Source organism: Dunckerocampus dactyliophorus, chromosome 7 (assembly GCF_027744805.1).
Source record: "Dunckerocampus dactyliophorus isolate RoL2022-P2 chromosome 7, RoL_Ddac_1.1, whole genome shotgun sequence".
In the NCBI taxonomy this organism is placed as follows: Eukaryota; Metazoa; Chordata; class Actinopteri; order Syngnathiformes; family Syngnathidae; genus Dunckerocampus; species Dunckerocampus dactyliophorus.
This window is the reverse complement of record NC_072825.1, coordinates 2693806-2835195: the sequence shown is the minus strand read 5'-3', so window position 1 is coordinate 2835195 and position 141390 is coordinate 2693806. Positions and strand designations below refer to the sequence as shown.

The following is a 141390-nucleotide window of genomic DNA, read 5'->3' as shown; positions in this document are numbered from 1 at the left end:
CACGGGTGGACAAACACCGCTAATGAGGGGGAGGTGGTGGGAATGTAAAAAAACGCGGAAATAGCGGCAGTCACGGTGGAATGCGCAGCAGGAAATACACTACCAATAGCGGAGGAGGCAGCAGTGGTGTTAAAGATCCTGCTGTAAACAATGATGATGGTGGCTGGGTTTGCTTGAGAGATGAGGAAGAGTATCACATGTGGATCAGACATTATGGGTTAGGGCTTGTTGGGTATCGTGGAGACAGTGATCTGACAATTTCTGAGCCTGGTGACATCATAATATACAAATTAGATGAGTAAATTTACTCCCATCACAAAATTTGGGTCATACTAATGATTTTTCTTTTTTACAGTATGCCTTTTTCTCGAACCATTTTCAAGATACAACCTTTTGAAATAATCATGTCAAAACTGAAAAAAAAACTCTGGCAACTAAATGCATACCCCACAGCAATCTGCGTACCCCACTTTGGGAACCTAGGAAGTACAATAAACATTTGAATTAAATAAATAAATAAACAAACTAGTTGCAGTCGTCCCTCGCCAATTTGCGGCTTGAATTTCACATCTTCACCCTATTACGGTTCTTCAAAAATAGATGAATAAATCCTGTTGTTACGGCCTATTATTGGCTAAAAAAATATGCATGTTTCAGTAAATGTTTCTTTTTTTTTGCCTACATTTAGCATTTTTCAGCATAAAAATTGAGAAATGAACTGAAATACAAACACAAAGCCTTCAGAAGATGCCTTCAAAGATGCTGATGTAGCATTCTACACTGGCCACTAGGTGTCAGTAGTGCTGGGTGAGACACTCAAGCACCAACAGGCTTTTATGCAGGTTTGAATGATCTCACAACAGGCACAATAATCTAGGCAGTCTTATTTATGTCTTATTTTCTCTTATTATGTCGACTGTATTGGGTAATAGGATTGTAAAGGTGACTATAGGGGTGTTATTTCATATCTAGAGGTCTCTAATAATGTTAAAAGGTGTATTTAGAAGGTGATAAACAGGTTCTCGAAGCTCCAACTACAAAAATCTTTCATTTATAAAAAAGGAACAGGCAGGGAATCAAAACCTTATTTTCCCCACTTCCATATCGTCAATTATTGCTGGGACTTGGTGATTGTCTGGACTGGTTTGGTGATATTTTTATTTTGGGATCATTCTAGCCTATAGCCTTCCTAAAACATCCTAAATTTGTGCACAATGTTGTAGTTGCAACAATAACAAAATGCAAGACAAAGGCAGTAGTGCATGCTTAGTGTTTTACCTCTGAGTTTATAGGACTGGCCAGTTGATGACTGAAGAGCGAACATGTGAGGAAAGTCTTTGCAGGAGACAACCAACACTCCCAGTAGAGGCATGGACCCTCTAGGAAGTTGATGGCTTTTGCTGTGTTCATTCCGATAATAGTCGAGCTGGCCAACGTCGGGGTCAAGAACAAAATATCTGCAACAGAGACAAACCGGATGAACGACAGACAAATACAGTATAGCCAGGAGTTGTGGCTTTGTGAATATGAATCATTTGAATACACTGAATGGAGCCACATGATCTTGTCTGTAAATTATATATTGTATTATATTACATTATATTATGGGAAAACATGTTCCTTCCTGGTTTCTTATTTTTTTTGCATGTTTGTCACACTTAAATGTTTCAGACCATCAAACAAATGTTGATGCATGTTTATTGATTTTGTAACAATGAGATTTGGTTGGATATATTTTCTTTACATTTGACAAGAATTAAATTAAAATATCAGGATAAAAAAGTTGTAATGTAATGACAAAAAAAAAATCTTGATTTTACGAGATTAACATCATAATATTATGAGAAAATAATAGCGTCATTTTAGTAGCACAAAGTCCAACTATTAAAGAAAACATATTATTTTTTAAGTCACAATATTAGGAGAAGCAAAAAATAATAATTTGGGGAAATTAGGTTGGGGAAAAAGTAATAATATTATGGGAATAAAGTCATAATTATGAAAGAAAAATTTACAAGAAAAAAGTTGAAATAGTTGGAAAATTTAAAAGAAACCAACAGCAGCAAAAATAGGAAAAATCAGCAGTAATTTTACCAGAACAAAATGAAAATAGTAGGATGAAAAAGTTGTAATCTAATGAGAAAAAAAAACACATAATTTTACGATATCAATATCATAATACTATGAGAAAAAAATAGCATCGTTTTAATATCACAAAGTCCAACTATTAAAGAAAAAATGTGTTTTCAGTCACAGTATTATGAGAAACAAACAAACAAAAAAAATTGGGAAATCAGGTTGACAAAAAATATTATGGGGATAAAGTCATAATTAGGAGAAGAAAATTTTAAAGAACAAAGTTGAAATAGTTGGAAAATCAGCAGAAATGCAAAAACTTTTACAAGAATAAAGTCAAAATATTAAAAGAAAAAAGTTGTAGTCTAACAAAAAAAAGTTGCAATTTTACAATAATAAACTCACGATGAGAAGAAAAAAAATGTCATTTTAGCAGCATAGAATTGAAGTATTAAAGAAAAAAAAAAGTCGTAATATTAAGAGAAAGAAACAAAACAAAATAAAGTTGTAATTTTTGGAAAATTAACTTGTGGAAGAAAGTTTTTTTTGAATATTTGGAAAATTTAAAAAAAAATTTAAAAATGAGCAGTAACTTTCAAAGAATAAAGTCAAACTATGAAGAGCAAAAACTTGCATTCTTGCAAGCAAAATGTGGCAGCAGCTAAACTACAGCTCACATTTTAGTAGTGAACAAACATGGAACAAGAAAAGACACGGATGCCAGCGGACTGTAACAGCCACGAGTGAAACTGCTTGACGTGCGATGAAGAGATGATGGAACCTACCGTAGCGGGTTCATGCTGAGCCTTTTCTGCCAGCGCTGGGACAAAACATTCATATTTCATGACCATAACGAGCTTTGTCACCTATAACGCACATTTTTAAAAATCAACATGTAATAAACTGTTTTTATTTTGCAATGTCGAAATGTTGATCCTATCATCTCTGACTTGAAGATAGAAGATATTTGTGAAGATTTTAAAAAAATATTACTACAAATTAATGTGAAAGATATGCGATAATGTGTATCCCTTATTTGAAAAGTTAACTTGATACTTTTATGGGTAGCACAAAAGTACTATAAATGGAAGCACTGAACATATATTGATTGAAAATGATTGAGAGCGTGACATTTATTGAGTGTCTTATTAGCATTTCTGCTATTGTGACAAATACATCACTTCCGTCTTCTTGAAGGAGTTTGGACCAATAGCGATACTTTCCTAGCTTGTTTTCTACGCATTCATTGAACAAATATAATAAGAAGAGTTGAAATCGTAATATTTGACACCCTATTATAGCATTACGATTGCGCATTTGTAAATGTCCGCGCTAGCTAAAAGCTAGCTAGCTAGGTCATGACACGCTGCCATCACGAGGAAGCCATATTGGGAAAAAGTCACATGACAACCACTCCAAAATGTTTTCTATTGAGTTCAAGTCCAGCACAAAGCTTTCAAGCACACATTTTAAGTGTGTCACAATGGTTTGTTATGGGTTAAATAAGACACGAACCCTATAGCACACAACGGTATACGTTTGGAATTGCATCAAAAACAAAGTAAGACTTAATGCTTCTGTGGTGTAACAAAAGTTCACGACTTACCTGTTCTGCCAGCCCTGGAAGATATTAGTGTATTTCTTCAGCACCCCCTCCAGATGCCGCTTGGTTCTATGCGGCGATGGACCCGCGCTGTCCCGACAACAGCCAGGAGCTCCGGGGTAGACAGCGGGGGTCTGCTGGCGCACCGACCGGCTCATGCTGCAGCTTCTGCCGCTTGACTGCTGGCTCGTGCCGGTGGCTTCCTCTGTTAAAGCGGTGGAAACAGAGAAGAGGAGGACGCCGACCGGAGCTTTCTTAGGAGGTCCGCTGCAGCTTCCAACAGTTGAGGATGATGATGATGATGATGATGAGGCACCGAGCTGTCTCCTCATCCTCCCGCCCTGGCTCTGTGACGTCATTGTTGTTTTTTTAAATTTGGAAATCCCGGGTTGGTTACGCCCCCGACGGAATCTCCCCTCACAGCCACGATATGAATAATTCATCAGTACAACGTGACGTCACAGGCGGCATACACAATATCCGTGTGACGCACGTGGTGGAGCACTGCGACAAAGTTATTTTCAGTGTAAAATCCATCTTTCACATCCTAATCTGATCTAAGAGTCAACTCTTAAACCACAAAAATGAAAGGATGCAACTTTGCCACCTTGTAAAGATATGCTAACAATGGCAAGAAAAGGCTGCATCTCAGCTAAAGCAACTTCACTCTTTGCTTCCCCCCCCCCAAATATTTCAACTTTCTTCTTAAATAATCTCTGTCATTTTTCTTCAGGTAATATTATGATTTTATTCACACGTTATAACTTTTTTGCCAACCTAATTTTCCAAAAATTCTTTAATATTATTTCACATTTCAAAAATGACATTATTTTTCCTCAAAATTCAAAATATTAGTTCTTTTCATAAAATCGGGACTTTTTTTCTTGTTACAATACAACATTTTTCTCAATACTTTAACTTTACATACAAATAAAATCTATAATTAGAGCCAGTTTCAGTAATATATGATGGGAAAGCAATCCCACCATTGACCCATTTTTTTAAATATCTGCCCCTGAAACATGACTTAAATGATATATTGTCATCACTGCATCAAGCATGGCCAAGAAAACCATTCTCATCAACTGGAAATTGAATTGAAATTGAACACAGCCCTTTCCAAAAAGCTCCTTAGATCATATACAGTAGCTACTGAGAGACTGGGCCCTCCTGCTCGGCTGCCGCGTGGGATCGTCTGCTGTGGGGCGTGTGGGGGTATCCCCTCGGTGGGGGCACGAGTGCTTACCTACCATCTCTACGAGGGAGGGTCCATGGTGTTTGGCGGTTTGGGGGTCCTGGCGGGCCGGGTAGGTCCTGTGGTGTGTCCTGCGGCCCGCAGCTTGCCCGAGCCTGTGCTGTGGTGAGTAGTCTGTCACTCACTAGCACTTCCGCCGTGGGCAGGCTCCCTTCCGGTTGCGGGGGTGTCTCTGGGCCTGCTGGTGTGTGGCCCCCGGGGCCCGTCTGCCCTTGTGGGGTGTGATCTCTCGCCGGTCTCAGGGGTTGGCTGTCCTCCAGCCTGCTGGCGCCCTGTTGGGATTGCCTCTCTGCGGGCCCTTGCTGGTCTTCCCGGGGGGAGGGCTCTGTGGGCTGGTCTTTGTGCTGCCTGCCGCTTGCTCGGTGGTGGGAGGCAGTCCCTCTCCTTTCATGCATTCTCAGTGACAAGTACACACTCACACATACGCGCACCTTCATACAGTATACATGACGACTTGCACACATACAGAGATACCTGTACATACGTACGTCCCCACATGACTCACTGAGTTAACCAGGGTGTTATTATGTTCTTGCTTTCATTACAGTGAAATATAATATAACTATAATATGATTATAGTTTTATAGTCATTCTGATCACTATCATAGTTAATCATTTCATCACTACTATTACTACTAATACTGTATGTGTGACAGTTTCAATGCAGTTTTATCATTGTGGTTGTTGATGTTATTTTGTCCTTTCCGTCATGGTTTTTATAGCCGTCAGACATTTGCTGATGTAGTCCTGTTTGTTTCTGTTGTTTTGTTATTGTTGTCGCAATTGCTGTTGTCTTTGTCTCTCTCTTTTTTTTGTCCCCCTCTTATCCCCACACTCCCCTCTCTGTTTTCTTTTCTCTTCTTCTCTATCCCCTCCTGCTCTGGTCCGACCGCTTCAAATTTGCATAACAACAAAACATCCAAGTCAAAGACATTCTGTATAACAGGGGAAGTGTATCTCACACTTTTCCCTGGCAGAGTAAAAGGGCATTTAGATCAACAAGACTATCTGCCTAATGGCTGGACAGGACTAAAAAAAAAAAGTCATGTCTTAATCGAGTGGCAAGTCTTTGATGATATTGTCGAGTCAAGTCCAAAGACATCAAAATTGTCAGTCCAAGTCGCATGACTCGAGTCCACAGGTCTGGTATCAGGTATCGATGTAAGCATTAAGTAGGACTACGGAAGGTAAAAGTACAGGTGACCCGTACATGTCAAATTGTTGTTTCAGAGCAGCCAAGATGATATTTTCAAGTGTTCATTAGTCAGTAAAATAAAAGGTGCAGCATGTGAAGCAGGAAATGCTACAAGCCAGGCCTCTAACTTCCTGTTCGCAGCATACTGACGCCTCGCACAAAGAACCAATCAAACACCTTCTTCTCCACCGCTACGGGTTGCTCCTCAGTCGCCGTCATTTGAAGTTCGTCCCGCCCCCTCAGCTGCGTCGCCGAGGTGGAGTCTGTTGATGAGTGTAACATCCGGGTAGTACGGTGTACTGCATTCAGCCGTACGCACTCATGCACTCAAGACTCAAGTGTGCGCACGAAAGTGTGTGCGATACGGCCAGCATGTCTCCACAACACACACAGCTCTGACTGCCATAGGTTAGTTAGTCTGTGGGCCGTTTAATTGGACTTGTTGAAATCATAATCAGGACATCAAAGTATATGATTGGGAAAAGCCTACCGGCAGTAATCCCTCGCCACTTTGCGCTTGAAATTCCGTGGCTTCACTCTATCCCGGTTTTTCAAAGACGTTCATCAATAAATCATGTTGCTTTGTGGCTCAACGCGGCCAAATATAACAAATATAAGGCGTTCAGAAGATGCACTCAAAAGCGTGATACATAGCAGAGCATTCCACAGTGGTCACTAGGTGTCAGTAATGTTGCTGTCATGTTGGTGAGACATGAATGATCTTAAAACAGGCACAATGATCCCTAACACGGGCTACTGTTGGAGCTACAACTCAACTCTGACCCCCCACCCCCCCTTCAGTGAAGACTCTTGATGGTAAAGACGGTGAGGAGCGGAGGGGGTTGCCGTCGTCGTACTTCCAAAGAGTTCTTTCTTTGAATTCAATACAGTTTCTCACCTTCTTCATCAAATTGCTGGCATTGGCAGCTTCCTTCGGGCCAACGCAGTCATTCTTTGTTTGCTTTCAACACTGACATGGCTCCTTCTTGAGTTCAAGAATGACGTGCTTATGTTTCAAACATTCCTACGTGGTCTTCCTGAATCGACTGACCGTTAAACGTTTCCTCACAAGCGCCAGTTGAAAACCAACAGGATTTTCGGTACCTTGTGGACGGACTCAACCTTTCCAGTCCCACGGGATGCTGAGGTCCCCGTCCTGCGTCACGGAGTAGAAATGGGAAACACGGACGTGGAGGCCCTGCATGAGGGGCGAGCGCTGGTCCAACAACCTTCCACAGCAAAGGATCATCTGACTGGAGGTGACGCTGGGCTCCTTGGACAGAGTCCTGAGAGAAAGACTCTGGAGACACAGCTTCATTACAGCCTCTTCCTCGGTCAGCAACCTGTGACAGAGTTCATGAAGCAGTCAGTATGAGCTCTGGTCTACTTATGGAATCAACATATTTCAGTCGGAACAAGAAAACGTGTAAGCATCCTCTTGCTTTGCACATAAAGCTAATAAAGTCTAAGTGTGCGGTATGTGACTCACAGTTTTGTACGCTGAGTTTGTTGTCTGGCCTTGGAGGCGTGGTTCTGGAGGAAGGCCTGAAGGCTGGGAAGGTCACAGTTGGTGGGTATGATGAAGTGCCCCATCTCATGAAGACTGGGACTAGACCACTCCCTGGGAATGATGATACAAGAGACCAATCGTGTATTCATTGGAAAGCTCTAAGCCAGGAATGGACAAACTACGCGCCTGTTAAGCTTCTTAAACCGGCCCAAACAACTTTTGCAAATTATTTCATTTAACGCCAAAGCTGTCGACGAGGATTTGCAATTTTCCAGTCCCAAAGGTTGGTCGCTAGCGCCCTCCTGTATGCAGTAGTGTGCTGGGGGAGCAGCCTGAATGAAGGGGGACGCCACACACCTGGACAAACTGGTGAGGAAGGCGGGCTCGGCCATTGGCACTGAGCTGGACAGCCTGACATCTGTGGCACAGCAAAGGACACTGAGGAGGCTCCTTTCCATCACGGACAACCAGCATCATGCAATGCACAGCATCATCTCCCAACAGAGGAACACTTTCAGTGGCAGATTACTATCACTGTCCGGAGAAGCAAGCTTTATATGACGACGTTTGGCAGAAAAATTAGATTTTATCAAACACACGGGTTGTTTCTTACTATATACTTTGGTGTTTCGCTGGGTCGTTGGTCGCATTTTTGCATGTTTTGATTGCAAACATGTGGCGAAGGCCAAGCCACAGCTGATTGAAGCAGGGAGGGAATCATCTGAATACGTCTAAGTAGGAAAGACAGCTCAAAAAAAAAGAAAAAAAAAAAAGTGGCCCAAAGATGGAGTCATAAACAGCGCGCACAGCGACCACTCTCGTCACGCTCGCCATGTCAGAATAACTGCTCATTTATGGCATCAAATTAATGCCAAAATTTACATGCGTAAAAACCATAATCAGCATGCATGAAGACCACTGTCCTCATGTTCGCGATGTCTGAACAATGCAATGCTAACATGCTAATGTTAACATTAGCAACAACAAGTCTTTCTATGAGTGTCGATCTATGAAAATGGCTAAAAATGCTACTATGCTAATGTTAGCATGCTAGCAATGCTAATGTGAACATTAGAATGCTAATACCTAGTATAACAGTGCTTTGTCTTTCTATAAGTCTACCAATGAAAATGGCTAAAAATGCTACCATGCTAATATTAGCATGCTAGCAATGCTAACGTGAACGTTAGCATGCCAAAACCTAGCATGACAGTGATAAGTCATTCTATAAGTGTCTACCTATGAAAATGTTAAAAAATGGTACTATGCTAATGTTAACATGTGAGCAATGCTAACATGTCTTCCTATAAGCATCTACCTATGAAAATGGCAAAAAAATGCTACGATGCTAATGTTAACATGCTAGCAATGCTAACATGCTAAAGTGAGCATGCTAACACCTAGCATGATAGTGTTAAGTTTTTCTATAAGAGTCTACCTATGAAAATGGCTAAAAATGCTACTTTGCTAATGTTAACGTGCAAGCAATGCAGACATGCTAACGTGAGCATGCTAACACCTAGCATGATACTGCTAAGAGTTTGTTTATGTGTCTACCCATTGAACACAAACAGATAAACGCGTGCAAACATATAACCTTTGCGCTGTGCTCAGTTAAAATGTGACTACCAGAAGGTGAATGCTTTTGTCCCCACTGTGGCTCCCAAGTCAGTTTGCCCACTCCTGGTCTAAGCCAAACGTGAAGGACAAGACTGCGTACTTCTCCAGCATCATGGTAAGACCCTCAAGACTTCTGGGGTGTAGACTAAGCCGCCTGGAAATGAGATTGTTGTGGAAGGTGTTGAAGGTGCCGTAGAGCTCGATGATGGGTCGAACCGGTCCCAGCCTCTCTATGTGAACGACCCGGGTCCCGCCCAGGAGGAGGCTGATCCTCTCCTTGAGCCACTCGGTCTGCTGCTGCAGGCGGCAATAGCTGGGAAGCTGCTCAAACAGCTGAGAGGTGCACAAGTGGAGCAGGTGAGCGCAGGGGGAACCAAGACAACAGCAGCGTAAAAGTACTTGAATTACTTTGGTCCACTGATGATGAACATCCATTGTCCCCAACATGACGTGTCCGCAGGCGTTCATCCCCGACTGGTCGGCAAATATGACCGTGTGACCTGTAGGAAGGATGGCACCATCATCATCATCATCATCATCATCATCATCATCATCATCATCATCATCATCATCAGAAATATGCCAAATGGTTTGGATGGCACAGTTGGAAAGATGATCACGTAGACCAAAGTACATTACACTGTTAGAAGACACACATCTGATTCTGTCGTCTTTTTCAGATTTCATTGTACGTTATTTGTACGCATATAGTTAGCATGTTCTTCCTCATTAAAATAATACAAATCACCACAAAAAAGTCTGAATTGTGAGAGAAAAAAAGTCAAAATTATGACATAAAAACTCATAATTATGACAGAGGAAAGCCATAATTATTAAATAAAAAGCCAAAATTATGAGATAAAAAGTCAGAATTATAAGATGTAAAAAATCTGAATTATGGGATAAAAAGTCAGAATTATGAGATAAAATCATAATTATGAGGAAAAAAAGTCAGAATTATGACATAAAAAGTCATAAATATGTAACAGGAAAGCATTAATTAATCAATAAAAAGCCAAAATTATTAGATAAAAAGTACGAATTATGAGATAAAAAATCAGAATTATGAGATTAAAAAATGTAAGAATTACAAGATAAAAAGGTCATAATTGTGAGATAGGAAAGTCAAAATTCTGAAATAAAGTCCAAATTATGAGATAAAAATTGGACATTTTATCTCATAATTATGACTTACATTGGGATATTTTTTTCTTCCAGTGGAGGAAACAAGGCTTCCATTATGACGGCGTATTCGGGCCACATTGAGAAAAATAAAAAAGAGATTTTGAGAAGTCGAAATTTATGAGAAAAAAGTCGTACATTTCTGATAAAACAAAGTCATGAATTTATGAGAATGAAGTCGTAAATTTACGAGAAAAAAAGTGGTAATATTACGAGAATAAAGTGGTCGTCATACCACGGAGTGTTAGGGCCACATCAAAAAATAAAAATAATAAACAATCTGAGAGGAAAAAAGTCATACTAGTACAAGAATAAAGTCGGAAATTTACGTGAAAAAAGTCGTGCATTTACAACTTTATTTTTTGTAAATGTACGACTTTTTTTGTCTCGTAAACTTAGGACTTGTCTCAAAATCTCTGATTATTTTTTTTTATGCAGCCCTAACACTCCTTCGTATTCCATAAATATTTGTTGGTTTGAATGAAAAACATGGAAATGAATACAGCGTTGAGTCTTTTCGGGGAGTTGCTACCATGGCACGTATTAACGTGATGACATGTACAACGTGAGAGTGGTACTGCAGTATACGTAACATGCTGTGTACTGTACGCAAATGTGCAGGAAACAGTCCAAGGTCTTGGCGTCCATGGCGTCCCTGCTACTTGGTTGTAGCACCTTTATGCAGCTTTTAGCAGCAGACATTTCATCCCAGGCTGCGATGCGCACAGACAGATACATGGCGTTGCGTGCAGTCAGCGGATCGTGTTCCCAGTGACGGGTTTTACCTTGTAGGTTGATCATGGCGTCCAGATTCTGCACAGACAATCGGCTCAGGCTCTGAAGCTGAGAGTACCTGTGGGCCACCCCCCAGCTGCGCTGCCACCTGTGCAAGACAGCTGACGTTAGCATCCCATGCGCAACATTATGTGTGCTCTACTCTCAACCAAATGGTGACTCTTAGCAAGCCCGACTACGGCTTTTGATGCGGACTCCGCATCGGTCCGTCGTGGTGAAGAGGGAGCTGAGCCGAAAGGCAAAGCTCTCAGTCCATCTACGTTCCCACCCTCACCTATGGCCATGAGCTTTGGCTAGTGACCAAGAGGACAAGATCGCGGGAAATTGCGGTAGGTGAAAAAGCATATTATTTGTATGAACTTTTTGCTCTTTGCTGTTTTTTCCCTTTTTGCTGTGGTTTTCTGATTGAATTTTCCAAATGTTTACACTTTCTTCTAAAATAATCTTCCTAAATTTTCTTTTAATAATATTTGGACTTTATTCTCATTAGAGATGTTGTGATAACAAATTTTGCTGGTCGATAATTGTAGCACAAATTATCGTCGCTAATCAATATTATCGACATTTTTTGAGAAATGTTTTTCATTATAATTATTGTCATGAGCGGTGTAATTCACATTTTAACCACTAGATGGTACTCAAGTATAGTGTACCTGTGCCTGTACAGACCCTGTCTCTGTTAAGAAAAAAAAATAAAAATAAAACCTACACACACACAGTTATGTAGTGTATTGTTAAACTAAGGTAGGGGGTCATATTTGAGCTGGATCGCATATCTGTAGTGGCGGAGTAAAATGCAATGTTGCTGATTGTCCTTCAAAACGTCTTCTTTCACTGGGTTATACAGTTGAGGAATTGCTGTTTGTGACATGTGCACGTACGTTCTCCCAGGCAATTCCTACTGGCTGTCAAACATTTCTAACATTTCCCCAAATGTTGGCCCTTCAACCGTATTGAAAGGTTGCATTTGTTTTGCAATGTAGCGAGCGACGCTGTCTGGGAGCACTCGACATTTTGCGTTGTTTCCTTTTATATTTACTGCGCCGATCAGACACCTCCGTAAGTGTTGACTGTCGGGACAAAGGCTCTGCTGCACATCCACACTGGAGCTGTGGCATTCGGCTTACAAACCATGGCTTTTGTGCCTTCATTCATATTAGCGGTTGCTTGCTAACTTGCTAATTGCAAGTCTGTGTATCCACTCCCTAGTAGCCCCGCCTCCACGTACTGGGACAAAGAGGCTGAATGGCTGACAGGAGGGTTCACTCTCTCTGTTCATTCCACTATAGAACCAATGCACACAGAGTGAACTCTCTTGCCATCCAGCCTGTGTGACACAGACAGACGAGCAGATGAAACACACACGCATACGTGCACATGTCAATCTATCCAGGCCGTCAACATTATCGACCTGTTTTTTTTATCATTTGATTACTCAATGTATTGATTTGTAGTGACAGGCCTAATTCTCATATTATTTGGACTTTACTCCCATAATATTATAACTTCTTCCCCAACCTAATTTTGCAAAAATGGCAACTTTATTTTGTTTTGTTTCTCATAATATTTTGACTTAAAAAAAACCCAATTCTCTCTAATATTTCACCTTTATGCTAATAAAATGACTAAAATATGACGTCATCTTATTAGAGTGTTCAGGTGTGACTTTCTTTTTAACTTTTCTCACTATTTCAACTTTCTTCTCGTAATTATGAATTTATTTTCCTAACATTGTAACTTTTCCTGCACCTTACACGTTTATTCTTTGTTTTTTTCCTCATATTACGACTTTACAAATGTTTTTTTTCTTAAATATTATGCTACTAAAAATGATGTTTTTCCTCATATTATGTTATTCACGTAAAATTCCAACTTTTTTCTCTTAATATTTTGACGTTATTCCTGTAAAATGACTGACTTTTCCATTTTTGCTGTTGCTTTCTTTGTTAGGTTCCTTGTTAAATTCTATTTTTAGAATGTGCCGCGGACCGATAAAAAACAGATGCGGGCCAAACATTGGGCAGCCCTGCTCTAAAAAATCCCCAGCGGTCCCGAGGCCTGTGATGATTTTGGATGTGCGTAAGTAGCAGTGTGGGGGTACCTGATGTCAGCCAGGTCAAATTTTTGGCACAGATCCTTCTTCAAGCGTTTCAGTTCTTCTCGCCGAGGAAGACTGTCTTGGTGCTTCTTTGTCGCCTCGGACTCGTTGTTCTGAAGCCACAAGCTGGCAAAGAAAGGAGACTCCATTATGTGCTGTGCCTCAAAAGGCAGCACAGCCCGCACACTTCAGCAAGCCTTTTATGACATCGCCTATAGCGGGGGTTCCCAAATGGTAGAGGAATTTATGACGGCATTTTGTCAAGGAAATGAGGAAGACCATGGTAACTTCATGCACACAAATAATGCATAAACGTAAAATAAAATATCAAAAAGACCACACAATCAGATATTTCACTTATAACTGCAATGTGTGTACAGTGGTGTGAAAAAGTGTTTTCCCCCTTCCTGATTTCTTACTTTCTTGCATGTTTGTCGCACTTAAATGTATCAGATCATCAAACAAATGTAAATATTAGTCAATGACAACACAACTGAACACTTTATGCAGTTTTTAAATGAAACTTTTTATTATTAAGGGAGAAAAAATCCAAAGCTACATACATGGCACAAAAAATCTTGATGATCCCCAAGACCTTTGGGGAAATACTCAAAAATTGAACTTTTTGAAAGGTGTGTGTCTCATTACATCTAGCGTAAAAGAAAAAGAACCTCATAGGAACAGTAAAACATGGTGGTGGTAGTGTGATGGTGTGGGGCTGTTTTGCTGCTTCAGGACCTGGAAGACTTGCTGTGATAAACGGGAGCATGAATTCTGCTGAAGGAGAATGTCCGACCATCTTTCATTTAAAAACTGCATAAAGTGTTCAGTTGTGTTGTCACTGACTAATATTTACATTTGTTTGATGATCTGAAACATGTGAGTGTGACAAACATGCAAGAAAATAAGAAATCTGGAAGGGGGCAAACGCTTTTTCACGCCACTGTATTTTTATGTCATTTTTGACAAGCTGGATGGATCTATTGGGTCCCGGCCCACCAGTTGAGAACCCCTGGCCTATAGAATTGCTATCTACTGAAAATAAGTCAACACAAGACGCAAGAGGACAGATACGATACGATACCTGAGAGTGGGCTCTACTCTGGTGGCCTGATGAAACTCCTGCTCAGGGTCTCTGAAGCCAGTGAAGGTGTAGTAGCTCTTATCCCACTTAATGGGCCTGTAAAAGGGAACGGTCCCTCCTGATGGACTTTTGGAAGCATGAGCAACGGATTCCAGCGCTTTCATGTGCTCCACGGGCAGACTGCAGGACTTTAACACATTTGTCACTGTGCTCAGAACATCATTTGTATGCAGGACAAAGGTCACTGAACGGAAGCCTGAAAGCAAAGAGGAACGTTTAAAGCTTCTAAAAGCACAAGGTAGACGCTGTGGGAGTGTCAGCAACATCTATACCAGAGGTGAGGAGGTCTTGCTGCACATCACTGCTGTCCTTTGTGTCCCTTACATAAAAGGTGAGCTTCATGGGCTGAACGGAGCGAGAGCCAGGCTTCTGTAGGCTTTCCAAATAGCCGTTTAATCTCTTTAAGGAATTTTCATTCACTTCCTGCAAAACACGTCCATGTCGTGACACAAATATATGACGCACTGACACAGTTTAGCGGCGCTTTCAACAGCACTGCAGCAAAGAGCATGCCACATATCCAATCTGGGACACAACATTACATCAGCACATATCCCTGCTTGGGGAGTTCTGGTGGGCGGTGGGTTTGGTGCATTTGCCTTTTCCCTGTCTTGTCCTTCTATCCATCCACAGCTGCACCGGCCGGGTCCCAACAAGTACAGTACTAGATTAACGTTGTTATTATTGAGTGTCTGCTCGAGTGTCCAGTCAGCCTTTCTACGTTTGGGATTTATAAATGCACAGCCATCAACATGATGTAATATGTCATTTAGTCTTAACAAAGTCATCATTATTTCTCCTTTTCCAGTGAATAGTTACAGTCTGGGATGGATACAATCATCTAGAAAAGCACCATCATGTAGTCCATAACACCCAAGAAAATACACTCTGTTCATAAGCACAATGTCAATTTATTTATCTAAACAATGAAAACAATTGGTCGTTCATTATTTTGTGAAATGCTTCATTTTCTCTTACGTATTTAGAATTGCTCTTTAACCAAGCACAAATATGTTTTTTCCGATTACTCGATTAATCAAAAAGATGTTCAGTAGAATACTCGCTTACTCAAATATTGGATAGTTGCAGCCCCGCACACGCAACACACATTTACAGCAAATCACAAGTACCGTGATAGTGATGATTATTCTTGTACAAGTGATGGAAGTGTGACATACCTACCCGTTCCATGGGGTGCTGACCAAAAAAGTCAGGATGGACAGCAAAGTAAAAGGGTCTGAGGGCGTTGATGGCATCTGCTCCCGACAGTGCTCTCTGCTGGAACAGATGTGTCGCCACGCGTTTTCTTTCCAGCCTACAGACAAAAAAAATCGTGTACAGGCTTTTAAACAAAGCGGCACTGAAATATTACACCACATTAATCCTTATACCGGTACATTCAGTAAGTAAGAGTAAGTTCAACATGGCACCTCATGGCATAGAACTCCCTGAGGATGTGAAAAAAAGAATTGCTGCTTTACGTCAGGTGTGTCCAAAGTGCAGTCCGCGCCTGCTTTTTTATTGGCGTGCTGCACATTCTAAAAATATCATTTAACCAGAAAACTAAAACAAAAGCAAACATTTAAAAATCTGCAGCCATTTTTTTACAAGAAAAAAGTGAAAATATCAAGAGAAAGTGTCTAAGCCAGATTTAGAGAGACTAATCCATGCCTTTGTCTTCTCTCCTAAACCAGCTGCAGTACATCCAGGATGCTGCTGCTCGAGTCCTGACTAGAACCAAGAAATATGGGCACATTAGTCCAGTACTCAGGTCCCTGCACTGGCTTCCCGTCACTCAGAGAATAGACTTTAAATCAGCTCTGCTTGTGTACAAGTCTTTTCATGGTCTTGCGCCAAAGTACATCTCTGACATACACTCCTGATCAAAAATCTTAAGACCAGTTGAAAAATTGCTAGAATTTGCATTTTGCACATTTGGATTTTAATGAGGTTTTAAGTAGAGCTACAATATGCAAAAGCAAGAAGGGGGAGTGAGACAAAAAACACTTTGAAAAAGTAATTTATTGAAAACAACAATTAAACTGAAATAGGCTGTTGATCAGCTGATCAAAAGTTTAAGACCACAGGCTATAAAAGACAAAATATGCTCAAAATTGTCATTTTCTGTCAGGCATTCACACTGTCATGCCCTCCTGATGGCTAAAGCTAAGAAGCTTTCTCTTTGTGAACGTGGTCGGATTGTGGAGCTGCATAAGCAAGGCCTCTCGCAGCGTGCCATTGCTGCTGAGGTTGGGTGCAGTAAATCAGTCATTGTACATTTTTTGAAAGATCCTGAGCATTATGGAACAAAAAAGTCAAGTGCGCTGATGTAACGGATGCCAGCCTGTGAGGCTGTGCGAGTGTACGTTGGTAAACCTCACTCCCTCTGCCTCAAGAGCTGCGCTGAACACGCGGCCGACAGTCCGGGCTTTTAGTCGCGTGGTCAGCGCCCTCGCCTCCCATTACGAAGGTCCTGTGTTTGAGCCCCGGTGCGGGCAGGTGCGAAACAGGGCGGGTTACACTGAGACCGAGGATCCGATTGGCTGTCCATCAAGGCACAGGGCGGTCTTTGACCCAAATTACGGCCCTTACTGCTGCCGACTGCAGTGCAATCACCATCAGACGGCATCTGCGGGAAAAGGGTTTAAAAAACAAAAATCTAATTCAAAGATCTCGTCTCCTTCAACGCCACAAAACTGCCCGTTTCGACTTTGCAGGGAGCATCAAACATGGGACATTGAAACGTGGAAAAATGTTTTATTCTCTAATGAGAAAAAATGTAACCTTGACAGTCCAGATGGCTTCCAACGTTACTGGCATGACAAGGAGATCCCACCTGAGATGTATTCTACCTGGCACAGTGGAGGGGGGTCCATCATGGTCTGGGGTGCTTTTTCATTCAGAGGAACACTGGAGCTTAAGGTGGTGAGGGGTCGTCAAACGGCGACTGCTTATGTGTAGATGTTGCAGCGGGCATCCCTCATGACTGAGGGCCCTCGTCTGTGTGGTACCAGCTGGGTTTTTCAACAGGACAACGCTGCAGTTCACAATGCTCGCTTGACCAAGGACTTCTTCAGGGAGAATAACATCACTCTTGTGGACCATCCTGCATGTTCCCCTCATTTAAATCCCATAGAGAACATTTGGGGATGGATGGAAGTTCATAAAAATGGCCATCAGTTCCAGACAGTTGATGCCCTTGGTGAGGCCATCTTCACCACTTGGAGCAATGTTCCCACTAGCCTCCTGGAAACACTCGCATCATGTATGCCCAAACCCATGTTTGAAGCGATTAACAAGAACGGTGCAGCTACTCCTACTGAGAACATTTTTTGTTCTGGTTTGGAGAGTTTTTTGTTATTTTTTGAGCAATGGTCTTCAACTTTTGATCAGCTGATAAACAGCCTATTTCAGTTTTAACGAAATAAATACATTACTTTTTCAAAATGCTTTTTGTCTCACTTCCCGTTCTTGCTTTTGCATATTGTAGCTCTACTTAAAACCTCATTAAGATCCAAATGTGCAAAATGCAAATTCTAGCAATTTTTCAACTGGTCTTAAGATTTTGATGAGGGGTGTATTATGGCAACAGTTGAACGCAAAGCACAAAGTGAGATAGAGTAATGTCATTTTGCCATTTGGCTTTTTCTTCCAGAAACACCCTTGCAATACAAACGCGTCACCTGATGGTGCAGCGCAGAATGCACTGGACAGACATGTCTGATGATGCTGTTGTTGACAGATAAAACTTCAGCTCATCATCTCTGCAGACACGCCATCAGCAGTCCTGTCATCAATCAGAAGGGGAAGCCGTGTTTCACACTTGATGGTGTGCTGCTTGGTTCAAAACGTGACGACGATGGATGCTGTCCCTTCATCAATCACAAACGGCACCCACAAGCTGCCGAAATGCATTTCAAACACTGCGAAAGACGTAAAGATAATTAGCAACAAGTTCATGAACTCTCCGAGAACATTCGTTCTCCACAAACGTATCCATGACGTCATAGCGTCAATAAATACAATTGCAACATCATGGCGCCGGTTTAGCTCCAATAACGTGTTTATCCCCGCACACTTTCATCGTGACTACATTACAAGCACACACACATTAAAGGTGGGAAATTGGCGACTGACATGAGTGTGCGCAGAAAATCGTCACTTCAGCTGACAGCAGCGGTCATACTTGTTTGTTTGTATTTTGGACTTCCTGCTTTCACTTCTTCTTTACCAAGTGCTCCTTTTTCTAGCGCCCCCAGCTGGACGGGAGGCGCCTGCGGTGATTCACGCCGACTCACCAAGTAAAAAAAACAACATAATTTTCGACTTTTCCCGCATTCACTGCGGAAACTACCGAATTTTGCCCTTCTTTCCCGACTTCCCCTGTTTTAATAGTTTCACGTGTTTTAACTTTAACTAACGAACTCTCCAGTAGTGATGTGCCGGTTGCGAACGAATCGGCTCTAAGAGCCGTTTTTTTTTAATGAACGACAGGAAACGGTTCGCGTGGTTGGGAGCCAATGGCGAGCCGATTTGTTTTTTTCCTCTTCTTTTTTTCTGTTAAAGGCGCATGTCATTGGTCAAGATGTGTGGCGGCGTGGCATGGGGAGGGGCGGGTTTAAACGGGCTGTGGTGCTCTTAGCCCCGATTCGTTTGTGAGAAATTTGTATGAAGAGTTTTGACCTTTTTTGACCTAATTTGTCAATTGAGATGAGTCTTTGTTTTATAGATTATATTATATTTTTATAGCTGTTAATTCAACATTTGATATGTGTTTTTTACATTGGTAATTCATTTTACAAAATACACCTAATTTGGTAACAAACTCAAGACAACAAAAAAATCAGAGGAGCTGGATTTTCAGTGAATGTTCTATACATAAAATTACACATAAACGATGATGAAGACACATTGAAAACACAAAAGTTAAAATACTGACTGTTTGAACCCCATATCACACCACCAATTATACCATAAATCCCAGTGTATAAGTGCACCCATTAAATTTAGAGGAAAAAACAGATTTGTTTATATATAAGCCGCACCGGTGACATATTGTGGCACGCACAAGTCCGTGAGGATCAGGTAGTTCTTTATTTGACAGGAGCCAATCATAAGCTCTAATACAAGTCTGACTGATGATGTCATCATCACAAACATTGAACTCATCACACAGCAACTTAACACTCAAAAGGTATGTAGGAAATATACATTACATATACCAATACGAGTTTAAAATAACAAACAACGGCTATTTTAACATATACCCATAATGCATTACTGTCAGAAGAGCAGTTCATTGGATGGCGCTGCCTCTGTCAACCAGAGGGAGCCAGAGGAGCACGGAACACAGCGGCCAGAGGGAGGCTGACGTCATTGCAGCACCCCAATGAATGTGTTGCTCAGACGCAATGCCTTTTGAGAAAACTTTAAAATGTTTGGGTTTTTTTCATTCTTAAACTCATATAGGTATATGTTTGTATATTTCTGAGGTATACCTTTGGAGTGTTAAGTTGCTACGTGATGCACCGCTGTATAAGCCACAGGGCTCAAAGTTTAAGGAAAAAAATCATGATTGCAAGCAGCGTTTGTGTTTTGGTAAGAAATGCATTGCACAGGAAAAGACCGCATATCCATATCATCCAAAATGTCCTTTATTAAAAACATTTGATATCCACTGTCATTTTTACAGAATTACGACTTTGCTGCTGAAACATCACTACTCATGCATGATATGAAAGTAGTGGCAAAGTAGTTATTTCTGATGGACATTTCCTTTTCTGTGGCAAAAGAAAAGATACAACTGGATAAGAAATGATAAGGCAGATGGAGATTCAAACCCAGATCTCCTGACTGTGTGGCCAACATGCTAACCACTAGGCCACCGTGCAGCCCAGCTGTTCATCAGTGCCTCTATTGTTTAATTCGACAGCGCTTCTGTTGTTGATTCTAGCCATCTCTAACAACACTGATGCTCGCCTTGTTTTCGTATCCCTCCTCCAATCCCTCTATCGGTCTTTCTTTCTCCCCATCTACTTAGACTTAGACAGACTTTATTGATCCACAAGGGAAATTGCTTGGCTACAGTAGCTCAACTGCAGGTGAGGTATTGTAGAGCCGGATGGCATGTGGAATAAATGAAGTCCTGTCGCGTTTACTGTGGGAACGGAACTGGAGGAGTCTGTTGGAGGATGAGCTCCGCTGCCCTTCTATTGAAAAGGGTGGAAATCTCAGGCGCTACTGTGACATGCTGCCACTCTCTCAGGCGCTAAGGCCTGTGTAGCTTCTTGCCTTTGTCGTCCAAATGCTTGCCGGTGTGGGGCTCAGTTGGTTTTGAATGCAGTGAGTGGAAAGTCACAGTAAGTGCGGTGATATTTTTATTGGAAAATGGCGCAATGTAGAGGCCGCGGAAAGGTGTGAACGCTGCCGTGAATAACATGTACTGTGGTTCCCTGCGCATTTGCCATTCAGCATTCGCTGCCCTGCAGGAAGCACCTGTCATTCACCCTCAGACGGTCATCATTTATAAATATGTGATAAAACAGGTCAAATGTACAGCTTTTATTGCAAATGTTGATCGGAGAACATCAACGTCAAGATAGCGGGAGGGTTTGGAGGGGGAGGAGCGAGCCGTGTGTCAAAAATGGACATTTTTATGGACGTATCAATTACGCATCTCAATTTGACCGTTTGCTGCTGGTCCCGGAATGTAAACGGCGGTGAATAGCAGGGATCTACCGTATCACCGTAAACCGGGTAGACAAAGCAGATTCAGTCCTGACCTCGTCTTTGATGTCGCCGTGTTTTCTGTTCCTGCAGTACACGTGCAGAGCTGTGAGAGGAACACAGCTCACTGCAGACGCCAGCAGCAAGCCGATGAAGACTTGACCAAAGACGGAATAGTTGGTCAGCACCGTCTTTCCCTGATTTAGCAAGACACACACATACAAGTTAGCGGCCACAAACCTTTTCGTGAGGTTTCACAAACCTTAACGTGAAATACGCAGCAATGAGGTCATGAAAATGTTTACCAGCTCTTTGTCCCATGCTTGGTAGGTGGGTGCCCCTCCTCTGATGTAGCTGACAATATAGAAGATGATGAGAACGATGAGGACAAGGGGACTGACTGCCACCCACATGATCTTGAAGAACCAATTGGGCCGGTGGCCTAGCATGTCTTCTATGTCCTTTTCAAACCTACGATCCAGAAAAAAGTTGATAGCACAGTCGTCTCTCGCAATATCGCGATTTTTCAGAAATGGATAAAGAATCGCTGTTTGGTGGTAGACTACGGTCTATTATTAGTCAAAACATATTGAAATACAAGTGATATGTAGTATTCTGGTCACTGGGTGGCAGTAATAACGCAAAACATTGAGACGTTAGCTTACATTACCTCAACACTGCATGAAGTTATGAGTCAGCCATGGCATGTCCCACATGACTGAGTAAAAAAAAGTTCTCCTCCCACCCCGTATGGAAGTGGTAAGTTTTTGGCTTCTTAAGTTTAGAATAAATAAATTTGAGGCTAACTGGTTAGCTCGCTAGCTCGCGGCCGCCTCGAGTCCCTGCAGCATAAGAGTAGCAATGTGGCGTAAACAATGAATAATAGGAGTGGAAAGGTGACTATAGGGGTCTTATTTCATGTCTACAGCGCTGTAAAAAAAGGTTTCCTATGCTCCAACTATGAAAATATTCCATTTATTAAGATTGAATACTGTATTGCAGAAATTCATTTAACGCAGTTGGGCCTGGAGACAATTAACCGCTATAAACGAGGGACGACTGCACTTTCAGAGCAGAGCACGCGTCATCACCCACCTTTTAATTCCGTAGATGTAACTGATGATGACGATCTCAATGAGGACCATGAAGAGGAGGGACAAACTGGCCGCATAGTCATTGAACATGCTAAACCAGTAATTCCCTGAAGGGGTGGTGAAGCCCAGGCCGAGCAGCATCAACACCAGACACACTGTACCTGCAAGACAAACACACCTTAAGTTCAAAGGAACACTGACAGAATGCTATCAGGACAAGCAAATCTACTGCCTGCAAAACCTGTCCTGTGGTGTCATTTTTTTACCAAAAGAAACCAATTTTTATCCTTCTTTAAAATATCAGCCTTACAACCTTTACTAGTAACCTTCTGAAATTATGTGCTTCAAAACATTTGATTCCAGTAGAGAGAATAATTGAGGAGTGTTGACCTCAATATGACCCCTCAGTGACTAAATGTGTTCTAAATTTGGTTTGGTTGAGCTTTGAGTTGCTGGTGTATAGCATTTGTATATTGGCAGCAGTTAGCACAGCAACACAAGCTCGAGAGGTCGTCTAAGACAACCTGAACAGTCCAGTCGCCATCCATTCAACGCCCTGAGAGTGCGATGACCCGAGTGAATGAGAGTATTCACACGCAGCGTCCACATTGAACCATGGGAGTGGAACTGAACCCACGCTGACTGAAACTCAAGTCAGGCCAGTTCAGGATAAATGATATCAGACACTGTGGTTCTCACAGTGACGTGCGGTGAGAGGTTCCTGGCTGGTGAGGCACTGACTCCTTTGGAGTTTTTGTTACGTTAATACAGGTTTCTCATTAACTCGTTCAAGCCAAAATTCAACCCCTTCAGTCGTGGCCATTTTAGACCATTTTGTTTTCTTTCAAGGCACGCAGAGTATTGTGTTGTATGGTTATGTAAACATGGAAGCTACCAAAAGAAAGATTAGACTCTCGTCTTTCATCAGAAAAAAAAGGTTTGTTTCTACCCTTTTCCGTTCTTCAGTAATCAGCAGTAGAACATAGGTAAGTTCCAGGAAAATATCAGTTCCTGACTAAAAAAGGGAGAAAAGCAGCTTTTTGTGAAAAGATATATTTCAAGCATAACTTTCACTTTGACACAAATATTTTTTGCTTTTGTGACAGCTCAAACATGTAAACAACTATACCACAACGTACACAACACAAAAGCGGGTTGTTTTTACATCAAAATAACAATTTATTTACAAATTTAACACCATCAGCTACTTACAATTTTCACATTTGGAACTAAACTGTGTGTGCGCGTGCATGCGTTAACATTTCCCTACAATGTGTAACCTTCTGCACGCTACACTGCTCCACGCGCTCTCACTTCCTCCTTGGAGTCGAGCGCGTTAATACATGCAAAAGATCCATGCCAAACTCTTGTCTCATGCACTTCTGCCACCTAGTGGCCGTTTTTATAGCTTAAAACTACATGAGAGGTGGCCTCTTTTATTGTGCACTTGTGTCATCGCCTCTGTTTGCCTCTCGCGCAAAAAAACGTATAAGTGCCTCTTTGGGAGCGAGCGTTTGGGTTTTAAAAAAATTTATAAATACGTCTTTGGTATTTCTTGGTCTTTGGCAAACCTTTATTTGTAGCGTTAGTCATATTTATATTTTGTGAGATTATTTGCTTGAAGAGATGAACGATATTTGAGTGATGGACAGTTTACTTTTCCAATGTCTACTTGTTGTACATTGTGTTTGTTTTTTACACACCGAGCTGCATTTTGTGTTGAGCTGTTTAAAAAAAAATGAACGTGTAATGAACAATCATTTGCATCAAACAAAAATACTATCCAGTCTCATGTTGACAGGTGGATTAAATTATCTTTCAAAGTTACACTCATTATTAGGGATGTCCGATAGTATCGGCCTACCGATATTGGCATAAAAATGTAATGCCGGTCAATATTGGCATCAGGTTTTTATCCCTATAATGAAAAGTGATTTTAGAAAATGCCGTCTGTAGGCCTATGGGCTCCTGCATTTTCAGGCGTGCAAACGATGACCTCAGCAAACTGCGTCTGAAGCGTGTAAACAACCGTGGGTGGCTAGTAACAAGCTAGCTCGCTCCTGACTAACGTTATATCTGTGGTGTCTCCTTCGGATAATAAACCTGCGATGTGCTTTGACAGCAAAGCGTTGGTTATGCGAGGCGGAACCAAGACTTCTTCCTTCAATACTTCCAATTCCCAGGGCGAAAGCCATCAATCGGGAAATCGTGGAGTGTATTGCCCTGGATAACCGGCCCTTTTCTATCGCGCAAAACGCCGGATTCACCAAACTCGTGGCGTTCTTGGAGCCGTGCTTTGCCATGCCATATCTAGAGTATTTGTCAGATGTTTGCTTACAGTTGTACAATGTTGTTTACAGCTACGTCCAGAAGCTAATTGCTGATGCTGTATCTATTAGCTAACAGATATGTGTTCATTCCACCACAGGAGATACAGTATGTGATGTTACACATATCGGTATTGGTATTGCTTGATATCACAATCGGAAACTGGGAGTTGAACAATATCGGCATATCCGATATCGGCAAAAAAGCCAACATCCTGACATCTATTATAGATGAAAACTTATTTCTATCTGTAATTAATTGTGATTAATTATGAGTTAATTGTGGATAAAATGTGATGAATCATGATTTAATATTTAAATCGATTGATCGCTGTAGTCAAAACATATACAGTACACAGTACATCAGATAGTAGGTGTGGGAATCTTACCGTTCAACACCTCGGTGCGAACGCCAGCCAGGAACTTAAAGTCTCGTAGCGGGGTGGTGATGGCAGTGACGTTGCCCAGCATGGTGCCCATGCCCAGAAGCAGCAGCATTGAAAAATACAGCACTGACCATATCTGAGGCAGTGGCATGTTTTGAATGGCTTCAGTGTACAAAATGAAGGCGAGACCAACCCCTTCCACTGCCTGGAAGAGACCAGAGAAAAAACACAGACGATGCCGCCAATCTAGCTCATCAGTGCTGTACTCCCAGCACACCCCCCACAGGACACCCCAAGGAACACAGTGGAATGCACTCTCCAGTACCCAAGACACCGTCGGAAGGGAGCGGACATTAGGGGATAAAGGTGATGGGTAGCAATGGCGTGTCCAAAATGAGGCGCTGGGGCCATTTATTGCCCACAGCTTGTCTCTTGCTGGCTGTCTCTGCATATTCTAAAATGACCTTCATTATCAATAAGATAACTATTTGCCTTGTCACCTGTCACACAAAAGTAATATGTTGATGTTTTGCTCAAATGGCTGAGCAAATATTGACCCAGAAAGGATTGCTTTGTAATCCGCAAAGGTTGAACCGAGGCAAATTGTCTTGTAGTCCAGTTGCCTTGGTTGAACCGTGACCTGGATGACTGAGAGTTTAAAAAGTGGCCTCCTGCTTCCTTTACTTTTTCTGTATGCCGATCTCAGTGGAAACGTTTTGGACACCCCCGGGGTTAGGGTCAGGGTTGGGGTTGGGGTTGGGGTTGGGGTTAGGGTTGGGCGGTATAATGATGAAGAACATACCGTATCTAGTTCAGTCGTCAGGTCACAGCCTTCCAGTTTATTGCCAAGTTCAGCAAACTGCTCTGGGTGTGATGCATTGAGTTTGATAACCCAGTCGAACACATTGTTTATGCTGATAGTCTCCTCTGCAAGGTCAAAGGCATTCAGCAGCAATATACGTGTCCTGAAAAAGGAAACTATTATCATTCACTCCTTCATACTGGCTTTCATGTTTTAAAGTACCACTATTGAATATTCAGTATGCACTCGGGTGGGTACTCATACCTAACGTGAAGTGAAACATTGGCCAGTGCTACTAAGTACGTTGGGAGCGTGACTCCCGTACAAATGATGATCCAGAAAGAAGGTACTGAACAATTATTTACCTCTCCAGGCAGTTCTCATAGTTCACTGTGGCTTTGAACCCGTAGATGGAAAAAGTGACGATGGAAGCGAAGATGGAAGTTCCGCTGTTGATGAGGGCGACAATGACGGCTTGGTGCTCAAAGTTGTTGTGGTACTCGTTGTAGCTGGAAAACGCTATGAGCGACCCGCTGCCCAACCCCAGGGAATAAAAGATCTGAGTGGCGGCGTTGATCCACGTCAGCGGGTTGGCCAGTTCTTGCAGCTGCAATCAGGTCAAAGTATGGCTAAGCATGGAGAGAACTTCGTTCCTCTGGTGGTTCTTCCTTACCTTGGGGGTGAACATGTATTTGATACCATTGATGGCGCCAGGAAGAGTTAAACCCCTGACCAGGTAGATGATGAGGACCACGTAGGGAAATGTGGCAGTGAAGTAAACCACCTGCAGACGGCAAAGAACAGAACCGGTTTGAAACGTGTGATCATCCTCTCTCACCCTCGTCTTGGCACATACAGCATACCTCCAGTACCTTCAGTACAGCAGCAACCTGGTCATGCATAAACATACATTTACTATCCCTCTTCTGAAAGCTCCAGCCCCTCTCTCTGGTCCAGTCCTTCCACAAAGCAACATCATCACAGCACAACTCCAACCATAGCCTCTCAGCTCAACACCTGATCGCCCCACCTCCAATTAACAGCTTCGTTAACCTCTTATACACAAGCGGGTTACATTTCTCTCTGCATCTACAAGGTCAGCGTAAACGGGAGATTTGTATTGTTTGTGTGTTTCAGACATGCTTAACAAGTTAAATTAAGGAACATCACGTGGTTATAAATAATATTTATTTTATTATTATTTAAATAATACCAAATCAATTAACCCTAGGATAAATAAAACAAAGTTGATCATTTTGTTGGCCTCAATATATTGACGTGTGCATGGGGGTTTGTTTTCCGCCTCTCCTCCTCTTGTTGACAAGAGGGTTCACTCTGTCCATCTGTCTCAACACCTGGGGGTGTTGGTTCTATACCGGAATGAACAGAGTGAGTGAACCCTCCTGTTAGTCATTTAGTCTCTTTACTAAGCCTAAGCAGGGAAGCCCAGACTTCCCTCTCACCGGCCACTTTGTCCAGCTCCTCCCGGTGGATGGAGAGTATTCCCGAGGTGTTCCCAGGCCAGTTGAGAGACATAGTCTCTCCAATGTGTCCTGGGTCTTCCCCGAGGCCTCCTACCAGTTGGACATGTGCTAAACACCTCTCTTCGACCCCTTGCTGGTCTTCCTGGGGGGGAGGGCTCTCTGGGCTGGCTCTTGGGGCGCTGATCTTTGTGCTGCCTGCCCCTGTGGGCCTGGTGGCCTTCTGGCGGCGGGGGCTTGGCCTGGCTATTTGGGACAGGGCTCTCTGGGAGGTGGAAGGCGGCCCCTTTCCTTTCATGCATTCTCAGTGACAATTACACGCCCACACATTCTTGCACCTTTATATATATGAAGTCTTCCCCACATACAGAGACACCTGTACATATGCACACTCACAGTACATACGTACTTCCCCACATTACTCACTGAGTTAACCAGGGTGTTATTATGTTGTTGGTTTTATTACAGCGACGGTGATATCAGCAGTATGACTATAGTTTTTTCTACAATGATGTGCATTACAGTAATTATCATTCTGTTCACTATCATAGATAATCATTTCATTACTACAATTATGTGTGACAGTTTCAATGCAGTATTATCATTGTGATCACTATCATAGTTCATCATTTCATTACTACAATTATGTGTGACAGTTTCAATGCAGTATTATCATTGTGATCACTATCATAGTTCATCATTTCATGACTACTATTATGTGTGACTGTTACAATGCAGTATTATCATTGTGATCACTATCATAGTTCATCATTTCATTACTATTATGTGTGACTGTTTCAATGCAGTATTAACATTGTGATCACTATCATAGTTCATCATTTCATGACTACTATTATGTGTGACTGTTTCAATGCAGTATTGTCATTGTGATCACTATCATAGTTCATCATTTCATGACTGCTATTATGTGTGACTGTTTCAATGCAGTATTATCATTGTGATCACTATCATAGTTCATCATTTCATTACTACTATTATGTGTGACTGTTTCAATGCAGTATTATCATTGTGATCACTATCATAGTTCATCATTTCATGACTACTATTATGTGTGACTGTTTCAATGCAGTATTGTCATTGTGATCACTATCATAGTTCATCATTTCATGACTACTATTATGTGTGACTGTTTTAATGCAGTATTGTCATTGTGATCACTATCATAGTTCATCATTTCATTACTACTATTATGTGTGACTGTTTCAATGCAGTATTGTCATTGTGGTTGTTGATATTGTTTTGTCCTTTGTCCTTATGTCCTTGTTCGTCTTTATAGTTGTCACAGACATTTATTTGCTGATGTCGTTCTGTATGTTTCTGTTGTTCTGTTCTTGTTGTCACGATTGTTGTTCTTGCTGCTGTTGTCCTTGTCTTGTTTCTTTTTTTTTTGTCTCCCTCTCATCCCCGCACCTTCTCACCTTATCTCTAAGGGAGAGCCCGGCCACCCTACAAAGAAAACTAATTTTGGCCGCTTGTATCCGCCATCTTGTCCTTTCAGTCACTACCCAAAGCTCATGACCATAGGTGAGGGTAGGAACGTAGAACCACTGCTAAATTGAGAGCTTTGCCTTTCGGCTCAGCTCTCTCTTCACCACACCAGACCAGAGTCCACATCACTGCAGACGCCGCACCAATCCACCTGTCTCTCACCCGTGAACAAGACTCCGAGGTAACTAAACTCCTCCACTTGGGGCAGGATCTCATCCCCGACCTGGAGATGGCACTCCACCCTTTTCCAGGACAGAACCATGAACTCGGACTTGGAGGTGCTGATTCTCATCCAAAAATCATCAAAATAATGTTGACAAAAATATTGTTTATTGGCAATAATTTGTAGGACAATCATCGTCCAGAAAGTTTGTTATCGTGACATGTATGTCCGGCGCTCTTCAACTGTGAATTTCTCGTTTCATTTTCTCTTACCTTCCCTGATGACTTTACTCCGTGTATAATGAACAGGTAGGTGATCGCCCAGGCAAGCAGGAGGCACAAAACCTGGCTTGTCTGCATGCCTCCGGTGTCTTCAATCATAGGGGAAATGTTCAGTGTTTCCCTGAAAAAGAAGTACTGTGTGGAAGAAGCCTTTTGGCACTCTTCTACGGGTCCTGTCAAGTTGGCATTAACAGGACACTGTGACCAAGGCAGGACAGACTGTGAATGCAAAGCAGGGAGTTATCTACACGAACAAATGAGTTGTGAATGAAATGGTGCAAGTTATTATTGAGACGCTCACTTGAAATGAATTAAAGAGGTACCAGAAACTCCATGCATTGATGATGTTGTAGTAGAGGCAAATATACAGGGATGCCACAACACTAGCAAGTCCTGAAATGACAACAAACCAGTATGGAAGTTCACTGACACTCTAAGGAGAGATGGAGGATTACACAGCTCATGGGGACCGTGAGGTACCATACAGACGTACCACTTTTGGATGGAAACTAGCAGTTGTGCCATAATCTGCCATATTTACATCTGTATTGTTTGCAGATGTTCATCAATAAATACAAACAATAGAGAACCCTGTCACATAAGACAACATGTAGTAGCTATGCAAACAATTATAAAATATATAGTATGACTCTAACCCCTTAACATTCCGGGATTTAAAACATTTTTTTTGGGCTAAAACGTCTGTAAACTAAACGAATATACAGTAGTGTGAAAAAGTGTTTGCCTTCCTGATTTCTTTTTTTTTTTTTGCACGTTTGTTGCGCTTAAACAATAATTAAACATATGTAATTAGTCAATGACAACACAACTGAACACAAAAGACAGTTTTAAATGAAACTTTTTACTATTAAGGGGGAAAAATAGTCCAAAGCTACATGGCCCTATGTGAAAAAGTGATTCCCCCCCCCCCGTTAAAACATAACATAACTGAGATGACTTGACATCTATCAGTGTGGAAAAGGTTATAAAGTAATTTCTAAAGATTTGGGACTCCAGCCAACCACAGTGAGAGCCATTATCCACAAATGGCCAAAACATGGAACAGTGGTGAACCTTCCCAAAATGACCCCAAGAGCGCAGCGACGACTCTGTGACGAGTGGAGAGGGGGTTGGGACTCCAGAAGCAGAGGCAGGGAGCTTTAGATGCAGTTCAACACTTTAATGCAAGTGTGCAGGCAAAATTCCAATCAGAATAACAGAAAGCGATGGTGCAGAAAAGGCAGAACTAGGAGTCACCATGAAATAGTCCAAAAACATAATAGAAGGAGGTGGCTGGGTAGCTGGGTAACAGCTGGGCTAGCCTGGCTAAAAGTACAAGCTAGGAGAAGACTGGTAGCGTGGTAGGAGTCCACGTTGGGGCAGGCGGCGGTTGTCAGAACCAAAGAACCAGCAGCGTCCAGCTGTAAGCAGTCAGCTTAAATGGATGGCGAGTAATCAGTTACAGGTGTGCCCAGCGTCCCCGCCTCCAGCCCACTCAAGGTGTGACTGCAAGGGAAAAACACAGGCCAGGAGAAGGCAGGAACGAGAGCGACATAGAGCACGAAGACAGACCACTGACGAACGTGACAGACTCATCCGAGAGGTTACAAAAGACCCCACAACAACATCCAAAACATGCAGGCCTCACTTGCCTCAGTTAAGGTCAGTGTTCATGACTCCACCATGAGAAAGACGCTGGGCAAAAACAGCCTGCATGGCAGAGTTCCAAGACCAAAACCACTGCTGAACAAAAAGAGTGGGAGGACTGACAGAGGAAGATATGAAGGACAGGGCAAGAGGGAAACTCCTTATCCGCTGCAGCGACCCCCTAACAAGGCCGAGTGCCCACGAGACATTTTTTTTCTGAACGAGAAATCTTGTTGTGTTTTAATCGTGCGAGATCTTGTACCACGAGATGTTGTGACACCCTTAATAATTAGCATGAGGAATAATAGGATGGGCTGCGCTCTGCATGCAGGCCCATAAATACCAATAGTTCAGCTTTGGAGGTTGTGTTGCATCGGTACTGGGATCATCTGTAAATATTCTGCGTGTCACCTGTGCAAAGGACATGAGTAAATGTGTAACTTATACTCAAGATTCCTCACAGCCAACCAGTAATCTCCTTGTAGTGACTTCACATTGTCACAACAAGTTTATCTTAGTTAGATGATTCTCTATACAATTAGCAATAGAACAATGAAAACACGCCTTTGTCTGGCCTGTCCATTGGAAATCAGCCCTTCTGTGGTGGAAAAGTAACTGTTCCAGCACTTACCCACTCCACCCAAATATGGGCTAATTGCGTGCCAAGCCCCGATGCTTCCCAAGCGCATCTTCTGACCAACGGCGAGCTCCATGTAGAACAACGGCACACCCTCTACAAACAGCATCAGCAGATACGGAATCAAGAAACTCCCTGAAGCAGAAAAGCACAAGCAGAGAAACAACTTAATACAGCTGCTAAGAATGTACTGAATGTCAGCTACGAGCCTAATAAAGATAAAGACATCCAGATCAAGTTGGGTACTTGTGTTGTGGGGTTAGCCTTTGAAATGCATCTCCTCCAAATGATGATTTCATGGTGGGACGTGGACATGCGAAAGGTAAACAAAGACATATATGTGGACGTACTTTAATTAACTTAATATTACATAATAAATAAATAACAAATACAAGCTTCACTTAACACAGCAGTACTAAAATACTGTGGAAACCACTTATGTTGACAACCCGTCTATGTTGACCATTTACTATAAAGTGCCCTCTTCAGTTGACATCGACATACAGTGGTGTGAAAGTGTTTGCCCCCTTTCTGATTTCTTTGCATGTTTTTTTCACACTTAAATGTTTCAGATCATCAAACAAATGTAAATATTAGTCGATGACAACACAACTGAACACTTGTTGCAGTTTTTAAATGAAACTTTTTATTATTAAGGGAGAAAAACAATCCAAAGCTACATGTCCCTGTGTGGAAAAGTGATTGCCCCCTAAAGCTAATAAGTGGTTGGGCCCCCCTTAGCAGCAACAACTGCAATCACGTGTTTGCCATAACTTGCAATGAGTCTCTTACAGCGCTGTGGAGGAATTTTGCAGAATTGTTGTCATTCAGCCACATTGGAGGCTTTTCCAGCATGAAGAGCCTTTTTAAGGTCATGCCACATCTGAACACTGATGATGAACACTGACCTTAACTGAGGCAAGTGAGGCCTGCAGTTCTTTGGATTTTGTTGTGGGGTCTTTTGTGACCTCTTGGATGAGTCGTCGCTGCGCTCTTGGGGTCTTGGGGAAGGTTCTCCACTGTTCAATGTTTTGGCCATTCGTGGATAATGGCTCTCACTGTGGTTGGCTGGAGTCCCAAAGCTTTAGAAATGGCTTTTCCACACTGATAGATCTCAATTCATCTCAGTTATGTTATGTTTTAACGGGGGGCAATCAGTTTTTCACACAGGGCCATGTAGGTTTGGAGTAATAGTAATAAAAAAAATTAAGTTTCATTTAAGGATTAGGGTTAATAAATCAGGGGCAAACACTTTTTCACGCCACTGTATTCAGATTGTTATCATAATCAGCAAATTAAAAGCAAAATTACAAAATCATTAAATGAGCTTGGAAGTCAAAAGTGTCGGTATCGGCAGTATTGTACACGTATCTACTTTATCGATTTCAAAGTGTGCACTATCGCCCACACCAAAACCACTTTGAAAATGGATTTGGATGACTTGAGAGCCGATGCAAGGTGAACCTACACCACAGTAAAGGTGTTCTTACCTCCGCCGTGCATCTGGCACAGGTACGGGAAGCGCCACACGTTCGCCAGCCCGATCGCGTACGAAACGCAGGCCAACACGAACTGCATGGGACTGTCCCAGTTGGGTCGAGCATCTTTTTCCATGGTTGCACCTCCCGGTGCTTCGCCAACAAGATGAATGCTGTCCCTTGCCGCTGCCAGCCTTTTACACTTCCCTGATTGCAAGTTGGACATTGACAGCGGGCGGGGCTTCAACTACTTTATTATTGCCGATGCAGCAATTATAACAGTGAGTGTGGTGTCCTTTTTTAGGACAAAAGAGGCTGTTTTTCTATCTTTCTCTATTTTACTCCTATTATAATATTTTGTGTGACAGTATGTAATCCTGTATGGTAAAACTTTTGATTCCAGTAGATACGAGGAAACCTTTCAGGCGCAATGATAAAAAAAAAATACACACACAAAAAAATACTTTTGTAAATACCTAAATACAGTTTTAAGTAAATGCATATCAATTTTGGAACTATGGCCCATTATTTTATTTAAAAAATAATATAGTTTGAAGTTTTTGTACGTTTATGTTGTTTGTTGAGAGTGTCCCACTTTGTTTGACAGTCCTTGAACGCACCATCGTACGTGCGCTAGCCTTCTCCCACTCTGCACAGATTGTCAACTATACTGTATTTTTATCGGGGGTTTTTCACTTCATATTTGCTCCCAAATGCTGATACTCTGTGGGAATGCATAAAGGTAAAGTTTGATGACGTTGTTGATTGCTAATGTGTATATTTGTGGTGTGCACAGCTTCAAGTTAATTCATGCTAGCACACTGCCTGTTACCACACACATCCAGCTATCATCTTCTCCCTGAAAAACAAACTCAAGCTTGTAGTGGTGGATGGTGGGTCTGTGTTCACTTTGTGCTTATAATATGACGTTGTTCCTGTATTAGTTTTACACAATACATACTAAATGAGATAAATTACATCGCTATACGACCCCCACCACCACCACCACCCACGAGCTGGGCCGTGGGTCCAAAAAAGGTTGTGGACCACTTCCGTACAGCACAGCTTGAAAGTGTTCACAGAAGTAAAGAGGCCTGCTGTAAATTATTTGAGCGTTTTCTCTTTGGAACGGTTTCAATTGGTTGAAAAATATGGAACTTTGAAAAATGTCCCATTGCTTTTCAATGGGGAAATCTTCTCATACCAGCTTTTCATCATCTTTATCACTAATCGGACTAGTGGACCCACTAAAAAAGTCATCAAAGGGGGTTCCCACAAAGTACGGCACCGGCCCAATCTGTCTGCAAAATATCGTTGGCCATTTGAGATGGCGATAAGAGGTAAGAGGTAAGACACTTCATTGCTCTCCGGGAGAAATTTCCATCACAACCGAGGCAAGACATGAGAGACAAGAACAATAAGAAACAAAATAAGAATAAATAATAATAAACAAACAAATAAATATTTGACAGAGCGTTTTGTGAGGTCAGATTTTTTTGAGAAGGCATTTTTGTGACGCAAATGTATTTATCTTTTGAACGCATATAGTTTTGAGAAGCCAAAGTCTTTACTTAATTGTCCCCAGGAACTAAGTGGAACTACGTTCTTCATGGAAATCTGACCAGAACTGGACTTAGGAGACCAAGTGGGGGGTAAGTCGCTGTTGTTGGACTACAATGCTGATGGGGATGTCGTACAGCCTCATGTCAAAAAATCCCAACTATCCTTTTAAGTTGGACAGGGCACTCACATTTCGCCGACACCTGGAGTCACTGCGGAAAAAGCTAACAACACGCGTTGGGCTCTTGAGACGACTGGCTGGATGGAGCTGGGGTGCTGGCAGTAGGACCCTCCACACAGCTACCCTTGCTTTGGTTCGCTCGGCTGCCGAGTTCCGAATTCACCCGCTTGTCGTAGTGCTCACACTCGTCAAATAGACAAGCCGGTTAACGACGCTTTGCGCTTAGCGACTGGATGCCTGCGTCCCACACTGACAGACAATCTGTACGTATCAGCAGGTATCCAACGATCTGAGCTTCGACGCAAGAGAGCCACACTGTTTTCTCACAAGCACGGCATTCAGTACTACGAGCTGTCCGAGTTTTCCGACTGACTTTATATGCTTTGCAGATCTTTTGCCACATGGGGGCCGAAAAACAAGAAAAAAAAAGGAAATGTGTGGATTAGATCATTTCAGACTGAAAAAACAGGGACACTCACGTCCATCAGCATGTAGCGTTGTTGCTCCATGAGGGTTGGAGGGATGAACCTTTCCAAAGGACCATAAAGACATAAAGAAACATGAGTCTGTATCACAATACATTTATGATATCTTAATCTTTGTTACTTTAAAGCTGGAAAACGCATATTTTAGTATCAACTTGGCTCTTTGTTCACATTGTTTTCTGTTTAAAAAAAAAAAAAAATCCAAATACTTCTTCTTTCTTATTAAATAATCTTCAGCGATGTTCTTTTTGTGATGGTATGATTTTATTCTCATAATATTGAACCTAATTTGCCAAAAATTACAACTTTATTCTTTGCATTGTATTATATATAATATTACAACTCTATGGTACTAATATTACATTATTTTTTAAGTTTTTTTCTCACAAAATTGTTTTCCTCTCGTGAGAATAAGACTTAAGATTTTCTCTTAATATTTTGACTTTATTCTCGGAAAATTACAACTGTTATTTTTTCCAATTCTGCTGTTGTTTTTTTCACCCCAAACATTTGAACTTTCCTCTTGTAAATTTTCTTCTCGTAATTATGACTTCCCCACCAACTTAATTTTCCAAAAATTACAGCTTTATTCTTTGTTTGTGTGTGTTTTTTTAATGACATATTTCCACTCTATGCTACTAAAATGACATTATTTTCATTTTTCTTCATATTATCACAAGTTTTTTTCTCATTCAATTTTGACTTTTTCTCTCGTTCGAATCAGACTTTTTTCTCTTAATATTTTGACTTTATTCTGGTAAAATTACAGCTTGTTTTTTTTCCTCACCAACTATTTCACCTTTGTTCTTGTAGATTTTCTTCTCGCAAATATGACTTTATTACCATATTTTTACTTTATTCCCGTAACATTATAACTATTTCTGCAACCTAATTTTGCAAAAATGGCAACTTTATTCCTTGCTTTGTTGGTTTCTCATATTACGACCGTCTTTTATCTTTAATATTTCAGTTCATGCTACAAAAATGATGTTATCATTCCTCATAATATTATGTTATTCTCATAATAATTCTCATAATTTTTTTCTTAATATTTTGACTTTCTTCTTGTGAAAATTCTCCAGATTTTTCGGTCTTAGAAAGTTATATTTTTAGAATATGCAGTGAGCCAATTAAATACACCCGTGGGCCGCAAATGGCCTCCCGACACCTCTGCAGTACCAGCTATGAGCTCAAAATGCAAAAGTATTACTGTCCATGTGTTGTAATTAGGGCTGTCAATTGATAATATTTAATCGCCATTAATTTATTTTACATTTTTTTTCACCACTGAAAAAAATACAAACAAAAGCATTTACTAGGAAGATATGTTTGGATGGACGGTATTTCCCCGTTTAGAAAGAAAACTAGCTGAATCCTCTAGAGGAATCCGTCATTGCACTGTACTTACGGTCGTTTATATTGAAATATAACTGCATGTTGTGTGTTTTATTCTATTTATTTATGTATGTTACACGTAACCACATTTTAACTCTTGTTTTTCTGGTCACCGCGCGGCATTGGGTCGGCGCAAGCCGTCATTCTGAAAAAATATCGTTTGAGGTCACCCAGAACGCCGTTCCCGTGTGGATGAGAGGCTCAAACGACAAAATACTTTGCAGATTTGACCTGAAAATGTTATCTTTATTGTGTCCCAACTCACTCTAGCCGGAGTGTTGGTGTGGATGAGGTGCTCCAGCGAACTCGAATACGACGACGACGTAGACCTTGAGCAGAGACGCCATGAGATCTTCGTGAAGACCACCCTTGGACTTTGTTTGGCGAAACACCGGAAACACTGAACGGGGGCAAGGTGAGAATGATCAGTATACAGACGGCTGCAGTGGATAAAGGATTAGACTTAAAATGAGCACTCGGAAAGATGAAGGACGGCGTCACAATGTGTTTAAATAAACCACAACTCAAAATGTTGATTGATCAAGTTGAAGGAACCCAAATATCGCTTTTACTGGGGAAATCGCTCAGTGGAAAGTGAAATAAAATGTGTTTTTTAACTTTACTATTTATTTTAGGGCCAAAATGGAAACTTATGCTTGGTTAGTTTCGGAAACCGACGGCTGCGGGAGGTCCTACCAATGCAAAGCGTATTGCATATTGCGATCGTCATTTCCGGTAAGTGTACGGTGAGTACTGAATTTGGGACAGCACTTCGCCAAGCCTCCTTTTTTCACCGAGAAATCAACTATATTTTTGTATTTCGCCTTTCTTTAATAGTGTCCTGTATTTTAACTTTAATGAAGAAAAAAAAAATATTCACTGCTTCAGCACAGCTTCCGGTTTTCTCGGGTAACATCGAATGTGAGACATTCAAAATAAAAGCACGCTAGTAAAATAACACGGTTGCGCCACAGTGGTGGAAATGATTGTGGAAGATCAGTAATTGCCTGATTCACCATAATTTTTCCCGAACATTATTTTATAATAGTACGCTGTCAAAATGTGTGCCATCAGGAAATAAGTGCACTGTTTCCATTACACGTCCCTTGCAATATAGCGGTGCATTATCACTCCCTCCTGTATCACTTTTTTTCAAAAATTAATTACTAAATGATCACCGTTTGGTAGTTGAATAGGGCCTATTATTGGTAAAAAAAAAAATTTAAAAAAAGAAGTGCATATTTTAGCAAATTGTACTTATTCTTGTCCTAAATGAAGCATTTTCAAGCATAAAAATGTCTCGATGAACTGAAACACAACGCAGAAGAAGCAGTCATTGTGAATCTAGTACTGTATTCTACATTGGCCACTAGGTGTCGGTGGCGACCAGGTCCCCTATTGATAAGCACGTTGCCGTACTTTGTAAAAAAAACAGAGTGGAAAATACACCAGGTGCCCAACTTACGAACACCCGACTGGCGAACATTCGCGGATACGAACACAAGCCGACTGGTCTATATTTTATTTTATTTTGCCTTGTAGTCGCTCAATCAGTATTTATACTGCTACTGGACATGCTTGACCAGTAGAGGGCACTGTGACACTGCTAATGCAGCCTTAGAGCTAATGAGACCAACAGAGGAAGAGTTAGACTGGGGAGAGACAGTGTAAAGCTAAATGGAAAGCTAAATTATACAACCCGGACAGAGCATGTGATTGAAGTTTATGAAGAGTTAATAGGCCTGCTTAATTCTACACCACCCACAGAACACTACCTCTTTTAGAAGAGTCTAACCACCACCACCATTTGTCCTTTTTTCAATAACTCCTCCTCCACCACCACGACGACGCATGCTCGACCACTCCTCTTCAAAGGTAAATAACATTTATCAGTACGTATTATTATATATCACTTTTATTATTTTTTTTCATTAATTATCCTCGTTTAATATTACTACTGCATCCAAACTCATATTTCCATACATACACATATACAGTATATGTATACACGTACATGTAGTACCTATATCATTGGTAATACTACCTTTTCCCCTACTTAAGAACAATTTAACGTAAGAACGGTCGTCTGGAACCAATTGTGTTCGTAAGTTGGGGACCTCATGTATTCCATTCCTACCAGTCCCCCTGTTGAGGTGAGCTTAATAGCAGTCGATCGGCATGTACAAAAAATTCGGACATGTTGGCAGGTCCGCACTAATATTGAAAGTCCTCCCTGCCTCTCACGCCCCCCCCAAAGGGGACCCGCCCTGCTATTTGAGAAGCACTGATGTGAATGACTGTAGTTTCCAAATGTATTTACTAATCTAACTGCACTTGCAGTCAGCACATGACTGTTGAAAGCTGCGTATTCTCAGATGGGAACTTGACCAAGGTGACTTGGCACATCATCCATCCATTTATCTTCTACCGCTTATCCAAGGTCGGGTCACGGGGGCAGCAGCCTAAGCAGGGAAGCTCAGGCTTCCCTCTCCCCGGCCACTTGGTCCAGCTCCTCCCGGCCAGTTGTGAGACAGTCTCTTCAATGGCCTCCTACCGGTCGGAGGTGCCCTGAACACCCCCCCCCGGTGTCCTGAGTCACCTCATCTGGCTCCTCGCGCTATCAAAGTATTAAAGACAGACACACCTCAAAGTAAATAAAAATGTATTTTTGTGATTCAGACACACAGATCGGCCGGTCAAGATGAATTAAAAAATAATGACGGCCCCAGGAAGCCTCAGTCCGTGATCATTTCATACACGCCGGATGCTGGGGGAAGAAGCATCATAAATATCAAGGCTCCTCAGAGCGTCCGGGTGGTCCAACGGCCGGAGGCTCATTTCCGCTGAACTTGTATGAAGGATGAGGGCGGCTGGATGGCTTTCTTGCGGGAGTCTGGGGACAACCTCTGGGTCGCCGTTGGCAGCAGCTGGTTCCGTTTGATGATCTGCAAGGCCAGCTGGGTGTTCCCTGCAAACATCGCACGCACCCGCGTCACATCAGCGGCAATAAACACTCCACGTGCGAACGCTGCTCTGCATCTGATGATGCGTTTACCTCAAAAGTAATCGGACAAATTAAATAACCGAAAGTAAATGTTTAAAACAAGAACAAAAAAACATTCTTTAGAAGGTAGTGTGAGTGAGAGCTGACCGTTCTGCAACTCCAGGTAGACTCCCAACAGGATGGCTTCAGGTGGGATCTCCTTCGTGTTCACCATAGATGCAGCCTGACAAAGACGAAGTCCACGTCAAGTGCAATCAACAAAAAACAAACAAGAATGTACATTTTGCACTGTTGGATCTTAAGGAGGTTCAAAGTAGAGCTTCAAAATGCAAAAAGAAAAAATAGGAGTGAGACAACAAAATGTGTTGAGTAAGCGATTTATTATTAACAGTGAAGTAGGCTGTCCATCAGATGATCAAAAGTTTAAGACCATGAAAAATGGGTTTGGGCATGCTTGATGCCAGGGTTTCCAGGAGGCTAGTGGGAATGATGGCTTCACGGAAGGCTTCCACGGTCTGGAACTGATGTCCATTTTTGTAAATACATCCCCAAATGTTCTCCATTGGATTTAGATGAGGGGAACATGCAGGTTGGTCCAAAAGAGTGAAGTGCAGCGTCATTACCACACAGATGAAGGCCTTCGGTCGTGAGGGATGCCCCTGCGACATCTCCACATAGCCAGCTGCCGTCTGACGCCCCTGCGCAACCTGAGGGTCCATTGTTACATTGAAGGATCATGATGGAGCCGTGTGGAAAACATCTCAGGTGGGATCTCCTTGTCATGCCAGTAACGTTGGAAGCCATCAGGAGCGTCAAGGGAGAATAAAACTTTCTTCCATCTTTCAATGTCCCATCTTTGGTGCTCTCTTGCTAATTCCAAAGACTCGAATTTGTGGCCTTGAAGGAGACCTTTTTTTTTCTTAAAAGCCTACTCTGGCAAATGGTGTCTGATGGTTATTGAATTGCACTCGGCACTAGTAACAACCTTCATTTGGGCCGAGGATGGTCCCATGTTCCTCCCACATTCCAAAAACATGCATGTTAGGTTAATTGGTGACTCTAAATTGTCCATAGGTGTGAACATGAGCGTGAATGCTTGTTTGTCTATATGTGCCCTGCCATTCTCTGGCGACCCCGCCTGTTGCCCGAAATCAGCTGGGATAGGCTCCAGCATAGGTAGGTATCAACTTATTGCCATCTGGAGCGAGTAATGGTCTCACCTTGGCCACCCCAATAAAACATTTCCTGCTCCACCGCCGCACAGAGCTAATATGTCCTTCATGCTCCGTTTCTCGCTTTTCTTTGGACATTTTATAATGAAGATAAGACAGTTTTTTTGTTGCATGTGTCATCAATAGCAACACTTACTTACCATGCACGATGTGAATATTGAGAGGGTGAATGAAAATACATTTCTGGGGATCATAATAGATGAGAACATATTAAAAATATACAACATAAGGTGGCGAGAGGTACCTCAATATTGAATTAAGCTAAATTTGTCCTTGATCAAAAGTCATACTCCATACACTTTACTGCTGTCTGGTATTACCACATCTAACTTATTGTGTGGAGATATGGGGTAATAACTATACAAGCACTCTTCACTTGCTAAATGTCCTGCAAAACACATCAGTTAGGAGAATCCATAATGCCGCGTGTCGAGAACATACAAATCCTCCATTTCTGAAATCACAAATATTACAATTTGCTGATTTAGTACATTTTCAAACAGCTAAAATGATGCATAAAGCAAACAATAACCTGCTACTCAAAAATGTCATGCAGCACTTTTTAACAAGAGAGGAGAAATACGATCTCGGGGGGGGGGGAAAACTAAACTTAAAACACTCACGCCACAACGCTAAAAACCCCAGCGTTTCAGTACATGGAATTAAATGATGGAACGGCTGGAGGAAGGAACTCAAACAAAACACCAACATGAGTCATTCAAGAAACAATACAAACAGTTGATGCTTGCAAAACACAAGGAAGAAGAGTTTTGAACCACTGTGCACAAAATGCTATGTCTGATCACTACGACGCTCAATACTCTTTCATTCTTGTGAGTTCATTGTCAGTACTCACCCTTTATTACAGATAAATCCAGTTATGCCGGATTATTATCTATTTACTATTATACTAATGATGTGATATTTATAACGATTGAGAAAAAACCCTGACAGTGATATTACGACACTGTTACATTGCATCATTCTCCCAAGTATCAACTGGTTAAGACTACATCGGAAAACAGGAAGTTTACATTCTTCATGAAATAATAATATAGCTAATATATTGATGGTGTTCATGTCATCATTATGTTAAATATTTTTTAAATATCTGTCTGGAATTACAGCAACTCATTTTTGACATAACTTCATCCCCGTTTTGAGTCATTGCGTCCAGCTTTAAATGACAGAGATTTTGCCAAGCTTACGTTCATCTAAAATGTGCTATCAAAAAAAAGAAAAAAACATGTACAAATATGCTCACTGAAAATGGAAACACGTGCCTTGATAGCCAACCACTTTTTTTTTTTTTTTTTTTAAGTTCCGCGCACCCTTCTGATGCTGTCGACAGCGGGCGCCACTTGCTGCCACTCGCTCATCTTCCTGTTGTTCGTAATGCCGCCGCTGCGTCCTCCAAGTTCCGCTTCTTCGTCTTCGGCTTCTCAGCAGCCATGACTCAGACGAAGCGAGCGAAATGCGATCGAGGGTGGTTAAACACGTACGCCGCATTCATGAAGCCATTTTGCATTGACCGTTTATGGCTAACTGAAGGCGTGGAGAGGGCGTGACCTGGGCTGGAGTTGCGTTCGCACATTTGGACAGCAGGTGAAGCACAAGTTGCTTTTTTAGGTTGGAATATTTTTGTCTGTATGCACGTTTTGGGTTTCTGGCGTACGCAAACGTTTAGTCAGATTTCCCAGCACAGATTTATAAGTGAGGCCCCAGGTCATTACACACTTTTTTTTTTCTGGACAAAACCATCAACCCACTGATACCAGTTGAGAACCACTTTTATAAAATCAACTTCCATACTTGCGTAGGCATTCTTGTTACCTGATGAAGGCACTTGCGAGCTTTGTCATATTCGCTGCGTAAGCAGTAGGCGCTGCCCAGGTTGAAGAGCATCATGGCCCGGGCTGATGCCACGCTGCTGGGGTAACACAGAGGCGTCTGCTTCCCAGCTGCAATCACACACAACCAAAACATGCTCATGCTTATTGCCGTGTTCAAGAGTCATTGTTTGGGTACAAGTTTCAATCAAATTCACTTACAGGATTCAACAGGCTCGTCTCCTTTATCAGATCCTGCTGGGGGTGGAAAAAAAAGGAGATTACGCATGTGTGGCTGTTAGGGATGCTTAGGATACTTCCGCAACGGAGCGCCACGGCCATCTTGTCGTATTCCTACGCATTTAACGCCTTTTTTGTCATGCAAATGTGCTACTCTTTCTTTTTGAGAAGCCAAACTCTTTAAGTAACCCCAATAACTAACCAGAACTACGTTTCTCATCATCAAAATCCGACCAGGACTGGACTTAGGGGACCAAGTGGAGGCTAACTTGCTGTGGATGGACTACACTGCTGATGGGGGTGCCATACAACTTCATGTCAAAAAAAATCCCAACTATCCCTTTAATTGGTTCCAGACCTCACTGTGATATGTAAATTTCCGCCAAGTAGCATTCCTTATTTATAAATGGAATGTTTTCATAGATTGAGCAAAGAAAACCTGTTTACGACAGTCTACATACACTTTAACACTATTAGAGCCCTCTAGACCTGAAATAACACCCCTATAGTCACCTTTACACTCCCATTACCCAATATAGTAGACTTAACAAGAGAAAATAAGACATAAGTCATAGAAAACCTGTTTACGACAGTCTACATACACTTGATTATTAGAGCCCTCTAGACATGAAATAACACCCCTATAGTCACCTTTACAGTCCTATTACCCAATATAGTAGACATAATAAGAGAAAATAAGACATAAGTCATAGAAAACCTGTTTACGACAGTCTACATACACTTGATTATTAGAGCCCTCTAGACATGAAATAACACCCCTATAGTCACCTTTACAGTCCTATTACCCAATACAGTAGACACAAATAGAGAAAATAAGACACATGCTCGGCTGTGTTCCGGTGGCGCGGACAGGAAGTGACGTCGTGGATTGAGAGTTAAGTTTTAGCTTGGCGTGGGTTACGGCTGCAACAGTAACCCAAGTTAGGGATTATTGTGAGATCATTCAAACCTGCAATAAAAGATCATGTCTGGTGCTTGTGGTTCACCCGACATTATAGTAACATTACTGACACCTAGTGACCAGCATAGACTACTACATTTGACCACAGCATCTTTCAATGAGTCTTCTGAATGCCTTATATTTGTACTTTACTTCATGTAGCCATTTTTATGCTTGAAAAAGCTTCATTTAGGCAAAAGAATAAGTAAAATGTGCTTAATTGCGCATATTTTCCACTACTAATAGGCCGCATTCAATCATGAAACAGCGTGATTTATCAACATGAATATATTTTTGTAAAAAGTAGCTGCAATGATGCGTAGAAGCAGACCTGGGTCTTGCTCGCTGCTCTGCGTGCCCATCGACACATCGTTGACATTCTCTGGGTTGAGGTGAGCGATTGCGTCGGAGATCCTGTCCAGTGACATCAGGGCCTCGGCGGCATAGAGGTGACCAAGGAACCTAAACGCAGCAAACCCAACAAGCTGTGTTATTCCAAGCAGTCGACAACAGCTTACGTAAAAGTCAAATTCGAGGCAAAAACTTACTTGAGGGATCCCGACAGCTTTGTTTGATGGAGCAGTTTCTCAGCGTGGTTCAAAGCCATCAGGTTATCTCCCAACGCTAGTGCAACGTAGGCACTACACGCCAAGATGGAGCACCTGCACGTCACACGTCATGCAGCGTCAAGAACCGCCCTCTAGGTGTGCACAGGTTTCATTACCTTAGGTTTTCGACTTCCTGTTTTCTGAGAGGAGACGATGGCGCTGCAGAGAGCAACTTGTCGGCTTCCTGACCTTTACCGCTGTGAAACACACGACGTGTATCAGACCACACATCAACCAAACCGTGGACCAGATAAAGATATGTTTCATAAGCTCAGTAGAGATGGGGGCGGGACTAAAAGCTGCAACTATTAACTCATTAAATACAAAGACGTATTTTTACCTTTTTAGAAACCCAAGCCCCAGATTCCAAAGACGTACAGTATTTATACGTCTTTAATGCTTTTTTAGCGCCAGAGACAGAAAGAGGTGATGATGCAACTGCACGCCAAAAATATATTTTTCCACTTTTAAAGCAGTTTTAAGCCATAAAAACGTCCACAAGATGGCAGAAGTGCATTGGATAAGAGCTTGGCATCTTGGATCTTTTGCATAGAAAATCTTTTGCATACCCCCGCGACCCTAGTGAGGATAAGCGGAATCGAAAATGGATGGAAAGAACTTCACATACATATTTGGCTTTGAGTTTGTCTAAACTCATTTTGTGGAAAACATATCGGGATATATATCGTATATCCATAACATAAATTCATCGGGATATGAGTTTTGGTCCATATCGCCCAGCCCTGTGACAGGCCCAACCCTAGTTGGTGTGTGTGTGTGTGTGTGTGTGTGTGTGTCTGACCTGCAGGCATCACTGTTCTCACTGCCGCTCTCTGTGCTTCCTGACTGACTGGAGCTCTTGGAGCTGTTCTCAGTCTTTGCATCCTGCTGTTGGTGTTCAGGCAACAGCAGGAGAGCGTTCCTTAGGCAGATGGCTGCAAACTCCATACTGGCTACTGGGATGGCTGCTGATTGGCCCTCACTGCACCACACACATACACAGCACAATGAGGAGAATCACCAAGACGTCCAAGTACTGTAGTCTAACACTTTTTCCACGATGAAAGACAAGGTAGTGAGTGCATGCGCTAACCTGTAAATAGTGTTCTGCATGGACTGGGAGGCCAAAACAATTTTGCGATGGTAGCCCTGTCCTACAATTGACTGAACAATTCCTTTTTTACAAGGCAAACCTTTGTTCTCCTGTTCTGAACCCTAAAGGCAAACAATGACAAAAGTCCTCTTATAAAGCAAGCATAAAAAAACAAGCAACATTCCAACATTAGCAACATTTTAAATTGCACTTGATGTTTTTAAAATGACCTGCAGATACAGGAGATCCCTGCTTTATGTGGGAATGCGTCTGTGTAGGCTCTCAGTCGTACAGGAGTTGTCCAACGAGGGAAAGGCTTCTTGAAACGTCATCTGTACTTCTGTGAAGAAGGCGTCGGACGCTTCGCTCCTCATCCGAAGAGCGTCAGCGAACTAACAAGTGTTGGTAACCAGGCCTTAAATAGTCTTAGTGTAAGGAACCAATAGGAGGAGGGCGTTGGCACACCAATTCCGCCCACTCTTACTGTATTTAAGGCCTGGCTACCAGCACTTATTAGTTCGCTGACAAAGCTCTTCAGATGAGGAGCGAAACGTCCGACACCTTCTTCACTGAAGTACAGATGACGTCTCAAGAAGCCTTTCCCTCGTTTTATGTGGGAGTTACGTTTTGCACGTAATTAATACGTGCCACTAAATGACGTTCTCCTCCGATTTCGGATCAACATTTGCAATAAAAGCGATGTTGGCATAATTAGATTACAGGTCCAGAACCATCTGTCTTCCATTGCCATTGTTCACTCGGAACACAATCCAGGTTGAAGCCCTAGATGTGCCTCACACACTTTGTAAACACGTTTAGAGTACAGTAATCCCTCGTTTATGGCGGTTAATTGGCTCCAGACCCGACTGTGATAAGTACACTTCCACAAAGTAGGACTCCTTATTTGTAAATGGAATATTTTCAGAGTTAGAACATAGAAAACCTGTTTACCACCTTCTAAATACGTTTTTTTTTTTTTTTAACATTATTAGGGCCCTCTAGAAATAAAATAACACTCCTATAGTCACCTTAGACTCATACAATCCAATAAAATAGGCGTAATAAGAGAAAATAAGACTCATGCTCGTGTGTGATCCGGTGGTGCGGACAGGAAATGACGCCGGGGGTCTAGAGTTGAGTTTTATCTTGGCGTGCATTACGGCTGCAACAGCTCATGTTAGGGATTACTGTGCCTGTTGAGAGATCATGCAGACCTGCAATAAACGCTTGTTGTTCTGCAGATCAAGTCTGGTGCTTGTGTGTCTCACCCACCATTACAGTAACAGTGACACCTAGTGACCAGAATACAGTACTACATATGTTTTATGAATGCCTTTTATTTAAAAAAAAACAAAAAACGTAAAATGTGCTTAAATATGTACGCATATATTTTTGACTAATACTGTAGGCCGTATTCAACCATGATTTATTAATTAATACATTTTTTATAAACCGTGAGTGAAGCCGCGACATTCAAGCTCAAAGTGGTGAGGGACAACTTTATCAAAAGTATAGATACTCACCACTAATGATCCATCAACAGAAGGAATTGGAATGACGCCGCAGAAGTTGTATAGAAATGTCACTTTTACGTCTCAAAGCAACTATGCTGCGTTCAAGGACCGCCGAACAGAGACGATCAGCAAAGCGTGAAGACATAAACGTGTACAAACGATGGGCTTTCTAACAGTGGTACATGCATGCTGTGAATTGTCCCTGTATTATCACGTATTTAAAAATTGTTACCCGCTTGGTGTGAATAAGGGAAAACAAAAATCTGCGAACTTGCAGGGCCGTGAATGCTGAATGGAGAAAGCGTGAGGGTCTACTGTACATTAAGTTTTACACAAAATAAAACAAACTATCCTGATTGAGTCACCTGAATACTAGAAAGTCTAAAACCACAGCAAGAAAAAAAAAATCAATCATGATAGCAAAAAGTTGAATGACATTGGGACTGTCATACCCCCTTATTGGCAGAGATGCAACACTCGGCGAGCCGCAGCCACAGCCGAGGGTTGGAATGGTAAACCTGCACAGCCTCAATCAGACACTCGAAGGCGGCCAGAGGCCTGCCGATGTGCAGCAACTGGATGCCACAGTTGTAGAGGAGCTCGTAGCGTTTGTTGGCCAGGAGCGCACACATGGGGATACCTGTGAATTTCTTGGCTGAAGACAGAGAGCAAGGGAGAGCGGGAAGAAAAAGGGGAAAAAAAAGTGAGGGGGGGGAAAAAAGGTAAAATGATGCACTGTACAGTTCTGAGCAGATGTTCACTGTGGTGTCATTTTTTTTTCAAATGTTAATGCCTGTCTGAGAAGTGTACAGTATAAAGTGTATGATGAGGGCTTTTACAGCCCTAAAACATATATGATCATTGGAAACAAATTAAGCTGGCTACTTCATGGACTTAGCGGGCTATTAGCGGGCTATTTTGGGAACCTATCCCCCGTGACAAAACGAGGGAACACTGTATCTGCATTATTACCTTGATTACCATTATAACCACTCTGAAATAATGTACTTTACAAGTTTTGAATCCAGTAGATCCAATTGAATTATGACCTCAACATGACCCCTTGGTAACTAACTTAACTAACTTGTGCAGCAGAGGCCGCCATTGTTCCATGTATGAGGAGACTGGAAGAATATCACTTACAATGGAAGTGTGGATGTGTTTTAGCACTGAAGCGATGATTTAGGATGACAGAAGTATGGTACTTTGTACACACAACAGGCTCCTCTTAACCAATCAGGAGAAGCTGAACGGAAGTCACCGTTGATACACTACACTCCTGATGGGGACGTCATAAAACTTCATGTCAAAAAATCCCAACTATCCCTTTGAGGTTATGTTCAGGAGAGCACAACTGTTAAGTAAAAGCTTCACGTACCAACAAGAAATCTTGGAAAAGAGGACAAAAGTGCTGCTTTGACTCACCTTGCCCGTTACCGCCGTCTCCCAGCTGTGCGCAAGTGTGGTCGTTCTCTTGTAAAGCCTTCTTGAAGTAGAAAACGCCAAAGTTATGCTTCCCCATCGCAAAGTGGATGCAGCCGAGGTTGTTCCAGAACATACACCGCATGCACTCGCCTGAACGAGGACCAGACACAATTCAAATGCCGTACAGGCAGCAGAAGTGTTGAAGCTGCATTCGTGCAGGTTGACATTTTAATCAACGGGATCCTCGGCTGCCTGGAGTGAACAGCATGCGTCACCTGTCTTGATGGGCCCGGGGTGTTCCGCTATGTTGGAGCTGTTGAGCAGCTTCACCGCTTTCCGGTAGTTTCCTCGCAGATATTCAAAGTTGCTCTTGAGGAATAGCGAGGGCGCAGACTGACAGGGAACAGAAAATGACCTTCATGAGTTCAAGTTAAGCTCTCCCGGAACGATCAGCCATACAAAGACATTTACTGTATTGTAACAGAGAAAACACAACACTAGCAAAAACATTCAATAAAATGTGGTAATGTACGCTCGAAATAATTATTACATCCCGTACTAACCGGCAAGAATTCTGAGCCCCACAAAAGACCCTTGTTCACCACGATAACGCCTCATGGAATCAAGATGATCGTGACACAGCAAAGGGATGAACCCAGAACGAAACCCAGCAAGAAAAGCAGGAGTAAGAAGACACTTTGCTGCCACAGCCTTGTGGACTGTTCATGTGTTCCTACTTTGCTGCATGACAAACATATACTAGACCAGGGGTGCCCAAAGTGCCACCCGGGGGCTATTTGCAGCCCGGGACTCTTTTTGTTGGCGCGCGGCACATTCTAATAATATAATTTAAACAAGAAAACTACAAAACAAAGCACAACAGCAGCAAAAATGAAAACATTTGTTGTAATTTTACAAGAACAAAACCGAAATATTAAAAGATCAAATTGAAATCTAGCGAGAAAAAGTCTTAATTTAATTGGAATAATAATATTGGAATATTATGAGGAAAAAATAAGCATAGCGTTGAAATGTTATAGATATATGAAATTATTAAATATAAAAAATAGTACATTTTTTAAGTAGGAATTTGATCAGAAACCAAACAAAACAAAGGAAAATGAGTTTGTTGAAAAAGTTACAGTGTTAGCATCAAGTCAGAATACTATGGGACTAAAGTAGGGATGTCCCGATCCCATCTTCAGGATCGGGATCGACTGCTGATCTGCTGTATTTTGAAGATCAGATAACATCGGCTTCCGCCACGAGATCGGGCCCATCCGTTTGTCGTATTACGTTGGTAACTCTGGGCCACACCCCAACATGTCATTAGTAATGCGCCTCAAAGCTCGACCCCCGCCACGCGCAAGAAGAAGAAAACGCTCCATGGTGGCGGAATCTCATCACAACCCGACCAACATGTCGAAACAAGGGCGAAAAACCTTGGAAGCTCCTCTGTTACGGAGCGTGAAATCACGCTAGCGGCGTTAGCTTAGCTGGATGAGTATATTTTCACTGTGTTTTTTACAACGGTTTAAAAAAAATAAAATGGGAAATACTGAATTTGGAAAACAATAAATCAGATTTCATAGGGCCCAAACAGAGTTTGCTAAAAAAAAAAAAAAAAAAAAAAAAAAAAAAAAAAAAAGAGTCACCTATTCATATCACACCACATATTGATCTATAACCATGTCAAATGATGAGTCCCACCCTAAAAGTATTTTGCATGCCTGTGTTTTCCAATTTTATCTTTTATTGAATGGACTTTTATTGGATCTTTTATTGGCTTAGGCACCTGACTCAGAGGTTTGTTACAAAAGCAAACAATATGGTTGGTCGTGCGGTGTAATGAAAAGGAACATTCGGCAATACGTATTTTTAATGCTATTTTCAGAACCATATTCAATTCCACAAATTCACGTGTGACAAAAGCTTATTGTTATAAAACGGGTGCCCGTTACGTCGATCGCGAAGGTAGTGTGGGTCGCTTGCATAAACGTCACTTTTGTAGACGTCACATGTAGACGTCATTCAGCTGACATTAAGCTCGCTTCCTGATTCGCTCTTGCTGCCCCGCGGCAATGGTGAACATCACACCTCCGGCTACACACGCAGATGCAACTTTCATCTTTACCTGACTGGGGATAAACTACGAGTGGGAAGATGCCTTTATCTATAACAAAAGAAAAAAAGTCAATTGTTTGATGGCTTGAACTCCACTATGGAAACGTGTGATTTTCTACACTTCCGTTTCTTTAACTATTATTTCATGATGAATTGGAAAATGTGCCCGTTGCTGAAACCTTTTTAATACGTTGCCTTGACTTTAGCTGCATTGTCTTTTGCATAATCATTTTTATTTCTTGTATATGGGTCATGTCTGATAGCAAATGCTAACTGGATGACCTAAAAAGTGCAAGCACCCCGATATACATGTACAATTTCAATAAATAGACAATAAATATACATTTTCTATATTTCTAGTAGGAGGTAGATGTTTGGGACTTGGTCATTTTAAAAGTAGCTCACAGGCTGGAAAAGTGTGAGCACCCGTTATAAAAATATATAATGAAAGAAAAAAAATCGGTGCCGGATTTAGATCGGAAGCCAAAAAATGTGGATCGGGACGTCCCTATTTTTCAGTGAGTGGTCCCTAATGCAAAATGTTTGCACATCCGTGTATTAGACAGTGTGATCATGTGACTCACGTTTCCTGCTGTGTTCATCACTGACTTGATCTCCCTTTTACACGCCTTGGAGGATTTCATCTGGATGTAGGCTCTCACTTTATACTGCAGAGGAGGAGGAGTCAAAGCCATGAATAGCAGGTCACCGAAGTGGAATCAGCTCTAACATACCTGGTGCATCTTGGATTTAGCTGCCTCAATCATAGCTGAGAACTCAGGCTTCTGGTTCCCCCCGTTTTTGTTGTTCTGAAAAGAAACAACGGGGTGAACTTAATTTGCGGATACGGATGACTGAGGCTCGGCTGAACAGAAAAGGCCACGGACGTGAGCGGCGGGTACCTCTCCTTTGCCGTTCTTGTTGCTTCCTTGCACAGACACTTTATCCAGCACGGCCAGCAGGTGCAGGGCCTTCTCCGGCTGGAAGGTGAGCAGGTACAAATCCACCAGCAGGAAACACACAGCCTGGGAAAACTTCTCTTCTAGGACAAATACGAGAATGACTCCACGCCAAACTGGGCGGCTTACATTTTAAAGCAGGGGAGTCCAAGCATTTTTGGACCACATGGTGAAAAATGAAAGGATGTCTTTTGTGTTAAAATGACATTATTTTTCCTTGTAAAATCACCCTATTCTTGGAAAATTCACTTTTTTTGCTAGATTACAACTTTTTCCTCTTAATATTTTGACTTTACTCTAGTAAAATTAATGCTGATTTTCCCATTTTCACTGTGTGTCTGTTTTTTTTTTGCAGTTTTCTTGTTAAATTATATATTCAGAATGCGCCGCGGGCCAATCGCAAATAGGCCCGGGGCCACACTCTGGGCACCCCTGTTTTAAAGCCATCACACATTTCCCATTTTGTCTGTAATGAATACATCCAGTATTGTTCATACGCTGTATTGCTCAGCATGCATACCAAATGGCTCCAGAAACTGATACAGCTTCTCTCCAATGGCGATGGCTTCAGAGTACTGTCGCATATGATAGTGGATGATGGCTTGATTGTAGTACAACAAGCTGTTTTCAACGTCATCCAGCCCGTCAACGTCCTCTGTTGCTGTGTGAACCTGGAGGCGAGTGTTGTTGTTCTTAAGATACAGTATGACTCAAAATCAAGCATGTGAGCTTGTTACAAGTGCTTACCTGGTTCTTCATGGCCATGAGGCTTTGCTTCAGAGTTCCGGTGGTAGTCTGACCACTTTTGTAGAACTCCACGACAGCTTTATTCAGAGCAATCTTGTAGTCCTCCTTGTTCAGCTCCTGCAGGGCTTCCAGGTGCCTGAGAGACTCATTGTACTTGCCGGCCTGCCAAGACAATACGGGCATGTTTAGCCTCATTGTTGTCTCATCTGTAGAAAACATTCACATCTTAGCTTTGCTTTATAGCTGGCAAATGCCAACATTTACCAAAAAGGAGTCATACGCGCAGGCGGCCATTTCTTTCTCTTGGGCTGTGATTCCGGGTGATGAGTTGTCATGCTTTGCCTCGTTTTGCTCTGATGGGACAGAAAAATAAGATGAGTTGGATCTCCCACAGAAACGTCGGTACCAATCCTGTACCACGTCAATACAGGACCACCGTACTCCGCCAAGCGCGGCGCGGAGGTTATGCTTTTGCCAGCATCTGTGTTCACAATAACGGATACGGAAATTTTCAGGATTGGCCGGAAATGTGAGATGGAAGAACTGATTCAATTTTGGGGGTGATCCAAAAGTTCACCCTTTCCCCCACTGCTAATTACCTGCTATTACTTCCATATTTCTCAACCCATTCAGACCGTTCCAAAGTCAGGACATTTAGCCTTCCCGGTTCATTGCGCTATCATGCTCGGTGTTAGCATGTTACCATTGCTAGCATGCTAACATTAGCATACTATCATTTTTAGCTATTTTCCATGGGTAGACGCATATACAAACACTCAGCACTATCATGCTTGGTGTTAGCATGCTAACATTAGCATACTAACATTTTTAGCCATTTTCATGCATATTCTTGTAAAATGGTGACTTTTTCCTTAATCCGTTAGAACGCGACTCTATTGTCTTCATATTTGGATTTTATGCTTGTAAAATTACGCTATTCGCATAAAATTCTCACTTTTTTCATAACATTCTGACTTTATTCCTGTAAAATTTACTGCTATTTTTTTCATTTTTGCTGCAGTTTTTTCCCCTCTTAGTTTTCTTGTTAAATTATATTTTTAGAATATGCAGCGGGCAAAAAAAAAAAAAAAAAAAAAAGAACAGCTATGGGCCTCAAATACACCCCAGGGCGCACTTTGGGCACCCCTGTTGTACATTCTTATGTACTGATTCAGCCACTGTGTAAGCACCATTTCAAAAGTATCAATTTGGCACCTGTATCAGACCCTGTCTACATATATAAACTAGTTCTGAACAACACAACAAAAACAGACATTTGTTAAAATAAACATAAAAGAAAACTGACAAATATCGATCTAACCGCGCTAGGATGGAGCCGACACCAATAGTACGCTGGTACCACAGCGATAATATCGAAATTTGGATCGAGCCTCCCACCTCTAGCGCGTTGTGTCGTTGTTTTGAGCCATTTCGACATTTTCGTGGGTTGACGTTAGCGTAATCCGTCACGAGACGCGTCTTCGCTCATTCATCCACCCCCAGATCTTCCGACCCTGCATCGGCATTGTTGACGCTCATCACAAAGCACAGTACGCGCACACATACCATCGCTCCACATATAACAAACGCATGGCAGCGCTGCAGGCGCATCAGCGAGGCTAACAATAAAGTAGCTCAACAACTCTAAATAATAAACACAAATAAACAACCAAACAAGTGAAACCGATGGCTACTTACACCATATGTTTAAGTAAGATTTACGTCTACGTTCAACTGACTCCTTCTGGGCTAACCAGCTAGCATAAACTAATCACCTTACCTGTGTTTTCTGCCATGCTTGGACTTGACTGGGGACAGTAAGAGATTCTTCAGTTTTCAGTTCAGGTTCCGATTCAACTGCTCGCCTGTATAAGCTACGTAAATGTGAGTTATAGTTTTGCACACTGCCGTGTTTGTCAGAAGGCGGCTCACACGCACACCAAAAAAAAAAAATCTGTCACTTTCTTCTTCCTCGGATTTATGGCGGTTGGCAGCCATTACTGTGGCGCATTAGCGCCCCCTTTCAGTTGTGTCTTAGTTGCAGTCACAGCCTCACAATGTCTATGCCTGTCATAGACATAGATAGACGCCGCATCGAGTGGGTTTGTCCACTGCTGCGAGACGTCAACGTCGCTGCCATATTGGATGTGTCAAGGCTGCGCTGGAAATGAATACAAGTCAATGTACTTGCTTTCAGAAAGCACCTTTCTACAAAGAAATTTAAGTTAATACCTCTCGTTTATACATTCACACGCGCACTAATATACTTGGGAAACTGTCCCCTTTTTTCTCGTTAGAATACAACCTTTTTTTCTTATACTTTATTCGCTGTTTTGTTTTTTAAAACTATTTTTTTCTTTAATATTTCAACACTCTGCTACTAAAATGAATTGAAATATTTTTCCTCATAATATTACGACGTTATTGTTAGATTATAACTTTTTTTTCTCTTAACATTTTGACTTTATTCTTTTAAAATTACTTCTGATTTTAAATGCATTATTATTTTTTTATTTTATATTATTAAATTATATTTTAAGAACGTGCTGCGGGCCAATAAAACAACACACCACTGGCCTGGTGTGAGTATGGCCTAAGATGACGTAAATCATTATTTGATTAAGATAGCATGATTGTAAACCATGAAAGCGCTGTGCATTGTTCCCATGTCAGTCTAAATGACTCATTTCCAATCCTTTCTTGACCAACTGAAAGCCTGGGTGATGCGTGTACTGTAATGCACACTTCCATACAGCACAAATAGATGCTAATGCATTGTTGGTATTTCACATTAGCGTCTTCTGCAAGGCACTCAGCCTGAGTGGTCTTGTGAGGAAGTGAGCACGTCCTCATTCTGCTGTGCTGCTGATGCTGACAGTCTCTCTCTCTCCCTCTCTCGGAAACAATGGTAAGTTCTTTTCGGACACTTTAGCCTGAATAAGGCGTTGTTCTGCGTGATTTGTTGCTTGCGTGTTTTCCTTGTTTGCAAGTTTTGTCCCAATATGTGATTTCATCATGGGTCGTAATTCGGCGACCGTGTTTTGACTACCGAAAACCAAGATACTCAAATGATACTCGGAGTTTACTCAAAGATGACACAAATTCCAAAGAAGAACACTGAAAAAAATCATTCCAAAAACAGCGGGACACAGGAATCACTTTTTCCACACAGGGGCCATGTAGGTTTGGAATTTTTCCTCCCTTAATAATAAAAAGTTTCATTTAAAAACTGCATTTCGTGTTCAGTTGTGTTGTCATTGACGAATATTTACATTTGTTAGATGATCTGAAACATTTAAGTGTGACAAACATGCAAAACAATAAGAAATCACGACGGGGGCAAACACTTTTTCATGCAACCACTATGCGATTTGTAACGGTATGTTACTTTTTAAATACAATAATGGCCCATATTTCCAAAATCGATTTTTTTAAGTGTTTTTTTTTTTTTATCATTGCACCCGAAAGGTTCCCGGGGCCCGGTTCGGCCCCACCCACGGACCGGTACCGGTCGGGAGCCCTGCTTTAAATGAAAACATGTCATTCCTTGCTGGATTGATGGGCTTCCACGTGTTTACTTTTGCATGTGATGCGGGCTTTGCCGTAAGACGGCGGCCACGCTTCCGAATTCATTCCAGTCAGCAGAAACAGGGTGGTGATCGGCAGAACAGGATTCACAGGATTTTTGCAGCTCCGTGCAAGTCAAGTGGGACCGTACAGGAAGAGGGGAAAGGGTGTGAATGTGTAACATAAGAAGAGATGAGCTTCCCTTTGCCTCTTAGCTGTTGGACAATGAGCAAAAAGGAGTAATGAGTGGCTTGGGGCAGCAGAGGAACCGAGGGAGGAGTCTGAAGGGAGTGCACCAGCCAAAGGGAGGGGCACGGCTGTTTTTGTCTTGAGCTGGAAGACGGTCCACAGCTGGCTCCAGCTTTTTCATTCTGCTGTCTTTTCTTTTCCGGGTTATCCCCGCTGGCACAATGGATAAATTCCAGACCGTCCTGCGCTTCCTCATGAACCAGAAGGCCACCATTGGCTACAGTTTTATGGCGCTCCTCACGATAGGCGGGGAGAGAGTCTTCTCCATGGTGTCCTTTCAGTGCCCCTGCAACCATGACCAGAACTTTGCCTATGGGCTCACATTCCTGCTGGGCCCCGCTGCTGTGCTGCTGGTCTTGGGTCTGTTCTTTAACAACAGGTTGTGGAGGCTTTACACGGGATGCTGCCTCAATCCCATGAAGCTATGCCCCCGCGGGAACTGCTTTGGCTGCTTCCAAGTGTTGATGAGCATCTTCACCGGGGCGTGCGTGGCGCCGTTGATGTGGCTCTCCGTGGCTCTGCTCAACGGGACCTTTTACGAGTGTGCCGTCAGCGGTCTGGATGAAAACGTGGTGGTGGATCTGTTTTGTAAAAACAAAACCATGACGTGTCGGGAGGAGCTGGCCCACGTGCCCTGCGGCAGGTCCAAGTTATCCGCTGACGAGCGCATGGATCTGCTGCTGATGTTCAGAGCTCAGTCTCAGGTAAGGAATGCTCACTTCAGTCTAGTCATACGACAGCCGCGCTTACAGCAGACCCGGACCTGGAGGCACCCTCACTTTAGTGACGAGACTTAACAAGCCCCGACGTGCTACTTGGAGGTGTATGGAGATGGAACCCTGCTTCTGAGCTCAGTTCTTTTCAACTGAAAAATGAAATTAGAGTGTTTTACTTGTTTTTTTGGTTGTTTATGTGCCGTCGATCACAGGCAAACAAAGCACAGCCAGTAGTAGAACAGATGCATCACAAAAAACAGGAGCGCAGAATACAAAACGCAACAAAAACTGCTCTTACATCACGGTTCATTCGTTCCAGACCTGACCATAAGTGAATTTTGACTATTTTTGTAGTTAGAGCACAAGAACAACCCTCTGAGTCCGTGTTTTAACATTATTAGAGCCCTCTAGACATGAAATAACACCCCTATAGTCACCTTTACACTACTATTACCCAATATAGTAGACATAATAAGAGAAAATAAGACATATAATGCATAGAAAACCTTTTTACAACCATCTAAATACACTGTTTAACATCATTAGAGCCCTCTAGACAAGAAATACAGTAACATCCCTACAGTCACACTTTACACTCTGATTACCCAATATGGTAGACATAATAAGAGAAAATAAGACTGGTGCTTGCGTTTGTTGCTAGAAATCTGTTCCCTGGGAGAACAGAGTGAGTGGCGGACAGGAAGTGACGTTGCGGTTTTTCTCAGAAATTTAGAACTTTTTTCTCATAAATGTATGACTTTATTCTCGCAATATTACGACTTTATTCTCTTAAAATTACGCCTTTATTCCAAAATATAACTTTATTCTCGAAATTTTACAACTTTATTAATGTAATATTACGACTTTATTCTTGTAATAATGTTACTTTTTTTCTCTGAAATTTATGACTTTATTTTCGTAAATTTACAACTTTATTCAGGTAATATTACGACTTTCTTCTCGTGAATTTACAGCTTTATTTTCATAAATTTATGACTTTTTTCTCGTAAATGTACACATTTTTTTCTCGTAAATTGACGACTTTATTCTCATGAATGTACAACTTTATAGATTTTTTTTTCGAATGTGGCCCTAATACTCGTTGTAGTACTGAGCCACGAAACAGCATGATTTATGAATAAATGTGTTTTTGAAAAACCCTGATAAAGTAAAGCTGCGAAATGGCGAGGGATTACTGCATTAAAAAATATTCCTTTTTTTTTTTTGCCAAATTAAATGTTAACAATGTAAATTGGACCGCTCTGACGGGTGATACGATAGGGTTATTGACCAGCATGATGCGTCCTTTGCCGTGTACGGTCTGTGACATAGTGAAGCATCGTGTCCTATCGTTCCACTCTACAGATCCTGGGCTGGTGCATCATCATTATCGCCACAACCACCGGGCTCCTTGGCACCTGCTACACTAACTGCCGCTCCAAAGTCAGCTTCTTGCAGCTCACCTTCTGGAAGCGCTACATGGAGAAGGAGAAAGAGCACTTTGACGCTTACACACTCGAGTATGCCTCCAAACTGGCGGAAAGAAATCTACACAGCTTCTTTGACAACAAGGATCCTGATCCGTTCCCTTTCCCCAACCACAAGGCTTGGGAGGAGATCTCCGCGCTCTATACCTTCTCCAGGAGCGAGCAGTATTACAGCACGCTGCAGAGGTACGTGGAGAGGACAGACAGGGACTTTACGCCAGAGAAGAGACCTGTTATGGACTTGGAGCGTGGAATGGAGATGAGCTAGAGCGGAAGAAGACAGCAGACTGGTGAAACTGTTCCAGGAATAAAGAAGAAAGACTAAGGAAGGGCACAACCACGAGATGATCCATCTGTCATTAACTGCATTTTAATCCCGTTCAATCCATCACAAGGATACGGCTATTGATTGATACTAACCGTCATCAGTTCTACTAACCCTAATGCAGGGGTGTCCAAAGTGCGGCCTGGGGGCCTTTTGCAGCCTGCAGCTGTTTTTTTGTTTTGTTTTTTACATTCTAAAAATATCAAGAAAACTAAAAAATAAAAAAAAAAGAAACCAACAACAAAAATGGAAAAATCAGAAGTAATGTTACAAGAATAAACATTGGAATGGAATGGTAAATATAAAGAGGAAATATTGGTAATTTTACAGAATATTATGAGTAAAAAAATAACGTTATTTTAGTCACAGAAAGGTGAAGGTGGGAAAAAAGTTATAATATTAAGAGAATAAAGACAGAATTTACAAGTAAAAAATTGATGTTTTTCACCATGTGGCCCTCGTTGGAAAAAGTTCGGACACCCCTCCTGTGACACATATATGTTCATGCAATGGCAAAAAAAAGTGTGCAACAAGCATATGTAAAGTGGCATGAGAAAGGTTTGGTGGTAGTACTTAAGGTACTTAAGCATCCATTGGTGGATTTGTGTGAGCAGAAGCAGGGTAAAGTGCTGTGTGTGCCAGGAAAAATACACTACTGAAGTTTTGACGGGGCTTTCTTTAATATTAAAGAAGTTATTAGAAAGAGGCCAAGGCTGTGTCTCAAAGCAAATACTTCAGTCAGTACACTTTAAAACGTATACTGTGCACAAATTATGACAGTGTAGTACTTCCCCCATATCAATTTGTTGCATCATTTACCCGCTTCTTCTTCTGTTCACTCCTTTTCCACCGCTATCGGCTGCTCCTCGGCCGCATAGACATCGATAGACGCCACATCTAGTGGGTTTGTCCACTGCGGTGATACGACAACGTCGCGCGCCATACTGGATGTGTCAAGGCTGCGCTGGAAATGAATTCAAGTTAATGTACTTACTTTCATAAAGCGCCTTTTGACAAAAAATGTAAGTTAGTGCCTCTCATTTATACATTCACACAGGCACTAATAAACTTAGGAAACAGTTAGGCACCACAAACAATCACAGTCACATTGTACGGCGTACATTGGCGGCGTCGTCAACGTACAGCCGCGCCCAACGACGCGAACTGGCTCCTGTTGTTCATTTCAAAGAGCCGGCTCTTTGAGCCGATTCGTTCGCGATCGACACATCACCACAGAAGACGACGTGTACTGCAGTACGCAAGTGCGCAAATTGAGACACAGCAAAATGTCAATATATTTAAGTGCTTATTTCTAACAAAACTCACCTGTCTTATGTAACATGCATCGAAATAACCATCCTCTCCTCTGATGGTATTATTTTTCACAAAACATGTACAAGAACCAGGCAAGATACTTGAGAATATTGTTTCAGGACAGCAGACTTACCATTAAATGTGTCGCCACAGTGGTGATGAAGCTGCGAGGAAGAACTACTGTTGATAGTTGTCGACCTTTGTGTCTGTTTGAACCATTAAAAAACACGAGTGTCATGGTCTTAATGTCTCCATTTCATAGCCAACTTATTTATTAAAAGCCAAAACTTGTTTTTCAAAAATATTCAAATGATTTATTTTTGCGTCATTTACGTCATTCTATCCAAATATACAGTTAGCGCACATCAAGCCACTGCGTGAGTCCAACTGTGTGTTTTTTAATCACAAAACGCCATTCCCTGTTAGCATCCTATTAGCTAGCTAAACAAACCGGCAAACGGAACCGGAAATTACGTCAATTGTTTGTGATGTCGTCAGCGGGTGACTAAATTTTTTTTAACACAAATCACGTTTTTATAGTTTAACATGCATCAAACAATTCAAACAACATCAAACAAATGCATGTAAATGACAAACGAAAATAATAATCACGTCGTCAGTGAAGGTAAAATTAACATTGTTCATTTATCCCTTTTCTTCATCATTTATATGTATTTATATGCACTTCCAATTGTTTTCTGCATGTGAAACTATGAAAATGTGTTTTGTGTTAATGATGCTAACCAAGGTTCCGCCGTACTAAACAGATCGAGTCAACTTTAAACACATTTTCAATGAAAGCTGTGTAACATTTTGTCTTTTTATATCATGGGAAAAAAATAATTTGTCCTGTTGAATTTTAAAATCAAACTGTTCTTTTCATTTACAAATGATTACTTGAATTTTCTAAAATGAGGCTATTTGGGGGGATTCCAAGAAAAGAAAAGAAACTTGAAAATGTCTCAAATGTAATAATGGTTGAGAGCAATTGTTTTATTCACAAAAGTCGATTTTTAAAAATAACGCCAAAGCCAAAAGCAGTTTGAATTCTTTAGAAAACTCCTAGTTTATAATTTAATTTTGTCTATTGTATAACAAACGAAATACAGTACTGTATTTTACAGTACAGTATTGTGTTTCGAAATACAGTACTGTATTTCGTTTGTTAATTATGTATATTTTAATTTCCTCATTTGGCTTTTCACGTATTGAAGCAGATGAATTGTATTTGATAATGTTGCCATATTCGTTTATTTTTGTTTTTTTAATTAAAAAAAACCATACAACTGATTGTCGCTTGATGATGACGCAGCATTGACGCTCGTTAATGGTTCAATACAGTGCAGTGTGTCATGAAGTTAGTGAGGGGAAACAACGTTTGTCTGCAGAAATAGTAGATTACAGAAAAATGATTATGTTGCCATGACGCAAACGACAGAATTATAGATTATAGATTTCCAATAAATTATACATACAGTTACAATGATACATAGATCATACATTAAAAATGACAAGTGTCAGACAAAACGACAAGAGCACAGATATCATCGATCGAGACACGCATTGAAGTGTGCTAGCTGGAAGTCGGTGATGACTTTTCCTTCTCCCAAGTAGCTCCCAACTACACAAACATGACAGACTACGCCGAAGAGCAAAGAAATGAATTAGAAGCCATCGAGTCAATTTACCCGGACTCTTTTACAGGTGTGAATTTGTGAATAGAAATGACGAGTGAACGCATGCTAACACTCGGCTAGCTGCAGCAAAACAACGTAACTCAGCTTGTGATGCTTCCTGTTCATTTTGTCCACAGAAATGTAAAAAATGTTTGCCCTGACAGCAGCTGTTGTTATTGTCACCCGCACTCAACTTGTAGCAGTATTTGACAGGCACCAGACTTACTGAAATGTTGACTACAGCTCATAAATGCTGCACTTTGCTTCAGTCAGTGGCGCCTAATGTTCATATGTCTCTATACTTGTACCTCTCGCTTTGACATTAGTTTTTTCTTATTTTTTTGTATGAATTCCTTACATTTTATTTGTATGTGATTGCAGTGTTTTCAGAGGATCCCATCAGCTTCACGATCACGGTAACATCTGATGCTGGGGAGAACGGGGAAAGTGAGTATGTTGTCTCGTGTTGCTTGGAGCGCAGCACAGCAGATCTCGTACAGTACATCTTTTTTGTTAGTGGCAACAGTGTGCAGGTGGTCCTCGGTTTACAGCTTCCCGTTTAGTGGCGACGAACGTGGCCTGTAAATTAAATAAAAGCTTAATTTTGGTTTGAAAACACAGGGGAAGAATACAGTGTGTGCCTGCTCAGCCACACAGAGGAAGAATAACATGGCTTATTCACTTTTTACACTTCATTATGTTTTCCATGTGGCCAAAAAAAAGGAAAGCCATCACCATGGAAGTGGAAATGAACATCATAAAAAGCTCGCTCACTAATCTTGGCCGCTCATCTTTAGCTCATTGACTGCCGGCCATGTTCTGAGCAAAGAGCTGTTTTGGGGCATTTTTGCTGAACTTTCAAGACCCACAGAATTTTGAGTTTTAGGACTACATAAACAGTGAAACTATCTAAAGAAACCTTAGACTCTGTTCTTTCATCCGGAAAAAAAAAGTTTGTTTCTAGACTTTTTGGGTCTCTACATATTGGCCGTAGAACATGGGTTACTTTCAGCAAAAACACCTGATTTTGACCAAAAAACAAGAAAACAAGCTTTTTCTGCAGAGAAGCAAATTGAAGCAGAGTGACGGTGGGGTCTGCTGAATCTGGGGATGAATCCTCGTCAGAAGAATCAGAGTTGGGTTCTGAACTGACCGACTCTGCTTCCGGTGTCAGGCTCAGGTGTCGCGACGCATGGCTCAGCAACGCTAGCTTGTTGCTTCGGCTGCCACTGTCAACTGCATTTGTGTCTGCGTCACCTACATCACCCACGTCGCCTCTATCTTTCGCGATCGCGTCACTGCTAAAGGCAGATCCACCGCCAGACGAGCTCTGTGACAGTGTTAGCCGCCTGTATTTTTTGTCTCCGCTCGATTTCTGCACGTGATTCGCCATTTTCCTCTCTCGACCCGCGATCCGTCTTCTTCATTGACAACCTGTCGCTGCCGGTTGGAGGAAAAGAACTGTTGCCCCCTACTGGGACATAAATACATTGCCTCCAAGTCCGAAATTCACACACAAGGTGAATAAGACTTGGATCTGTAGCTCCTGTGGAAAAAAAGCAAAAGACGTCTTTTGCAGTGAAAGAGTCAAGGATAAAGATGATTGAATGCTAGAGGGGTCATGGATTCGGTGCGCTGTTACAAGGAGATCTGTGGGGAAAACTAGCCTGCGACAATATTAGAAGAAGCTAGTAAAGCCTGCAAGTTCTTTCTCATGCTCCTTCATTTCATTCTTGTACTTCATCCTTTTTATGAGTGTATTTTATGTCCTTCATGTGTTGTGTGTACAGTGTGTATCATTCAGGTACAAGTTACCACTTACACAAAAACTTGTCTAGGAACGGGAACTCCATCATAGCCCGAGGACCACCTGTGCAAGCTGTGATGGCTCCGGCGTGTATTTAGGCTCATGTACAAGCCCAGATAAGAGGCTGGTGGCGTGATTCTCAGCTGACTGTGTTACCTCGCAGCTGTGGAAGCCACTTTGAAGTTCACCTACGTGGAGAAATACCCTGATGAGCCCCCGCTGTGGGAGGTCCACTCCCAAGAGAACCTGGAGAACAGCGATGTGGAGGGTATCCTCACTTTGCTACAGCAACAGGTCTGTACGTGCGTGTCTTTCACGTGTACAGTCATCCCGTGTTCACGGCAGTTAATGGGTTCCAGACCCGACCGTGATAAGTGAATTTCAGCAATGTAGGATTCAATATTAATAAATGGAATATTTTCGTAGTTGTAACATGGAAAACCTGTTTATGATCTTCTAAATATGAGTTTTAACATTATTAGCGCCCCCTAGACATGAAATAGCACCCCTAGAGTCACCTTTACACTCCTATTACCCAATATAGTAGACATAATAAGAGAAAATAAGACATACCGTGGTGTGAAACAGTGTTTGCCCCCTTCCTGAGTTCTTATTTTTTGCATGTTTGTCACACTTAAACGTTTCAGATCATCAAACAAATTTAAATATTAGTCAAAGACAACACAGCTGAATGCAAAATGGTGGGCGGACAGATGTGTGGAGGACAGGAACGACGTCGGCGGTTCAGAGTTGAGTTCTAGCTTGTCGTGGGTTATGTCCCAACAGTAGCCCGTGTTGTTGTTGTTGTTATTATTATTATTATTATTATTATTATTATTATTATTGTGTCTGTAGTGAGATAATTAAAACCTGCGATAAATGCCTGTTCTGGCGATCACGTCTGATGCTTGTCTCACCAAACAATTACTGACACCTAGTGGCCAATGTAGAATACTACATTCACAATTAAGACGCTGCTTCTGCCATGTATTTGTATTTTTTTTTTTTTTTTAGTTCATTGAGCCATTTTTATGCTTGAAAGTGCTTAATTTAGGTCAAGAATCGGTACAATGTGCTTAAAAGATTTTTTTGACTAATAATTGGCTGTATTCAACCATGAAACAGCCATCGTTTATTAATGAATTTGTGAAAAACCGCGATAGAGTGAGGGCTCAGTGTGCGAACCGCAACGTAGCAAGGGACGACGATGTAGTACAGAACCTTGCGGCTACGCTGTATCACGGTGTTCCAAAATATATGAATGAAAAAGTCATGCTGTTTGGTTTTCCATGCCACATTAGCCACATTAGTCACATTAGATGTTGCCTGTGTGCCGTATAACCGTACTGAATGCTTGCATTTTTTTTTTTTTTTTTTGCATTGTTTTGTTTATATTTGCCGACCAAACGACTCAGTAAGCGTTGACTGTCTGGGACGAAGGTTCCGCTGCCCGAGGGACCTCCATTGGTAGTTTTGTTTTTTTTTTCCCAGTTGAGAAAACTGCCCATGTCGGTCGTGGGTGTTCATGCGCTCACCTTGTTCGTTGTGTTTAAAGCCCAAATATTCCCACACTGGGGCTGTCGGCTGTGGCATTCGCCTCAGAAACCATCGCTTCATTCATGTTAGCATACACTGCCTCACGAAGCTAACTTCTAGCACTCTGTATCCTGCTCACTCGTAGCTCCGCCTCCTCAAAGAGGCTGAATGAGAGGACAGGAGGGTTCACTCTCTCCGTTCATTCCACTACAGAAGCAGTGTGCACAGAGTGAACCCTCTTGTGATCCAGCCTGTGTGGCAGAGAGACGAGCAGATGAAACACACACGCATAGGCGACGCAGTTATCGACCTGTTTTTTGTTTTTTTTAATCGTTCGATTAATGGATTTATCAGTTACAGTGACAAGTGACAAGTATAGTGAGGAATCCTACTTAGTGGAAATTCACTTATCACAGTCAGGTCTGGAGCCAATTAAGCGCCATAAAGGAGGCATTACTTTACTCATGAAAATGTCTCGACTGATTGTGCAGCCCATCTATGCTTTTTTTGCTGGTGTAATCACGCTAGTGCCTTTATCTGATGACTAGTGTCACCACGGCGGGTGTTTTTCTGCAGGCGGAAGAAAACCTGGGAATGGTGATGATTTTCACCCTGGTGACAGCTGTGCAGGAGAAACTCAATGAAATCGTGGACCTGATAAAGAACAGAAGAGAAGAGGAGAAAATGCGGAAAGAGCGGGAGGCAGAGGAAGCAGAGAAGGTATGATGGCAGCGTTTTACACAGTATATATTGTAGAGTGGTGCCTTAGTTAGCGTCATTGTTCCGTTCCAGAAGGCCCGACTCAAACCAAAACGGACTCTAACTAGTATGCATGCGTCTTACCGCTGAGTTTATCCGGAATTCAAACAATAAAGGCAGTAAATGTGGTTCCTGCGTGCCGCGTGAGCCATCGTTGGCCGCCAGCCACAGCATCGCTTGCACCTGCTGGGATTTCATCATCAATCAATGAATCAGGAAAGGACTTCACATCAGCTGACTGAATGTTGTGACGCGGGTTACATCAGCATCAGCATCAAGAGGTTTTGTCTTGGGCGCGTGATCCAAGATGGCTGCGTAAACAAACCAAGCACAAGCACAACAGTTTGTCATGCGCGCCATGTTAGACGCTAACCAGGCGGGCCGTGGCAACATTGTAGCAGAAATTTTGGTTGTTAACCAAAAAATGTGCTAACCGGGGCGGATGTTAACCGAGGTACCAGTGTATGTGTTCCATATAGTTTCTATAAGCTGTGCTTGAGACGCCAACATGTGGTTAACGTCTCCGGGGCTGTCTCTAGGTGGCGTTCCAGGGCACGGTGGTAACCATTGAGAACTTCCTGGCATGGAAAGCTGCCTTTGACCTGGACATGGCCGAGTTGCAGAGGAAAAAACAGAAAGAGGAGGAGCAATCGGGCAAAGCAAAACTCACTGGTAAACCTTCGGTTTTCGACCCACAGCGAGTGTTTCCTGCACGGCTGGCGGTGTCCTTCCCACACTTTACACGCAACCTGTACTGCAGTCTTGGAATTCATTCATTCATTTGCACTTCTTCACTAATTGAAGCATTTACAGCAGGCGTGTCCAAACGTTTGTCCTGCGAGGGCCACATAGTGAAAAATGAAAGCTTGCAACTTTGCTACTTTGATATTTTGTAGATGTGCTAACATGTTTACATGTTTTATGTATTTCAAGAAAAAAACGCATATTATTAGCATCAACCCTCCCCCCCCCACACACACACAATTTTGACTTAATATTTTGTTTTTATTCTTCTGAAAGTACAGCTGTTTTTTTTCCATTTCTGCTGTTTTTTTGTTTCCAATTTTCCAACTATTTCAACTTTCTTTCTGTAAATTTTCCTCTTGTAATGATGACTTTATTTCCATAATAGTTAGACTTTATTGTTGTAGTATTTTACCTTTTTTTCCCTGCCTAATTTAAAAAAAATGACAACTCTTTGTTACTTTGTTTCTCGTCTTAAGACTTTAAAAAAAGTTTATTTTCTTTAATATTTCAACTTGATGCCAAAATTCTTGTTATTTTTCCCCATAATGTTAAGTGTTTATTCTTGTAAAATAGCTTTAGACTCTTGATATTTTTGTAAAAAACATCCAGTATGTGCACGCATGATCAGCCGCTTGTCTTGGATTAACCACCACATGTCTGACGCAGGCAAACAGCTGTTTGAGAGAGACCACAACCTGGACACATCAGACATCCAATTTCTGGAAGACGGTAAGATGCTAAAGACGACACGCCGACCTCATTCGTATTGTTTCAATGTGGAGTACCTGTAGTTCAGCCAGATCTATGAGGACGTGATGAAAGGCAGGAATACATCCTACATTTATGATTTCATTCTCATCAATTTACGATTTATTAAATGTGCAACTTTATTTTTGTAAATGTATTACTTTATTCTCGTCAATTTACAACTTTTTTTATGACTTTTTGGGAAAAAATAAAATTGAAAAGTTCTGACAAAAATATCAATTTATGATAAAAGTTGTACATTTCTCAAATAAGTCGCAAATTTACAAGATTAAAGTTTTAAAGTATTAGGGAAAAAATCACAAATTTACGAGAAAAAAGTTGTATATTTACAAGAATAAAGTCAGAAAATTTCTAGAGTAAAGTCATATATTTACGAGAATAAAGTTGTAAATTTATGATAATAAAGTCATAAATTTACAAGAATAAACTTGTAAAGTTATGAGGGGAAAAAAGAAGTAAATAGTTTATACTTACTAGCTGCTTTACCCCCTCCCCAAAAAGTAATGTAACGACTCCTTTATAAATGTCAAGAGTTAGCAGGGAAAATAACGATGGCGCTGCTTTTTAGTCCAAGCTTGAAAAGCTTGGCAGTGACAGTGCTCTACCGAGGCGCTAGAGGGCAGTGTTTTCCTGCGACTGAAGCAGTCAATCATGAGATGACCTGTTACTGTTTGCATGCCATGAATATGGTCACATAGAGGATGCTGAATTCTGGTCTGTGAACGCCACGTGTGTCCTCCTCGTGCTCTTTCAGCTGGAAACAACGTGGAGGTGGATGAATCCTTGTTTCAGGACATCGACGACTTGGATCTGGAGGATGACGACCCTGACTTTGACCCTTTAGAGATGGGCAGTGATGAGGACTAAAGCTGAGAGGACTGACGAAACGCGTGGAATACGAACCAGACGCCATTTTTTATTTTTATTTTGAAGACACGAGCATCTGTTGGAATATAAGCACACATGATGTTGAATCCATGTTCCATTTGCTGGCAATGCTGGCTGTGCACGTGCACATCCTTCAGTGACAAACCAGTTGATTAGATTAAACGTTTTTAATCACCCGACAGCCCCAGTGAGTTCACATTGTCCGTGACAAGAAGAGCAGTGGAAAAAAAAAAATGTACAAGTTGTGCATTTCTCCGGCCGTTCCAACCTGAAGACGCTCATACTAACATTTTTCCACATCCCAAAACATTCACGCTTTTACAGAAATCCCACATTTTCTGTGCAGCGTTCCAGTTGCGCTTCGCCTCTTCGGCATTCACACGCCTTTTCATGGCAGAAATGGCCTGCTCTGGTTTGACATGTTACTCAGTGGATCAAAATAGCAAAAAAAAAAATCACAGAAATAATAAACAATATACTATCCCAGTTTTGCTCACATGGACACTGACACACACCACATTCATGTCTTATTTTCTCTTATGTCAACTGTATTGGCTCATACGAGTGTAAAGGTGACTATAGGGGTGTTATTTCATGTCTAGAGGGCTCTAATGACGTTAAAACCTGTATTTAGAAGATTGTAAGCAGGTTTTCTATGTCTTATTTTCTCTTATGTCTGCTATATTGGGTCATAGGAGCGTAAAGGTGGCTGCGGGGTGTTATTCCACGTCTGGAGGGCTCTTAATTCTGTTCATCACATTTAGAAGGTGGCAAACAGGTTTTATAGCTCATATTTTCTCTTACAGTATGTCTACTATATTGGGTAATAGGAGTGTAAAGGTGACTATAGGGGTGTTAGTTCAGGTCTACAGGGTTCTAATCATGTTAAACACCACATTTAGAAGGTGGTAAAGAGGTTTTCTATGTCTTGTAAGTTTTAGTTTCTCATTACTGTATGTCTACTATATTGGTTAACGGGAGTGTCAACATGACTGTAGGGGTGTTATTTCATGTCTAGAGGGCTCTGATAATGTTAAAAAGCGTATTTAGAAGGTGGTAAGCAGGGTTTCTATGCTGTGCCGATGAAAATACTCCATTCATACTTGGCATACTTGACATTCATTTATCAGGGTTGGGTGTGGAATCAATTCACTGCCGTGAAGGAGGGATTACTGTACGTCCATTTCCCAAACACGACTACACACACTCAAACGCTTCAGGCTAAACGGAAATAGTCATTCATGTTTAAAGTGTAAATATTGTTTTTTTTACATTTGTATGAAGAATCAGTAATACAACAGGAAGAACGGCCTCAGACGCTTTTCATGGCAGAAGAGGCAAGAAAAAAGGCGGAAGGGCGGGAAAGCCTGCGGCAGACGGACGGCTGGTCACGCCACGTCTGTCTTGTCCCACGTGAAAGACACGGGGAAGTCCTTCATCTCGCTCTGGAAGACCCGCTCAAAGATGTCGTTCTGAGCCACAGTGAAGTGGTTCTTCCAGTCACCGATGGTTCCTTCAGTTCGCACACACGAGAACAACATGGAATCTATGCAGCTATGGATCTACACATCTACACAGGAGAACAACATGGAATCTATGCAGCTATGGATCTACTGTATACATGTACACATCCAACACAGTGAAACGTTGCTATCTAGTAAAGCAACCCAACTGGTATACAGTTTATATTTCTATTTCACCTCAGATTGTTACTATCAACTTCACTCTTGGCGCTCTTTCTTCTCATTTTTTGCCGTTTTTTTTTTCTTGCATTTTCCAAAATAGTTCAACTTTCTTGTACTTTATTCTGGTAATATTATGACTTTTTATGGCCAAAAATGACAACTTTACTCATGGTTTTGTTTCTTTCTCATATTACGACTTGTAAAAAAAACAATAAAACGTATTTTTTCTTGAATATTTCAGCTTTGTGCTACTAAAATGATGTTATTTTTAAGATTCATTCTAGTAAAATGTTTCCATTTCCGCTGTTTTTTCTTTCAATTTTCCAACAATTTCAACTTTCTTCTGAAAGAATCTTTGTAAATGAATTTCTTCGTAATATTTTGACTTTATTCCCATCATAGTTTCACACCAATCTTGTAATATTAGCTCTTTTTTTTCCAGTGACCTAATTTTTCAAAAACTACAACTTTATTCATTGTTTTGTTTTGTTTTGTCATACCACAACTTTTTTTTTTTATTTCAGCTTAGTGCTCCTAAAATGACAACATTTCTTCTCATAATATTCAACAAAAATTACGACTGCTTCTTCGTTCACAACTTTTTTCTCTTCATATTTTTGACTTTATTCTAGTAAACCTCCTGCTGTTTTTTTTCCATTTTTGCAGTTTTTTCCTTTTACATTTTCCAACAATTTCACCTTTCTTCTTGGAAATGTTCTTCTTGTCATGATGACTTTATTCCTGGAATACTTTGACATTTATTCTTCTAACATCAGCATTTTTCCCGCAACCTAATTTTCCAAAAATGACAACTTTCTGTTTTAATAGCTTTAAAAAACGTATAATTTTTTAAATCGAAAACCATCTTTTTTTTTATATTTCAACTCAGTACTGATATTATTTTTCATCATAATATTACGACAAAGAAATTCAGACGTTTTCTTGTGAGATTGCAACCTTTTTTTGTGTCAATATTTTGACTTTATTCTCGGAAAATAAAAGCAGCTTTGTTTTTTGTTTTTTTTTTTGCTCTTTTCTTTAAATTTTGCAACAGTTTCAACTTTCTTCTTGTCATGATGTCTTTATTCCTGGAATACTTGGACATTTATTCTTGGAACATCAGCATTTTTGCCGCAACCTAAATTTCCAAAAATGACAACTTTATCCATTGTAATAACTTAAAAAAACGTAATATATATATATATATATATTTTTTTAAATAAAAAAAAATGTATATATTTTCAACATCTTTTCTCTTTAATTTTTCAGCTCAGTACTGATATTATTTTCCCTCATATTACGACAAAAATGTTTGACATTTTCTTGGTAGATTGTAACTTTTTTTCTCTCATTTTTACTTTATTCTTGGAAAATAAAAGCAGTTTTTTTGTTTAGTTTTGCTGTTGAAACTGTTTCAACTTTGTTCTTGTAACGATGACTTTATTCCCGGAATACTTGGACGTTTATTCTTCTAACATTTTCTCGCAACCCAATTTTCCAAAAATTCCAACTTTACAAAAACCGTACAAAAAACCATGAAAAATAACGTCTTTTTTCTTGAATATTTCAACTCCATGCTAGTAAAACGATGCTATTTTTCCCTCATAATATTACGACAGAAAAATTCACACTTTTTCTTGTCGGATCACAACTTTTTTTCTCTTAATATTTTGACTTACTTAGGAAGTATTTCCTTATTTGTTGTCTAGTTTTAGTTTTCTTGTTAAATGATATTTTACAAATGATATTATTTTAAGAATATAACAAAAAAAGGCCCCCGTGCCGCACTTTCAGACACCCCTGATGTCTTTCATGCAGGAGTGCTGCGTAGCGGTAACCGTGGCGACAACAAACGCGTCCAAACGTCCAAGAAGAAGAAGAGAGCGGCTCACCTTTCCTCATGAACTTCCCCACGGGGTGGTTGAACATGTCATCCGACACCTGCTCGTAGTTGGCCTGAGGAATCTTCCTCATGTTGCCGAAGGTGCTGTACTTCACCACGCTGGCCAGCTGCTCCTCCGTCAGCTCCTTGCCGAGGAAGGTGGAAATGCTCCTCACCGCCGCGTTCAGGTCCTGAACAGCAACACAGCAGGCAGTCCTTTAGGGTTCCTTCCCAAACGTCCCGCAAGACATCGTCTAACGGCAGGGGCGTCCGCAGCACATTCGAAAAATAGCATTTCAAGACGCACAACCGCAAAATCAACAGTAGTTTTATGACAATGAAGTCTAAATATGAAAAGGAAAAAAAGTCATCATTTTTTTAGACTAAAATCTGAATATTAAAAGAAAAAAAATTATAGTTTTATACGACTAAAATTTAAATATTAAAAGAAAAATATTCTAATTTTATGAGACTAAAATCTAAATATTAAAAGACAAAAATTGGAATTTTATGAGAATGAAATGAAAATATTGAAAGGGAAAAAACCCTAATTTAATCAAATGAAATCAAATGAAATCAAGGTTTATTTGTGTAGCACCTTTCAACATCCCAAGGGTGCCCAAGGTGCTTGACAGGAGGAGAAACAGGTTATAGCAAATGAGAACAGGGTAAAGTGGAATAAGATCAAATGCAGGCGCAGAATCCCAACCAGAGTACACGTCATCTTCACGTGTCATCGGCCAGTCTGAATAAACGAGTTCTGAAAAGCTGACAGCTCTGTAGTCGATCGTAGCGCAGGTGGACGGGAGTTCCAAAGCGTGGGGGCAAACATCCCCCCCTTTTTGTATTGAATGCGACTAAAATCAAAATATTGAAAGAAAAAAAAAATCATAGTTTTATGCGAATAAAATCTAAATATTAAAAGAAAAATATCCTAATTTTATGAGACTAAAGGCTAAATATTAATATTAAATAAAATGAAAAATATCCTAATTGTATGAGACTAAACTCTAAATATTAATATTAAATTAAATGAAAAATATCCTAATTTTATGCGACTAAAATCTAAATATTAAAAGACAAAAAGTCATAATTTAATGATGATTAAATCAAAATATTAAAAGAAAAAGGTCATAATTTTATGAGACTAAAATCAAAATATTGACAGAAAAAAAATTAATAGTTTTATACGACTCAGAACGAAATGTTAAAAGAAAAAATATATAATTTTATGAGACTAAAATCTAAATAATAAAAGACAAAAATTCATAATTTTATGAGACTCAAATCAAAATACTGAAAGGAAAAACATCACAATTTTATGCGACAAAAATCTAAAGATTGAAAGAAAAAAAATCATAGTTTTATGCAATTAAAATCTAAATATTAAAAGAAAAATATCCTAATTTGTTGAGACTAAAATCTAAATATTAAAAGACAAAAAGTCATCATTTTATGAGAATAAAATCCAAATATTAAAAGAAAAAAAAATTATAGTTTTATACGACTAAAATCTAAATGTTGAAAGAAAAAAATTATAATTTTATGCGACAAAAATCTAAACATGAAAAGAAAAAAGTCATAATTTTATCAGACTGAAATCAAAATATTAAAAAAGTTATAATTTTATGAGAATACAATACAATATTGTAAAGAAAAATAATAGAATTAAAAAAAAATGTATCCTAACAACCTAACTTGTAATATTATAAGGAAAAATAATGTTATTTTAGCAGCATAGAGATGAAATATTCACAAAAAAATATGTTATTTTTTACATTTGTAATTTTATAAGACATAAAGAATACATTTGTAATTTTAGGAAAATGAGGTTGGGGGAAAAGTCATAATATCAAGAGAATAATGTCAAAATATGGAAATAAAGTCATCATTAAAAGAAGAAAATGTCCAAAAAGGAAGTTGAAATAGTTGGAAATATTAAAAACAAACCAGCAGGAGCAGGAAGGGAAGAAACAGCAGTGACTGGATGAGAATGGCGTATAAAGAAGAAGAGAAAAAAGTCAGATTCTTAAAGTTATCGTTTTTGAAAAATGCGTTTGGGGAAAAGTCATCACGCATGCTTTCACGTTTCACTAAGCCCCCCCCCCTGAAAGAAGGTTTGGACGCCCCCGGCCTAAGATGCCGCCCGAGGTCCTACTTGAATCATTTCTTCATAGGTGATGAAGAGCATGTTGACGTCGTCCTTGTGGGAATACCAAGTCTTCAGGTGCTGGAACCAGCTGGAGCCGAACACTGAAAGCAGGAAGGGCCAAACGTCACACACCACGGCCGAGACCGTCACAACGTCACAACGTCACAACGTCACAACGTCCGGGCGAGCGACCTCACCATCTCCTCGGAGGAACTTCTCAAAGAAGTCTTCAAAGCTTCTTGGTGTTTCCAGCATGTTTGCAAGTTGATGGAAGTAGTAGTAAGAAACCAGGACATCTTTGGGGTTTCTCGCCACGTAGATCACCTAAAATAGTCCAAACACGTTTGCCACATTTGTCCATTCAACTTCTTTGTCCTCCCCGCCAAGCTTTTTTAGCTATTTTCATGGGTAGACACATCCTGTATATAAAAATCAACACTATCATGCTAGGTCTTAGCACGCTAACTTTAGCATGTCAATATTAACATTCTAGTATTTTAGCTATTTTCATGGGTAGACACACTGTGTATAAACACTTAGCACTATCATGCTAGGTGTTAGCATGTTAAAATTTATCATGTTCGCATTGCTAGGATGTTAACATTAGCGTAGTAGCATTTTTAGCCATTTTCATAGGTAGACTGATATAAAGACTTAGCACTATCATGCTAGGTGCCGGCATGCTAACATTAACACTAAGTTTTAGCCACTTTCATAGCTAGACACATATATAAACATTTAGCACTATTATGCTATGTGTTAGCATGCTAACATTAGCATAGTATCATTTTTAGCCATTTTCATAGCTACACACTTATGGAAACGCCATGATTACGCTAGATGTTAGCATGCTAATGTCAGGTAACATTAGCAATCTATGTAGATCAAATAAATGTAGCACTAATATTTAAGGTGTGAATCACAATGTGGGGGGGGAACTAAGGCGCTTGGTGGGGGTCTGTGCTCTCCGAGATTTTATCGATGTTCTTGCGGTTCCGTGGATGTAGCTGGAGCTAGAAAACATACCTTACCCTTCTTCTGCGTGAGGGCCACGGGCATGAGGTGGTAAGGAAGGTGGGAGACCCTCAGCCTGGGTGACGGTGCAGTCATGAACGCCTCTCTGGAGCCGATGACCTCAATCCAGGAAACGACATCACCATTGCAGGACTTATTTGCTGCGCTGACGGCAGCCACATCTCCCTTGGCCTCCAGGAGCAGCAAGATCTGCTGCATCCATATTGTCCCTGCCGCACAACACATGCTCTTCTAGCGCTGACATCACTTTTTATATTCTCCTCTGCTGCGCTCCTCCATCAAGTTAGGATTACCTGATTTGGGATACGTGACGACAAAGACGTCCGAATCTCTCATCTCCAGTTTGCTAATACAGTCCACATCGTGAGGGTCATGAGTTCCCCGGATTAAGTTGAAGCCTCTGTGTGCCACCAGCTCAGGTGTTTGCTCCATTCCGCCTCACAGGGAAAACAACAACATCAGTCACGTCAGTCTTCTCTACCTTAAAAACAGTCACCAAGCAGAAGAAAAGTAACAATGTACTAAGGACGCTTGCTTTGCTCATCATTGATGAATACGTGATGATAGTACAGGTCAGATGTACAACACACAGCACATGAACCTGACAGCAACCCCCCCTTGATGGACGCTACTTGGTTGCACACCCGGCTGTCATAAGTCAATACTTTAGTAGTTAGATCAAAGAAAACCTGTTTACCACCTTCTAAATAACATCATTAGAGCCCTCTAGACATGAAATAACACCCCTATACTCACCTTTACACCCCCGTTACCAATAGAGTAGACCTAATAAGATATATACGACATACAACACCTGTTTACAACCTTCTAAATACGGTTTTTAACATTATTAGAGCCCTCTAAACATGAAATAACACCCCTATACTCACCTTTACACCCCCGTTACCCAATATAGTAGACATAATAAGACATATAAAACCTGTTTACAACCTTCTAAACATGCTTTTGAACATTATTAGAGCCCTCTAGACATGAAATAACACCCCTACAGTCACCTTAAACCCCCATCCCAATATAGTAGACATAATAAAAAATAAGACATATAAAATCTGTTTACAACCTTCTAAATACGTTTCTTAACATTATTAGAGACCTCTAGACATGAAATAACACCCCAACAGTCACCGTTACTCTCATCCCAATATAGTAGACATAATAAGAGATAACAAGACATACAAAACCTGTTTACAACCTTCTAAATATGTTTCTTAACATTATTAGAGCCCTCAAGACATGAAATAACACCCCTTTTGTCACCGTTACACTCCCATTAGCCAATATAGTAGACATAATAAGAGAAAATAAGACATAAAAGACATAAATAAGACTGCTCGTCTGTTGTTGCATTGAGTGTTGTCTGGGACAGGAAGTGACGTCGGGGGTTCGTGGGCTACGTCCGCAACCGTCGCCCGTGTTAGAGGTTGTTGTGCCTGTTGTGAGATCACTCAAGCCTGTTGCTCAAGTCTGGTGGTTGTGCGTCTGGCCCAACATTACAGTAACATGACTGCCGCCTAGTGGCCAGTATGAATACTACACATCATCACATCATGAATGAGTCTTCTGAATGTCTTATTTATATTTGAGTTGATTTGGCATAACAATTCAATTCAAGAGTGTCCAGTCAGCAAATAGCAAGAAACCTTCTGGTTAAAATTCGTAAATGATGCATGGTGACTTCCTGCTGAGTGTAACTCTTCAAAATAAAAGCCTTATTTCTACTTCACCAAACGGAAGCAGCATGTCATTGTTCCTCTGTTCAGCAAGTCGGCATTTTTTTTAAATGAGAAGACGAGGCTACATTTACCATCCAGCCAAATTATAAGTTGATGTCAATGACTGTTCGTGTACGATTGCCCCGCATTTCTGTGTACTCGTGGAAGAAAATCGGACATTGCAGTTGAATATGTTGTTGTCTGTCATTCTAAGTGACGTCCGCGGCTAAAAGTGTATCACTGCTTGCGTCCAGTTAGTACACGACCTGCCCAAAGAGCGGCTGGTACACTTTGAAGAAAGTTGAGAGTGTTTGTGTCTACTTACTCTGCTTGCTGCTCCCGAGACCGACACAGAACGCTTTCGTAGTTTGACGTCTGATGGACCGTCTTCATCGCTTTAAAATCGCTGCCAGGTCCCGCCTCCTTTCTCGCTGATGCCTGCACATCAACCCCGACACTTTTAACCCATAAAGCACGGCTTCGTTGGTATTTTGACAAATAAGTCATTTTTTTAGGCTAAAAGCCTGATGTAGGGATATTTTACTAGTTTGCTGTATACTGTACTACATTTCTCTGGCTCTTGTTCAGCTCAACAAAAGCTAGGAAGGAAGTAAGGCGAAGTGCTTTTATTATTTGTTATTATGAAGACCGGAAGTGTGCACTTGACAGTCACACATTACCAGAGAGCAACTGCCATTTTTGATCGCCTATGAAAGCATTACAGTTGTTAATTGGAGGCTTTTGGCTTACCTGACACGCCGACAGGTTGGGGAAGCCACATCCTGGTTTAGTCACGTGACAATCACACCAAACTGTTCCTTATACGTCAATCATCACGCATTAACTCATAATTGACATTTGATCTCATAATTACAACTTTCCTATCTCATAATTGAATTTTTACCTAATAATTATGACTTTTTATCTTATAATTTCTACTTTTTATCTCATAATTTGAACTCTTTTTTCATGACTTTTGACCTCAGCAGATTGCAGTGAAGCTCGGGGATAACCAACAATTCAAAACATGGCTAATATTTACGTGGAGTTGAATATCTAATAAAGCATGAGTGGCGCGTTACTATGAAAATCAACAATTACGCTAAATTACTTACATTTATATGCTTCTTTTGATCTCCGCTCTGCCGTCTTGTCAGTGGCCGTGTTGCATCCGACGAACCTTCTCACACCCCCGATCTCTTACCGGACGAGAAGGACGAAGCCGATATGTGTCAAAATGCCAAATATCACTAATTGATATTAACTGCTAAGACGACAAAAAAGATTCATTAAAAAAAAAACTTTATTAGCAAATGCAGAGCAGCATACTGTACATCTTCAAGTGATACATTTAATACTCTTATTAAATGGAAAGGGAGGCAAGATTGTGGGAAAAGTGTTTTAGTTCACGGGATCCTTTCAGCGCACAGTGTCCCAGAGTTCACCATGCTGGCCTGTTAAAACAACAACAATGAAATACTTAACAATGTAAATTCATTGAAAATTGTCACAGTTATGACATACGAAACCTGTTTACGATCTTCTAAATACGGTTTTAACATCATTAGAGCCCTCTAGACATGAAATAACACCCCTGCAGTCACCTTCACACTCCTATTACCCAATATAGTAGACATAATAAGAGATAATTAGACATATAAGACATACAAAACCTGTTTACAATCTTCTAAATACGGTTTTCATTACATCATTAGAGCCCTCTAAACATGAATTAACACCCCTTTAGTCACCTTTACACTACTATTACCCAATATAGTCGACATAATAAGAGAAAATAAGACATATTAGACATAGAAAACCTGTTCGCGACTTTATAAATACACTTTTTAACATTATTGGAGCCCTCTCGACATTAAATAACACCCCTATAGTCACCTTTACACTCCTATTACCCAATATAGTAGCCATAAGAGAAAATAAGACATATAAGGCATACAAAACCTGTTTACAATCTTCTAAATACGGTTTTTAACATGATTAGAGCCCTCTAGACATGAAATAACACCCCTATAGTCACCTTTACACTCCTATTACCCAATATAGTCAACATAAGAGAAAATAAGACATAAGCCATAGAAAACCTGTTTCCCACCTTCTAAATACACTTTTTAATATTATTGGAGCCCTCTCGACACGAAATAAGACACAATATAATAATATTGTATTTTATAATATTTTTATAATATCTTATTTTACCCAATATAATAATAAGAGAAAATAAGACATATCAAGCAAACAAAACATGCTTACGGTTTTTAACATTATTAGAGCCCTACATAATCATAATCATAATCATTATCATCATCATAATAATAACACAGGCTACCGTTGGGGCCATAACCCAAGACAAGCTAAACGTCACCTCAGAACCTCCGATGTAACTTCCTGTCCGCCTGGCAGTAAGGTCTCCCTGGGAACACGAGCAGGAGTTTTATTTACGTCTTAAATGCTTTATTTTCTCTTGTTGTGTCTACTATATTGGGTAATACGAGTGTAAAGGCATTTAAAGCCGCCAGTAAAATACATTGATGAGACAACAGCTCCCGCAGGAAGTACGCTGTCCACAATAAAACAACAAGGAAGTGCTAATGTGCGAGTCTGGTATCTTATTTATGTCTAATATGTCTTATTTTCTCTGTTTATATCTACCATATCGGGTAATACAAATGTAAAGGTGACTATAGGGGTGTTAGTTCATGTTTAGAGGGCTCTGATAATGTTAAAAAAACATTTAGAAGGTCATAAACAGGTTTTGTATGTCTTATCTCTCATTATGTCTACTATATGAAAAAAGGGACTATAGGCGTGTTATTTCACGTCTAGAGGGCTCTAAAAATGTTAAAACTCATATTTAGAAAGTCGCGAACAGGTTTTCTATGTCTTATTTTCTCCTATTATGTCTACTATATTGGGTAATAGGAAAGTAAAGGTCACTATAGGGGTGTTATTTCATGTCTAGAGGAATCTAATAATGTTATAAAGTGTATTTACAAAGTCACGAACAGGTTTTCTATTCTGTCTTATTTTCTCTGATTATATCTGCTATATTGGGTAATAGGAGTATAAAGGTGACTATAGGGGTGTTAATTCATGTCTAGAGGACTCTAATAATGTTATAAAGTGTATTTAGAAAGTCACGAACAGGTTTTCTATTCTGTCTTATTTTCTCTGATTATATCTGCTATATTGCGTAAAATGGAGTATAAAGGTGACTATAGGGGTGTTAATTCATGTTTACAGGGCTCTAATGTTAAAAAACGTATTTAGAAGGTCGTAAACAAGTTTTCTGTGCCATAACTACAAAAATATTCTGTTTATTAACATTGATAAACGAGGGATTACTTTACTGTACTTAGAGTAATACACACAGTGTTATTTCATCTTGAGACGGCTCTAATAATGTTAAAAAAAAGTGTATTTAGAAGGTGGTAAACAGTTTTTTTATGACATATATGTCTTATGTCTACTACATTTGGTAATAGGAGTGTAAAGGTGACTATAGGGGTGTTATTTCATGTCTAGAGGGCTCAAATAATGTTAAAAAGTGTCTTTAGATTGTGGTAAACAGGTTTTCTGTGACTTATATGTCTTATTTTGTTTTATTATGTCTACTATATTGGATAATAGGAGTGTGAAAGGGACTATAGGGGCGTTATTTCAAGTCTAGAGGGCTCTAATAGATTTAGAAGATCATAAACTGGTTTTCTATGCTCCAACGACGACAATATTCCTTTTGTAAAAAGGGAATCATACTTGGCGGGGCGGGGTTTGTCAAAAATAGACATTTTTATGGATGTTTCAATTCCGCACGGATTTTGGCTATTGCCAGAGAGCAACACCAGTGCAAAGCAGGATTTGCGGCATAAAGTTGGGCTTTCCAACACGCAAACCCCAGCTGGCCGTCGGAAGGTCGCGTGGTTGATGGAATAAACCAAACAAACACGAAGTGCCACACAAACAACAAACCTGGCGGCGGCTTTGGCGCTGCTCTACGTGCGCAGAAAATAAGACACGCGCTCACCTGTTTTTCTTCGGCGGACAACATGCCCTCTACTGCCACCAGCTGGTACTGCGCGTGTTTCAGGCTGCCAGGGAGCTTTTGCACACGGCGGACGGCTGCCGACGTGGTGTCCCTGCTCATCAACTTCCTGGTGTCGGCTGAGGAAATACCAGGATCCAGAAGCAGGAGGCACAAGGTCCCGTTCTTCCGCTGCTCCAAACCCACGATGCAGCGACTGTGGCCTGGGGGGGGCGGGGGGACGGGGAGGCGGGATATGATGGAAATCAAAGCAAACTAAATACAGCTGTAATATTTGGCAAATGAGGTTGCAACATTATGGGAATATTAAAGTCACCATGTTGCGAGAGAAAAGCCGAAATAGCTGGAAAATGGAACAAAACAACAGCAGACGTGGAAAAATGCGAGAATAAAGTCAAAATATCAAGAAAAAAAAGATGTTATCGAATGAGAAAAAAAGATCTCATTTTATTCGTAATATTATGAGGGAGCATAGAGATGAAATATTGAAGAAAAAATATGCTTTTTACATTTTTTTTTTACAAGTAGAACTATTATGAGAAACAAATCAAACGAAACATAGTGGAAAATTAGGCTGAAGAAAAAGTTATTATGGGAATAAAGTTTGATAATATTAGAAGAAGTTGACAGAGCTGGAAAATATAACCAAGCCGAAGAAATGGGGGAAAAAAGCAGCTGTAATGTGACGAGAATAAAGGCAAAAAATTAACAGAAAAAAAGATTTTTTTTTTGTTTTTATTTTTTCTACGAGATTTTCCGAGAATACACTCGTAACATTATGAGGAAGAATATCATTTTAGTGGCACGTAGCTGAAATATTAAAGAAAAAACACACCTTTTTTTAAAAGTACTAATATTATGAGAAATAAATCAAACAAACACAATAAAGTTTTCGAAATGATGTATAATATGTCAAAATATGACAGGAATAAAGTCATGATACTACAAGCTGAACATCTACAAACATGACTTAAGAAGGAAGTTGAAATATTTGGAGCCGAGATGCAGTTGTTTTCCTGAAACGTATGCAAGTTGCTAGCATGTCTACATAAGCATGTGTCGCTTTGCTGGATATCATCTTCCATTTTTCACAATGTGGTCCTCACTGGAGGACAAAAACCTTTGGGCACCCCTGATCTGCCCCGCCTATCAATGTTGGGCCTGGCCAGTGCCTGGTGTTTGTGTGCACCTTGATGCTGCAGGTAAAGCGGGGGCAGGGAGGTCCGGATCAGTCTAGGAGGCAATCTGCCACTCCTGCTGGACCGACTGAAGTACTGCCTGACCCACTCAAAGAGCTTGGGATGGGTGCCTCCTGGGCCTGTGGGCTGGTGGAAGTCAATGATGCGGCCGCTGAGGAAAAAAACAGTCACTCATTTGTCTCCTGAATTCCGTTATGGAAATGTCTTTTTCTACACTGACTTGTTATTACCTCCGCCAAGCTCAGCGCGGGGGTTGTGTTTTTGCCGGCGTTTATCCCGTCTGTTTGTGTTCAAAATACTGTAACTTGAAAAGTTCTGAATGGATTTGGATGAAGTTTTCAGGAATTGTCGGAAATGGGATATGGAAGAACTGATTCATTGCTAGCATGCTAACGTTAGCATACTAACATTTTTAGCTATTTTCACAGGTGGACACATATAAACACTTAGCACAATCACGCTAGGTGTTAACATGCTAATGTTGGCATGTTAGCATTACTAGCATGTTAACACTAGCAGCATTTTTATAGACACTTCTAGAAAGACTTAGCACTATCATGCTTGGTTTTAGCACACTAATGTTAGCATGTTAACATGCTAGCAATGTTAACATCAGCATAGTAGCGTTTTAGGCTATTTTCATAGATAGAGACTTATATAAAGATGTGTTAGGATGCTAACGTTTGCATGTTAGCATTGCTAGCATGTTAACACTAGTACCATTTTTAGCAATTTTATATGTACACACTTATATACAGTACAGACTTAGCACTATCATACTTGGTGTTAGCATGCTAATGTTTGTATGTTAACATTGCTAGCATGTTAACTTTGGCATAGTAGCATTTTTAGCCATTTTCATAGGTAGAGACTTATATGAAGACTTAGCACTATCATGCTCGGTGCTAGCATGCTAACATTAGCATAATAGCACTTTTATCCATTTTCATAGCGAGACACATATAAACACTTACCACTATTATGCTAGGTGTCTGCATGCTAACATTAGCATGTTACCTCAGCTAGCATTAGCAATTTAAATATGTAGATAAAATAAATGTAGGACTAATATTTACGATATAAATTTGAATATGGGGGGGGATAGGGGCTACCGTGCTTGTGCTTGAGTGCTTTTCTAGTTGTTGCTTTTATTTTATGATGAATTGAAAAAAACCTTCTTATGGTTTAGGTTTTTTGTGTGTTGCCTTGACTTGGGCTACGTTGTCAGTTGGATCGTTGTTTTGGTTTATTTCATCACTGTAATGTTGAATAGCAAACTGGTCGTGTACATGACGCGTATGTAGTGATGAATCATGTGTCCTTATCTTTATTGCCATGTTTCAGCTTTCCATCAGATTAGGAGCCTGTCCCACACATAAACGTTGCTGAGTTTTTTTGGGTTTTGGCAGGTTGAAAAAGCTAAAATAAAACTGCATCCACGCTGTTGGGGATTATTAAATAGTTGCATCCAGACAGGAACGGATGGCACACCTACGTGTAGCGCTGTAAACACGCACGCCGATGGAACCACGTGACAAAACAAACAATCAAAGAAGAACGCATGTGCATAACTAAGAATAATAATAATATTTTATCTTTTGTTGGGCTTTTCACAATGAAGTGAAGCCATTATTCATTCACCACTCAGTCACACTGGTGGTGGTAATCTACATCTGTAGTCACAGCTGCCCTGGGGTAGTCTGACGCCATCGACCCAAACTACCGTCGCGCTGGGCTCAACGGGCACCCCTGTGCTAAATGCTGTTTGGGGAAAGACAACACAACCTGATCCCTAGGGAGGTCAGGAGGACGTAGATCTCGGTGGCTCCAATCCAAGCTCGTGTTCCTTGTAGCCGATGGTTAAAGTGGGATGCGCCTTGAGGGTCCAGACCTCCTTTCCACGCCTCCTCGATCATACTCTGCACCCGCGGGATACTCGGCACTACTTTGTCTGCGGGAGAACGTGAGAAAGAACGAGACAACTTGAGGAAAAGGTGAAAATCATGTGCAGCACACCTGTGCAGAACTTGTACGTGTTAAGAATAAGATAAGTATAACAATACTCTGTCTGCTGAATATTAAATAGGATTTTACTGCGTGACTGCCGTTATCAAAATGCAACATCTGGTCACAAGCGAGCGCAAGACAACATACTGGCAAACGTTATTGGGGTAGGACAGAGCGCATGACTGGCTGGGGCATGCAGTCATCAGATATAACCTGATATCACCTTCCCAACATTCTGAAAGCTGTCAAGCAGGCTCGACTGCATTACAGCAACGGTGGAAAATCCAAAGGTTCACAGTGTCACAATCTGCTCTGTGTGTGTGTGTGTGTGTGTGTGAAGTGAAAAAGTGTCGGACGGATAGAACGGAGCTTTTTTGATGTGTGTCATATCGTATCCCATGACACATGATATCCCCCACTGGCTATCTGCAAATTGTAACTGAGCGCGCTGTATTAATAAAAGTCGAGAAGAGGGGTGTCCAAACTGTGGCACATTCTAAAATTATTATTATACATGAAAACTAGCAATGTTAACATGCTAATGTTAACATGCCAACACATGGCATAACAGTGCTAAGTGTTATACATGTGTCTAGCTGTGAAAATGGCTAAAATGCCACTATGCTAATGTCAGCATGTTAACACCTAGCATAATAGTGGTACATGTTTATATAAGTGTCTAGCTATGGAAACGGCTAAAAATGCTACTATGCTACTTTTGGCAATGCTGGCAATGCTAACGTGCCAACATTAGCATACTAACACTTAGCATGATAGTGCTAAGTCTTCAAATACAGAAAGTGTCTACGCATGAAAATGGCTACAAATGCCGGCTAGTATGCTAATGTTAGCAAAGCTATCATTAGCACACTAGCCGGCGTGGCTCTTTTGCATGTATTATCGCGCTCGACAGCGAGGCGGAAGTGAGAGCGTGGAGGAGTGCAGTGTGCAGAAGGTTACGCATCGTGGGGAAATTTTTGCGCGCACACGCACAGCTTAGACTCCAAAACTCGCCACACTCCGTCAAGTGTTGTCCTCCAAACGCCGCATGAAAGCGTTTTACCCCCGCAAGATAGTCCTTGTGCTGTGTGTTAGCAGTTAGCTTCCACACGGCAGACATGATTGCTTTTTTTGGGGTTGTTTTTTTTACATGATTGCTTTTGTTTTGAGGGAACGTGGGAGGACGACGCTGCCAAAGACGTTAGCTAGGGCAAGACACGACACTGCACGAGAGGGTTGCTGTGCTAGCCACAGGTGGTCGGCTTTTGCGATCGGCGTTGCTGGCATGTGCCGATCACTCGGAGCATCCCTACTAATACGCGATGTCATTCTGCCGACACACGCTGCATTCTTGTGCGTATTCTTCCATTCTTGTGTTCACAGACCAAAATGAAGTCCGAATCCATTTATGGGAGCTCGTTCGCAACCATGAAACGTCAGAAACCGAGGAGCACCTGCGCGTACAATTACAATGTTGGTTATAATGTTGCTGCAGCTATGCAGCTTTCCCACCCCCGTTGGAGCGCTGCACTCCTGCTGTCTGCAGCAGGGTTCAGGGCTTTTCATGTGTGCAACTCACAAGCATAAACCTGAGGTGGGCTGAGTGATGGAGCACCTCGAAAGGAGGATGCGTATGCATCTAGTCTGTGCAGAGACGACAGCAACATCTGGAAGTTTCTGTAGCCGCACCCCCAGCCTGCGTCGCCCGTGGAGCAGCAGTAGTGGTCCGTGTCCGAGCTGAGCCACACGTGCACGCAGTCTCTGCACTCGGTCTGATAGTACTCGTACAAGGCTGCAATGACACCTAGGCACAGACACACAGAGTGCATTAGAAAGGAGAAGGCCAGTTCATGCCCATCCAAAATATTCTTTTCATTATTGCACCCCAGACCACCAGTGCCGAGGTAAAAACTAAGCTAATAAAGAATGGATACAATTAAAACATAACATAACTTAAGGTTATAAAGCCATTTCTAAAGCTTTGGGACTCCAGCCAACCACGGTGAGAGCCATTGTCCACAAATGGCCAAAACATGGAACAGTGGTGAGCCTTCCCAGGAGTGGCCGGCCAACCAAAATGACCCCAAGAGCGCAGCCACGAGTCATCTGAGAGGTCACAAAAGACCCCACAACAACATCCAAAGAACTGCAGGCCTCACTTGCCTCAGTTAAGGTCAGTGTTCATGACTCCACCATAAGAAAGACACTGGGCAAAAACGGCCTGCATGGCAGAGTTCCAAGACCAAAACCACTGCTGAACAAAAACAACATTAAGGCTCGTCTCAATTTTGGCAGAAATCATCTTGATGGTCCCCAAGACCTTTGGCAAAATACTCAAAAGTTGAACTTTTTGGAAGGTGTGTGTCCGATTACAACTGGCGTTTCAGAAAAAGAACATCATAGCAACAGTAAAATGTGGTGGTGGTAGTGTGAGGGTCTGGGGCTGTTTTGCTGCTTTAGGACCTGGAAGACTTGCTGTGATAAATGGAAGCATGAATTCTGCTGAAGGAGAATGTCCGACCGTCTGTTGGTGACCTCAAGCTGAAAGCAACTTGGGTTCTGCAGCAGGACAATGATCCAAAACACACCAGCAAGTCCACCTCTGAATGGCTGAAGACTTTGGAGTGGCCTAGTCCAAGTCGTGACCTGAATCCTATTGAGATGCTGTGGCATGACCTTAAAAAGGCTCTTCATGCTGGAAAACCTTAAGCTCTTTCAAATCTGTTATGTTGTCCAAGGTACACCCCCCCCCCCCACAATAGCACCATGAGGTGTCCTCATACCCTGCGTTCTAGTCCTGCCATCATCCACTCCAGAGGCAAGAGACTCCATCAGCTCTACCCTCTTACAGTGATACTCTGCGGGGGCCATGAGGCCCCTGGCCACGTCTCTCTCCATGGTTCTTTCCATCTGTCTGCGATAGCCGCCGCTGCCATCCAGGCCAAACTGCCTCTGCAAAAGTCAACACAGCACACAGAGATCAGGGGGATGTGCACGAGCGTTGCTCTTCCACTGGTCCGCATCACCAAAGAAAAAAGCTTTTTCAACACTCCTAATCTGGGTGTCTTTCACAAGTTGGATCCTAAAGGACCTGTTGTGCTTTCCCTCTTTTCTGACCTATGAATGCTGTCACAATGTTGTATTCTCGTGTTAGACGATGCCAACGTGGAAGTGAAACCTACGGCTCCGCACGCTGTGTTTTACAGTTGTTGCTTTTTTAACACCGAGTTCCAAAGACGTCAATGCAACCCGGACTTTCTTATATGGGCATGCTCAGGCAAACACTCCGCTCCGCTCTGCTTCGCTCTGCTCTGTTCACCGTGTTAGCTCGTTGGGCTCCCAGGAAATGTTTATTGGGGTGTGCCGGGTACAACAGGTCCCCTTTAATTTTTCCAGCAGAAAACGCATTTCCTAAAAATGCAACAATATGCGATAATCCACCCATCATCCATGCCGCTTGTCCTCACGAGGGTTGCGGGGGGTTGCTAGAGCCTATCCCAGCTGACCACGGGAGAGAGGCAGGGTCCACCCTGGAGAGTGAAGCCTCCCGTCAGCCGTGTGTGGAGGCGGGGCTACTCGAGAGTGGAACGCCACAGCTCCAGTGTGGAGGTGCAGCAGAGCGTTCGTCCTGACAGTCAACGCTTCCGGAGGCGTTTGATCAGCGAAGTAAATATAAAAAAAAAAACTGCGCAAAATGGTGCACGCTCACAGCCATCGTTGAAAAGCCAATATTTGGGGAAATGTTAGAAATGTTTGACAGCCAGTAGGAATCGCCTGAGAGAACGTACGTGCACGTGTCACAAACAGTAACTCCTCAACTGTGTAAGAAGTGAAAGAAGACGTGTTGAAGGACATCAGCAACATTGCTTTTCACTCAACCACCGCAGATATGTGGTCCAGCTCAAATGTGGCCCCTCTACCTTAGTTTAACAATACATTACATAACTGTGTGTGTGTGGTTTTTATTGGCGTGTCCGTGTCAAGCATGTAGCTCACACAGTTACACTATAATTGAGGACCATCTGGTGGTTCAAATGTGAATCACACCTTTAATGACAATGAAAAAAATTGTCTCAAAATAAGTCAATATTATCGCCTATCGACAATAATTTGTGGCACAATTATCAACCAGCAAAACGTGCTATCGTGACAGGCCTAGCTACACCTATGTTAGCTTTTCCAAACTGGTCTGAGGCATTGCGAGTATCGCTGGCCGGCTCGGAGCCGTAGCTGGTGTGTTGTGGCGAGGTGTCACTATGCCGCTAAAGTAGTTCTTCGGCATAACAACGTTAGTAACGATGTTGCTGTGGCTTGCTTGATATGCAGGTCACATTATGGAAATGGAGCTTTGTCGGTGCTTTTCTTCACAAAGCTCAGGTGTGTCTCGTTACGTGCGTTCTTAGCTGCATCTTTTTTATCTCTTTTTCTACAATTCAGCACACGGAAAAGAGGAAGACGTGTGTTCCTGTCTGGCATCAGGATTGCGGATGATGGGCAAAAGAAAAGGTGTTTACGTGCGTCTTTCAAAGTTTTGTTTGTACAACAAGCAATATGCTCTTGGCATGTAACTGCGATGGCGATACCGAGTACTTCTTACATGACAACACCAACGAAGCGCTTCAACGTTTGTACAACAAGTCAAACATTTCAAACACGTCAGCCTAGAATATGATGCGATGCGGGCGATCCGCCCCGCATATTTCAGACCTGCAACTTCTTAAACTCCTCCTGCTCCAGCCGGCTATCCTCCCTCCGTTGCGCCTCCATTTCCTGATGGAGTCTCCGGGCCAGCCTTTCGTCAGAATCAGAGCCGCCTGCGGCGCCCAGCAGAGTTGCAGCGTTACACAGTTGACAGAGAGCGCTTTCTCATCACAATGCATCGAGGAGGCGCGTCAGAGCACCTGCTCCACCGTCTAAATGCACTTCCACGTGCTCCTGCAGAGAGACGCTGTCCTTGCAAACAACGGGGCACATTGGGCACGCGAGTGCGTCCGCTCCTGAAAACCAAAAAACCAAAACAGTCACGTGTCATCTGATTTTGAAACAGCTGTGAACTGTGCACAATTTTAATGGCTTTATTATAAACAGAGAGAGAGAAACAAAAGAATGATAAGATAGGATATGAGTCAGGGGTAGTCCAAACGTTTCCCAGCGGGGGCCACACAGCGGAAAATGAAAGGATGCTACTTTGCCACGCTGATATTTTCTCGGTACTTCTACATTAACAAGTTATATTTCTCAGCATTGCGATATAGGAGAAAAAGCCTATTTATTAGTGTGAATTTCAGTCTCCCTCCTTTTATTTCCCCCTTGTTTACTGTTTTTTTTGGCGTTTTTTCCCCCCAAATATTTCCAGGCTCCATCCTTTCATGCCGAGTGACTACATAGGACAGCTCTAATAGGACGGGGATGGTGCAAAATCCAAGCATTGCTTCTCTCAGGCCGGTTTCACTCATTTGTGGCGCAAGCCTTTTTCCGCTAACGACAGTCGTTCGGGCGGAATGAGAGTGATTTCCACCCAAACCACCACCACAGCAAAGAACTGCAGACATTTTGGGTCAACACTGACAGGAGGACCACCTGTGTGCTACCAACATACCTCGGGCAGCATGACGCTCCTGCAGGTGTAACTCCACGTGTTTCTCCAGGATGAGGCTGCTGCTGAAGAGCAGCGCACACACGGGGCACGACAACAGCCCTGGGAAACAAAAAACAAACAAAAAACGGAACCGCAACAAAGCAACTGTAACGTACTACCATGAAGCCGTAAAGCAGGGGTGTCCAAACTGTGTGTGTGTGTGTTGTTTTTTTTAAAAATTGGTCCACGACTCATTCTAATTTAACAAAAAAAAAAGAAACAAAAACCATGGAAAAATCTGCACGTTTTTCACTAATAAAGTCAATATGATGAGAAGCAGCTGTGAAAAACAAAAACAAAATGTCATCTTTTGACCAGAATCATGTTTACAGCATCAGGAAAAACACTTACTTTAGTAGCAGGAAAATACCCATGAAAATAGCAAAAAACAATGCTAGTATGGTAACCACTGAACTCTATACGTGGAATGGCCCCGATCGCTTGCTGCGCATTGGAGGCCTGAAGCCACCGCAAGTATAGAAGTCGCCATGTTGTTTCACCCAAAACAAGAAAGCCGAACAACTAAGAGGAGTTCGAGATGCCATCTTGTGCTGCTATTAATTGCACAAATCGGGATACTCGTGAAAATCGCGACAAGAGACTTTCATTTCACAGGTAGGTAAATGCTTATAAATAATAAAAATAGTTTTAAAAAATAGATACAAGTCAAACCTGTCTTAGCGGCCACCTTTATAGAACGGCCACCTGCCTATAGCAGCCACTGAAAATCCCCCCCAGCAAATTTACATGTTATAGACCCTGTGTATAGCAGTCACCTGTCCAACGCGGCCAGCGGCCACCCATTTTGTCTCCATTGGTCAATATCTGACTGCATATAGCAGCCAAATTACCAACTCAAGTAGAAGCTTCATGCATGAAAAAGTTTTGTTTTTCAATCAATGAAGCCGTCGTGTGTAGACTTTAATTACTGAGTCGTAGCTCAGTCACAATCATTCACAAGATCCACACAAACTGTCAGTTGTTCTGCATAAAAAAGCCGTCTTCTTTTGAGCTTGCTATTTCCTGGTCAAACATGTAACTTTAAGAGCATTTGCACCAAAACATTACCGCAAAGTAGGCTGGGAACAGGACGTGCTCCCAGCGACGCTACAATAAAAAAAACATGCGGCAGCGGGAGCAAAACTGAGTTTGGTTGTACTTAATTGAAGTATTTTAGAATGTACTCACGTTATTTTTCATCAATCCTCATCCATAAATCCATCAAAGTCCTCATCTTCTGTATTCGACACAAACAAAGCCATCTTCTTTTCCGTTCACTACTAGTCTGTTAACTTGCCAGTGTTATTCAGCTCCGAAGCAAAGAAGGAAACTTCTCCTGTTGCTTCTGCCAACTTTATTTATTGAACGCGGCCACCAGACAGCAGCTCAGAAGACACACACATCTCTCAGCATCGTCTCTCCTTCCTGCTTGCCCACAAGGCAAAGGTTAAACAAGCCCCACTACATAGCTGTCCAGCCAATGCCTGTAACAAGTGACACCGTTTATTTCCTGGTGTGCACTGGTCAATACTGTAATGCCGCTTGTTGTGGGGAAGGAGAGACTCACGTCGCCGATGCACTTTAATGGCTTTATTAACAGCGGAGAACACTGCAGGACTTTACATCTCACAGCTAGCACTGAGCCTGGCTCTCCTGCTCGGGACGCCCACCGTCACTTCCTGATGAACTAAAGCTGTAATGACACTCGTATAAAAAGTAAAATATTAAAAACAAGCGTAAGACATTACTAGCACAGCTTTGTTCTGTGGGTCGTGGATATATTCTATCAGTTATTATTAAGCCTCTAGCTTCCTTTTTAGTAAGTAAAAACCTTGGCTGTGATTGCACTACATTCTCATGTAGACCTACAAAGTACACTTGGAAGAACAAGAGGTGAATAAATGTATTGAAACTGATGTGAAACTGATGAGGGGTAGGATTAAATAAGCTTTGCTTCTTCCTACTACTTTTTGGACATGCAAAATTGTGAATTGTACTATGTGATGTGCTACTGTTTGACTCATGCATGATAATAACAAGCCTAGTAGTGTTGTACAACTTTTATCCGCAGTCTGCAGTGCCCTCTACTGGTCAACATTATTATTCCCCCCCCCCCCCCCCCCTTTTTTTTTTCTTTTTTTTCCTCTACCGGTCAACATTTAAACTGGACGCCAACCTGTCTATAAAGGCCACCTGTCTATAGCGGCCACTTTTGCAGACTCCCTCTAGTGGCCGCTATAGACAAGTTTGACTGTACTTTAAATCTGTAAGCATCTTTTCATCCAAGTAGTTGTAAATGAGCCCTCGTTCTCCTTTAGATTTCCACACTGCAATGCTCAACTTCTAAAGCAATGGGTAGTAAATATGCGGAGAGACGAGTGGATTCCTGCAGCCACATCACAACTCTGTTCAAGTCATTTCACCGAGGAGAACTTCGACAGGACCGGCCAGACTGTTAGATTACGACAAAATGCAGTTCCAACAACATTTGACTTTCCTGATCATCTTCTAAAGGTATGCTAGCATTTAACTTTGATACTACGTAGATCCTTATCATAACAAATACCTTGTGAACACTGAAATTGAGTTGTTATGCATTGTAATTTCACACCACAGAGGTAGGAAAAACCTTAAACTGGAGGGACATTTTGAGATTTGGGTGTAGTAAATTTACTCTGTTTCAATTGAATGTTTGTTAATTCGTGTTAATTTTTATACCGAAACATAATAAATGTAGTGAATGAAGATACATGTATGTGTATGCTTTTTTGGGTGAAGCAAGATGGCCGACCAATGGCTTCATGCGGTCAGCATACCCTTCCAGTAGTAAAGAGTTCAGTGATGGTAACGTTAGCCTGTTAGCATTGCTAACACCTAGCATGATAGCGAAGTTCTACATATACACAAATGCGGAAAAATGGTCCTATCTCGCAATGTTAAAGAATAAAAAGTGCCTGGATCCAGACGGTAATCCGGACACCTCCAAAATTGTATCAGTTCTTCCATATCCCATTTCCGACAATTCCTGAAAAATATCATCCAAATCCATTCAGAACTTTTCAAGTTATTTTGAAACAACCAGATGAACGCCGGCAAAACCATAACCGCTACGCTGCGCTTGTGCTTTAATATAACATTTCAAAGTAGCAAAGTTGCATCCTTTCGTCTTCCACTATGTGGCCCTCGCTGGAAAAAGGTTTGGACACCCCCACCGGAAAGACTCGAAGAGTAAAAATGGAAAATTACCGTCACTTGGAGAAGATAGGCGCTTCTGTTTGCCACTTTTCTGTTGGAGTAAATATCCCGCCGCTTTCTGAACGGGAATGCTGGTCACAACGCCCTGCTTTGTTTTTGGACTTCCAGAGGTTGATGGCACGGCAACCCCACTTGGTGTCGACAGGGGCGGGGGGAATGAGCCAGCACCGGCAACGCCACATAATGCGTTGGCTGCGGCTTCTGCGTCTGTGCTGGCAGCCCGAGGCGCTTTGCTGTCGATAAAGCTGCCGGCGGCGGTCGCGGACGGATTTTGGGCCTCGTGACGTTCCTCCGGGTGGGCGACGCTGATGTGGAAGGATAGTTCGTCGTAGGACACCCCAGACAAAGAACACAGCGGACAGCGCGCAGCATTTTCCAGGTGGCTCAGGAGGAGATGTGTCTTCATGTCCTCCTCCAACATGACCTCCTCGCCGCATATCTCACACGTCAGCATGCCCGCACCCTGTCGGCAAACACATTGCGGCTTTCAACGAGAGTTGGCTCCTTCAAACGTTTCCCACACGGGACACATGTGTTAAATAAATCCAACTTTTTCCCCGCATCCGCAAGGGCTACACCAAGGGCGTCCAAGGTGCGGCCCGGGGCCCATTTGCGGACCGTGGCTGTTTTTTTATTGGCCCGTGGCACATTGATGGATTTGCCTTCAGAGCAACTTTAAGAGATAAAAACGGCCGTTAGGTGGCAGAAGCGCATTTGATGAGTGCTCAGCAGACTGGAGAAACACACACGACAGGAAGCAGGAAGTGGGAAAGCATGGAGGAGCGCAGCGTGCAGCAGGTTACGCACTGTAGGGAGATTTGAAAGCGTGCACACGCACACGGTTCGGTTCCAAATGTGAAAATTGTAAACAGTCTGTGTTATATTTGTATATCTATTGTTATTTTGTGTCGTTTATGCTGTGGCGTGGTTGTTTAGATAGTTCAGCTGTCACAAAAGTGAAAAACATTTGTGTCAAAGTGAAAGTTATGCTTGCTGATTTTCTCCCTTTTTTAGTCGGGAACTGATATTTTCCCGAAACATACATATTGTCAGAGCCAAAACTCTATTCTATTTGTGTCTATTCACTGAGTTTCGCTACTTTTGATTGGTCGCTACGTGGTGCTGAGAGTACGCTGCTTGGGGGGGTATTTAGGTGGGGCTCTGTCGTCTTTCCGGCACGCCACAGGAAGGAGGTAACAAAGGTGTACAGAGGTGACCTTTTTTTTTTTTTTTGTTTTGCAGTGGATGTTACGCTTTGGACTTTTAAAAGAACTTCAATAAAGCTGCGAGTGCATTTTTATACCTCCATGACACGTCTGGAGAAGCTTGATTTACACGTCGCTGGCGGCAAGACGCGTGCACGTTACCGCTGTGCACAGGACACCTGCTTTGCTACGCAGACACAGAAGCTTGCTTGGAGCGATACACGGAGCTACGCCGTGGACTGGAGGATGTCGATTCCATGGATTTCAACGCCAGCTTTGGACGGTTTCTATCTTTTTCTGTTCTTTGGTAATCAGCACCGTTGTTCTACTGCCGGTTACCAAAGAACGGAAAAAGGTAGAAACCAACTTTTTTTTCTGATGAAAGACAAGAGTCTAATCTTTCCTTTGGTGGGTTCCATGTTTACGTCGCCATAGAACACGATACTCCGCATGATTTAAAATATTAAAGAAAAAAGATGGGGGGTGTCTTAAGTCGTAATATTATGAGAAACAAAACAAAACAAATTGAAGTTGTAATATTTGTCATTTTAGTGGCATAGACTTGAAATGACTAAGAAAAAATACTTTACATATATTATGACACCCAAACAAAACAAAGAATAAAGTTGTCATTTTGGGGAAATTAGGCTGGGGAAAAAGATATAACAGAAAATAGCGCTTAAAATAATATAAATATAAAGTCAAAATATTACCCAAAAAAATGTACAAGAAGAAAGCTGAAATATTTGAAGTTACATTTAAAAAAAAAAAAAGCAACAGCGTAAACGGAAAAAACAAACACAATTTTACAACAATGAAGTCAAAATATGACAAGAAAAAAAAAGTCATATTCTGATGAGAAAAAAGTCGCAATTTTATGAGAATAAACTATAAAAAATGTCATTTTAGTTGCATTGAGTTGAAATCATGAGGAAAAAATATTTTTTGAAAAGTCGGAATATTACGAGAAACAAACCAAAACAATAAAGTTGTAATTTTTGGTAAATTAGGCCGGGAAAAAAGTTTTAATATTATGGGAATAAAGTAAAAATATTACCAAAAAAAACATTACAAGAAGAAGGAAAAGGCTTCTTGAGACGTCATCTGTACTTCTGTGAAGAAGGGGTCGGACGTTTCGCTCCTCATCCGAAGAGCTTCGTCAGCGAACTAAAAAGTGCTGGTAGCTTAACAAGCCAGTATCAGAGTCGTTCATACCCAATTCAGGGAGCGACACTTCCCTTTTATCGGAGGTGTTAATAACAGGATAGGATTAGACCACTACTCCGCCCAGGCTTAGTGTAACGAACCAATAGGAGGAGGGTGTTGGCACACCAATTCCGCCCACTCTTACTGTATTTAAGGCCTAAGCTACCAGCACTTTTTAGTTCGCTGGCGAAGCTCTTCGGATGAGGAGCGAAACGTCCGACACCTTCTTCACAGAAGTACAGATGACGTCTCAAGAAGCCTTTTCCTCGATGGACAACTCCTGTACGACTGAGAGCCTACACAGACGCATTACAAGAAGAAAGCTGAAATATTTGAAAAGTGATATATTTAAAAAAAAAAAAAAAAAGCAACAGTGTAAACGGAAAAAACAAACACAATTTTACAACAATGAAGTCAAAATATGACAAGGAAAAAAAAGTCGTATTCTGATGAGAAAAAAAAGTCGCAATTTTACGAGAATAAACTATAATAAATGTCATTTTAGTAGCATCCAGTTGAAATCACAAGGAAAAAATATTTTTTGAAAAGTCGGAATATTACGAGAAACAAACCAAAACAATAACGTTGTAATTTCTAGTAAATTAGGCTGGGAAAAAAGTTTTAATATTATGAGAATAAAGTCAAAATATTACCAAAAAAATGAAATATTTGGAAAAATATGTTTCACAAAAAAGCAACAGCGTAAACGGAAAAACTACACAATTTTCCAACAATAAAGTCACAATATGACAAGAAAAAAATCGTATTCTGACGGGCGCCACACACGGGAGGCGACAAAAGACTGCGATTCGCCAACGTGGAACAAACCCTGCACACGGGAGGCGACGAGCGCCTGAGACCAGCTACACCGGTGAGCGACGTGTTCACATCCGGAGCGAATTGCAGCAGCCTCCCACAGTTTTGATTGGCTGTCAGATGTGGAGGGAGTTTGGGGGCATCAAAGTAGTTCAGAGGAGGAAAAGCGGCCGGTGTTGATCGGGTACTCTTGCTAGCACCGGATCTTGCTCGTATTGAAGATAAGCTTACATAAATGTCCGTGTAAAACGAACGTAAACTTACCCGATATGTTTACTCTGGCGCCAAGGAGTTCCCATGTCGCTGCTTTTTTTCTTTATATCTCTATATTCTGATGGGGATGTCATCCAACTTCCTGTCAAAAAATCCCAACTATCCCTTTAACACGACACGCGCGTCATATTGTACGCTAATTGGAGAATGTATGCAAACAGGCTACATTTTGGTGGAAACTTTCAACGGCAACTGAAAAACACGCTAATGCTAATGTATGCTCTGCCGTTAAATCTGTTGTGCTTATGTTTACAATTAAAACATCGTCTGAGGGAGAAAAGATTGATACAAACCATGTTGTAATAAATAAAAACATATGAAAGAGCTGAATAAGACACCTACGTTAATTTGAAGCGTTGAAGCACCACTTGAAAGCGTCCTACTACCGCTTCATTATCCTGCAACCGAACAACCGTAAGGCACAGCTTTATGCGGCTGAATTTGCTCGTGAAATGCCAAGATTTGCAGTCGCCTCTCAAGTAATGAACAACGTTGAGGAATTTTAATACCATGAGCTACTTGTAATACGCTTTTTGTCAAATAATCTCTCCGCGGGTGTTGAGTGTGCAACGTTATAGAGATGTTGAAATGAGGATTTCCAGAGCCACTGGCTGAAAAGCAACGTGATTATTCTCGCTAAGTCATACGGCGTTCGTCACAAAGACACTCGCTTGAACGTACATTGTGGCACTTCGCCGCCACACACATCGGTAACGGAATGAACGCACGATGACTTACCCAAAGAGAAGCACGAAATTTTAGGCGATCACCGCGAGAGTTGGAGACTTCCGCTGTAAATTTTCATAATAAACCCCACAAAATGCAATGCAAGGCAAACATAGCTATATAATCTAAATGTTTGTCAAATTAATATTTATTAATGTCATATACCTGGGTAATTATTTATATTCTCGTACACAATGGCGGGACATTGAGAGGGATTAAATGTAAGTGCCTGACAGTTACATGACACCGGAAACTAGGCGACAGCTGGCGGAAATGACGTATGTCTTGTTGACGCGAGGTGTTTTCTGGGAAAGTGTCATCTGGACGCCATTTCCACTCCAAGCAGAGGAGGGTAGTAGTTTTGGAGAACCCGCAAGCTTTGAAGGTACGGCTGAGTTTAACTGTCTTCAAAATCGGCGCCTGTGTTTGCCTGTCAATGTCGTCATCGCTGTTGAAGTTCAGTGCTGAGCACAATTTCCAACGAATAGAGCTGGACCTGTAAGGCGCTAGCTAGATAGCGCCGACCCGACGTTTGATGCGAAACATATAAAAAAGGCATTATCTCGAAATATAGTCGGTTAAAAGTAAGCAAAAGGCTCATTTGGTTGCAACATGTAGCAGGGTTAGGGTAGATGTGTGCCGACATCAGAAGCGGTGCAGCGTTAGCTTGTGTTATTAGCCCTCTGGAGTAACCTTCCCGACCCTGACGAAGGCTGCTGTGCGGTATGTTTTTGGAAGATTGAACAATTGTTCACTGTTGGGATGGTTTCTCAATAGACAACCATAGCCATTCAGAGTAAAGTCGGTCTCTCGCTCAACCTCCAGTCCGTTTGCCACACCTCCATTGCTGTTTACTGCCCTTCTTGCGGTTCTGTCAGGTCTTCAGTTCGCATGGGTGTTGCGCCCTTAAACCCTCGAATTGTGATGGAAGTTGCGTTTTTTACGACACAGTTGCGGGAGAAAGACAAGTTGGAATAGAATGTAGGACAATGAGGACAATCGGTTGAATAATATCAAATTGACAAATATTAAGCACAAAATTATTCAAGCCTTTTTCGAACGCCATGAAGGCAAAATGTAAAGACTTTGGCCCGTCCACACTGAAACGTTCCTGGGATTGTTCGTTCATTGCGGGGATATGTTCCCGCCAAGTAGCCAAATATTTTTTTTTTTTTACAATTATTATATATGTTTTAAGGATGTATTTTATATATATATATATATATCTATATATATATATATATCTATATATCTATATATATATATATATATATATAGATATATATATATATATATACACTATATAGGCTCCAGCATGCCCCCGCGACCCTAATGAGGATGAAGCGGTATAGAAAATGGATGTATGGATGGATATATATATATATACTATTTATATACTTTTATATTTTATATATTTTTAAAATATTATTTATATACTTTTCTCAGACAGGCAATAACATTCCGTCACATTTCTCTCTTTTTTTAAACACTTTCAAAAAAGTTCAAACTTTCGTTTGAATTTTAATGGTCAACCTTAATGATCAACACAAGAAATGATGAAGTCACTCACGCATATTTCACCCCTGCAACCGTGCCTTTTCATCCTGGTGCCGTTCCGCTTTACTGTAGTGTTTTTGTATCCTTGTTAAAACACATTGCTGCTGACGCACAGAAGATTCATTCACAAGCTAGCAAGCAAGCTAGCGATGACACAGGAGACATGGCAGGACGGCACAAAAGAGATAAGAAAATGTACGCGTGCACGTGCGCACACATGCACGCACATAGTTGTGAAAATGTGAAAACTGGAAATAGTTCATGGTGTTGTATTTGTAAATAAATTATTTTGATGTAAAAAAAATTGTGTTGTTTATGTTGGTATAGTTAAGATACTTGAGGTGTTGCAAAAGCAAAAAATAATTGTGTCAAAGTGAAAGTTATGCTTGAAATGTATCTTTTAACCCTTTTTTGTTGGGAACTGATATTTTCCTGAAACTTACCTACAGTATGTTCTACTGCTGATTACTAAAGAACGGAAAAAGGTAGAAACAAACTTTTTTTTCTGATGAAAGACAGGAGTCTCATCTTTCTTTTGGTAGGCTCCATGTTTATATAGCCATACAACACAATATTTTGTATGCCTTGAAAGATCAGTAGTCAAAATGGTCTAAAATGGCCGCTACTGAAGGGGATGTCTTTTGAAAAATGGCCGCGATTGAATGAGTTAATTTGGTTCTAATAGGTTTTTTCATCCATACAGGGTCACAAAGCTGAGATGCATTTTTTTCTTGAAATACATCTAACTTCTTAGCATATCTACATGTGTTGCTTTACTAAATATCGAAGTGCCAACGTTGCATCCTGTAAATTTTCACTGTGGCCTGTGGTGGAAAATGTTTGGACACCCCTGCTCTAAAGTATACTCAAGTTTAAAGGGACTGTTTGCAAGTTTCAGGCGGCTAGCTGCCTAGAGGGCGCTAGCTTTTGAATGTGCTCCAAGCTCCGCCTCACGCAATACTGACCTCGGGATGCACAGACATGTTGGCAAGCGCAGTCAAAAAGGTCTTTTAATAAAGAAAAAAGGAGGCAGCTTGCAAGAACAGGAGCTTGAAGGGATGAAGTTGTGCGACATCCCCATCAGCAGTGTAGTACATCAACAGTGACTTGGTCCCCTAAGTCCAGTTCCGGTCGGATTTACGTGACGAGGAACGTAGTTGTGCTTAGTTGCTTGGGACATTTAATTAAGGAGTTTGGCTTCTCAAAAGTATATGCGTTCAAAAGAGTAATACATTTGCATCATGAAAATGCTTCCTCAAAAAAAATCAGACCTCATAAATCGCTCGGTGTTGTATTTGCCTCCCGCTGTATTCCTGCGCACTGTCGCCTCTCCGTTCTTGTGTATGTGATGACGCTTGCATCAGATGCGGCTGGAGACAAATATAACGCAGAGCGATTTGTGAGGTCTAATTATTATTTTTTTTGGAGGAAGAGGCATTTTTGAGATGCAAATGTATTACTGTTTTGATCTCATATTGTTATAAGAACTCCTTACTTGTGTGACTACCTATTGATGTACTACACGGCTATTGGGGATTCATGTCAAATCATCCCAACTATCCCTTTAAAGGAAAACTGCACTTTTTTGGAATTTTGCCCATCATCCACAATCCTTATGTGAGACATGAACACACGTCCTCTTTTCTGTGCATTTTAAAGATATAAAAACAGCCAGCTCATGACTGCATCTATGGGACATACTTATTCTTCCTGTAAAGTCGTCTGAAAAGGTCTCCAAAAAGCACCAACAATGCTCCATTTACATGTAATGTGACGTGCATATTAACCAAGTTACAGCAACATTGTTATTATTGTTATTATTATTATTATGAACATTGTTACAGCGATGCAACTAAATTACTTAGCCATACCACACTGGCTAGCTACTACCCGGCTAGAGACTAGCTTCACCTCAGACTGAGAGGCAAAAAAAAAAAAAAAGTGCAGTTCTCCTTTAAACTGCGGCTCGCCAGAACGCTAACGCACAGTTCAAACACTTCAACAATGGCCCAGCATTGTCCTAGTCACAATGCTGTGTTTAAGAAGCTTGCTAATTACAGACGAGGATCAGCTGGGAGCAGCTGCTGCCTCAGAACAAGTTAAAGAAAACTCCAAATTGCACAAATGGAATGGCAATGGAGCCGCCAAAATAAGAGCACAACACGGGGAATAAAGACTAAACTGTAGTCGACAATGTGTGCCACACACTCGCTCACTCAAGTTTCCACGTAGTTCACATGGGAAGTTTTTAGCATCAATGTAAATAAGAACAGTGTGCACTCTGCTTACGGCGGTTCATGTCAAACATTTCGGAAGAGGATGCGGAGTGTGTTTGATGACTGAGTTGTCCTTTTTGATGCTGCTTTGTGACCAGGCACAATGGCAAGCCCGGGTAAAGACAACTACAGGATGAAGAGCTACAAGAACAAAGCCTTGAATCCTCAAGAGATGCGTCGGAGGAGAGAGGAAGAAGGAATCCAGCTACGCAAGCAGAAACGAGAAGAGCAGGTAGCTCATCATCTCATGAAAATGCTCAAATTGTCTGGATGTGGAAGGCTCATGGTTAACGTGGCGTCATCTCGCCCCACAGCTGTTTAAGAGGAGAAATGTATGTGCGCCTTTAGTGGATGAGTCAATGTCAGAATGTCCCATCCAGGATCCAGACATCAGCTCCACCGTACCCGTTGCCAGCGTAAGTCGGGTAGCCAAATCCCTTTGTTCTATTACGAGACTGCTTGTCTGATGTTGCCCACTGTGCAGGATGGGCTCATAACACCTGATATGATTCAGATGATCTTCTCCGAAGACCCAGACCACCAGTTAATTGCGACGCAAAAATTCAGAAAACTGCTCTCCAAAGGTTTGTCTTATTCGTATTGATGAAACACTGTACAACAAGGTGGTGTCACGAGATGAAAATGTGACGAGATTTGTCGTTCAGAAAAATAAATAAATAAATAAATTGCTGACTCGATAAATAAATGAAATGGATGATTTTGCCCGCCTCCATATATCGCCATGTGCATGCGTGTCTGTTTTCCGCATCTCTCGCCTCCAAACAGGCAGGAAGAGAGTTCACCCTGTGCATTGGTTCGCCCTTCATAGAACAACGGCGAGATATATGATATTCTAAGTTAATTCATGGAAATTTGTCTTTTTTTTTCCTCATTAGAATATGACTTCTTTTAATATTTGGACTTATTACATTGCAGCTGTTTTTTTTGTTTTTGTTTTTATTTCCAGCTATTTCAACTTTTTTCTTGTACATTTTCTTCTCTGTAATTTCTGCTTGTGACATTACTTTCTTTTGCAACCAAATTTTTGCAAAATTGCAACTTTGTTTGTTTTGTTTGTTTTAATATTACACCATAAAAAAAACATATTTTTTTTTTACATACCATATTTAAATTTTAGGATACTAAATGTTATTTTTCCTCACACCATTACAACGTTATTCTCGTAAAATTAATACCTTTTCTTGTTACATTGCTTGTTCGATTTTTTTGCTTGATATTTTGACATTATTATTGTAAAATTACTTCAGATTGCTGGGTTTCTTTAAATTATGTTTTTAGAATGTGCCGAGGGCCAATAAAAAAAACAAAAAAAACAGCTGCGGGCCACAAATGGCCCCTCGGCCGCACTTTGGATCAATAAATCAATAAAGTTTCAAAAGATTCTATCTGGTCTAATCTACTAGGTAGCGAGATAGCCGTACGACTCCACTCCAAATTATGGAATCCACATTGCACATAAAAAAAATTTCTAAACTTGCAATCGGTAAAAAATAGAAATAGTGACCGTTTGAATGAAGCTTTAGGTGGCTTGTTAGTTTCAGAGTGTGGAAGAATACGTTTAATGTGTGACTTATTGCTCAACCACTTCAAAGTATCATTGATTTTTTGTTTTGTTTTGTTTTCAATGTTTAACAAGTTGATTTTTGTTTCCAGAGCCCAACCCTCCCATAGATGAGGTCATTGCCACTCCCGGTGTTGTGAATCGCTTTGTTGAGTTTCTCAAGAGGAGTGAAAACTGCACATTGCAGGTAAAGAGCTTGGTTGGACACACACATGAAATGCGAGCAGGACATGCAGGCACATCTCAGTCGGTTACAATGGCGTGCAAAAGTTATTTGAGTTCAAATGAGGAAGCGGGAAGCGGACAGGGAACGTCACTGCACACCCTGCACACCCCGCACACAATCGGTTCAAGCTCCTCTCTTGAGGTAGGCGCTATAGAGCACTGTACGCCAAAACTTCCATTAACTTTGCTGTTAATATTTTGCCTTTATTTTGGTAATTTTCCAACTTCCTTCTTGTAAATATTTTGCTTGTAATTATGACACAATTCATTCACATCATATTTAGAACCTTATTACTATAGTACTGTAACTTTTTACCCAACCCAATTTTCTGAAGATGACAATGTGATTTAGTTTTGTTTTTCATAATATTACGACTTTAAAAAAATCTTTAATATCTCAAGTCTGTGCTGCTGAAATGTTGTTATTCCTCATAATATGATGAGTTTATTCTCGTTAAATTGCAATTATATTCCCTTTTTTCCCTCAGTATTTGGACTGTTCTAACATTTTTCCAGCTGTTTCAACTCTCTTGTAAATTTTCTTCTCATAATTATGACGTAGTTCCCGTAAGATTTTCCAGAGCCTTTATTCCTTGTTTGGTTTGTTTTTCATAATATTACGACTCTTTCTTTAATATCACGACTTTTTCTCAAATTGTTATTTTTCCTCATAGTATTACAATGTTATTCTCACAATTACTTTCTATTAATATTTTTACGTTTGTAAAATTACTGCTAATTTTTCCATTTTTGCTGGGGTTTTTTTTGTACTTTTCATGTTAAATTATACTCTTAGAATGTTCTGCGGGCCAATACAGACACAGCCGCGGGCGGCAGATGGCCCCCAGCTCACACTTTGGATAGCCCTGCATTACACACACACACACCACAGCAGACTTGGTCATCCATTATAATGCGTCGGTATATCCGTATAGTCATAGTAGGCTTACATCATCTGTAACATCAGCACACACCAACATGTTTGTTAGTCTACCGCTGCACGGAATGAAACCACCACCCTTCAGTCGTTAAATGAGGTTTAAAAACATGAGATAATGTCACACATTTCTTATGTTATGAGCCAAAAAGCAACATTAAGCCCATCCACACACAGACACTGAGTTTTCCGTCACAATTCGACGATGACGCCATGTCACTGCCCCACAGTCCAACGCCACAAATACATTGCAGTCCTGTGGAAGCATTGTCATGCACGAACACTTGGAGAACTTATAGTTTGGAGAAGTTGTGAAGGGAAAGGTTGCGCAGGTCAACGTCAAACACAACAGGCATGTCTACAACAGCCAGACTCTGCATCTAGTTGAGTTGCTGAGTCGTCATTGACTTTGTGTTGTCGTTTCTTTCAGTTTGAGGCAGCCTGGGCTTTAACCAACATTGCCTCAGGCACCTTCCTGCACACCAAAGTTGTCATCGAGACAGGAGCTGTGCCCATTTTCATTGAGCTGCTGAATTCCGAGTACGAGGACGTCCAGGAACAGGTGAAAACACATCATGATTAAACGTGGCAGCGGCATTCTAACATTCTAGATTCATTATTTTACAGTAAGCCATTCCATTCTTAGTATGGGCTGTACTATACTGTGTTGTATACTGTAAAATAGGACTTTTCGGCGTGGTGTTCTGCCTTTTGGAACAAGCAAACAAAAAAGAGTTGGAATGAAGTCTTTGGTTGGGCAATTGTTGTCCATCGCTGCCATTGGGGTGGCAGTGGCTCAGGAGGTAGAGGGGGCTATCCAAGAACCGCAGGGTTGGCGATGCTTGTCCTTCGCACACCTTGCCTCCAGAAGGGACACGTGACCACTGTGATGTTGTCACTAATGTCGAATGTCGATTAGATAATTTGTGGCACAATTATGTAAGAACTTAAGTGATTTTGGTTATCATCAAGAAAGCCATGGAAGTTGCTAGATATCAGCTGTTACATTCAACTCTCATGAGCTATGAGCACGAGTTTGTGATCATCATTATATTTGTCCAAACAAATGTACCTTTAGTTGTACCAGGCATTAAAATGGATCAACAAACGGAAGAAACAAGCGTGCTCTAATCATTTTTCCATGACCATATATAAAATCTAACTGGTAAACTTTGAAGCTACTGTACCAAATACTAATGATGAATATTTCACATTCGCAGTTTCAAGGTTTACAGGTCATCAAAGTAGCTGATACCATTTACAAATAATTCACCATTCAAATCAATATGGCGATAAAGATAATGACACATAATTCCTCAATAGTTGTGTACATACTGTAAGTAACATGTCAGTCAAAATAGCCACATAGCGGAGCTTAATGTCAGCTGACTGTCATATGACATCTACAAAGTGACGTTTATGCGATCCACCCAAACTACCTTCGCAACGAATTGGCACCCTTGTTCTAGATCTTCTCGTTATTATAATTAGAATTACTATTCTTCTCACCTGGTCATTTTAGTAGACTGCTTTGTAGTGTGTGTGTGTGTGTGTATGTATGTGTGTGTGTGGTGATGAGACCGCTGGTCCAGGAAGAGCTCTGCTGATGTATGGTGTGTTGCAGGCGGTGTGGGCTTTGGGGAACATCGCTGGAGATAATGCAGAGTGCAGAGACTACGTGCTCAACTGTGACATCCTGCCCTTTCTGCAGCAGTATGTTCTTCCTCCTCCGTCACCGTGTCCTGCTCATGTGCTGCACACTGTGTAATGTTCCGTCCTGTTGCAGGTTACTTGCAAAATCCAACCGTCTTACGACGACCCGAAACGCCGTCTGGGCTCTGTCCAACTTGTGCCGCGGGAAGAACCCTCCGCCGGATTTCTCCAAGGTCGGTTGTCAAGCGTGAAGTGAAAAACTGTGTTCCTTGGCGTCATGCAGGTTTCATTTGAATGTGAATCTGTCCTGGCTTTAGGTGTCGCCATGCCTTAGCGTGCTGTCCAGGCTTCTTTTCAGCAGCGATCCAGATGTGCTAGCCGATGCTTGCTGGGCTCTGTCCTACCTGTCTGATGGGCCCAATGAGAAGATCCAGACTGTTATTGATTCTGGAGTCTGTCGCAGGCTGGTGGAGCTGCTCATGTAAGCTGCTGCCTTTAACGATCATACATGAGAGATTTGCTTTATTGCTGACTACATTCATGCTCAACTTCTCATCAACGTGACAACCAGGAACCTGTTTTGCGTCTTTACTGTAAGTTTGAGAGAGGCTTTGATAAGTGTTTTGGCTGTATTAGTACAACCCAACGGGCGTTTCACTTATAACATGAGCTCAACTTATTTGTTCTTAGTAAACGAAAGATGTACAATACTAATTAAACCATGGTCAAATAATTATTTGATCTCCTCTTACCAAGATAAGAACACTCAATCGCTTTTATGGAAGGTTTATTTGACAGAGAAAGGCAGAATAACAAGAAATTAGCAAGACATTAAATTAATTTATGAAGGAATTAGTATAAGTAAGTAAGTGATGCCCAAGCAAAACATGGCTTAATGCAGAGGAGTCCAGTCTGTGGCCCGGGGCTGTTTTTCACTTTTCATTTAAAAAAACAGAAAAAATGAAAAAATCAGCAGTAATTTCACAAGAATAAAGTCAAAATATGAAGATCAAAAAGTTGGAATCTAGTGAGAAAAAGTTCATTTAAGAGAATAACATAATGTGAGGAAACATTACATTTTACTAACAAAATTGAAATATTAAGAAAGAGGGTTTTTTTGTAATATTACGAGAAACAAATAATAAAGTATGCATAAAATAATAATACAATAAAACAATAAAATATTGATATCGATTTATTTAAAAAAAATTAAAATAAAAAACAGGTTGATAATTACGCCGCCCTGGATAAATTGACGTGTATGTATGCGTGAATGTTTCATCTGATCATCTCGCCGTGCCACACAGGCTGGATGATAAGAGGATTCACTCTGCATGTGTCTGTGTGCATTGGTTGTATAGTGCAATGAACGGAGAGAGAATGGGCCCTCCTGTCAGTCATTCAGCCTCGGTCCCAGTACGTGGAGGCGGGGCTACTAGTGAGTGGATACAGAGTGCCAGCAGTTAGAAAGTTAGCAAGCAAACGCTAATATGAATGAAGGCACAAAAGCCATGGTTTGTAAGCCGAATGCCACAGCTCCAGTGTGGATGTGCACCAGAGCCTTTGTCCCGACAGTCAACACTTACGGAGGTGTCTGATCGGCGCAGTAAATATAAAAGGAAACAGCGCAAAATGTTGAGTGCTCACAGACAGTGTCGCTCGCTACATTGCAAAACAAATGCAACCTTTCAATACGGTTTAAGAGCCAACATTTGGGGAAATGTTAGAAATGTTTGACAGCCAGTAGGAATTGTCTGGGAGAACGTACGTGCACATGTCACAAACAGCAATTCCTCAACTGTATAACCCAGTGAAAGAAGACGTTTTGAAGGACAATCAGCAACATTGCATTTTAATCATATTGTATATTTATATCATTGCATAATTATGCAGTCCAACTCAAATATGACCCCCTACATTAGTTTAACAAGTCATTACATAACAGTGTGTGCGTGTGTGTGTGAGCGAGCGTGCGTGTGTAGTTTTATTGGAATGTTTTTATTTTCTTAACAGAGACAGCGTCTATGCAGGAAACTTCTGTGTCAAGCATGTGGCTCACACAGTTACACTATACTTGATTACCATCTAGTGGCTCAAATGTGAGTTACACATGTCGTGACAATTGATGAAAAATTGTCCTTAAATGTCAATATTGTCGATTATCGACGATAATTGGTAGCACAATTACCGACCAGCAAGATTGTTATCGTGACAGGCCTAGGTCAGATGTTTCTTGTAGTGTCTCACCAGGGTTGCGCGCATCTCAAGGGAGATTTTGGTCTACTCCCATTTACACATACTCTCCTAATACTGAAAGGTTTGAGGCTGTCGCTTGGCAACTCTGAAGTTTCAGCTCCCTCTCCACATTTTCTATAGGATTCACGTCTGGAGACTGGCTAGGCCACTCCAGAGTCTTAGTTTGCTTGTTGAGCCACTCCATTGTCGTATGTTTTGGGTCATTGTCACGCTGGAAGACCCGTCCACGACCCATCTTCAATTATTGGCTGAGACCAACAGGTTCTCATCCAAGACCCTATGGGGCCATGGAAGGATGTGATGGTTGTAATTCTTGTGTGCAAGACAGATGCGTGTTAAGTGGTCACTTGTGTGTATGTTGTCTCACAGGCACAGTGACTACAAGGTGGTGTCTCCTGCTTTACGGGCAGTGGGCAACATCGTTACAGGAGATGACATTCAGACGCAGGTCGGTCTAATAACTTGGCTCAATGTCCAACTTTTGTTCTTGGTGGATCCTATATGTGTAAATGTTGCTGTCTGCCATTTGTCGCCACAGGTGATCTTGAACTGTGCAGCACTGCCTTGTTTACTACACTTGCTCAGCAGTCCCAAGGAGTCTATCAAAAAGGAGGCCTGCTGGACCGTGTCCAACATCACTGCCGGAAACAGAGCTCAGATTCAAGTAAATGTCTCCTTTTGAACCTGTTCAGTGCGTCCTGTTGTTGTAGTTGACATCCCTTCCCTTGCCAGAACGTGATTGACGCCAACATCTTCCCAGTACTGATTGAGATCCTTCAGAAGGCAGAGTTCCGCACAAGGAAAGAGGCAGCGTGGGCAATAACCAACGCCACCTCTGGCGGCACCCCGGCACAAATAAGGTACCAAATATTCGCCGTGTTGCATCCCAGTCAGGGGAAGCTTGACGTATATTGTGGTTTTTGTGCAGAGAGCATTCCGTTCAGTTTGTGTAAAAGTGCAAGAGAACTCAACATGGACCAAAAATGTTTTTTCTTGCAGCAATGGTTCCCGTACGCCTTCAGACATTTGACCTGAAATCATGTGCAGTCGTCCCTCGCTACATTGCTCCCTCACTCTACCGCGTCTTTTCATAAATGAATTATCGTGATTTCCGTCGTTTAGACTGCTGCTTTTTTCCCTCATGCTTTTTTCCCTCAACAAAAGATGCAAAGCACGCATTTGCAAGGATAGGTAAGCCAGGCTGGAATTTGCCAAAAAGTACATAAAGAACATGAAAACCAGAGTTAGAACATTGACTCTATGCACACACAACCCTCAAAGTAATGAATGAAAACTCTTCCTGAACTATTTTTCCCTGTTTTGTGTGAGCAGGTACCTGGTTTCTTTGAACACCATCAAGCCCATGTGTGACCTTCTCACGGTGATGGACTCCAAGATCGTGCAGGTGTCGCTGAATGGTCTGGAAAATATCCTCCGACTGGGAGAACAGGAGGCCAAACAGAACGGAACAGGCATCAACCCTTACTGCGCTCTTATCGAGGAGGCTTACGGTAAAGATCTGCACCTGAACGCACCTTAACACTTGTTCGATAGGAGGATTTGTAGCGCACTCACTGGACCATGCAAACTGTGACCAGCCCCCATTGCAAGAGCCGTACTAAAAAGTTCCTACACCCCATGTTAATGTCGTTGAATTTTTTCATGTAAGAAAGTAGCTCAGGCGTGCGTCGAACACAAATCAACTGAAATATATTCAAAGGCATCTAAATAAGAGGCCAACAAGTACTTTGATCGTAATGATCGTAGGTAGCCAGTAGGGATGTAAATCTCAACGGCCCGGTTTTTCAAAGGGTTTAATCCGGATAAAATTGATCTGGATTTGTCAATCTTTTTTTTTTTTTTTTTTCCATCCATTTTCTTTGCCGCTTATCCTCATTAGGGTCGCGGGGGTATGCTGGAGCCTATCCCAGCTGACTTCGGGCGAGAGTCGGGGTACGCCGGTTCCAAAGCGGATCCTCACCTGGTTCCCTCCATCTCCAATCGTAGGGCACATATAGACAAACAAGCATTCACACTCACACCTATGGACAATTTAGATTCTCCAATTATCCTAACATGCATGTTTTTGGAATGTGGGAGGAAACCGGAGTACCCGGAGAAAACCCACGCACGCACGGGGAGAACATGCAAAGTCCAAGATCTTCCCGTTCTCCAGACTGTGTGACTGTGTGCTAACCACTCATCCACCGTGCGGCCTGCACGAAATCCAACAATCATATGATGCACACAGAGCAAAAACCAACGTCATGCGCTGTATCATTTCTGCTCTGTTTCCCTGCGTTCAGGCGCACTCGTAATTGTGAGTTTAATTGTTTTTCATTTTTATTCACGCACCCCCGATGACGATTGGTGTACCCCTGGGGGTACGCGTACCCCACTTTAGGAACCTAGGGCGTAGCCTGTAACAGTAACTGTGCCGATCACGTGTTTGTTAGTTTTTTAGGAAATCGGCCAATATTGATCTGTGGTTGATGGATCGGAGCATCCCTAATACGTACTTTTATGACTTATTTTGTGGTGTGGAATGTTAGAAAAGGCTTGATCGAGTGATACTATGACTCAGACAACAATAACCAGCAACAGTAGGTATGAGAAAAACTGACCCGTTTACTTCTCTAAGAATCTGGGGTATAGTTTTATCCACAATGTCATGGCAGCCAGCTTGGGGCGCCCCATTAAGCGTTCATCCTGACTTCACTCACCACGGACAGTGGCTGGTCATCTTTTCTGTTATTGCTCATGACTTTTTGTTTCCCGCGTAACACTGCAATGAGTTTGGTCGTATTATACTTCCCCGGTTCTGTTCCCTGCTTTCCTTTTTTAATTTAGCTAGCGGTAGTTTGAACTATTAGTTCATGATTGGCACATCTCTGCTACTTCAGGCCTGGACAAGATTGAATTCCTGCAGAGCCATGAGAACCAGGAGATCTACCAGAAGGCCTTCGACCTGATTGAACACTACTTTGGCGTGGACGAGGAGGACGCCAGCCTGGCGCCACAGGTGGACCAGGGCCAGGGCCAGTTTATCTTTCAACAGCAGGAAGGACCCATGGAAGGTTTCCAGCTCTAACCCAGACCGTCAAGGATGCTGGGTCCTCACCTACCTTGGCCGCATGTCCACATCCTCGATGTCTTACAAAAGAACTTGTGTGAAGAGGCGTGGAGTGTGATTACTGCGATAATGTGAGAGAACTGTGGGCAAATTGATGTTGCCCTGGCATGTGGGAGCCTACCGGGCGCTAGTCCCCACACCACTGAACAACTCCCCGTTTGGATATAATTCTGCTACAATTGTATCTTTTTGGCTTCCTGTGATATTATTTGTATGATTCTGAATTGTGTCAATGCTACTTGTGTTACAGTTGGCATACTAGTTAGTATACATATCTCTATTTGAATGTGTAACTACCTCTACAGTCCTCACACACACAAAGAGGGAGGACAAATCAGTGAGCAGGTGGTGTTTTTGTTCTTTGATTCTGATGCAAGCTGTTGCAGCAGGTACTGGATGGAAATGCAGTGCAGATTGTCAGCCTCCTTCCTCTGTAAGTGGCGCCTTCTTCATTTCCTTTATTACTCGTCTTGAGAGTAGCGCCTGTGTCCATGCAAGCGTTGGCTAACGTGTAGTGTTTTTCCTGAAGTATTGCAAGTCATTCATCAATACATTTAATGGCTTCCTGCTGTGGTAGCCTGAACAAGCAACATCACTGAAGTTTAATGATTCAGCAGGATTGAATTGGAGGGCTTTGTCATATAGAGTGGTGTGGAAAAGTGTCTGCCCCTCTTCCTGATTTTTTTTTTTTGTTGCATGTTTGTTGCCCTTAAATGTTTCAGATCATCAAACAAATTTAAATTTTACTCAATGACAACACAACTGAACACAAATGCCATTTTTAAATTAAACTTTTTATTATTAAGGGAGGGAAAAAAACTCAAACCTACGTGTGGAAAAAGTGATTGCTCCCTAAAGCTAATAAGTGGTTGGGCCCCCCCCCTTAGCAGCAACAACTGCAGTCAAGCGTTTGTGATAACTTGCAATGAGTCTTTTACAGCGCTGTGGAGGAATTTTGCTGAGTTGTTTGTTTTGCAGAATTGTCATTCAGCCACATTGGAGGCTTTTCCAGCATGAAGCTCCTTTTTAAGGTCATGCCACAGCATCTCAATGGGATTCAGGTCAGGACTTGGACTAGGCCACTCCAAAGTCTTCAGCCATTCAGAGGTGGACTTGCTAGTGTGTTTTGGATCATTGTCCTGCTGCAGAACCCAAGTTGCTTTCAGCTTGAGGTCACCAACAGATGGTCGGACATTCACAGCAAGTCTTCCAGGTCCCGAAGCAGCAAAACCGCCCCAGACCATCACACTACCACCACCACATTTTACTGTTGCTATGATGTTCTTTTTCTGAAACACCAGTTGTAATGGGACACACACCTTCCAAAAAGTTCAACTGTTGAGTATTTTCCCAAAGGTCTTGGGGACCATCAAGATGATTTCTGCCAAAATTGAGACGAGCCTTAATGTTGTTTTTGTTCAGCAGTGGTTTTGGTCTTGGAACTCTGCCATGCAGGCCGTTTTTTCCCAGTGTCTTTCTTATGGTGGAGTCATGAACACTGACCTTAACTGAGGCAAGTGAGTCCTGAAGTTCTTTGGATGTTGTTGTGGGGTCTTTTGTGACCTCTCGGACGTGTCGTTGCTGCAGTCTTGGGGTCATTTTGGTTGGCCGGCCACACCTGCGAAGGTTCACCACTGTTCCATGTTTTGTGGATAATGGCTCTCACTGTGGTTGGCTGGAGTCCCAAAGCTTTAGAAATGGCTTTATAACCTTTTCCACACTGATAGATCTCAATTCATCTCAGTTATGTTTTAACAGGGTGGGCAATCAGCTTTTCACACAAGGCCACGTAGCTTTGGATTTTTTTTCTCCCTTTCATAATAAAGTTTCATTTAAAAACTGTGAAAAGTGTTCAGTTGTGTTGTCATTGACTAATTTGATTAGTTTGATCTGAAACATTTAAGTGACAAACGTGCAGGAAAAACAAGAAATCAAGAAGGCGCAAACAGTTTTTAACATCAATGTACACGTGAGAGTGTAAATGTCAGTGAAATGTTTGCATAAGTAGTCATGACCGCTTCTCTTTAATACCTCCATTCATTGATTACGATCAGGTTCACTCATCAGAGGGCATGCTTCTCACCCATTGGGCTGTTGAGTTGGCGGGGGGGGGTCTGCGGACTATGTTTTGGACGTGCAAATACAAGTTTCCTATCTTGACGTTCATTCTGTTGTTGGCTGTTGAAGAATAAAGTCCCGCTTGAGACCAACACTGCCAGCTGCTTTTAATCGCCACATTCGTCACGTCGGGGTTACCAATGTGGTACTTGAAAGGCGCACGCAATGTTGGGCTCAAGCAGCAGCGTTATTCTTCAAAAGAACGACAAGACAGGAAACAGCGAACACGTGCGCGCCCAAGACGTCGTCCACAGGTCACGCCCTCCAACCCAACATCCGAACTGGTGAGAGGTGTCCGCCACAGTGTGCGTGTTAGTTTGTCTTTATATTTGGAATCGGTGGTTGTGTTCATTTTTCTACTTTAGTCGTTTTGACATAAAGTGATTACGGATTAATGTCAATTGGCGGAAAACATGAAATGTTCTATATTTACAAGAAATAGAAAATATTTGTAATGCAGAATTTATTTCATCTAGCACATGCAACAGTGTATAGTTTTCTAATATCTGTGGTTTGTAAGATTGTATAGATACTAGGGCTGTCAATCCATTAAAGTATTTCATCACGATTAATTGCATTTTGTGCATAAATGTTGATTTAAAAACTGAAACTTCTTTCTTAGGCGCATTGATTAGACATAGTCCACGGGAGCTAATGCTACTTCCGTCAACAACAGCAGCGTAGAAACAGCGACGACACTTCCAATGTCCGCTCTCATTGGGATGGCTGTCTTCCAGTCCTCAGGTAAAAAATGCTGATGGCAAACGAGCATCTTGTTGAGTCCTCGTAGCGAAATTGAGAGCCAGTAGTTTGCCCTCTTCCATCTGTCCCGTTGCAGTGGCTTGCGGCGTTGAGAGTGACGCCGAGACGAGTGAGGCGTCGTGTTACTCCGCCACATAAATATCGTTTTTTAGTGTTAGCTGTAACAATACCAATATAATACAATGTAGCTTTGTCACTTCTGTAAGTGGAACACTGCTGGCTTTTTTGAGGGTTTTTTGTTTGAGCTTTAGCATCAAAATCGATACCTCCCATGACATGCAATGTTAGCTAGCTCATGCTAACTCGTTTTCTCTTGTTAGAACACACAGGAAAGTGTTCCTAATCCTAATGCTTCACATTAGGATTGTGAATTTAAAAAAAGTGTAGTTTTCCTTTAAAAGGTGTAAGTCCATTGCCCTTATTGACAACGGGACCTGTATCTCTTGTATCTCCTGCATTTTGGGACCACCGGTCTCTGTCCCGATGGCAGCTACTGGAGCAGGTGATCGAGGGGGTGCAGGGGGTCCTGTATAACTCTGGGTGGAAAGTCACTCGAAGTTCACCTGTGACTGTCCAATCCGCTTGCCAGACCATTTGACCATCTGATTATTTTTTTTGCAGAAACCAAGGCAGTAAACAGAAGGATAAAAGTGGTTCCATAAAAGAAAGCGCTGGTGTCCCTTTTTACAGATCCATCCATTTTCTATGCTGCTTATCCTCACTAGGGTCGCGGGTATGCTGCAGCCTATCCCAGCCGACTTCGGGCGAGAGGCGGGGTGCAACCCGGACTGGTGGTACCTATGGACAATTTAGAGTCGCCAAACCCTAACATGCATGTTTTTGGAATGTGGGAGGAAACCGGAGTACTTGGAGAAAACCCACGTACACACTGGAAGAACATGCAAACTCCACACAGAGATGCCCAGAGGAGATTCGACCCCAAGAGCGCAACCACCACTCGGCAGGCCCGTAACCAGATATTTTTGGGGGGGTTCCAAATTATGAGTGAATGGACCTTTTGCGAGGGAGCGAAGCAACCGAGCGGGGGGAGGGTGTGTGAAGGGAGAGTCCCCCCTCCCAGAGCAGGGAAAATTTTGCATTTAGAGCCTGAAAAAACTGTTTTCTGATGCATATTTTGGACAGACATAACAATGTTATTTCCTCCAAATCACAAGCTTAAGGGCAAAATGCCAACATCAAGCTTGCCCTATTTAGATAAGTTCATCAGTTTCCTGGGTGACTGAGCATGCCATGGCTTCAGTGGTGGATGCTATTTCCACAGGCCTACACTATATGAATCACTACAATGTGTTTCAGCCTTACCCATTGCAAATTCAGCATCATCTTTCTTGGATGTGTCGTGGGAAATATGTCCACCACTTCCTCCAGGTTCATAACCTTTTTGTAGTGAATGTGGAGAAGTGCCAGCGAGGTCAGCCGCTGTTGCGTCATACTGGCCCTCATGTAGGTGTTCAGACCTTCAAAGTACTGGCACTTGGCTCACATTCACCCCATGTTACTGGGATGGTACAGGCCAACTGAAGGAGGACCCTGATGTTGGGGAAGTGAAGGGGATTGTGTGACGGTCCACAACTTGATGTGCTGTCGCTTGAATGCATCACATCCAGTCAGGTGGATTATGGACTTCTTTTAATGGCAGTGTGTCCTGTAACAACACTTTTACAGAGGAATGACAGGTGAGCGTCGACTTTGGTCACGGGATAATCATGTCTCATTCCTAATACTTCTGAGCACTTACTGCAGCAATTTGGATTCCATTTTACAAAACAAAAAGTGTTTCAGTTGGTTGTGATGGTATAGTATATTGGTTGGCTAACCCTTTCTAATTATCTTCACATTTTATCATTTGTCTCACAGGTCCGCTGATATTCATACAATGAAATATTTTGTAATCTAATTTACAATACAGGACAAGTTAACGCATTCAAACTTCTTTTACATGATGTCCCTGAACACATCTCACGTGGCCAACATGGCTGCTGCTGCACAGCGTGCAATACTAAATGAGGCCCAGCAATTAGCATTAGCAAAGTAGCAACAAGTAGAAACAGCATATTGAAGACAACATCGTCACAATGACATAGAATATTACCTGGAACAACAGTTTTACAGAGGAATGACAGGTAATAATCTACATTGCACATAAATGATTCCAAGTTAGTTCAACAAAGAAACTGCATTAAAGTCTATAAAACTTCATTCAAAAGTGCAGACTGGCTCTTTCCAATTAGTGAACACTATCAAATGCACATGACATTGTATATGGCAAAATATAAACACACAGTAAACATTAAATCACCAAATATCCCGGCTAGTGCAAAAACGTGACTCAGCATGTTTCATTCCTAACAGTTCTGAGCACTTCCTGCAGCAATGTGCACATGCCGCTATTCACCAGTAACGGGCGCTGTTGCAACACTTCTGCCGTCATTTATCACAGCACAATTGCACACCTTGATAGCAGCTTTTTTTTTTTTTTTACCAAGCGGACCTTTGGTCGCCCGCGGGGGGGTTCGTTCGAACCCCCTCCCGGTTACGGGCCTACTCGGCCGAGATCGCCTCACAATTGGCCTCAAAGTTCAGCCCGGAGTCAGTGACTGTGCCCAGGTATTTGTACCGGGTCACCTGCCCCACAGCCTCCCCCTTGAAAGGGACTGGGTCACCGTTGTGGCTTTCTTTTCTAAAATCAATCACCACGTCTTTGGATTTGTTTACATTTAGCAGGAGAAAAGAGTCCTCGCATCACGCTGGTGTGCAATATGAAGAGTAAAGGAGACAAGACACACCCGTGTGGCCAACCAGTAGAACTACAGCCAGGGTCAGCCAAGGCTCCATGGACCCGTGCTCTGAGTCCCGTTAGTTAAACAGTTAAGAATCCAGCCCGCAAGATTCTTCCTCAAGTTAAAATCACTTAAGTGCCGATGAACTGGAACGTGGGGCTGGGTGGTGTTAAACGCTGAGGTGAAATCCACGAGTAAAAGCTTTTTTTCCCCATCATTTCCCATCATCCCATTCAATAAAGTGCCTGTGCTGTGCGGCCAGTAGGCAAACTGTAAGGGGTCAATCAGGCCCTGAGTGGACTTGAGGACTTCTGCTCTTCCGGGTACTGTAAAGTAGAACAATCACATCTACAGGGGTGCCGCCTGTCCTTTAGATGGCAGCATGCTTGTTTTTTTGTTTTATTCAGCCAGACGCCGCGTGTGTGCGGAGACGAGAACTTCAGTGGGCCTCCGTTGCTTGGTGGTGTTTGCACGTCAAGATTAGGATTTCACCAGCGCAGCACACTTGTCTCGTGGTTCGCTGTCATTCCACAGCGAGTTTTGAAAGGAAGAGCTTCACACTTAACATATGATTTCCAAAAGGGACCAAAGAAACTTCACGTGTTCTACGTAGCTATCTGTCATTGTTAGCAGGCAGCTGTGCAGTAAAACAACCTCCAAAGCTCACCTGTGGTCATGAGCTTCGGACCAAACGGACAAGATGGCAGGTACAAGCGTCTGTCAGAAATGGTGTATTTTCCACTGTGTTTTAGACAAAGTACAGCAACGTGCTTAAGGTCACCTCAGGAGGGGACCACCTCAATAGTGGACCTGCTATTAATAGGGGGCCCACTATTGAGGTCACCTCACCAGAGGGACTGTTAGTACGGCAGTGTGCGTATCTACCACTGTGAAGGGTATCTCAGAAGGGGGACTCAGAGGAATGGAATATTTTTCACGCTGTTTTTCAAGAACCTCTCCTTTATGGTGACGACAGATGGCTCACTGTGCCAAGCCCGAAAAGCTGCCCCCATTCTGTCTATGCCCAAGTCGTTCTCGTCAAACCAGTCTTGGCGAACGCGCTTTTGGAAGCCGCTTGTGTTGCTGCAAGTTTCAAGAACAGCAGCGTTGAGCCGGGGACGTCTCACCTTGGAGCCAAATGACCTGCGCTGTTGGCGGGACTTTTAGTTGTTCATTTCGTTGTGTTCTGGCGCAGGAGTGTCCAAACCTTCAACTGTCTTCTTAAATGATCTTTGTAAGTTTTCTTATCGTAATAAACCTAATTTTCCCCAAAATGACATTATTTTGTTTTGTACCTCATATTACAACAACAAAAACAAACATCTTTTTGTTGAATATTATAACTTTATGCTACTAAAATATAAATAATAAATATTACAATGTTATTCTTGTAAAAGTGCAACTTTTTTTCTTGTTAGAATGACTTTTTTGTTCCTCTTAAGATTTTGACTATTTTTTCGTAAAATGACAGCAGTTTTTCCATTTATGTTGTTGTTTTATTCATTTAATTTAACTTTCTTGTTGCTCATTTTCTTCTTGGAATATTATGACTTGATTTCCATATTTTGACTTGCTTTTATTTAAGTCTTGTTTTCTTTAATACTCCAACGTTATGCTACGAAAATGATGTTATTTTTCCTCACAATATTTTACGACGTTACTCTCGTCAAATGACGACTTTTCTCGTTAGTCTGCAACTTTTTCCTCGTAATGTTTTGACCTCATTCTTGGAAACTTGCTGCTCATTTCACCCGTTGTGCACGTTTCTTCTTATATTTGAATGCCACTTTGGATCCCCCTGATTTACCATCGTAAAAATGTCTGGCCAAGACTTTCACGTCGTTTACTGAGCTCCCCGGATGACAACAGCGTTGTTTTCCCTGCATTTCACCCGTAGTTTGTCAGTTACCAAGGCAACGCTGGTGAAGCGGCTTAATGAACGATAAGGCACATCTGTGGGCGGGACGTGTGGGAGGCAAACGAACCCTTCGGTGACGGCACGTACTGTATTGCACATATGTGCCATCCTGGAGCGGTTGCACCGCCTGAGCAACTTCTGTGGGCTGCGAGGTGAGACGGGAGTCGACCACAAAGAATGAAAATGAAGCGCACGCGGAACAAGTTTTATGAATTAACATCATGTTGACACGTACACCACTTCTGCGCCTCTTTTACATGACATATCATGTTATTGGATGAAATACATCACTTTCCAAACCTTACCAGACACATTAGGTGAATTTGCCCGGTATCGGGTGGGTATCGTCGATACCAGCCGGAATTTTTACTCCGTATCGGATCGGAGACGAAATCGGTGGTGTGACACGTAAAAAAACAAGAAAATCAAATACGTAAGCAGAAAACCCGAGAGAGAGAAAAACGGACAAAAGAAAGCTTGCGCAGCGATAAATGAAAAAGAAACGAAGACAAAAGATCAAATGAAATACGTTCAAGTAAATAATAAGAGTAAATAAAGTAAGAATAAAGAATGATTTTAGAGCCGCCTTCAGTGTTCTCCTGCTTCCTTAAGTTGGGTGCTTCTTAGGGCTCGAGCACCGAGAGGCCCTCTTGAAACTGCTATGTTTCCTATTTCATATTATTATTATTATTATTATTATTATTATTATTATTATGCTGGCACTTTGCATCGCATTTTTGAGGGCCTTTACTTTCATGAAACCTCACCAAAATATGCAAGCGTGTCAGGAAAAAACGGATCTTTCAGTCCTCCCCAACGTAAACAACCAGCAGCTCCCTCAGCAGCACCCGCTTTAAACGTTGAAAAAACTCAGCCCATGCCACCATCACGGAACGTGACAGAACGCACGAACACGTCTCAAGAACCCATGTTCTAAAACAAACAGGTAGTCGGCCATTTTGGTTTCCAGCGGCAATTTTGGGCAAAAAAAAACTGGGGTTGCGTTTCAACAAAACAGTCCTAGGCGCTTTGACCAAATGAGCCCAAATGAAAATCAGCGATACTAGACAGTTGGGCGATGACACATTGCTAACCAATTTAGCCTATGCCAGAGGATGTGGGCGGGGCATGGCGGCAAACTTTTATGGCCAATCTGATGATTTGCAACAGTAAATGTTCCTACCTTGGCTCCACAAGGGCAGATCTTCATCATGATTGGTTCGTTCGTTCCATGTGATGAAGATGATACCTTGCAGTTATGCGTAGGTCACTTCCTGAATTTGTCTCAGCGCCACCCAGTAGCGACAGGAACTCACGTGATCCCTGAGTTGCGTGGACGTGCGAGGGCCCATCCGACGCTGCTTGCAGCTTTAATTATTATTATTCCACGACTTTCCTTGCTTTTTGAGGGCCTTAACATCCACAAAAACTCACCGATATTTCAGGGTATTTCAGGCCGGGGGCGAAAAAGTTCACATTTTGGGATGTTTCGAATGCGAACCCCCCAAAATAACTCAGCAGCGCCCTCCCTTTAATTAGCCCCAGCCACCAGCTTCACAGATCTTCGCAAAAATTTGCTGGGAGGAGTCTATCGTGAAAGGACGCACAAAAAAGACAGGAAGTCAGTCATTTTTATCTGTAGCGGCCATTTAGGGTAAAAACCAGGGGTGGTACTTTGACCAAATGAGCCCAAATGAGAACCAGAGATACCAGACAGCTGGCCGATGATATATTACCAACCGATTTAGCCTACGCCAGAGGATGTGGGCGGGGCAAGGCGACAAACTTGCAACAAAGCAGTAAATGTTCCTACCTTGGCTCCACAAGGTCAGATCTCCATCTTAGTTGGTTACTTTGCTGGTTGGATATGATGAAGACGACACCTTGAGGTTATGCCTTGGCCTCAGCGCCATTTTACATTGTTTTGTTGGTGAGCAGGTACGGTGTTATTTCTTCCACACGGCGGGATGCATGCATCTGCCGCCTTGCTGCAATCTTCTTTGGTCGCTTCTCTCAGCGGCAGGTGGCATTTGAGACGGTGCGTCCCAAAAAAACGCAACAGAGTGTGACGATTACGAGTTTCTTTTATTCTTTTGCATACACAGCGAACATACAATACATTTCAGTGTCAGAAATCCACTCGCTACAGCACCAAGAGTGCAATATGAAAATAAAGCTATCATAAATAACAACGTGTAGCCAAGCCTAAAGGTAAAAAACAAGACCGCTACTTTAGTAAATACAAATAGCTGCGTAGTCGTAAGACGTCGAATATTGCACGTATACAGTTTGTACCTGTAACACCTTTGGAATATTGCACAATTAGCATCTAAAGCAGCAAACCGCAAAAGATGAGCAATCAATAAAAATGCATCGCTCTGCAAAAGAGCGATACCTTGCTGGAAGCACTGAAGCATATTCAAGTTGTACATCTTGTTTCCTCCATTTGTGCACATTTTATTTCAGTTTCTACTGTTTGGGGAGATGTAGCGGCGGGGGTGTCGTGTGTGGTGCTGAGCTGCGATTGAGGGGTTGGGCTGTTGGGGTGTGGGTTTGCAGAAGAAGAGTGCCGAGCCGTGTTGGAAGTATCACTATCAGTATCAGCAATACTGGCCTTCTGTTTACTTGGTATCAGACTCTTTGCATTTCCTTGCGTCCACGAGAGAAAGTGAAAGGGATGTCAGGGACTTTTTTGCTGGAATGTACACGAGGAAAAGTTGCTTCTCTTGGCTCGCAGCCTCCTTCCGTCTGCTTCGCGTCGCTTGCACAACCAGACGGGCGAGTCCAGAGAGTCTGGGATTTTTAGGGCACGTGAAACTTGATGGCAAAGCCTGAGGCGCTCTCACTCTAACAATGGAAGAATTCATTGTTTGTGATGACAATGAACGTCATCACGTGTGGCTTCATGATTGCCGTGGTTAGGGTTGGGGTTGGGGGGGTTAGACGGTTGGGGTTAGAATGTGATTTCATGCTTGTGTAGAAGTGGATAGGGATAGGGGTTAGGTTTAGGATTAGTGTTAGGGGTTGGGGTTAGGGTTAGGTTAGGGATTTAGGGTTAGGGTTAGGTTAGGGGTTGGGGTTACGTATTTCGGAGAGGAGATGTATGACACGCAACACTGTTCTGTGTCACAATCACTTGACCGGCGTAGACATCATTTTTGGTTTTTGAAGTACATACTGTAGGTCTCCTCCATGAACCACCACCTTATCATGGTGGGATACTGGGGCCTCACCCTGGAGCCAGGCCCGGGGGAGGGGCTTGCAGGCGAGCGCCTGGTGGCAGCCCGAAGAAGCCACACGGGCTCTCACTCCTCGTAGACCCACCACCTGCGGGGGCAAGCATAAGGGACCGGTGCTATGTGTTTTGGGTGGCGGTCGAGGGCGGGCGCCTGGGCGACCTGGACTTGGGCGGCCAACTCTGGTTCTGTCTACAAAGAGTACAACTTTTTTCTCTTAACTCATTCAATACCAGACGTATTTAAACGTTTTTATAAACACGAACACCCGATGCCAACGACGTGTTTATAAGAGGTGATGACGCAACTCCCCACTAATGCATTGCACTTCAGAGCAATTTGAAGCCATAAAAACGGCCACAAGGTGGCAGAAGTGCACTTGATAAGTGTGTGTTTGTTTCTTCTGTGTGTGTTTCACACACGACAGGAAGGAGAGCGTCGAGAAGTGTAGCGTGCAGAAGGTTACGCACTGTTTAACGCAGTTGAGCTCCAAAAGTGATCATTGTAAATAGTTCATGGTGGTAAATAGATTGTTATTTTGATGTAAAACAAGCTTTTTTTGTGCTGTTTTTGTTGTGTTTAGATGTTTGAGCTGTCACAAAAGCAAAAATTGTGTCAAAGTGAAAGTTATGCTTGAAATGTATCGTTTCACAAAAAGCTGTTTTTCCTCCCCTTTTTAGTCGGCAACTGATATTTTCCTGAAACTTACCTTTGTTCTACTGCTGATTACTGGAGAATGGAAGAAGGTAGAAACAAACTATTTTTTCCTGATGAAAGATGAGAGCCTAATGTTTCTTTTGGTAGGTTCCATGTTTATATAACCATACAACACAATATTCTGTGTGCCTGGAAAGATCAGTAGTCAAAATGGTCTAAAATGGCCGCTACTGAAGGGGTTGTCTTTTGAAAAATGGCTGGGATTGAATGAGTTAATATTTTGACTTTATTCTTGTAAGGTTAGTGCTGTTTTTTCCCATTTTTGCTGTTGTTGGTTAAATTCTATTTTTAGAATGTGCCGCGGGCCAATAAAAAAAGAACAGACGTGGGCCATAAAGGCCACACTTTGGACACCCCAGGCGTAACATCTCGGTCATTAATATTATTAGCATTTTAGAAAATGCATCACAAATGCCATCTGTGCGTTTATATCCTCCATCGTTTTATTTCAAGCACAGATGGGTGTGGCTTTATATGGGTTCCATTGTTTTGTGACACCAGGAATGCTGGTTTTGTGCCAGAGTTTTGTGTCGTCACTGAACACGTTCATAAACCACCACCACCTGCGTTCGGTATGTTGCATCATTCATAAGGAAGAAAAATCTCCAAAAATGTCCTTGCGGTTTTTGCAAAAGTGAAAACAAAAGTTGCATCTACGCCTGTATCCAGTTTCTCACCAAAATTTGATGTGGTTCTTCTTCTGGGAAAACAGTCGTCCCTCAACACATGGCGGTTTCTCAAAAATGAATTAATGAATAAATGATTGCTGTTTCGTGGTTCAATGTGGTCTGTTATTAGTAAAAAAAAAAAAGAATATATAAGCAAATTGTACATATAATTAAGCATTTTCAAGCATAAAAATGGCTAAATGAACGAAAATACAAATGAAAGGCATTTAAAAGATGTGATATGAAGTGCAATACGGCTTGTTTGAGGAGCAGGGCCTGGTCAGTGACATGTGGGACGTCATCTAGCAAGAGTTGACTGTCTGCTGAGAGTGTGGCCGACAGCAGCTCCTGTGTCAGCAGCTCCTGTGTCGATGTTCAATGCACGTGTTCTCCAGAGTAGTATTCTACACTGGTCTCTAAGTGTCTAAGTGTTAGTGATGTCGCATTGATGAGACAATAGCCACCAGGAAGTATGCTGTCAATGCGAGTATCTTATTAATGTCTAAAATGGCCTATTTTCTATTCTTATGTCTACTATATTGGGTAATAGGAGTGTAAAGGTGACTGTAGGGATGTTATTCCATGTCTAGAGGGCTCTAATAATGGTAAAAAAGCATATTTAGAAGGTCATAAACAGGTTTTCTATGCTCTCACTACGAAAATATTCCATTAATTAATACTGAATAATACTTTAACCAATTAACCGCCATAAACGAGGGACGACTGTAGTGGAAAATAGTAACTACAGAAAGCAATTTCTGTAGAAATTAAATGTGAACGCTGAAGAGCTGGAGAATTTCGGAAAGTACAAAATTGTCCGCCTAAATTTTTTGATGCTGGAATGCTTTGATTGGGTTGAGGAATGTAGAAAAATTCCATTTGATTGAAAATATGGAATCCCGGGGAAAAATCTTGAAAAATGTATAACTTTTTGTGTTGGAATGGTTTGAATCGATTGACAGATGTGGACGTAGTACCGATTCTTACGATCAAAGGATACGGGCAATTATTAGTCCCAATGTTTTCATGTTAGAATAGTTTGACATGGTTCAGAAATGTGAGACAAATGTGTAAAAATTATTTTTGAAAATTAATTTTCAATAGGGATTTTGCTGCATACAATGTGGCATTATGGAAAAATTGGCTTTTAAAAAAAAACAAAAACACCCATAGGTCTTTTGACATGAGTTGGGACGTTTTCGCACAGGAAATGTGTACTGTCTATCAAACATTTGCAGCATTTCTGGAAATGCTGGCTTTTCAACTGTGTCTTCCTGCCTGTTTGGAGGCGAGAGACCAGCAAAACAGACACGCGGGCGGACGCGCCCACCGCCCGGTTGCCCGGACGTGACAATATCCAAATTATCGAGCCGCTATAGGCAGGTGGCCGTTCTATACAGGTGGCCGCTAAGACAGGTTTAACCTTATTTATTATCGCGAGACTGTTTTTTTTCTGAATGAGAAACCTTGTCACGTCTCGTGGCGCCCCTAGTTAGTTTGGTTAGTTGGTTCGGTTCGTTTGGTGAGTTGTGTGAATGATCTTTCACACAACTAACAGCAAGTCAAAAGGGTTATGAATTTGTGGCTGCTTTGCGCGGGACACAAAGGGAGGGAGTGATTCACTGTAGATTTGGCATTGTTGCCATCACTGACACGTTTAATTAAAGTTCATTAAAAGGTTTAAGCAGCTGCAGTAAACAGGTCACACCCAATACAATGTGGATGATGTGGCTTTCACTTGTCACACTGACCAGAAGGGCTCTTCTTGTTTGTGAATAAGATCCAGTGATAATTATATCTCTGCATGACGAGAACAGAACGTGGTTCGCTCGTCCACATTCCGAAATGCCTTTCAAAGTCAACATTTTGATTGACGCTTCTTAATCATGACTCACTTTGAGAAAGCCAAGACCAATCTCTTATGCTTGTCTTATGTCAACCTGCTGGGCCTGGCTAATGAAAACATATCTGATGCAGTATTACACTAGTGCAGGGGTCGGCAACCTTTACTATCAAAAGAGCCGTTTTGCCCCCTCGGCCACTAAAGAAGAATAGTCTGGAGCCGCAAAACGTCAGCTTAAAACAACACCTTATAAACTTTTTAACATTTGAATGGAAGGGCATGTGTAATAGATGCCAAGAAGCGGCCAAGTTAAACTGACACTGGGACAGAAAGGTATAAACAGGGGAAATTTTTGTATTGTTTTGGGGGTTTTGGGACCCCCCCAAAAAGGGGTGACCTATATTGAAGAATGAATATTTCTGGGAAATTGCACTAAAGAAGACAGCGGCCTTGCAAAATATGTTTGTTTCCCTTTGTGTGACGCGTGTCCCTTATTCCTGCCAAGAAGCTCTGCTTCCGGTAACAGGAAGGATATCTACACGAGGAGAAAGTTCTGTTAATCCACGTCATTGTAATCGTTTAGAATTTAACTCTTTGTGCTGCATGTCTTGATTTGGTTCTTTTTGTCTCGTTTGTGCTTCTCAATACTCCACAACACTAGCGGGGTTGCGAGAGTACGTTGGTTAAACATGCAGCACAGTGAACTGACAGCCTGTTTCCTTTTAGCTCACTGGCTAACGCTGCCAGATATTACTATCAATCAGTGGACTTATGTGGTCGCCGGTTCGAGCCCGTCATGTGCAGGGATGACCACTTTTACACGTACAGACCTACTCTGAAATAAATTGTTCTTCTTCTTCCTCTTAAATTGTTACTTTTCAGAAATGTGCCCACCCTCACCACGCATGCACACCTTTGCGTGAACAGGCAAACTGTTCCAAAGTGTTCCAAAACTGCCGGGACTGGTTTCCAAATGTTGTGATTTAATGCCCAAGATGACCGCATGAAGAGTTTTTAGTTCTCGACAGTCTAGAAGCTGATGCTTCTTCTGTGGAAGCCAAATTTATTGATTGGACCTTTGTAGGAAACTTTGCAAATATCTCTTTTCTCCACAGCAGGTTTGATATCATCTTTGGGCAAGGACAAGGACGAGCAAGAGCTGACAGTCTGACTGCCGAATGATTTCTCTGACGTGGAGCTTCCAGACACATAAACAGAATCTGTACTTTTGACGTTATACTGGTAGAGCTTTTCCCTGAAAGCACTACAGGTGTTTTGGTCTTTCCTAAAAAGCATGATGTAGCACTTTGGGAAGAAATGACAGCCTAAGATTCCGTAGTTGGACATGAGAATGACCACCATCTCCACAGCTGGAAGATACACTCCAGATGTAGTGATGTAAACGGGGATAAAGAGCAGCCATGAGATGAGGTACAGCAGCATGCTGAAGGTGATGAATTTGGCCTCGTTGTACCGCTGTGGTAATTTACGGCCGATGAATGCACAGATGAAACAAACAAAAGCCAACAGGGCTATATACCCCAGCATCACCCCAAAAATCAAATACGACCCCTCATAACAATCTTGCAAAATAGTTTGGGGTTGCAAAATAATGTGACTGTAAGGGCTTTTGAGGACCAGCCAGCAGATGCAAATAGCAGCCTGTACGCCCACGCACACGATGACAATTAAGGCGGACTGGTAGACTTTCCGCAGAGCACCCTGCACGTTTATGTTCAACTGAAATGCCAGAAGGATCTTCAGGGATTTGACCAGGATGCAAGACACACATAGAGTGAAGCTGATGCCAAAGAGCACTTGTCGCATTTTACACTGGAGGTGGTTGGCCTTGCCGACAAACAACACGGCGCTGATGAAACTGACGACCAGAGAAAAGAGGATGACCTGGCTCAAGGGGCCTCCGGCGGCCTTCACCACAGGGGTGTCTCGCTGATGCAGAAACAGAGCCGACACCATCACAACCAGCAGGATGCCCAGAGAGGAGAAGGTCAGGAGGACCACAGCGAAGCGGTCGTGCCACGAAAAGTAGATCAGCCTTTTGGGCAAGCAGGTGGAACTTCCCTTGGGAGACCACTCTTTGCTGACGTCACAGCTCAGACACTGGTCCATATCTGGAAGAAGAAAGGAGCAAATAGAGTTTCAGACAGAGGAAGTCATCCCTCGCTATATCGCAGTTGTTCAAAAAAATCATTTGTAAATGATCGCTGTTTTGTGGTATGGAGTAGAACTTCACACCGACAACTTTAGAACCGAAAGTGCCACCATCCATCCATCCATTTTCTTCTGCTTATCCGAGACCAGGTTGCGGGGACAACAGTCTCAGTAAGGAAGTCCAGACTTCCCGGTCCCCGGCTCCCTCTTCATCTTCCAGGCCAGCTGTGAGATATAATCCCTCCAGCGTGTCCTAGGTCTTGCCTTAAACCAAGGCTAAATTGGGGCGTACATTTCCGTCGTTAACTGAAAAACACGCCAACCGGGGCGGACACTATTCGAGGTTACACTGTACGCCGCTCCATGAATTGCGTTTAGAATTGTTTTCTGCGTGTAAATCTAGAATTGTAAAGCTATGAAAACGTGTGTTGTGTTAACATTTTTTTTCTGAAACGGATGAATTGGACTTTGGTTTCCTGTGGGAAAAATGTATTCAGATAACATCCGTTTCGGTTAGAGTCGGGCCTTCTGGAGGGAATGAATGACGCTAACCAAGTGTCCACTGTATTTGTGTTTGCTTAACAGGCTGCTAGCGACGTTACTGTAAGATGTGATGCAGGGGGGTTGGAGGACGCACTGTTCCATTCAGGTCATGATGACTCAAACGATAAAACACATTTCTCAATCTGCACCTTGTTACCATTAGTTGACATTAGTTGCGTGTGTGTGTGCGCAGGTGAGTTCCTTACCTGTGTCATTGGAGAAGTAATTCTCAGTACAGTTGATGCATTCATAACAACAAGTGTGTTCACCCTCGGCTGTTTTCTTGAACTCCCCAGGCATGCAGCTATTGGAACATCTTGAGACAATTTGCTGTGGAAAGGAGAAACCGTGTTGGTGCATTTTTACTTCAAGTACGCTGCAGACAGTCTGAGGCCACCGTTCGATTTGTTGTTTTGGCAACGCTAATGACGTGTCCTCGGGCCTTCCATCTTGACGTTAAAATAAAGGTCACACGCAACAATAAAAACAATAAATAAAATGGAGTATCGAGTCTCTGCAAGCAAAATTACGCTTCAGTAAATAATGAAGATTGGGGATTCTTCCTTAACAGGAAGCCTTAACATGTACCTAACGACACCGTCTGTGTGCGCGCGCCATTTTGTGCTGTTTTGTTCATATTTACTTTGCCGACCAAATCCCTCAGTAAGCGTTGACTGTCGGGACGAAGGCTCCGCTGCACCTCGAGCGGCAGTTCTTTTTCCCACTTGGGAAAACTGGACAACATGGTGGTGCCTGCAAGTTGCTCGTATTCCCCTGCTTTCCAAGAAATGCGACACATCGGCTCGTTGGTGTTCATGGGCTCACCTTGTTAATTCTGTTTAAAACCCAACTATTGGGCATTGCCTTGGAAACCATCGCTTTCGTGCCTTCATTCATATTTGTGTTTACTCGTTTGCAGGCTGCAGAACTCTCTAGCAGCCCCGCCCACTGGGACAAAGAGACTGACAGGAGGGTTCACTCGCTCACTCGTTCCGCTGTAGAACCAGGTGTTGAGACGGACGCACAGAGTGAACCCTCATGTCACCCAGCCCACTGTTTTGTCGAGAGAGAGAGAACAAACACGCACGTACACGTCAATATATCGAGGCCGGCAAAATGATCAGGTTTGGTTTTATTTATCGTGTTACGAATTGATTTAATGATTATCGTGACAGGCCTAGTAGGGATGCTCCGCTTGATTAGCCACCGATTAGTATCGTCCGATTTCCATAAAAAACACGTGATCGGCATCAATATCGTTTGGTCTCTTATTGCCGTGAGAATCCAAACTCGTCTGTAACACCTCAATAGCTTCGTTTGACAGCTTGTCACCGGCGACGCCAATCCACGCCAGCGTGTTTGATCGCTCCCTTATCAAACCTATTGCTGTTCGACTTTCCTTGCATCTTTGTTTACATGCATTGCCTAGCTAGCTAGTTAGTTATCCACCTAGCTTCTGGTCTTTGGAGTCCAGATGTGACTTTTTACCACAGTGACATTTTGTTTTTAAAACAAACAAGCAATGCGGTTAATTTGTAGCCTGTTTTTGTCCCACGGGGAAGTGGCTATCACGGACATGGGATACGTATTAACTTTTTCAAGTGTCACTGAACAGCTTCACTGTGCTGTTATCATGATACTAATGATGTCCTCCAAACCATTTGTTTCATGAACATAAAGTCTTATGATGGTGATGCTATCACAGGGGTCATTTTGAGTAGCTCACCATAGGCTGCAAGAATGTTTGCTTCAGCTCTTTGTACTGTAGTTTTTATGGTAACTGTTGAATTCAGGCTTTATGCCTTTGATGTAATGACACACCATTTACTATGTCAGACAGTGAAATAGCTCATGAAAACAACAAAGCAAGCGGTGGCCTTTTGCACAGGACTTCAGCTCTTTTCAATGAATATTAGCAATCATTTGTCGACATACACATGCAATCGTCCCTCGCAGTATCGCGTTTAGATTATCGCTCTCTCGCTATATTGCGTTTTTTCAGAAATAATTACCGGTAATTAATGAATGATGGCTGTTTCCTGGTCTATTATTCGTCAAAACGTCTTGAAATGCGAGTGATATGCAGTACGGTATTGTGGTCACTAGGCGGCAGTAATGTTAGCTTGATGAGACATGACACACCGTCACACCGCCTGCAGGCTGGCTGCCGCCTGAGATTGAGTGAAGAAAAGGTTGTGGAAGTGGTACGTTTTTGGCTTCTTACTTTGTCTTTCTTCTCCACTCCGTTTGAATCCCTTTCTTAAGTTTAGAAGAAATAAATTCGAGGCAAAATGGTTGGCTCTAATAATGTTAAAACCTTGTATTTATCAAGTCATAAGCATCTTTTCTGCGCTCTAACTATGAAAATAGTCCATTTATTAACAATGAATCCTATATCACGGAAATTCATTGATTGCGGTTGGGTCTGGAGCCAATCAGCTGCGATAAAGGAGGGACGACTGTACTCCTTTGTGTTTATTAAAAGTAATATGGCCGTAACAAAACGAGGGCCCACCTGCAAATCCTGAAAACGCTTGGCGGTGTCGCTGTCCATCACAATGAAGCTGTTGTCATGCGTGAGGTACTCCGCCACCACGTCCTTAATCTGAATTTTCCCTTCGAGTGACGTCCACATGGTGACGTCGTAACCTTGGTTGATGTCTCCTTGGTTGTCAAACGCATACGTCTTGCCTTGATGCTCAAATTCATGCATCCAAAGCGCTTCCAGTACCTGCGGACAAAGAAATCATTTGGAATAATGATGACAGTGAATACAGTTGGAACATTTGTAATATGACAAGAATAAAGTGTGAATCTGCGTTAAGATGATGACTGTCGAGGATCTTGTCAAGTTACGCTTCAGCAGACGTTATGTTCATGTTAAGTTCCACAAGCAATGTTCTGGCACGTCAGCGTAAACCAGGGGTGTCCAAAGTGCGGCCCACGGCACGTTCAAAAAATATTATTTAACAAGAAAACCAAAAAAAATAACAACAACAGACAAAATGGAAATATCACTCGTAATTTCACGAGGATAAAGTCAGAATATTACAAGAAAAAAGTCCTAATTTTACGATAATAATGAAATATTATGAGAAAAAAAGCATTTTTGTAGCATAAAGTTAAATTATTAAAGAAAAAAACACTTTTTGAAAAAAGTCATATTATGAGAAACAAACAACGAATAAAGTTTGTAATTTTTGGAAAACCGGGTTGTGGGAATACTTAGAATGTCATGAGAATAACATGAAAATATGAGGGGAATAAAGTCATAATTACAAGATGAAAATTTATAAGAAGGAAATTAAAATAGTTGTAAAAAAAACAAAAAACAGCTTGGGAAAAAAAACAAAAAACAGCTGTCATTTTATAATAAGGAAGTCAAAATATTAAGAGAAAAAAGTTGTAATTTTACAAGAATAATGTAATATGTGTAAAAAAATCACATCATTTTAGTAGAATAAACTTGAAATATTAAGGAAAAAGTTAGTCATAAGTCATAATATTACAAGTAACAAACAGAACGAATAAAGTTGGAATTTTTGTAAAATTGGGCTACAAAAAAAGTTTAAATAGTTGGGGGGATAAAACTGCTGTAATTTTACGAGAATGAAGTCAAAATATTAAGAGAAAAAAGTCGGACTCTGACGACTTTTTCACAGCATATTGAAACTTGTCTTCTCATGACACAATGGCGTTTTGTCATCCATCCATCCATTTTCTACACTGCTTGTCGGCACGGGGGGCGCGGGTATGCTGGAGCTGATCCCAGCCATCTTCGGGCGAGTGGCGGAGCACACCGTGGACTGGCACTTTTGTCATTTTCATCATAATTTTGCTGTGATAAGTGCAAAGTCGGATTCCTTCTTTATAAATGGAATTTTTTCATAGTTAGAGCATAGAAAATCTGTGTATGACCTTCTAAATATGCTTTTTAACATTATTAGAGCCCTCTAGACATGGAATAAAACCCCTATAGTCACCTTTACACTCCTATTACCCAGTATAGTAGACATAATCAGAGAAAATAGGACATATAAGGCATAGAAAACCTGTTTACAACCCTCTAAATACGCTTTTTTAACATTATTAGAGCCCTCTAGACATGAAATAACACCACTCGGGTCACCTTTATGCTTCTATTACCCAACATAGTAGACATAATAGGGACCTGAGTGAATGGTGGTGGACAGGAAGTGACGTCGGGGGCTTAGAGTTGAGTTTCAGCTTTGTGTGGGTAACAGCCGCAACGGTAGCCCATATTTTTATTAGGGATTACTGTGCCTGTTGTGAGGTCATTCGAAGCTGCAATGAAAGCCTGTTGTTCCGCCGATCAAGTCTGGTGCTTGTGTGTCTCGCCCGACATTACAGTGACATTACTGACACCTAGGGATCAGCGTACAATACTACATATCATCACAGCGTCTTTGAATGCTTCTTCTGAATGCCTTATATTTGTATTTTACTTCATTTAGCCATTTTTATGCTTGAAAAATGCTTTGTTTAGGCAAAAAAATATGGCAAATTTGATTAAATCTGACTAATAAAAGTCCGTATTCAAACACGAAGCAGCATGATTTATTCATTCATATATTTTTGAAAAACCTGACAAACGCTTGTTAACTTTTGGAACGGAACCAGTATTTCCGACACAAATTTGTGCCCTCTCAAGTCGCAAGAGCTTGGGAATTTGCTCTTTCTTTGGATTTTTGCAGATTTTTGCCAGCATTCATTCAAAAAGCAGCCTCTTGTGGGTTACGCCGCATGCAGCAGAGCGCCCTAATCCCGCTCAGATTAACGAAAACCAATGAAAACTGGGACGTTTTCATCCCAGGACATGAAAGCAGGACATGTCCTGGGACAACAGGACGTTTGGTCACCCTAGCGTACGGCCCTCATTCTTGTCATCCTTTCTTCATCAACTTCATCTAACCTCTTGACGTTTGTCAGGCTGCTTTAGCGTTTACTTTCTATTTGGATTTCTGATTCCTTTGTGTTTCTTTGAAGTCATCACTGCCTGGAATCAAGCGTTTCCTCATTGTTGTTCCTGCCAGTTGTTGTCCTCCCACATTTTTGGCTTCTCTTGTTTTCATTCCCACTCTGCGTGTGGGCGTGTGTCATACTATTTGCAGCCCGTGGCTGTTTTTTTTTTTTTTTTAATTGGCCCACGGCACATTCTAACAATAGAATCTAACAAAGTAAAACTAAAAAAAAAAAAAAAAAAACAACAGCAAAAATGGAAAAATCAGCATCAGTCATTTCAGAAGAATAAAGTCAAAATATCGAGAGAAAAAAAATCATACTACAAGATTAATGTCATTTTAGTAGCAGAAAGTTGAAATATTAAAGGAAAACGATGTTATTTTTTTAAGTCGGAATATTATGAGAAATTTTGGAAAATTAGGTTGTGCAAAAAGTTATAATGTGATGGGAATAAAGTCAAATGACAAGAAAATTAGCACAGGGGTGTCCGAAGTGCGGCCCGGGGGTCATTTGCGGCTCACAGCTGTTTTTTTTTTATTGGCTCGCAGCACATTCTAAAAATAGAAATTAACACGAAAACTAAAAAAAAAAACCAAGAATAAAGAATGTAGAAGAATAAAGAATCTTGTTCTCATGGACCCAATCTCATGCGTCGTCTCATGAGTTGGGTGTCTCGTGGGCCTGTTATGATAACAAATTTTGCTGGTCGATAATTGCGCTGCAAATTATCGTTGATAATCGATATCAACATTTTTTGAGACCATTTTTTTCATTCATTGTCATGAGAGGTGTAATTGATATTTGAACAACCAGATGGTACTCAAGTATACTGCACTTGTGTGAGCCTCATTAGCCGCCTGTATAGACCCTGTCTCTGTTAAGAAAAGAAAACACTTTAATAAAACCTACACACACACAGTTATGTAGTGTATTGTTAAACTAAGGTAGGGGGTCATATTTGAGCTGGACCACATATCTGTGGTGCCGGATTAAAATGCAATGTTGCTGATGTCCTACAACACGTCTTCTTTCACTGGGTTATACAGTTGAGGAATTGCTGTTTGTGACATGTGCACGTACGTTCTCCCAGGCAATTCCTACCGGCTGTCAAACATTTCTAACATTTCCCCAAATGTTGGCCCTTCAACCGTATTGAAAGGTTGCATTTGTTTTGCAATGTAGCGAGCGACGCTGTCTGGGAGCACTCAACATTTTGCGCTGTTTCCTTTTATGTTTACTGCGCCGATCAGACACCTCCGTAAGTGTTGACTGTCGGGACAAAGGCTCTGCTGCACATCCACACTGGAGCTGTGGCATTCGGCTTAGAAACCATGGCTTTTGTGCCTTCATTCATATTAGTGTTTGCTTGCTAACTTGCTAATTGCAAGTCTGTGTATCCACTCCCTAGTAGCCCCGCCTCCACGTACTGAAACAGAGGCTGAATGGCTGACAGGAGGGCCCACTCTCATTCCACTATAGAACCAATGCACACAGACACATGCCGAGTGAACCCTCTTGCCATCCAGCCTGCATGGCACAGAGAGACGTGGAAAAGGAACAGGCATATGTGTATGCACATGTCAATTTATCCAGGGCGTCAACATCATCGACTTTGTTGTTTTTTTTTAATTGTTCCGATTCATCGATTTACCGATTATCGTGACTGGCCTAATGTCTCGTGACTCCCGTAATGCGTTGCTTTCCAAAATATCAAAGTGGCAAAGTTGTATCCTTTCATTTTTCACACTGTGGCCCTTGTCGATTAAAGTTTGGGCACCCCTGTCCTACACTTTTAGCAAGGTCCTTAATGAGGTAATCATGAATCAAAATTGGTTGTCGGACATTCCTTACCTCCCAGGGTTGCAGGCTGCCTGGTGTCTTGCAGTCTCTGCTCCTGCAGATGGAGGCCACAGCTTGAGCGATGGCACTCACAGCCATTTCGACACTCAAGGTTAAGGCCTTGTTTGTGCTTTCTTTGAGGGTCTTCACGACTTCAGACACCAGGTCAGTGTCTCCAGAAAGTCTACTTTCATTGACCAGCTTGAAGAATTCTTCCAAGAAGGTGTTATTGCGTGTGTTGTTATATCCGGTCGTCTCCAGCTGGCTCAGGTACTCGTAGAAAGATAACATGTTTCCTGTTTTGAAGTTGAATCCCACGACGTGTCCGATTTCTTCCAAAGTTAAGTCCCCCTGCACGTTGCCTGAGGAGGACCAGCTATCACTAGCCACCCACACTCTTTTCATCCCCCCCATGATTTGTCCTGTTTTCAGCATCGTATTCTTCATCTCCTGGTAAAGGTCTCTCATGTGAGTTGACGCTGCAAAGGAGATGATCACCTGTGCCTTTGGGTTCCGGGAGATGGTTAACGCAGTCCGTTTGATAGCGGAGTTTACAGCCTCCTCTGTACCAGAATGGGGAAGGATGGATCTGAACGCTATACAGATCCCATTCAAAGACGCTTGAGATGCAAAGCGCTCGAGTGCCGAGCGGCCGTAATCGCCATCCGTGACGACTATTCCCACCCAGTTCCAGCCGTTGAGGTTGAGAAGCCTGACCATGGCGGCCGTCTGGTGCTCGTCGTTAGGAACCGTCCTCATGAAGCTCGGGAAACGCCGCTTGTCGCTCAGAGTCACAGCTGTCGACGAGTAACTTATCTGCAGAAAAGAACCGGGAACGCGCATATGTTTACGTGCAGTCAGTGTTCGGGTTAAGGCCAATATTCAGGTATCTGAAACATTCGGAATTATCAGTTTACATGCATGATGTGAAAAAAAAACAACCAAAAAACGCACGGACAACATCTCGACGCATGGAAAACGTCATGATGCAATGCGCGTCATTTTAATTTGATGTTGTTCTTATAATAGTTTAACACAATACATAATCAATAAGATCAATTAGATGGCTATAATGTACGTATGTTTTGCTGATCAAATCATTCCCGGCGACTAGCTAGCGTGCTGCTAATGCTATTTAGCTCCGTTCTCGTCTTCAGTCACAGTAAGCTACGACGCATGCGTGACAATGCTTTCGCCAGCAGCCCAGGCTCTCGCGTTGTTTAAGAGATGGACCGTCAAGTGGTTGCTAGTCTTGTGATACCCGGTGCATGTCTCTACAATCCATTCATCTAAGGATTCATAACTGATTCTTGTCCCGCTTGTCAAATTGGATATCCGGTCGCATCGGTTTCTCCTTCACAAGCCTAGATAATATTGACTGAAGTACAGGAACTCTGGAAATCCAATAACAAGCGTTATCTTTCATGCCCGCCGCCGTCAGGCACGTTAATTAGCGCGGGAAGCGCTTTGAAAGTCTTCCCTTTTGCAAAGCAACAAGCTGGGCCATAGTTATGGGGCCGAATGACTCCATGTGAATAAAAGGTTATTAAGTGAATTATCGATATCCAACAATCGTGTGGTGTCCAATCGTCACGGATGTTAGCGCTGACATATACACTCCGGATCTTAAGGAGGTTCAAAGTAAAGCTCCAGAATTCAAAAAGAAGAAACGGGAGTGGGACAAAGAATGAATATGTGTCAGACATTTGTGCAAAACACAAAAAATGCAAAACAAAATGAAGGGGACAGTATTTTCAGAAGTACTGAGTGAAAACTCAAAACTTACTTGAGGGATCATGTCGAGGGTCAGTTGCCTGGCAACAGCGATAGACATTTCGGAAAAAGCAGCGCCGATGATGGCGACCACCGGCTGCTCGCATGTGGCGTCGCACTGCGCCTGCTGGATGAAGTCAGCGGTGGCCCTGAGACCGGTGCTGACGTCCGTGCAGGAGTCCTGGATCTGATAGCCCAGCGTGACGTTGGCGTCCATCAGCAAAGGAGACCGATTCATCTTCTCGATTGCATTGATCATAGCCAGAGTGAGCGCCACCGTTACGGTTTTCAGCCTGTGTGAACAATTATTCATTAACAATCACGGTCAAGTCTTTTTCCCACTAAAGTACATAAACCAAGTACAGTAATATCTTCTGAAAATACAATTCACACATACAGTGGAACTTTGCTTAGCGTCTAAACGCGTATAAACGATGAATGAAAGGGATAAATGAACATTTAAGGTTACTTTTACCTTCACTGAAGACGTGATTGTGGCCAAAGACACGATTTAGCAACACAAGCACCACCTTCCTGTTTTGCTATGAGTTATTTCTTCAATTCAATAGCGTTTCTCACCACCAGTCTCCGCTTTTCTTTTGGCCACGCCTGCAGAATAAGCCAAAATGGAGCCAAAAAAAAAAGTTGCAAGTGGCAGAGATACACTATTGAATTCAAGAAATACTGTAGTAACTCATGGCAAAACAGGAAGGTGGTGTCTATGTCGATCTCGCTGCCACTAGTGATGGAAATTTCAGCTCTTGTTAGAGAGCCGATTCTTTTAGCTCGGCTCAGTAAAAAAGTGCCGTCTCTCCCAAGTGATTTAATGCAAATTTGTCACGAACGTGAGCGTGTTTAACCCCTCCCCCTGCTCAGTGTGGACAAAGCAAGGCTGCCACACATCTTGACCAGTGACATTCGCCTGTAACAGAAAAGAAGACGAGGGAAAAACTAGTCGGCTCCCAATGACACAAACCGGCTCCTGCGGGGTCTTAGAGGCGATTTGTTTGCAACGGACACATAGCTAGCTGCCCACAATGAAGGTAGAAGTAACCTTAAGCCTCGGTCACAAGCGGTCGTACGGGCCCCTACAACCGCTTTACATACAAAAAACGCAAGAAACGCACGTAGGGCGTGTGACGTGCTGATTTTCGAGCCGTCGAGGTTCTTTGCCATGTCAAACAAACTATAGGCACTTAGGGTTTTTTCAGGTTGCAAGACAAACTTCCGTACTTCGTAGGTCTTTGTGCGTCGTCCGTACGATCAGCGTGTGTCTTTTGTATGTTTTTCTGGTGTCAGGTTTGGGCAAAATGTCAATTTTTTCGTGTGTCGTGCGCAACACGTGCGCCCCACATACGTAATTAGTGCGGCCAGCGCATGTTCAGATATTTTGTACGCCCTCCATGTGTGTCGAGATCTTACTCCCTCGTGGCCACCACAACTTCGTTCTCTGTGAACCAAAACAAAAACGGAAAAAGCAGCAATTTGGAGAACACCAAAAAATCGTATTAGGCTTTAAATGTTCATTTTTATGCGTTTAGAATTGTTTTATGCGCGGAAAACTATAAGAACGTGTCTTGTGTCAACTTTGTTGAGACTTGTGGCGTAACTGTGCTTGTTAGCAAACAACTACAGAGTCAACCGCTGGCCACGAAGCCGACTTCCACTTCCTGTTTCCATGTATTAGCAAGCTAATAGGATGCTAACCAGGACGTTTTGTGATTAAAAACACAGTAGGATTATTAATAACAAGACAGGATGCGGAAAATGTACGTAATCCGAGTGAAAATATTGGCGTAAAGTACGACCGAGGCGTAGGCTAACTTTAAGTCTCTGGTGACTTTAGAGATGTATCTTATAAAGTATTTGAAATAAACCGTTTTAGTCCCAGTGTTGATCCCTGGGGTACACCGCAAATGACTCTACCCCCTTTGGAAATGACACTTATCTTCTAAAACGTACCGGCTGTCAGGATCCAATAGAATTGACAAAAAAGGTAGAATCGTTTGGAGCACAACTGTAAAAAAGGGCGTCCTCGTTGTTAGTAGACTACAGTGAGATGCATTCACAGACACTCCGAAAATCACAACAATTTGCGCGTACCGTATGTGTGGTGTAAATAAACAGGAAGACAAAGAAAAACAATGAGTGGACATTCGTATCACTCACTAACGTAACTCTTACTGCGGAAGTACAATTTGATGCATTTAAGTATGCTCGGGAATCCCAGAAAGTATATCTACACTCAGAACACGTGAATTCACCTTAAATGACGTGGTGCCTTTGAACACAACCCTCCATGGCTCATAATAACCCGTTAGGTGAATACGATTTCAGACTCGTGTGCTATCTTTTCGCTTTATTGAAATTTTCAGTTCATTTGGAGCTGTCAGTCCATTCAAATAAGTATCACTGTGCCCTGTCATTTGTTTTTTTGTTCCTAAAATACAGCAAAAATGGGCATATTTCACACACAGCGGCAAACGGTGATTCATCAGGATTCCTTTATTTGAAAACTGCGATTCAGTTGATTAAAATGGTTAATCATTTGACAGCCCAACTTTTTTTTTTTTTACCGTTATATAAAATAAAATGATCCTGCCGTAAAAACCTCCCAATTTTGTCCAATCGCCTCCAACTTCCCCGCAAATTTTGGCCTGCTAATAATCCCTTGATCATTATGATAAGGTATTGTTGGTTGGATATTGTTAATTAATGAATGACTTATTTCCCTGTAGTAATTACAATTGCAAATTGCAACTACTTCCTACAACTTTGGCTTTCTCCTGCAGTTTGAACGAAAACAAAAACACACTGACCGGTTTGGTGAAGGCTATCGTTAACAAACATTCTAGGAACTTCAGCACTTCTTACTGGTGTACGTTGTTCGGTGCGTGTACGGTATGGATGTATTTGAGCCTGCATGTCACATGTTGTCCCAAATCAATGTGAACTTGCTATTTGTAAAAGTCCCTGAAGGTGTACGTTATCAAAACCAAACCAAATGAGTCTCAGTTGTTGCTTGACTGTAAGTGAAAAAGCCAATTATTAATAACCACTTAATTCTTTGTTATTTTTTCCTATTTTGTTGTTTTTTTTCTACACATTTTGACTTCTTGTCTTCTCTTTTAATGACAGGAGGCAGCAAGTGAGGCTGGGGAGCCCCGTTAGGGGTGTGCCCGCTCCCCTTTGCTCTTTTCCCTCTGCAACAGTGGTTCCCAAACTTTTTACTGTGGCGTACCCCTTCCGCCATGTACCCCCGACTGCTGCACACTTAAAAAACACAAACCTTTTTTACATTTCATTAAACTTAAGTATTAAACATGATTAACTGGTTAATTCATTTTACAGTAAGTCATTGTGGTTTAAACATGTGTATCTTGCATGGTCAAATGTTGATAAAAGTTGTTCATGAGCACTGACAAATAGATAAGATGTGAATTTCTATTGGAGGTGAATAAAGCATCAAAGTATTGGCCCAGCATGTCTTTAATTTCAGCCGGATGTTGAACTTGAGCTTCACTTTTGTCCACTTGCAATCGCTTTGATTTAAATCTGCATATTAATTTGATACCAAATTGAAAGGGAAAATTGCACAAACATGACAAAGCAGTATCTAAAGTACAACAACAAAAACAAGCAGCGATGAAGCCTCATTCTCAGGGGAATCTCCACACGCCCACCCTGACACGCGCATACGTTGACTTGTTTTCACGGTGCGGGAATTGGGACACCAACATAAGTTAAACCTTCAATATTAAACACTCTTAACACGCAACATAATCATCAAACTTACTTACTTATTCATATAACTCACACAGAGCAATGAGCACCGTCACGCCGCGTCTCCTTCCTTCTTTCTGCTTATGACCGTGCGCGTGCTATGAGGCGTCCAGGTGCGCTCGTAATTGGGAGTGTTAGGCGCTAACTGTTTTTAATTTATATTCACGTACCTCCAATGCCAATTGGCGTACCCCACTTGGGGAACCTAGGTTCTATGTCAATATGTGTAGTCGTATTCTTTGTAAACGTATTTATTATTGTCGTACCGTGGAACAGAGAGCCGTGTTGACCGGAGTGCGGTAACACACGCCGCCAATAAAGCCATCCGGTTATATTATGACTTTAATCCCAACATATCATACATTTTACCCCAGCCTAATTTTCCAAGAATAATAACTTTATTTTGTTTTGTTTTTCTCACAAAATTACGACTTGAAACTAATTTTCTTTAATATTATTTAAAATTACATTATATTTCTGCTTAATATTACGAGTTTATTGTTGTGAATTTTTTTTTCTCTTTAGAAAAAGGACTTTTTCTCTTCATATTTGGACTTTAATTAAAAAAATGACTGAAATGAAGTTATTTTCCTCATAATATTAAAAAATCACGTCTTTCTTGTAAAATAACAACTTTTTCCTCCTGAGAGTAGACCTGTTTTCACTTCTTATTTTGACTTTATTCTTGCTGATTTTACAATTTTGCTGTTTTTTGGGGTTTTTTTGTTTTCTTGTTAAAATTATATTTTAAGAATGTGCCGCGGGTCACATCTGGCCGCTGTGCTGCGGTTTGGACACCCCTGGTGAGATATGAATACATTCAATTAGGTTGTCAGTTCATTTTTTCCTGAAGTAGTAGCAGTTTCAGCATTTTATGAACGTCTCCTTAAGGAGTTCAGAGACCAAAAATGATACAAACGGTAATAAGAATGAGGAATCGGGTGAATTCCACAAGCGGTGAAATGAACTCACCCAACACATGTGTGAACGTGGGGCGCAAAGGACTGCTCGTTCGTGGCAACGCCTCGATGAATGGGGAATATTCCTCCAATAACGACGTCCCCCGTGGCTGCAGCTCCGTGTGCTTTAGTGTCATTTTCTGAGGCATCGCATTTCTTGAAAATCCTACAAAAAATGATGATGTATAAATAAACGATGAGCGAAACAGAAGCCATAGCGTCTGCTCGGGTTGTCGGTGTCCCGCCTTCCTTTCTGTCTCTCTCTTGCTACTCTGCACCTCTTTACCTCAGGCACAGTGACACATTTCGAAGCATCTTTGCTGGGCAAAGAAACAATAACGCCACTCGCTTCCTCATTCACAGACCTCTAGTCTCATTTTGTGTGCATGTGTGTGTGCGCCCTGCCCACTCATGACGCGGGTGTTTGATCAACATACAGCGTGTCTTGTTGTGCATAAACATTTTCTTCAGGCGTGCTGACTCATTAAGAAAGGAGAAATGAAAACATCTGTCAGGCACACTTTCTGGTTAGAAATAATAACAGAAATACACGCCCGCGTAAGTAAAATAGATTTCCGT

General features: G+C 41.8%; 10 protein-coding genes and 1 long non-coding RNA gene across 29 annotated transcripts in view; 4 read left to right on the top strand and 7 right to left on the bottom strand.

Annotated features, from left to right (window-relative positions):
- LOC129185417 (oxysterol-binding protein-related protein 10-like) overlaps window positions 1-4185 on the bottom strand; it is a 23075-nt gene extending 18890 nt beyond the window's left edge. Inside the window, exons 1-2 of one of the 2 annotated variants that reach the window (XM_054782486.1) lie at window positions 3683-4185; window positions 1279-1457 (exon numbers count right to left, since the gene is read on the bottom strand). In XM_054782486.1, the coding sequence (XP_054638461.1) occupies window positions 1279-1457; window positions 3683-4122 (619 nt within the window). In that variant the 5' untranslated portion in view covers window positions 4123-4185. Of the gene's footprint in view, window positions 1-1278; window positions 1458-2861; window positions 3650-3682 lie in introns of those variants that run through there. The other variant, XM_054782487.1, reaches the window with a different exon arrangement.
- Window positions 4186-4507: 322 nt separating this feature from the next.
- tcaim (T cell activation inhibitor, mitochondrial) lies at window positions 4508-18695 on the bottom strand. 3 transcript variants are annotated; one of them, XM_054782926.1, is made up of 11 exons: window positions 18616-18695; window positions 18162-18401; window positions 15661-15793; window positions 14751-14901; window positions 14419-14674; window positions 13338-13460; window positions 11227-11324; window positions 9668-9759; window positions 9360-9592; window positions 7619-7750; window positions 4509-7472 (listed from the first exon to the last, which is right to left on the bottom strand). In XM_054782926.1, the coding sequence occupies exons 2-11, from the start codon at window positions 18194-18196 to the stop codon at window positions 7247-7249; spliced, it is 1479 nt and encodes a 492-aa protein (XP_054638901.1). In that variant the 5' UTR covers window positions 18197-18401; window positions 18616-18695; the 3' UTR covers window positions 4509-7246. The 3 variants fall into 3 exon arrangements, with proteins under 3 accessions (XP_054638902.1, XP_054638903.1, XP_054638901.1); XM_054782927.1 differs by lacking the exon at window positions 18162-18401 and having other exon boundaries at window positions 4508-7472; window positions 18616-18657; XM_054782928.1 differs by lacking the exons at window positions 18162-18401; window positions 18616-18695 and having other exon boundaries at window positions 4508-7472; window positions 15657-16398.
- A 1496-nt stretch (window positions 18696-20191) lies between these two features.
- Window positions 20192-39129, bottom strand: LOC129184864 (sodium- and chloride-dependent transporter XTRP3-like). Of its 3 annotated transcripts, none has more exons than XM_054781300.1 (13): window positions 36896-37059; window positions 35230-35278; window positions 33022-33216; window positions 31526-31666; window positions 29549-29640; window positions 29239-29466; window positions 26487-26597; window positions 26179-26420; window positions 25814-25976; window positions 25015-25216; window positions 22300-22459; window positions 21510-21675; window positions 20192-21401 (listed from the first exon to the last, which is right to left on the bottom strand). In XM_054781300.1, the coding sequence occupies exons 3-13, from the start codon at window positions 33143-33145 to the stop codon at window positions 21213-21215; spliced, it is 1818 nt and encodes a 605-aa protein (XP_054637275.1). In that variant the 5' UTR covers window positions 33146-33216; window positions 35230-35278; window positions 36896-37059; the 3' UTR covers window positions 20192-21212. The 3 variants fall into 3 exon arrangements, with proteins under 3 accessions (XP_054637275.1, XP_054637273.1, XP_054637274.1); XM_054781298.1 differs by having other exon boundaries at window positions 21510-21558; window positions 36896-36934; XM_054781299.1 differs by lacking the exon at window positions 33022-33216 and having other exon boundaries at window positions 36896-39129.
- Window positions 33616-42144, top strand: LOC129184867 (uncharacterized). Its single transcript, XR_008571990.1, has 4 exons — window positions 33616-33751; window positions 34595-34661; window positions 36901-37045; window positions 40207-42144. It is a non-coding gene; the product is annotated as an uncharacterized LOC129184867 (long non-coding RNA).
- cnot10 (CCR4-NOT transcription complex, subunit 10) lies at window positions 39276-60476 on the bottom strand. Of its 8 annotated transcripts, XM_054781295.1 has the most exons (22): window positions 60158-60476; window positions 59530-59674; window positions 58533-58649; window positions 54147-58373; window positions 52631-52719; window positions 52367-52528; window positions 52140-52290; window positions 51563-51702; window positions 51395-51469; window positions 51245-51328; window positions 48812-48929; window positions 48537-48686; window positions 47564-47766; window positions 45598-45719; window positions 45307-45486; window positions 44621-44701; window positions 44445-44558; window positions 44228-44358; window positions 42918-42953; window positions 42700-42827; window positions 39782-39857; window positions 39276-39598 (listed from the first exon to the last, which is right to left on the bottom strand). In XM_054781295.1, the coding sequence occupies exons 4-22, from the start codon at window positions 54160-54162 to the stop codon at window positions 39465-39467; spliced, it is 2190 nt and encodes a 729-aa protein (XP_054637270.1). In that variant the 5' UTR covers window positions 54163-58373; window positions 58533-58649; window positions 59530-59674; window positions 60158-60476; the 3' UTR covers window positions 39276-39464. The 8 variants fall into 8 exon arrangements, with proteins under 8 accessions (XP_054637270.1, XP_054637267.1, XP_054637269.1 ...); XM_054781292.1 differs by having other exon boundaries at window positions 58533-59674; XM_054781294.1 differs by having other exon boundaries at window positions 54147-58649.
- LOC129184866 (calcium homeostasis modulator protein 5-like) lies at window positions 55024-60962 on the top strand. Its single transcript, XM_054781301.1, has 2 exons — window positions 55024-56886; window positions 58264-60962. The coding sequence occupies exons 1-2, from the start codon at window positions 56344-56346 to the stop codon at window positions 58651-58653; spliced, it is 933 nt and encodes a 310-aa protein (XP_054637276.1). The 5' UTR covers window positions 55024-56343; the 3' UTR covers window positions 58654-60962.
- Window positions 60963-61454: 492 nt separating this feature from the next.
- Window positions 61455-70197, top strand: rwdd1 (RWD domain containing 1). Its single transcript, XM_054782659.1, has 7 exons — window positions 61455-61728; window positions 62082-62147; window positions 63671-63801; window positions 65620-65763; window positions 66342-66474; window positions 67216-67278; window positions 68072-70197. Exons 1-7 carry the CDS (start codon window positions 61656-61658, stop codon window positions 68182-68184), a joined length of 723 nt encoding a protein of 240 aa, XP_054638634.1. The 5' UTR covers window positions 61455-61655; the 3' UTR covers window positions 68185-70197.
- Window positions 68221-77130, bottom strand: LOC129185500 (amine sulfotransferase-like). 2 transcript variants are annotated; one of them, XM_054782656.1, is made up of 7 exons: window positions 77018-77130; window positions 75253-75396; window positions 74951-75168; window positions 74122-74248; window positions 73931-74025; window positions 71783-71963; window positions 68221-69718 (listed from the first exon to the last, which is right to left on the bottom strand). In XM_054782656.1, exons 2-7 carry the CDS (start codon window positions 75389-75391, stop codon window positions 69594-69596), a joined length of 885 nt encoding a protein of 294 aa, XP_054638631.1. In that variant the 5' UTR covers window positions 75392-75396; window positions 77018-77130; the 3' UTR covers window positions 68221-69593. The 2 variants fall into 2 exon arrangements, with proteins under 2 accessions (XP_054638631.1, XP_054638633.1); XM_054782658.1 differs by having other exon boundaries at window positions 75253-75440; window positions 77018-77125.
- An 870-nt stretch (window positions 77131-78000) lies between these two features.
- Window positions 78001-97245, bottom strand: zufsp (zinc finger containing ubiquitin peptidase 1). 5 transcript variants are annotated; one of them, XM_054782748.1, is made up of 12 exons: window positions 97090-97105; window positions 96343-96433; window positions 92843-93314; window positions 89558-89656; window positions 88860-88955; window positions 88666-88772; window positions 86742-86910; window positions 85574-85762; window positions 83737-83902; window positions 81942-82102; window positions 80735-80955; window positions 78001-78146 (listed from the first exon to the last, which is right to left on the bottom strand). In XM_054782748.1, exons 3-12 carry the CDS (start codon window positions 93303-93305, stop codon window positions 78099-78101), a joined length of 1719 nt encoding a protein of 572 aa, XP_054638723.1. In that variant the 5' UTR covers window positions 93306-93314; window positions 96343-96433; window positions 97090-97105; the 3' UTR covers window positions 78001-78098. The 5 variants fall into 5 exon arrangements, with proteins under 5 accessions (XP_054638723.1, XP_054638722.1, XP_054638720.1 ...); XM_054782747.1 differs by lacking the exon at window positions 97090-97105 and adding an exon at window positions 96694-97081; XM_054782745.1 differs by lacking the exon at window positions 96343-96433 and having other exon boundaries at window positions 97090-97245.
- A 135-nt stretch (window positions 97246-97380) lies between these two features.
- kpna5 (karyopherin alpha 5 (importin alpha 6)) lies at window positions 97381-113396 on the top strand. 2 transcript variants are annotated; one of them, XM_054782582.1, is made up of 14 exons: window positions 97381-97462; window positions 101009-101142; window positions 101225-101326; window positions 101425-101494; window positions 102585-102679; window positions 104085-104216; window positions 105279-105367; window positions 105441-105540; window positions 105625-105788; window positions 107933-108011; window positions 108102-108227; window positions 108296-108423; window positions 108896-109074; window positions 110467-113396. In XM_054782582.1, exons 2-14 carry the CDS (start codon window positions 101014-101016, stop codon window positions 110652-110654), a joined length of 1581 nt encoding a protein of 526 aa, XP_054638557.1. In that variant the 5' UTR covers window positions 97381-97462; window positions 101009-101013; the 3' UTR covers window positions 110655-113396. The 2 variants fall into 2 exon arrangements, with proteins under 2 accessions (XP_054638557.1, XP_054638556.1); XM_054782581.1 differs by having other exon boundaries at window positions 101395-101494.
- A 6973-nt stretch (window positions 113397-120369) lies between these two features.
- Window positions 120370-141162, bottom strand: gprc6a (G protein-coupled receptor, class C, group 6, member A). The gene is made up of 6 exons (XM_054783005.1): window positions 140825-141162; window positions 136083-136362; window positions 134309-135112; window positions 129990-130205; window positions 127681-127804; window positions 120370-126891 (listed from the first exon to the last, which is right to left on the bottom strand). The coding sequence occupies exons 1-6, from the start codon at window positions 141025-141027 to the stop codon at window positions 125789-125791; spliced, it is 2730 nt and encodes a 909-aa protein (XP_054638980.1). The 5' UTR covers window positions 141028-141162; the 3' UTR covers window positions 120370-125788.
- Window positions 141163-141390: the final 228 nt, after the last annotated feature.

Bases quoted from the DNA above. Each gene is read 5' to 3' on its own strand.
- cnot10 (XM_054781291.1), bottom strand. The intron at 44,702-45,306 runs GTCAGACACACA...TGTGTTTCACAG, and splicing joins GAGAACAGTGATGCCTGCAG to CGGTAAAGGTCAGGAAGCCG. The intron at 42,954-44,227 runs GTCTGCTTCTAC...TTCCACCCCCAG, and splicing joins GAGCAGCGAGCAAGACCCAG to CAGGATCTGATAAAGGAGAC.
- tcaim (XM_054782926.1), bottom strand. From the start codon at position 18,196: ATGTCTGTCCAGTGCATTCTGCGCTGCACCATCAG. The intron at 15,794-18,161 runs GTGACGCGTTTG...TTTTGTCTGTAG, and splicing joins ATTCTGCGCTGCACCATCAG to GCTGGAAAGAAAACGCGTGG. The intron at 7,473-7,618 runs GTGAGTCACATA...ACTCTGTCACAG, and splicing joins CAAACTCAGCGTACAAAACT to GTTGCTGACCGAGGAAGAGG.
- zufsp (XM_054782745.1), bottom strand. From the start codon at position 93,305: ATGCTGACGTGTGAGATATGCGGCGAGGAGGTCATGTTGGAGGAGGAC. The intron at 88,956-89,557 runs GTATGTTGGTAG...TTTGGTTTTCAG, and splicing joins GGAGCGTCATGCTGCCCGAG to GAGCGGACGCACTCGCGTGC. The intron at 86,911-88,665 runs GTCTGAAATATG...TGACTTTTGCAG, and splicing joins AGGAGTTTAAGAAGTTGCAG to AGGCAGTTTGGCCTGGATGG.
- LOC129185500 (XM_054782656.1), bottom strand. From the start codon at position 75,391: ATGGAGCAAACACCTGAGCTGGTGGCACACAGAGGCTTCAACTTAATC. The intron at 75,169-75,252 runs GTAATCCTAACT...GTTGTGCGGCAG, and splicing joins CGTCACGTATCCCAAATCAG to GGACAATATGGATGCAGCAG. The intron at 74,026-74,121 runs GTGAGGTCGCTC...TCCTGCTTTCAG, and splicing joins GAAGTTCCTCCGAGGAGATG to TGTTCGGCTCCAGCTGGTTC.
- LOC129184864 (XM_054781300.1), bottom strand. From the start codon at position 33,145: ATGGAAAAAGATGCTCGACCCAACTGGGACAGTCCCATGCAGTTCGTG. The intron at 25,217-25,813 runs GTATGTTCTTCA...GGTCTCTTCCAG, and splicing joins TGACGACTGAACTAGATACG to GCAGTGGAAGGGGTTGGTCT. The intron at 21,402-21,509 runs GTAAACATTTTC...TTGCTAAATCAG, and splicing joins AAGCATGGGACAAAGAGCTG to GGAAAGACGGTGCTGACCAA.
- LOC129184866 (XM_054781301.1), top strand. From the start codon at position 56,344: ATGGATAAATTCCAGACCGTCCTGCGCTTCCTCATGAACCAGAAGGCC. The intron at 56,887-58,263 runs GTAAGGAATGCT...TCCACTCTACAG, and splicing joins TGTTCAGAGCTCAGTCTCAG to ATCCTGGGCTGGTGCATCAT.
- rwdd1 (XM_054782659.1), top strand. From the start codon at position 61,656: ATGACAGACTACGCCGAAGAGCAAAGAAATGAATTAGAAGCCATCGAG. The intron at 61,729-62,081 runs GTGTGAATTTGT...ATGTGATTGCAG, and splicing joins TTACCCGGACTCTTTTACAG to TGTTTTCAGAGGATCCCATC. The intron at 66,475-67,215 runs GTAAACCTTCGG...TGTCTGACGCAG, and splicing joins GGGCAAAGCAAAACTCACTG to GCAAACAGCTGTTTGAGAGA.
- kpna5 (XM_054782581.1), top strand. From the start codon at position 101,014: ATGGCAAGCCCGGGTAAAGACAACTACAGGATGAAGAGCTACAAGAAC. The intron at 108,424-108,895 runs GTACCAAATATT...TTGTGTGAGCAG, and splicing joins GGCACCCCGGCACAAATAAG to GTACCTGGTTTCTTTGAACA. The intron at 109,075-110,466 runs GTAAAGATCTGC...CTGCTACTTCAG, and splicing joins TCTTATCGAGGAGGCTTACG to GCCTGGACAAGATTGAATTC.
- gprc6a (XM_054783005.1), bottom strand. From the start codon at position 141,027: ATGGCTTCTGTTTCGCTCATCGTTTATTTATACATCATCATTTTTTGT. The intron at 136,363-140,824 runs GTGAGTTCATTT...TTGTTCACACAG, and splicing joins CACGTTCACACATGTGTTGG to GCTGAAAACCGTAACGGTGG. The intron at 126,892-127,680 runs GTAAGGAACTCA...TTCTTCTTCCAG, and splicing joins TTACTTCTCCAATGACACAG to ATATGGACCAGTGTCTGAGC.